The sequence below is a fragment of the Eurypyga helias genome, unplaced genomic scaffold (assembly GCF_000690775.1).
Source record: "Eurypyga helias isolate BGI_N326 unplaced genomic scaffold, ASM69077v1 scaffold7063, whole genome shotgun sequence".
Classification (NCBI taxonomy): domain Eukaryota; kingdom Metazoa; phylum Chordata; class Aves; order Eurypygiformes; family Eurypygidae; genus Eurypyga; species Eurypyga helias.
The window spans coordinates 1-103191 of record NW_010240617.1 but is presented as its reverse complement, the minus strand read 5'-3'; the positions used below and the strand labels follow the sequence as shown (position 1 = coordinate 103191).

Genomic DNA, 103191 nt, shown 5'->3' with positions numbered 1-103191 from the left:
CTTGTTAAACTCCATGAGGTTGGATATTATTGATTTATTATATTTTATGATACAATGCATAAGGTGTTATTGGTGTGACTTTAGGTGACTGCAAGTGAGAAATAGTCTAAATCCAGTAATGTGCAAACTAGGTATATAAAGGTATATAAAGGTATACATTCAAAATGCTAATCAGAGGGCTCTGGGGACTGGAGACAAGGAAGAAAAGACACATGGAAAAGAAATCGCATAATCCTCTGCAATTTCATGGTGTGCCCTAGACTCTAGTTAAAAGAAATGAAAAAGTAGTCTTAAGAGAGAGATGTATCAAGACTAGGGCATACCTGCCAGGGACAGAAACTGCAAAGAGCTGCGAGTCATCTGGAGGAGAGCTGTATAAAGTTTTCTACCCTCCTAGAGTGAAACTGGCAGAAGCAGCTCCCCACTATTCAGCAGAGGGTCTACAATGGTCACAGGTGGTCACACAGTGTGTTTTTTCCAAGTTGATTTTGAGCCAGTTTTGATGGCAGCACCAACATCTCCTAGCAGTAAGCATGGTGTGCAAATCCCATGTTAGGCTTTCAGGACACAATTCATTCCCTCATCAGCATGCCCCTAATTGGCCAGAGTCAGCAGATACACAAAGGCAGTGCTAAATAGCAGTGCAGCTGGACACCTGCCCTCCACTGCCAAAGATGCTTAAGTCACTGAAAAAGGAAGGAGGACAAAAGTCCCCCAAGAGAGAAAAGGCTTTAAGCTGGAGCAGAAGCAGGGCTACAGCTACTAATATGGCTAGAAGACATGCATGTAATGTGTCTTGATATGCTTAAATGCATTCTCAAGTTTTGAGGTTTCAGTACAGATATGATTCTGGGCCTGTGTTCTTCCTGAATAGCCTGGACAGGTACTCAGTGAATAATAATAATGAGGTTTCCTTGTAGAGGTGTAACCATGGCTTTGCAATACTTGGATAATGGGGAGTTTTGCAATGCCTCTGTGAAGCACTGACTTTTTGATGCTCTCTGAGGTTACAGAGCTCTTCAATACCTCTCACTGTAATTCTTTTCTCAGTAGAATACTATTATTCTGTACTGCATGAATTGCCTGAGGCTATGCAGACTGAAAATACATGACTGCCCTTTGTGCAAGGAACAAAAGAAATGAAAGGAAAAATTTTTAAGACAGTTATTTCACTGTGGATTGTCTTATAACCGTTTCTTGACAAACGATAACTGACCATGAATGTTGGAGACCTGAGACATATACATCTACACTGGCATCACAGATGAGACTGCAACTTTATGTTGAGATAGGCAAGATAACTTTAAATTAAATAGCACAGATACTGGAGTAGCACTGAGAGATAAGTATCACCAGCTTCTAAACAAATCCTTAGTCAAGAACCACCAGACTCAGAATTTAGAATAAAATTAGCATAATGGACCACTTCTGCATCTCAGTTGTTTTCCTTTATTATTTCTTCATGTTACAGTCTTATTTATATAACACATGGTGCTCACTTTTAATCCTCTTTGTTCCAAAACTCCAAATAAATAAGAATACTAATTTACATTAATTAAAGATGCAACCTAGTTTTCTAACCTTTTTTTTTCAACAGTAAGTGGAGCTACTTCAGCGTAGCTGAAGGACTGTTTTTCAGGGGGACCAATGGAGCTATCTGCCCTGCCTCTGAAGCCCCATTTCCTGCTGCTTTGCCATGCCATTCTCACCTCACCCTTAAAGCTGCTTCCTGTAGTCCTAGAGAGATTCCATGCCAGGCCTGTGCCTAGGGAAACCTGGTACTGTACGGCTGTCATAACCCACCCGTGGCTGGTACCACTGTGTGGAGTCAGGGCATCAGGTTGTAGCATCTGTGTCGGACCAACCTGCGTTGTTCAGAGTGGGGTCAGCCCCTGTTGCTTCGTGGTTACTCCCATGACTAAAACTTTTAACTAAGAACACAGAACAGGCTTGAGCACTGACAAAAAAGCACATTTGTTTCATTATATATAAATAGTGTCATGTGTAATAATCAGGTAATGGCTGTAACAGTAACATGAACATAATCTAAGAAATTAATTTTCCAGCCTAGCTGTGCACTTTATACTAGTTCACTTGCTTTACAAAATTTTGCTAGGATTATCATTAATTTGTCTTTTCTTACAATGACTGCAATGACACAGGAGTGGATTTCTAGGTCAGGCCCAGGTTAGGGGAAACGTTCTCTAGAGACTATACGAAAGTGACTGTGGAGTCACACTGAGAAGCAAATGCAGCCCATGGCTTCCACAGACTGTCGTATAATTTCACTGGGGAAAATGTGAATTAATGCCACAGACTACTCTCCACATGTTCAGAAAAGGATGATTCCTGCAGCTTATCTAAGTTTGGCTTCTTGCTCTCCAGGATCACTATTGCACGTGGAAAGGGACAACATGGTTATAAACGCAGTTCCACATATACTTTCCTTTCCTGCCATTGTTCAAAATACCTTTGCTGTGTTCTGCTCCACAGCTGGAGAAGGCTTGCCTTAGGAAATGTCTGAATACAGCTAAAGTGGGAGTGGAAAGCAGGTCTATGTCTAGGAAATTTTCAACTATCTTTCCTATAGCTCATCAACCTGACAACCAAAAATTTAAAATAAAGACTGTGTAAGATAGTCACAGAAACTTTATAAGGTCTATTAACACAGCAACTCAGTCAGATCTGCTGATGTGAAACAGCTGGAGGTGTTGAAGGCCTTAATAAATTGACCCTCCTGATGAGATTTACAAGAGCTCTTGATCTGTCATCATGCTAGTTGCATCTGTCACTTGCACCTGGTAGGAATATCTTTGTTAGCTATCACATATCACTTTCATGTGGTCCAGCAGGACAGCTGGAATTACTTCACCTTTGTGTCGAGGTCTTTAATAGTAAAACATGTTTTATAAGAATCATTTGTGCCATTGCTAGCATTGTTTGGTGCTGGATTCTCCTAAAACAACAGTAGGCCCACAGCGGTCTCTTTTGTTGGTGACGCTCAGCTCACAACAAACATTGTAAAATTGATCTTTATTCCATTCCTCCCTTTTATAGGCTGTCATGTTCAGAGTTGGTTCTAGGAAATGGAATCCTCTGGGGAGCTATTTCAACAATTATCTGAAGCTTGTATTTTGATTTAAACATCTCTTTATGGGCCACCAGCACTTCATAGGACGCTATTCCTTAACACGTTAGGTTGGATTAGCATATGACCTGAGATTTCCAATATGCTATTTCTTTCTTTATTCTGGTGCTACGATCACTACAAATGTGTGATTGCTAAGATGCTTTTATCAAATACCTGTACCCTGAAGCAATAAAACTGCTCTGTTTAATAACCATAGCTCAGCCTGTGCCAACTTGGTCCCCTTCCTCAGCAACAGCTCTGCCTCCTGAAGGCTATCAGTGTCCGCGTGAAAGTCAGGAGACTGATGGAGTGCCTCTCGCTCAGGTACGATCCAAAGGAGAGCAGGACAGTAGCAGTTGCGTGGCTTAATGAAGACCAGTAGTTGGCACTATTGGGTAACTTCCTGAAAATGGAACAGGACAAAATTTTCAACATGGCCTAAGATCTGGATTTCTCGGTTCAAGGCTTTTACACACTGTTTAAGAGGTGCTCCACAAACACAGTCAGACAATCCAGCTTGTTACATGGAACAATACTGTGAACTGACCACTTTAATTTAAGAAGATTTAAAATAGAAGAACTTTAATTTCCACATGTAAAAATAACAGTAGTCACCTCTAGATCATAATTTCTGTCTGAATTTATTGCTGCAATGTATGATGCGACTGGCCTTTAGTACTTGATGCAGATCCTCAGGAAAGCAGATTACAAATTTTTATAAAGTCTCCCAGTCTGTGATTTCGGGAAAGTGACATTACCATGATTCTCTCCTCAGAATTCTGAAGCACTTACAGTTTAACATAACAAAAGTGCCAGGCTCGTCACTTGCAATCAAGTAATCAATACAATTATCTGTAAAGCACAAAAGGTGGATCTAAATCACTTGCACGTTTCTTTATTTTCCTTTGAAAATTATATTTCAGATATGTTATTTACATCCTTGCAAAAATGCTATTGAAAATCTTTATCCAGAAATATTCCCAAACAAATAATTTTTCAGTAATGTGTTACATACTAGGTCAGAGTTTAATGGTAAAATATTAAAGGCATTATTCATCCACGTGAATAATGTCCTTATCGTGTTCCTTTTTTCCCATATTCATACACTCTCAATTGTATTCCTTTAAATTTATGTTCACTCAACGTGAATTCCTGATTCAGTCCTCCATGTATTATACACCAGTCTGTGACAATGAAGTGCTGATTTTTCCCCTCATATTGAGGTTTTTCTCCTATTGCTTCCCAGTTTGAATTATTTCAGTGTCTCCTGCCTTCCTGCACACTAGCTTAGGGAAGTCAGAAATGTGGTTTAGGGTATATTCTTCCTTCTATCATGCCTTGTTCTAGCTTTCTGTGTTCTTTACTTGCCTTTTTCTCCTCTCACTGTCGCTCATGTACATGCATTCAGGTATTCATTTTTATGAATCCTGGATTTTGCCAGGGGAAATGTAAGGAAGAGTTTGTTTCAATGGGAATAAAATCTCTGGTGAAAATAAAGTACAGGGCAAACAGACTGGGAGGAATGAGAAACTGAAGAAAGGGGCAGCCTGAAGCAAAGGGTGAGCTGTCAAAGGGGAGCAGCTCTCTGTGGAGCTGATGGTGCACAGGGCCAAGGCCGAGTGAGGACTACCAGAAGGGGCAAACACCCTAAGGCTTGCTGGCTTCTGCTGCTCAAGGAAAAAGTGGTAGTGACTGGAGAGAGCCCAAGGAAAAAGGCAGAAGAGCGGAGGAGGTTGGGAGAGGGAAGAGTGATGACAGTGGGTGCGAGAAATTCCCTCTAAAGGTCTTGGCTGTGGAAGGGCCTGACTAACCCCTTCCATCTTCCCACACACAGGCTAATCCTGGCTCTCTCTTCCAGCTGGCCTTTTGCATTGGCTGGAAGCTTTATTGAGATGAGTACTCTGCAGCTTAAGTCTTTTCATGAGTAATTTAAATTTAATTTTCAAGACTTGTCCCCCTTATCTCTCTCCAAAGAACATCCGTGAAAGAGCGAACACTCTTTGATGTACATTTCATTAAGAAACCTACTCACCTCACAGTCAACATCAAAGGAAAACATCCATAAAAACACAAATGTCGGTGTAATGAGGCCCAACAAAAGTGCATCAAATAAGACAGCTTGGACCACAGGTGAACTAAAGGAGGAAAAAGGAAGAGAGGGATCAGTCCAGCATCCATTGAAAACACGTGCAGCTCAAGAACCTGCATGCAATAACTCTTCAAAAAAGGGATATTGTGCAGATTTACTGAGTGCTTCCAAAGCATTTGGAAATGATACATGATGCAATAGAAAGGAGGAAGATGCATCCATGCTCAAAATGGTTATATAGCTGACAATATACCCAATGTTAGATCACTACAGTGTTGAAAACAGGATGAAAAGAAGTCATAGAATGAAGAAATTTTCCAAAGAATATATTCTGAATACTCTTAAACCACACTGCCGTTTTTGCAATAGTTGAGAAAATGATTGAAGTAGGACCATTTGCATGTCTAGGACCTAAGCAGGGTATTGCAGTAACCTGCCAGTTCACCTTGTGACTTACAATTGTAGGAAAAGAGGGAATATGCCTACATGGCCCCAGAACACCTAATGAAGAAACTTTAACAATGAAAAGTTAAAGGAAATTAGCATTGACAACATGCTTCATTTGAATAAAATAAGAGATGCTCATATACTGGAAAACCTAATAAAATATTATCTAGCAGAGGGCCGGCTGTGAGGCTATTCCTTCCACAGTCACCTGTCTTTTTGGCACATCATATTGAACATCTCCAGAGTGTATATATACTAATTTTTATGTCCTCTTATTGAAAAAATTAAAAATTGTTAACAGATTCACTTCTAAAATGTAGCTATACGTTATCAGTCTGTGGAGAATAAGCAAGTGAAACAGAAGCATGGTTACTGACAAATTTAAAGTATTTTGAATAAGGCTGTATTTGAAAAATATGCAAAACCTGTTATTATATGGGCATTATAACCCTTAAATAGTTTGTATCAGTCTCCTTTCCTCTGACCATGCTTGTATGTCACACCTCTTCTAGCTCTTCATCATTCAAAGTACTGTAGGTATCTAAACTGACAGCGGATTTCCACACTATAAACCTCAACAGTGTATAAGTTCTCTATGTAGCCAGTATAAATAACAGTCAGAACAAGCAAGAGTAATAATAATTATTATGAATTAATTAATCGTATCAGTCTCCTTTCCTCTGACCATGCTTGTATGTCACACCTCTTCTAGCTCTTCATCATTCAAAGTACTGTAGGTATCTAAACTGACAGCGGATTTCCACACTATAAACCTCAACAGTGTATAAGTTCTCTATGTAGCCAGTATAAATAACAGTCAGAACAAGCAAGAGTAATAATAATTATTATGAATTAATTAATCTTTTAAACTTGGAAAGAATTTTGCATTTGAGAGACAAAAGATAAATGGACAAATAAGGACTTTCTTTTTTACTGAGTGGAGCAGGAGTGGTCATTTATTAAAGCAACATGTTCAACAGCTCTTGCTGAACTAGTAAGCCTGGAAAACTTTAAAAAAAAGAATATTTTCCCAAACCCTCACAAAGCTAGCTAACTTGTTAAAAATGCTTCCATAAAACACGAATAGCTCCTTATCAAAATGGTTTCAAAGTGAATGCATTCTCTGGAGCTTTCCTCAATATCTAAGTAGAAAAATACTTATAGTCTAAAAGATTCCAACTTCAGCCCCTTCATCCCTGGTTTCAGCTAGGATATAAGGGCTCTCCTGTATGCAGTTTTCCTGCCATAGAAACTCAATGATGAAATGTGATGGCAGGGAGTGTGGTTCTGTTGTGTCAGAAAGGATTAAAATGTGAAAAGCGTAACCATCCTGAAACCTTCTGAAACCTGGGTCTCTCTTACGTTTCTTTTTACTATTGCCAGGAGATAATTCCTCACTGAGTAGCTGGATTTGACATGGGATTCAAATGATACTTTGGCTCATGCTAAGAGTAAATGCACTGTACCTTCTCTCTTAGGGCAATATTGATGGGAAATTAGTATAAAAACCTGACTTCTGGAAAGTACTGCATTCCAGCATTAGAACATTGCTGGCACATTTGTTCACTGTCTACAAGGAAAACATTTTTTACCAAATGCTGATCCTTTGGATAGCCAGGCTTCCTCATGGTGAGTCACCTTTTTTCAATCACACCGTATGGGCTGCTAAAAGGGAAAAGGCACCTTCTGTGCCCGGTGAAGAGATTTGTTCTTTCCACCTGTTTCCATAGCACTGTGAAGGGACTTGGTTTCATAGGATTTCTGGCCAAAAAGGAAACTCCAGACCTATCTAGTCAAGTCTCCTTTGGATTTTGTATTTCACACTCTTATTCCTGGGTCAAACCCAGTAACTGCATCTTAATGTAAGCCTAACTTCCAGACACAAAATTTCTCAATTTTCCCTGTGACTTGCTTCAGACCAAAAGAACCAGAAAGTAAGAGTAAATTTCCATATGAGTCTTGTCTCCCTTTCCTAACTAGAAATGTCATAAGGTGACAGTCATGTTGAAAAACACACATGAAGAGATGATAATTTTTTTTTTTAATGTGGTTTAAGGAAGTATCTCTATTCTAATTCTACTCACAGACTTGCCTAACACTAAACCTACCTATGTGGATATGAATTAAAGCAGACTAAGTCCATGGTCTTCATGGAGTTCTTCCATAATGCAAGGATTTTTTTTATATTTCATTGTGCAGAAGTGTTTTATAGTGCCAATCGACAAGAGAGTAAGTGTGAAAGAGAGGAGCACTGTATAGCATGCAAATTTAGCACAAGCATAGCAAAAATAAACTAGTATCTTTGTGATTTTATTCATCTATACATAACTGGAGGCATGACCTAAGTATGTCCCACAGAAATGGAAGAATCAGTTGACAACAAGGGTGTAATTAAAAGATACCATCAAGAAATAGTTGAATAAATAGCCACTGTTTTTCAACAAGGGAACACATAGATAAATAAGCCCCTTTTCTGTCTAATGCACATATTTAGTGTTGTCAAGAATACAGATTTTTTTCCCAAGGTTTAATGAACTGTAAGGGTTACAGGACTAGGTTCACACTGTTATTCTGCTTGCCTTGAGTAGCTACAACATACAGAGTTTTCTCTGGGATATTTTTATTAGGAAAACAAACTCATGATGGATCCATGTATTTTTTCATAAACAAGAGCCCGTAGCAAGGAGCATGCTCTCACCCAGCTTTGCTCAAAAGGTTTTTTCTTCTCTCTTCTTCCTGTTTTTCTTCAGGGCTCTGCACTTGAGCTTATTTAATCTTCAGATTTGACCTTCAACTGATTCCTTGGTATTTCTGTGCTTCTTTCTTCCCCTTCTCTCCCTCTCTTCACAAAGACACAGGCAGGCAGACCTGTGACAAACAGGTATGCAGCAAGGTAATCAGTCCTGTGTCTCTCCCGTCTCTCCCTCCCTGTCCCACACTTAAATTCAGGCTCTCCTGGACCTGCCCAAAACAGTTTTCCACTGTTTCTACTTTTAAAGGACTTTTTCCTTGTTAAAGGACAAAAGAGGCTGTTGTTGGGCCTCTCATTTACTCAGAAGAGGATGTAGTAGTTGTGTCTGAAGGTATCAGCATGGCAATGTTCTGCCCAGCACCCCTCAGTGCTGGGTGCATTGCTCCACTTCTGCAAGTTCGCTGTAATTTCAGGAAGCTTAACTGCACTGCAGTTTCTGCCTGATGCTAATTTATTATAATTATTAAGAAATTGGCTTATTAAAATAAGCCTTGTTATGTCTTTAAAACAAATAAATTTAATCTTATGGAAAAGACTGGCTTAAGATAAAGATAACGTGATAATATTAAGATGAAGCTATTCCAGTTACCATCTTATCTTACGTAAATGCTACACTGTGAAAATCCTCTCAGGCTTAGTCTGACTTAGCCTGTGTAACATTTCAGCTGTTATATTTCAACTGTAATAACAAGCACAATGTAATCTTAACAGATCTTATCAAATCACTACAATCCTTCCACACTCAAGGACAAAAAAACTCCTCATCAGTGTTATGTTCTCTCTATGTAAGGGGTTCTTTTGGGTTTTGGGACCTATGTCTTCTCTTTCCTTCCCTTTCTGAAGCAACAAGAGGAATATTTGTTAGGAAATAGCCCAGCCTGTGTTCCTAGGAGTCTAAGAATGTTGTCTCCTTGTGGATTACAGCTGGCAGCTGTAAGGTGTAAAATTTTACAATTTGCTGTGCTGGGATTTCTTCTTCTTTTTAATCTCTGCTACTCAAAAACCTTTCGTTTTCTTGGCGAGCTGTGAAACTTTAGATTACTAGTTAAATAAATGTTCTGCCTGCAAATATTATAATGTATATATGGGCTAGAGGGAATGTATAGTAAATGAATGCAGAATGCATTAATATTGTCCAGTCTGGGGAGAAAGAGTGAAACTATAGGAAATTTTAAGCAGCTTTGAGTACTGTCATGAGGATGAAGGATCATTTAAGATGTGAGTTAACCTTTTCCTCTATTTATAGAGAAGTCCTCTTACAGTCAGTATAGAATGGGCATACACTTTTAGAGAAAGGGCATATTTGTCCATTAAATTCTCCAGATTGATTTTAGATATCTATGGAAGTGAGTCCTACAATCTTTAAAAATACTAATTTTATCAGAAAGAGTAATTTAATTTCTGTGACATTCCACTGCATTTGTCCCATTAGATTAATTATCATTATTTTTTTAATTATGTTTTACAACAGCTGGGCAACATCATGTCCTTCTGTGTTACAATCCTCAGAAAAGAATTCTAGAAGAGGACTTGATGAGGACCTCTATGTAGAAATGCATGCTCTCCCACTGGAGGGCCGAGGTTTACCTCGGTCCAAAACGGGCACTGCACTATTAATTTGTTCAAATTCTTAAGCAGCTGACTTTGTCTATTCCTTCTTGCTTTGGCCCCAGGCAAGCCTTCTGGCTTACTGGCAACGTTGCTGTATTGTACCTGCGCTGTATGGGATTTCCTCTGGCTCTGCCTGACCCTAATAAAAGCCCAAAGAGGGAGAGCAGAAATAATAATACGAGAACCCTAAAGCAATTGTGGCTAGAATGGATACTTGCCATTTCCCTAAGCCTCATCCAATTCATTTCTCCTTTAGCCTGTCCTGTCTTTCTTTAATCCCCATCGAGGAACCATGTCTCCTCCTGTCAACCCCGTCAGCAAACAAGTGTGTACGACAACCTATCACTTAGAAAAGAAAACAACTGGGTGAAGATCCCACATGCATACAGTAGGTATCCAAGCAGTGTTTTTCAGTGGAAAAACAGACGTGTTGCCCTCCCTTTCCTTTTTAGGAGAGAGACCCCACTAGCTAATTTCTACAAGTCTAAACTGATTGTTAACAGACTTTGCACTGATCCCAGCTTTACCTTCATTTAAAGGAATGTTGCAGTGGTGTGCAGCCTGGGGTTACTGCAATGGCCAAACAAAAAACACTGGAGACAGGAGCTCAGAAAGGCTGGAACCAAGCTGTTATCAGCCATTAAGTTTTGCATCCTTCTGCCCTCAGTCACAAAATAGGTATGTCACTGTCTTTGTTAAAACACATCACTCACAAACGTCTTTTAAAAAAACTTTGGAAAACCAGAAGTGGCTACAGTTAATCTATGTGTTTCCGCAATCAGTCCCCCAAGTCCCTCACTGATGGGCGCTTGGTCACTCCCTCTCCCCCAGCCTTACTGCTGTGCTTCTCCACCGGTGTCAAAACGCAACATAACCTGAGGACAGAACTTCAGCTACACTTGCGATTTCCTCATCCTTATGAGATGAAGACACACCTTGACTTCATATTAAAGCTAGAACTTCTTTCATCTTATGCTTGCTTAAAAAAAGAAATAAAGAAACCTCTTCAACCAAAAGAACTAGAAGAGATTACATGCAGAACACAAGTATTTTCAGACAACGTACCACTTGGATAACAGTGTTAGCAACATTTTCATGGCTATTGCATTTAAATTATTGAATTCCTCCCCCTCAAACAAAACATAATGAAAACAATATATTGGACATTATACCTTATAAAGTGGTATAATATCAAAATCAAGGATTATCCCATAACATAAGACCAAAGGAAATAAAGCACAGACACAATGATTTAACCTTCCTTTTCTATCTTTCCTAAAATTGCCAAATTAATTTTATCTAATTTTAAGGGAAAAATTCTTTCTGCGCTCAAACTTGGTAGTTACTTGAGTATGTGTTTCAGACCATTTACATGGTAGCACCAAAAATGTTCTAATATCGAAATAATGACCTGAAAGGAGAATAATAAAGTTTTAATACAAATGCATCATCCATGCAAAGAATAAGGTTGAAACTGCAGTTCTGTTAAGTCAATAAAGCTTCTGTTGACTTCAGAGGAGCTCAAGATTCCATTGTATTCATTTAATAAATAAAAAACCTACATACTTTTGCCATTGTTATGGATGAGACAGCATCAAAGCACAACTTACAATGAAGGTATGAAGGCACAAATTTTCCCTATAATTTGTAGATACATTAAAGTCCGATGGTTACTGTTGTCCTTAGCCTGAGAACATTTCTTCTACAGCCTGCCCATGGAAACATCCAAAGAGAGTTGAATACCTCATAAGTTGTACACTCTTCAGAAGGCAAGATACAATAGAAGTCATATATTTTAAACTGTGCGAGTGTACGTACTAGTGAACATAGTTTATCTTCTTTTTCACCAGTGGGACGTCTGTACATTTAATTTTGTGCAAAAATTTTACATCATGCTAGTTCAAGTATTATTTGCCATTGTGCTCAGCATGGAGCTTGAGCTTTACTTTACAGCTAAAGTGAACACATTTGGATTTCAGTTTATTATTAATTAGTTTTAAAGGGCATGGATCAGTAATTTTACAATTTCTGTCAGAGGCACTGAAAGAATTACAGGGACTAGTATAGAATGATTAGTTAAGCAAGGTCATTTTCAAAAATGTTCCCAATCCATGGCAAGCATCTTGAACTGATTATTAATTAAAATTACTTTAATTTTTATGTCCTGTTCCCTGAAGTCAGTTATTGCTGCAGCACTTACAATGGTGCTCCCACCATATGTGACCATTTGCTGTCTAGAACTCTTCGAGTTTTAGATCGCTTTGACCCAACGTTAGAAGACCTGATGCCCAGCACAGTTCCTAGCTGAAGGCTGGAGGCTGGTGGAGCTGGTGCATGGTGACCTCTGCTGATTGTGCAGTGCTATGGCCGCAGAAGGCTCAACAAAGCAGAGGACAAGCAGAGCACTTCTGCAATGCTAGCTTGGATTACTTCGGGACAGCCTCAGATAACCAGCTGCATAATAAGGCACTTGAGCCTAGAAGAAACAGCGTATGTCAAAGGGTGCGTGTCTCTTTCACAGATTTATGATGTTGCTATATAATTTCAGCTGAAATGCTATTTATTGTAACTCCAGATGTTTGGCTGCATCTACTGTTTACCAGGACGAGTATCGTGCATATTAACTGAAATATATTATCTGACATTCCATTTTGTGCAAAAAATAATTATGTTAATTATTAATTAAGCTATAAATGCCAAGATTTAACATGGAATAAGACATAGAAACGCACCATAAAGTATTTTCTCTGTGAAAAATACTATCCATAACTTACCAGCAACCACACAACTTCCATACAACCCTCACTCTCACAGTATTACCATGGAAAAAAAACTGTATCAGTACAAAATTAGGATACCAAGAACTGATACAAAGCCTGACAAAAAGTGAAGTGACACTTGTCAGATCCATGACCTGCACTCACGTATGTTCTGTTGCAACTTTCAGACTCTTTTTTTTTTAACCTGATATGACAGCTGTATTCGATGATGGGAATACTCCAGTCAATGTAAATAGTGCTACCATTTTCACCCTCTTCCTGGAACAAGAGAATTTTCCCAGGCTACCTTTCTTTTTACTTGTCCAGTCAGGAAAGCTGTTTCTATCTTTTCCCAGAAGATATGACACCACCCAGTGCTGAGCCAGGTTCAGTAGCTAGGACTGTGGCATTTGTCTAGGACTCCAATAGATTCAAGATTAAAAGCATCTTATCACATGTTGTATCTCTTCCAAGCATATTTTGTGTCATTCAAGTCCTGGACAATGCCACTGGTGTTGGTAGAGTCCCAGGAATAAAAATAATTTAATAAAATTTGGTTCAAACCAAAATATTGTGAAGAATTGATGTTGCCTTTAAATCCTCATCTTTGACATTTGCCAGCTTTCTTCTTCTACCTGTTCCTTTCCCCTTTTTAAATGACAAAATAGAAAATCAAGAGAGCCAGGGAAAGAAGTGGGGAAAAAACAAAGAACATTTCTAAATCCTGAGACTCCCAGCCTGGCCAAGAGCTGGAGGTGCAGGAATGTTTCCACAACTTGGTTGCAGGTTAGTCCTTCATCTGTGCTGTAATTCCAACCCTGTTTCATCCACTATAAAATAACCTTCAAGGATTGCAACAAGAGCACCTCAAGATTGCTGTAAGACCCCAAAGGGGATTCCAAACGCTCATCACCTCTAAAGAGCATATAAACAGTGTCTGGGACAAAGCTGCATCCCATAGACGATTTCAGGCTGCATCATGGCTCATGAGAAAGACTGGCCCATGAGCTCTGGCACTGTGTGTGCTATGGCATTACTGAGCAACTCGGGGTTGAGAGCACATAAGAACAAAATTTCAAGTTATGTACTGTATGCAGAGCTTGCTTGTGGGCTTATTCTTTTGTTTGTTTTGTTTTTTATAAAAGAAAACATTCCCAGTAGGGGAGAGAGAATGAAATACTTCCTTTAGAGATCCTGTAAGGAGGCTTTAGTAGAAGAAAGGAGTGGTTTTGCAGCACCTCTTTTGGCCCATAGGTTGGGTATGCACAGGGTATGTCACACTGTGTGAGTTCTGGGGGAAAAAAAAGGCATGTTGCATGGCTACAAAGGCATAACTGGGAAGAAACTGCTCATATCAACATATCCTCCATCAACAGCTGAAAACGAAAACTCACCAGGAAAAGTTGTTTTATTCAAACCTATTACAAACATACAGTATCACTACTAGAGGATAGACAGTTTAACCATTACACTAAGCAAAATCATGTATGATTGTTATTGCCTCTGTCTTTCAGAAGAGAAGTCAAGAGTTCTTCAGGGCTTTCCATGAAACACTGTAGAAGTCAATGCAAATGCACTGATCTAATATACTGCAGTTACTTTTGATTAATAGTCTGTACTTAAATCAGGAAAAAGCTAGTTTTGGGAACATACAGTTGCAATATAAGTGCTTACAGTTAAACTCAACAAAGAGATTTTCTTAGAGAGAATTTTAATGCAATTGTTAAATAATATTTTTTTTAAAAAGGGATAGCAAAACTTCTTTTGCTAAGCTTCCCCTTCAGATTTCTCATGCCTGCTACTGTTTAGGCAATGAATATTCATGAACATAAACATGATTTGTAACATCTGTATACCAGTGCTAGAGTGTTAGCAAGACATTTACACTCCTTTGTTGGGGATATATACATGTACACAAGAAGAGAAACTTTCCCTTGTGATCTTCTCCAGAGATGATTTCACAGTCCAAAGTCTGGCCTTAAAAAAATTATAATGTATATCATATGATTCTGCAGGAACAGAAATGGAAGCAGAGTGTCTCTCAGCCCACAGCCAAACCCTTCTACCTTGCCAGAAAACAGAAATAAAAGTTTAGTCTGTGAATCCCTTTAGCAGCCTTCACTCCTCTTAAAAAAAGTACACTGTATGTGGGTTTGTCAGTGTATACAAAACCCCATCTTCTGAATTAAAATTCCTCTTCCATGTGGCATTTCTCTACCCCAGTTAGTCTAGCTGAGTTAGATGAGGTGGCTGGGCTTGTCACATGAGAAAGTCACACTGACTTAGTCAATCATTCTTTATCACTTGTAATTCATGTGAAGTCTATTATTTCATCTTCCCACTCCTTGTGTTGGTTTGTCTTAACAAACTTTTAAATTGTAAACTGAATTCACTGATTTAAATGAACTCCCACCTTTTTCTGACAGGTCCCACAGGTTTAAATGTGTGCTTTCAGTTAAACTAAGAGCTCACCTAAATGGTAGAAATCTAATTTAAAGCACTTAGGTAACAATAGCTAGGAAGGATGGTGCAAAACTTCACGGTGTGGGGTGTGTTCTGTAATGAAAATTTCTAATAAAGAAAACAACCACCTCTGACCTGACAGCAGTATTAGTTCCCAGCCAAACCTCTTGGAAAGTTTTATCAGCTAGATAATATCCCTCACAAACACAGGTATGCATACACATACCTCCACATCTCACTTGCTGATGAGCTACCTAAAGATGCCTGTTCACAACAGCATCTTGCTTAGTAGCTTCAATACACTTTCTTACCTCCTGGCCTCTTTGTTCTTCTGCAACGTTTGCTTGTAAGAGCATAAGTAATTTAGATAGGTCTTCTTCGCTGCGTTTGTTTTCTGGGTATTAGAAAGTAAAGAATTGAATATTCGTGCAACACTTATGTTTCATAGATGGAAATTAAACTGGTCCTGAGTGAGCTGCATCTCTCCCGTTCCTACCCTACATTGAATTCTTTACATGCAGGTCACCCAGCAATTCAGAAGAAGCTCTAATTTGTCTATTGACTTTTAGCAGTTCAATTGCTAGTGTGAAGTGAGTCGGTAATTAAAGGTCAGTCACTCAGCTGGTAATCTTTCCTGACTCAGAAGTGAGAGAACTCACAAATTCAGGATTCATTGAAACTGAAATGTATAGAGTTATAAAATACTGATGGCAGAATCCACAGGATTACAGAATAGTTAAACACTTTTTATCACTTGCCTGTGTAGAATGAAAGTCTGAATGTAGTCTGTGATACACCAAAAGGCTTCCATGAGCAATCTGAACTTTTACTGCAAATGTATGTCCAAGAGATAAAAAGCAGTATTCCTGCAGTTGTTTTGTTTGATTTTTTTTAAATCAAACTGTGCCTTGTGTTACTGTGGTCTACTATGTGATTCTGCAGTCAGCATATCCCATATTCTATCCAATTTCTTTGCAAGGAGAATTCTTTATTGAGCAGTAATCTTTAATTGGTATCTGAAGCATTCCCCTTCTGGCGTGAGGGCTGTTGCCAATGTGCTGAAAAACACCATTAAAAAGTTCATCAGTCATATTCCTAAATCTTAATCTGAGAAATTGTCACATTCAGACTTGTCAGTCAGCATGAAAACAGCCCATCTCAGTCTCTATAGATAAGATAGGTAGGCTTGAGTGGAACATTACATCTTTTACTGGTCCTTAAATGTTGCTACATACAAAATATAGATTCTTTGCTAGATACTGCTACATGCTATGAACAATCAAATGGCTCCAGTTATCCTACTGCGTCCACATTTCAGATTGACTCAAACCTCCTCTTCTGGAAAGCCTGTAAAAGAAAGATTAATGGCAAATAGGAAGCTTTAGAAAACACAGACATCTGGAACTAAAGATATCAGAGTGGTGTAAGCCACAGTGGAATAAAACATTTGTTTAATTCAACCTTTAGTAAGAGAGCCAACAATTTAATGGCACACATTTGTTTATGTAAGGTCTGCTGTGCAGAAAAGCCATCCAATTTAGTTTGCAAACTCTCCAAAACAGCAGGTGCTGGGTGTGTTGAGCTCTCAGCGCACCCAGTTCTCAGGGTAAATACAAGTCATCGATCACATAATCCTTGAACCTCTTGTGCCTGGCTGATGATCTTTGTCACCTGCAGGAGCCCCTTCTTGCTCAGCCTCTGGCAGCAATACAGGGCCAGGAGGGGCAGGGAGGAAACCAGCAGCACCAGTTCCATAGGGATGGCCCATATCTACTCCCTATCAGGAATCTTACAGCATCTCTCATCTGGATGTGCAGCTGCTGCTCTATGGCATTAGCTGGCATAGGTTGCTGCAAAGTTCAAGTGTGGATATGCTGTAGAGTTAATATAAAATGTTAGTAGTTTTGAACATTGTGAGCTATTTTGCTGGTGATGTTTACATTCTGCTGATTTTAATTTCCCACTCAGCAGGTTGAAATATTTTCTTCCAGACGTTCTCCTTAATCATATAAGTCTGTTTCTAATTGAAGTTGATATTAAAATAAAGTGATTCTTTAATGTTATTTCATGCAGCGCATTAGTATTCTCAAACATCTTTGCTTATACATCAGCATTGCCAATAGGTAACAGAATGGCTGTAAGTACAATATTTCTTAGCATCCTGGTTTGCAACCAGCATTGTGCCATGGGAAGAACCTCCAGACTCATTTGCACTGCGTGACCCCTTAGTGAAGAACAGAGGTTCAGCTCAGCATTTTGTAGACCTTCTGAAAATGAAAAGACTTTATCTAGCAGATGACTTGGTAATAGGAAGCACATTAGAACATCAATAAATCACACAGATGGATGGAACCTTGTCAGCTACTGAATTTAACTTGTGTTAAAGTTAAATCCAGTTTAACTCTGTGCATAGGCAAGGTTTGAGAAAGCAACTGTGAATCACCAAATATTGGTCACAATTCTGTAATTCAGTGAGTCACCTCCATTTTCATTCAAGTCAATATAAGTCAAGAGTATTTAGCTCTTTGTAGAACTGATTGATAAAATGGAGGATTATTCTGTGAGGAAAGAAGACTGTTCCATAATAAACATATAGGACTTTCAGGGGTTTAAAAATCATGAGCCTTTTCAAGAAGACTCAAGACCACCTTGCATCTTCACGATAACCCCTTTAATCAGGACACAATCCTATTAAAAAAAAGAAACACCCCTTTCCTAAATCTAAATCAAGGATGAGGAACAGCAACACTTTTAGCCATTGCTACTGGCTGTTATAAGATTATGGATCAAAAGATTATGGCCATTCTGGCATCCTTATATAAGGAAATAGAGAAGCAACTGTGGAGCATGGTGTAATAAATGAGCCAAAAAAGTCTCTTTGAGGAGCATCTTTATATATGTGAAAGAACTACAGCAGAAGCTATTTCTTTTTGAGATGAAGACTGAAGAACTAGAATAAGCCAAGTTTTCCTCCTGCAAAAGATGTCTGTCACACAAATAAGCATTTATGAAACATTGTATGAAATCCCACAGCAGTCAGGGAGTGTCAGCTCTAGCCTCATATAGCCAATTGCAAGCTTATGATTAATTAAGCTAAACTGTAATGTGTATATTCAGGTTGGAAGGGAGAAAGAGTACAAATATGCAAAAAGAGGAAGGATGCAACAAAATTGCATGGGGGGAATACTGGAGTGGCAGAAATTTTCTAGACTGAAGTTTGCAAGAGAAGTTGGCAGATTTATAGTGTAAGCATAGAGTGTAATGTAGACATAAAATCCCATTTCCTTTGTTCAAAATTCTCCCAGCTGATTTGACACTTTTCCTGTTATGAATTTAATTAGAAAGAAAAATAATTAGGCTACTGATAGCAATTAAAGAGTGTAGCATCCTGAACTATTTCTACTTTATCTAAGAGAACGAGATTGTTTTGTTGTTTGTCTGAGAGTAATATTTCATTCCAGAATACAACAGAAGAAGCAAGTGACAAAAACTAACAAGTTTCAAAATGTACTAGGACAGACTGTAAAATATTTACTATTTTACACTGAGCAATGACAAGTATCTCAAAAGCACTGAGAGAGCCCCAGCAAATGAAAGCCAAGTATCGTGCACGCAGAAACGAATGTACCATAACTTCCACCTCTCAGAGACCACATGCTTCAAAACCATGGATGGAGCAATTTAGTATAAATTCTGGAAGACTGAAACAGCGTCTTCCTGCGACTTTATGTACACTGCACACTTCTAGGGTAGCACATGGTTAAAATATAAAACGCCTCGGTGTTACCCATTTCTTTGAAAAACAGTGCTAGGAGGAATGTGATGCATTTCCATTTTTAAGGCTCAAGAATCTCTTTGGCTTTTACTCTGCTGAAAGGAGGGAGAGTCCTCATTCTCACAGCGAGACTGTGTGACCCAGCCTACAAGGAATGAGTTGCTATTTCTTCTAGTGTCAAGCAGTCAAAAATCTTCTCTTGGAAGGAAGTCAAAAGTGCAATTGGTAAATCAGATCATTTCATGATATAAGCAGGATGTCAGTAGAAATGTTATTGCCAATCTTCTCTGCTTAGTAAAAAGTCCAGTTTTATCTCCTCACACAAAGGCATAGTAAGTAGATTCTTTCCCCCCACAAACACGTTTCTAACAGGAGTTCAGCCGAGACTGCTGTAAACTAGAAAAAGGAGAAGATACATTTAGAATTTATTTTTAAACTTCCTCTTTCTTCATTCCCCTTCCCTTCTGTAACATTCCTGTCTGCATGAATGTCTTCCACCACCTCTTGAGAGCTATTCTTGGGCTTTATCTTTCCAGAAGTGCTTATATCACATGTTAATTGGCTTAATTAACTACAAGTCAGAGCTCCAACAAAAGCATTTCCTATCTAGTCAATGTGACTATTAAAAAGTGATTTGCATTACATTTAGAACAGCAGACAGTTAGCTTGTGCAAGGGGCTAATGAAGCATGTGTTCTGGCCACACAAATCAGGTGCCAGAGGTGTAGAAAGCAATACACAATTTCTTTGCAGAAGCAATTTAAAAGATTTTAACTACTGGCTTTCCAATAAAGACTGACATAATTTTTTGCAACGACAGAATAATGAAATGGAGAACATCTTCCTCAAGCAATTTGACAATTATAAGAAAAAAAGGCAGTCTCTATTTATAGTAATTCACAGAAGTGATTCAGCACGTACTAGGTCAGAAAAATATTCTGTAAATTATGTTTTGAAAACAGAATTGGGAAGGGCAAGTGCAGTGTTCAAGCGTTGCTGATGACCTGCAGAGACAAATCTGCATAAACACAGGGCTCTGCCCATACATGCAGTAACAATGCAGCACCACAAGCACCAAAAAAGGGCACAGTTTCAAGTGAAATTTAGGTCGCATATAAATGCCAGTATACAAAAATATAATCCTGTAAGTCTCCGCACAGCTGCTAACAGACCTTGGGCTTGCTTAAGTTCTGCAGACACTCTTGTTTTCAACACAGACTTTCCATCGATATCTGTAGCTCTTATTCTTGGCACATGCATATGTATTTCATGTTGGCAAGGCTGAGCAGCATTGCCTGTGCATGGTGGTAGATCTAAATTAGGATTAGAGGGATGGGATTTGGAGCCCCTGCACTAGGCTGCAGCACTGGTCTGGGAGGCATTCTCAGAGCACAACCGAAATGCCTGCACTCCATACAGCACACTGGTGAAGCAGGAAAACCCTTCAGAATATGTCCAGGAGAAAGAAGCGTGTGTCTCCCCCTCCTCTTCTCCTTCTGACATTGTTTGGTGGTTGTCACAGTACCACAGATGTGAGGAAAGGTAGACTGAATTCCAGCCACCTCCTGCAGAACTCAAGCATTCTGGCCACTCACTCATATTACAAATGGAGACTGCTGGGTCTTCCTCATCTTAGACTTTATCTGCCCTTAGCGTTAGCCCTGCTTTGGGGTCAGACCTCCAAAGGTCCCTTACAGCATAATTATTATGTGATTTTATAATCTGCTTTCCACATTAAAAAAAAAAAAAAAAGAAATAAAAGTAGCCCTTGCTAATTTTCTGCAAGCAAAACGGTAGACCTATTTTGTAAGGTCTGTCTGGAATGAATAAGGGATGAGTATGAATTAGTAATAAGGAAAGTAAATCCTGTCCACGGAGTTTTCACACTGGAGAACTGTAGATGGTTTACTCTGCATATAGGTTATGATTCAGGCAGAAAACTTCAAATTATTGTCCCGCCTATCTACAAATTATCAGCAGCATGCAACTAGATTTGAGATCATGTCTGTATTAATAGGCAGCAGTAAGAGGACACAGGATCACGTTAAACTCTTAACCAGCAGCCTTGGACAGGCTTGGACTGTGCCAACTGCCATGGTTTGAAGTACTGTTCAGGGTGCCAGGGCACAGTGGGATGCCTGGGCTCCCAAGAGCAGCAGGGCTGGGGCCTGGCACTACTGCCCCAGCCAAAAGCAGGGCAGCCAGCAGGCTCAGGGGCAGCCCCAGCTCCATGAATCGGGCAACTGCTTGAGGATGGGGCTGAGGCAGGGTCATAGGCCCACGGATGGGCCCAGCTGGGCAGGGCAGGGCTGTGGGGAGCTGGAGAATGGCCCTGCTGTGGCGTCAACCAGGGCAGGGGCTGAGAGTCTTGGGGGCTGCTGTGGGGTCTTGAGCCATTGGCAGGGTGGGGGCAGCCCTGGGGAGGGGTCAGAACCCTAGTGCCCTCTAGACCCTGAGACAGGGTCATGGACCATTCCAAACAGGAAAGGATGGATGAGGCTGTTTGTTTCGGAGCAGAAGAGAAGTCAGCCTTGTAACTACAGACTTTGCAAACCATATTCTCCCCATGTCTGACCTCTCCCTTTTCACTTCATCATTTGGGATACCATGTGGACATGTCCTGTGTCAACAGCTGTTGCTGTTGTAAGTGTATCCTCTCACACATATGAATGACTGATCATCTCTTAAGTGTCTTTGGGCAATCCAAAGGTTTTTGCCCTCAGTCTCATAGCATCTTAGGCCAGGATCTTTTAGCAGTTTTTCTAACTCATTATGCAGATGTGCCTCTCACATATCCACCTCAAACACCACACTTTCAACCTCTACTGCTGTACAGGTCAGATTTTCCCTGGCTGCACCCTCGTGTTGTGGCTTTGGGTGGTTGAGTGAGTACAGGTTCCTTCTCTGATCCCCACATGCCTCTGGGAGTTACAGGAGACTGATGGTGCCTCCCAAGGCCTTGCAAGGGGCTGCTTGTGTGCTTTACTCCTTCATTCCTTGCTTCTGTTCCTTATGCTCAGTTTAAATTGGGGGGTTTTAGACTTGTATCTTTGGCACTGTCTGGAACAATACAAAGCTTCTGGTCTTGCTCACATTTACTTCTGCAGGCTGAGATGTCTTGCGTGGATCCCTAACAGTAAGCAGAACTTTGCTGGAGGTGTGAACTGTCAGTTCTGCCAGGCCTGGTACATACTACTTTGAGAAATCCATGATCTCCTGGAAAGCATCCTTAAACTCTTCCCCAATATTTCATTTCTCTCAACAATGAACCTTCTCAAGACCATTTAAAAAAAGGAAACTTTTTTTTTTCTTTTTCTCCAGAAATTGTGAGGTTTCCAGGTTATTTTTACCCACATACTTAGTTTTATTCCATTCTTAACAGCGGAAAGATCACTCCTATAAACCCCTGAATTTAACCATTTACCTTCAAATAACTGTGGCTTTTCTTCAGTGATAATATCATGGTTTCTGGCAGCACACAGGCTTGTACACCTGTGTTCAACTTAAAGTGAATAAATGTTTCATTTGCTTTTGGACTGGTGGTTAATTCATCTTCTGTTGCAATGAAGTCCAAAAATTCCTGTTTCCTCATTCTCTCTTCAGACTCTCCTGGCACGGGTAAACTCTCAGAAAGTAGTGTAATTACTTACAGTTTCTGCATTTTCCTCTGAAGGCCAGGCATTTTGTTGTTTATTGCAATGCATGGAACTGTTTCATGTATGCTGATTTTCATCTCCACATGCTTTCCTTCTCCCTTATTGAAGTAATCCATCTTCCTTAGCACATTCTGTGTCAAAATTGTCTCCACTCCATCATGAAGCTCAGCCCAGACTGGATGATAGTTTTACATGCTCTGTTGGAGTAAAAATCTAAGTAAATTTATAAAGAGTTGAAACTGGATCTCCTATTAACTACCGTCTTCTAATTCAGATTTCAAACATGATTTGTTGTACAGAGACTTTGACTCCAGGATTTGAGGTGTTTCAGCCCTCTGTAAGGCAGAAAGTTTTGTATCTTCTCTTTTCATTCTGTGGTTAAGAACACCACTCATTTCATGTAACATGGAGCAGAGTATTCTTCCATCTCTGTGAAAGAGTTTCAGAGCCTGCCTTCTCTGTCCTGGTGGTTTTGGTTTTTGTTTTTTCGTTTGCTTCCCTCCTGCCATCCTGCATTGATCAGGAATCACCAGAATCAAAGTGCTTGGCAAATGTCTGGTTCAGGCTGTAATATCCCAGTCATTAACACTTTATCAATACATTCCCAGATCACCCAGTAATATATTTTTGATCCAGATCAGGTGTGGGCACGCAACCACTGTTTTGTAAAATAAAGAGCACGCAATATGTGTTAATACCGTCTTCACCCTGCGGGATTTCTGTCCTTGCACTATTGTCTCTAAACCTGACTTTAATGTGGAGTCAGACCCTGACCTCAGCGCCTGAGTTGTACGCTAACAGCACAGGGTAACGCGAGCCTCGGCAGAACACAATGCACTCCCTGTGGCGTTTGCAAGGGTATCTGAAGTGTGTAACTCCCCACTAGTGTGTAACTCCCCACTAGTTTGCAAGGGTATCTGAAGTGTGCAACTCCCCACTAGTTCAGGTGAATTAGTTACACAAAGGAACCACGGTCAAAGATGAAGATGTGCAACTGTATTTTTGCCCACAGACAATGATATAGGACCTCTTGATACTCAATTTAAACCTTTTAAATTTTTTTAAAATTCTCTTCTATGTTTCTCATTAGCCTGTCATATTTTTCCCCTGCCTGCATATTTCAGAGTCACAATAAGCTGTAGGTCTGAATACCTATTTAAATATACATTTAATGGATGTCAGTATATATTTAAATTGACTTTCAAATACAAACGATAAAAATGCTCTTTAAATATTACTAATTTACTCTTTCCTGTGAGGTCTGACTTTAACTTACACTGGAGCTTTAATCTATGAAATCACTGTTGTAGATGGGGAGAAGGTTGCAGGTTAACCAAAGAAGTTTTTACTTCAGAAATCCTGTCATGAGAAGTTGAACATAACTGTCCTCAAAGTGAGCAAGCTGGCATATAGGAGAGTGTTTGTTTCTTCATCTCTCCTGCAGAGCAGAGTTTATTACATCTGTCTCCATCCTGCCATTTACAAAACAGGTGTGGAAATGTATTTGAATATGCTTAGGCTCAGAATCTGGAAGGGAACACCTATGAGCATATTCTTTATCTCAGCTATGAATTCCAGTACTAACTGTATTTCATAATTTGAGAAAGTCCTCAGTGACTGACTGGGCAATTGGGAAGATTTGAAAACTGACATTGTGGAAATTGCTGCTTCCGATTTCGACAAGGAAAACAAAACTTTTGGAAGATGATACACTGGGACAGACATGGGTCTGGAAAAGCTCTCAAGGGATCATTTATCCCATTTGTTTCCAGTGGTTGAAGTTCACCTATTAGGTATTAAGCTTCCCCAGAGCTGTGTTGGCTCTGTGCCAACCTACCACCTTCAGTGCCATTATTTTTGCGTAAGAGCATCCTAGTGCAGTGGAGGCTGAGTGCCCTTTAATGCGTAGGTAATGGATTCAGCGAGGGACAGGGAAGAAAGGGTGGCAGCCTCACACGTGAAGGAAAAGTGGCAAGCGGGAAGCAGAGAACAGATGGAACGGGTGAAGTGAGTACTCATCCCATATTAATGCTTATCTTCCCACTGGCTTTGTGCTCCTTACTGTGTTCTTTGAAAGGCTGCATGTGGCGAGTTGCTGTGGGCTGGGCTGGAAGACAATCTTACAAAATACGGGATGGGAGGTGTGGAACCCTGTGCCTTTGGAGGCAGACTGGGATGGAGCCAGACAGAGACAAGGGAGGCCTGGAGGGTAAGATAGAAAAAGCTGATTATCTATGATGATCAATGATCTATTGCACGCATCACTATAAAAATAATTTCTTCCAACCCCTGTTAGACGGTCCTGTAACATCTTCCTTCCTTACTCTGAGAGGAGAGCTCTGCAGATTTCCTCTGAACCTTCCCAGGTATTCTGCCTGGATTTGGGGGAGAGAATTTGTGGATTTTGAGCAGGAAACTTTCAGTTGTGAACTAAATCCACGTGCAAATGCTAAAATTTATATTCTGTGGGGAGCTAAATGGATTTCCGAGGTCTGCAAGCTTAGAAGACTGGAAAATTGCCAGAAACCTGGCAAGGTGACGTCGTCATCATTCTGCAATTACTGTGCTATAACATAACCTAAGTCTTTTGAGGGGAAAACAATCCATACTGAGCTTGTACAATAAGCTTCTGTCAAGCACTTCCATTTTTGGGAAGCTACAACCTAGACAGTACTTTGAACTGGAGTAAGCCACAAGGTTAACAGAGGGCTCCATGGAACCTGAGACCATAGTTGAACAAATTCCAGCGGACCAAGAGCAACATCCAGTTCAACACTTTAAATTCATAGTTTTCTTTTCCAGTAATACTTTTAAAGTCCAGGTCGGACTTTAAAAATACATAATAATACCACACGTGGTTGCACATACATAGGCACAAATGTGAAGCTGGAAAGAAGGGAAACCTAGCAGACAGAATCTAAGCTTCTTTTCTTGGCAGATGTGAGGATTTTACTTTAAAGATAACTGTAACATTCCTTAGTTAATGTGGGGTGGTGACTTTAAAAGATGATGCCTCAAAGGCTTGATACTCTGACATTCAAAATTTGTTTTATATAGTGAAAAAGATACTGTGCCAACGGGCTGATTTTCTACTTCTTTCTATTTATTACTACAATAAAAGAAGCATTTGTATTAAAAAAAAACCACCTTAATTTAACTTCCTCAGAAAAATGTATGAGAACTAGACTAGATTGTTGATACTTTTTTGTAATAGAAAATGTACTGGTGTCCTTGCTACATGTCATATAAAAGGCATTAAGATCAGGAAAATTCCTTATATTTTCCACTGACTAAAGGAGTTCATAGGTCACACAGAAGAACTGTGACTTCCTCAGTTCACTTTTTCCTTTTGCGTACAGTAGTACAGGAAATCCTGGACTGTTAGGAATACAGGTAGAAATGGTGATTATTGGCCTGGTGATTAATTTTCATGCTAACAAAGGAAAATCTAAAAATATTCCAAGAAATCTCCAGCAAATTCTTGAAGATGAGTATGCACACAGAACTACATGAAATTAATATCTTGCATAAGGTTTAGAAAATCTCCTTTCAGTAACTTCAGGAAGAACCTGAACTGAGGAATTGAATCTCTTACCTCTATTTCCCAAAATTACAAAAATCTTTGTAACTAGTCAAAATTTTGAAACTAATCTGTATCCTTCATGCATCCTTGGTAGAAGTGGTTATAAAATATTAGCACAAACATGCTTGTCTACAACTTGCTAATACACAACACTTCATACATCGGGAAAGTCAAGGTGACTTCCCTGGTGCATGAAGTTGTTTAATGCAGGAGTGCATGAAGGTGGTTTAACTCAGGAGAAGATGGAGCCACAGACCTTGTGAACCCCATCCCTTTCTTCCTCTACCAGTTATTTTCGGCATTAAGATGAAGCACTGTGAAATCACATTTGGCAGTTTTCCTTGAAATGCCAGTACTTGGAGTCAAGCGGTTACAAGCGAATCTCTTCTACTTTTTTAACAAGTATTACCTTACTTAAACAGTGACTGCACTGACTCAGGCAGTTCAGAAAGCAGAAGATCCATTAAAATAAGCAAATAAATACGTAACTTTTTTGTTCTCATCATTAAAAATATTGACCTCAATGCCTGATCATCAGAGAGGATGGGATGAAGCAGTCTCTGCTCAGATGTGAGTGGAAGCAGCTCCTCCTTAGGTGTTTCACGTTGTTAGTGCAGAAGGGCAATCCAAAAGGAATCTCTCATGCCCAATAAATAAAATTAAAAAAAAAAACCCAAACAAAAAAGCATGATCAGAACCTAGTCCTGGATTTGTCACAGGAGTTATTAGGAAAAAGAGCAGAGAGAAAATACATTCTTAGAAAACTCAACAAGGATTTTCAAGACTGCTCCTTCCCTGAGTGTTGCAGTATTAAAAGGGGATGGAAAATGAATGAAAAAGGCTCCTGGGGTTACTATGTAATGACTTTTAGAATCATATTAATGATTGATTTAATGGATTGAAATTGAGAAGATATTCCTTGCATGGCAGTATTACCTCATCTATTCAACAGAGAGCAGTGGGAATATTTACTAAAACAATACTAAAAGACAAGGTGACTTTCCTTTTCAGAAATGGAGAAATGAAATTGAAAATGAAAATAGAGAAACATGGGAAAACTTAAAACATTTCCATGACTTTGCCTAAATTGCAACTTTCATCAAATCCTGACATATTCTTAAAACTGTGAAATACACATCTTGACACAATAAATAGAATTAATGACAGAAATTCATCATTCTGTGCTGTTCAAAGCAACACGCTGCAAGGTATGTATTTATACCCCATGACAGTACAAGCACAGTAATTTTTTGTAAATCAAATAGTTACATTCAAGCAGATTTGAGTCAAACATGTTGCCTCACATCTTTAACGCCCACTGAGTTGGCTTAGAGTTTTCCCATTAGAGATAATTACTTATAAAACTTTGTGTGTGTTGAGCATACAATGTGTAAAAATAGATACACTAACTGGAAACAATTCTTCTTTCCATTCTGTTCAATTATTTTGGTTTACATTTGCTGTGTTCCAAATGGTCAACATCTTTTTTTCATTAATTAATTACATTGGTCTTGCTTTTGTTTTCTTTTCTAGCGAAATAAAGTCTAAGAAGTTTCCATTGTTGCTGTTGCTGTGTTTCCAAAACATCCTGTGGTATGTCCGATTCATGTTTGGGTATTTTTTGTGCGCTTGCTTTGAACATTCAGTCTGCATATCATGCAATGTTCTTTCTGGCATCAAATGTCTGAATTTCCTTCCTAGCCTCTCTGTTATTGGTTCACAGCATACTAATTTGATCATGATACGAATATAAATATGAAATGTGTAGATTATACATACCAAATTTATCTTGCAGAGAAGTCTGGGGTAAATATGTTTCAGAAATGTTTACTTGATCAATTTGATTTTTCAAACATTTTTTTTGGCTTTGTTTGTGCCTATTTTGTATACGTGTTTCATAAATACTTTTGTAAGTGATCTTCATTAAATGAGCAGTTACAATTGCTAATTTTGATCAGATGCTCTAATATTTGCCAGAAATACAGTTCATAATTCATATTCTATATTAATCCCCCATCTCAATTTACCATTCTTGCTGTTCTAGCTCATGATCCTCTAAGATACTCCCCATTTAGTTTTACTACAATGTAGTGCCTCATGTCCTACGCAGGACTAGAGTAGTGAAACTAATATCATGGTTTAAGCCCAGACAGCTAAGCAGATGAGCCAATGTCTGCAGAAACAGATCTTGCTTTGCTGCAGAAATTATCCAGTCAGAAAACAAAGCAGTGGAAAATGCAAATAATAATTCCATACCATTTGTGAACCATCTGCAGGCCAACAGTTATTCCCTGAAGAAATTAATGTATATTTCAAGACAATAAATATGAGAGATAAATACAATCCGCTAATAACATTCACATCAGGAGGAATGCAGCAGCAAGCAATGGGACAGAATCAGGCAGGCATCTTGCAGGTTGATTTTTAGCTCTTCTAATAAGGTTTAAATTAGATGTAAGTAGTTCCTGTATTTTAGGAGGAAAATACCTAGGAGTGGAATTCACATAAATGAAGTAAAAAGTTAAATTAACCAATTAATTTGCCACAATGTTTTTCTGTTCTGTGTAGCACACACACCCTTGATGAAAAATACTCTTTTTACAAAGAAAGGTGACATTCAGTCCAGAAAATGGGAATGGTTTGTAGAATTCTTCTGGTAGTGTTTAGTGAAGCATGCTTGTTATGGGAAGTAATTTATTACCTGCATGCATTTTAGAGCATCTTCTCAGCAACAAACTGCAGAGGTAAAAAACCCTGTCATTTTAAGACCCCAGCCAAATACAGAATTTTCAGGGACTGAATATAAGTTTACTTTCATTAGACACAAAAAGAAACATTCATTAGACACAAAAAGAATGACAAAGAACTTTCAAATATTAATAGGGCTGTAGCTAACTTTCATAAAAAATGCTAGGGATTTCAGGTTTTCATTGATAAGCTCTTTCTTACATAAAACTGCCTGTCTAAAATAATTCTCCTAATTGTTTGGAAGAGCAGACCGCTGGAATTCATGTTGCTCACTCTGTTGTTTTTGTAGGCCATACAAACTGACTGTGTATATTGCATATGGCATTGGAACTTTGTAAGTCTACAACTGTTTGTAATAGACACAGATGTTCTGAGTATCTACAAAACCATTTCAGATTTCTTTTCTATATGAAAGTTTATTTATTGAAAATATATGTTGCAAACTTTTACTTCAGCTGGAAAATGGTACTCCTCTCCAGCACTCCATTATCACACAACTGAAGAAAATAAACCAAAAAGAACAGGTGAAAAGTCCATGGAAGTTAAATATTAAAGATAAAAATGACATTTCTAATAAAAAAGGATAGTTTCCCTGAGGAGATGTTTCAAGAGTGAAGGTCAGTTTTCAAAAAGCACTTTAAAAAACATTTCATTCTGAAGAGGACTGTCAGAATGCAAATGTAGTGATAATGCAGATAGTGTACATCCAAGGTGCTTTTCTGCCAACAAAAAGGGATGTTTACAATTTATCACACATAATAATACTCACCTGTCTGAACAGAAATTGGGTTTATTTATTTATTTTTTTCTTCTTTTTAATAATGTCCTCTAGGCAACCTGGGAACAAGAATATGCATATTGCAAAGTTGAATTCACTGTTCAAGGGGAGCACTCTAGTTCAGTAAAACAACGCTAAGAACAACCTGTAGTAGTATGACACCCCATATTGCAAAGCATGGTGTCACTTTTTCTAGAAGACAAAGCAAGTCTTGCAACAACAATCTTGGGAAGGAAAAAGACAATTAGAGAAAATGAAAAATCTTCTAGTATTTGCAGTGAAAACTGCAAATTTGCAGATTTGCAGTATTTGCAGATTTGAGGCAGCATTTTAATTTAGCTTCTAGAAGAAATCCATGCATGTACTTTCATTTTGATAATACATGATACATGTGCCTTTCCAGAAAAAGTAATTGCATTTTGCATACTGAGCTCCAGCTGTCACTGCTGATATACAGTAGTGCTCATATCCTTCTCCAGCCTTCCATGAGAAGAGTAAGTAGAAGAAATATGATGGAAGCAAGAAGAGGAGAATTAATGAGAAATGATCTCCAAAATGAAAACTGGAGTAAGGGTTCTTAGACCTGTATTTTCCAATGAAACACCAAAGCATGTGTATTCAGTGTGAATGCCCCCCTCGCTTGTTCCGAGAACTGTGTTCTGATATAACACTGTTTTAGTGATGGAAAAGAGATCTGATACTCAGACCTGGAAAGTGTTATAATTGAGGTTATTTGAGTTAGACAGGGAGCCTTTAGATCAACAGATGTTTTGATTACGGTGTAGCTGTGTTTCTGTCTACAGTCACCAGCGGGACCCAATCACCTGCATCTATATAGAGAAAGTATAGAGAAAACAAAAATATTGGCAGGTGAGTATATGAGGTGCTCCACTTTCAGAACCTTAACAACTGCATGCTAAAAATGTCCTGGAGCTGAGATACACAAAAATCAAAGCATCCTTGACATGAGCTGAGGACAGTCACAGGTTGGAGAAGTTCACAGTGGAAGACAAGAGCAGTTCCCTAAATGACTGACTACTCCACTGCATTAGTAAGGCTACTTGCTGCAGTGACTGGACACATGAGGTACAAATCAAGCTGACTTCCACAACTGGAATTACCCAGCATTTGCTGGCAGCATGTCCCAGACAATAATTACATGAAACAGCTCTACAGGAGCCATGCTTGACCAGCTCATCAGGCACACATCGTGCAAGGTGTTCGTTGCTACCCTTAGTAAGAAAAAGCTCTTACTTCAGAGTGTTGAAGACCTAACACAAGCAATGGATGGGAGAACAGAAGTAAATAAAGTTCTTCCTTCTTTATTCCTCTAGATCATGCTCCTGTCTGAAAACCTCAGATGTGGGGCTGAGAGGATACAGCTGCTCCTCCCCTGGACTCTGCAGGAGTACAGCTATATCAGGGCAGCACCTCACCAGAGCCAACTGGCAATGCTGCAAAGCATGGAATTATTTTGGGGTAATACCACACTAACAGGTTTATCTGGCTTTTGGGACCCAAGGTAACAATATTACAGTTTTACGTAGTGTAAAGTGGATCTACCTTGCCTTTTCTGAGCTGGAGAATCAGAACCTGAAGTTGGTTTCAAAAATTAACAGACTAAAATGCAGTGAATTAAGTTAACATTAACTTCTGATGACAAACTGGTAAAGAAACTGTGAATCGTAATCTACTCCTGCATGTATTCAGATTTGTTTTGGCAGCTGTTTTAATGGAGAAATACTACATTATTTACCATAACACAACACTCCTATTTCATTCAATAAAATTGTAGAACACTAATGTGTAAATACATGAATATTCCTAGATTTACTCTTCCAGAAATTTAGGTACAGTTTGCCAAGGGAAAATAAATTAGCAACATATGAAACAGCAATATTTCAATAATACACTAGAAGTGAATGAATAATGGTGATACATTTTACACTTAATTAATTTATGTTGTGTTAAAGCTAAATGCTAAATCATAACAAGCAGGAAAATTTTTAAAAATTATTCCCACTGACAACCTGAAATACTACTTTCATTCTTCACTGAGATTCTACCTCCAGTTACATAATTTTCTAGTCCTGCTGGAAAATATTTTCAATAAAATCACACTTAAAAAATGTTTTCCATAGAAATCCATTCTGAAAACGCATCTTAAATGGAATTGTAAAAATCAATCAAAATATATGTCTCACAGTCTACTTTTATTGGACCTGTATTGAATTCATGGGCTGCGCAGAAAGAGTTATTAATTAACATTACTCTCTTTAACACAGTGCATGAATAAGGGATGCGCTGCCTGCAAAGTGCTGATAGAGGTGGCTGATTGGGGAAAAACCTACCATTTACATAAATTCAATTCCTTGTTTCTCTATAAAATTTCTGCACAGAGGAGGGGAAAGAAGGGAAATATAGGTTTACAGTGAAATCTGGCTATGAAGATATTCCATTAAAGTACTGTAACAAATGTTCCTTTTTGAAGAATTAAGGCTAAATCTTATTTTCCTTATTCATTAAAACAGTCATCCTAGAGTTCATGAGAATTTTACCATTGGCTTCAGTGAAAGCACAGGCCATGACACTGGAGTTATTCTTAGGAACAGCAAGTGTCATTTAACTCTGCATTACTGTAATTAGTGCCCTCATTGTTAAAGGACCAGTGAGTGGACAAAAGAAAATCCTGAGAGTTTTAATGCATTAAAAAGACATTACCTGAAATAAAAAATAAACAAAGAGCCATTTGAACCTTCTCTACTGTATGACAGGCAGATTTCAATGATGAACCAGAGTTCACAGTAATTTCTATACTGTTTAACATCAATATGTATAGATCAAGGAAGCGTACACAAACCCTTTGCCTACACAAATGTACATTTGGAACTGTCTTTGTACAAAAGATGCTTGATCATCCGCACTGTTTCTCTTCAGCAGATGCTTTTGTATCCAAGCTGGCTCCCATGGAAATCAACAGAAATTTGCCAGTGACTCAAATGAAGACGACCCAGGCCTCCACTATGTAACTGTGTGTAACTGACTGTTCATATTAACACCTGTTAATGTCTTATCTATGGACTTGTTTTATAATGCTGAATGCTTGGAATTGTCCTTCTTTTCTATACAGACAAATCACAATTATTCAAAGGATGTGGAAGTCTTCAGAAAAGTGATGATTTCAATTTCAATGACATTTAAATGTCTGATTTATGAAATTATCTTTTTTCCATAACTCATGAACTCAGTAACTGGTGTTTAGACAGATTACATCAAACCTGATTACATTAAACCTGATTCATCTGATTAACTAGTGCAAATGGAATGGCTATCCAAAAAATCACCACTTAGATACACTTGTTACATTTTCTCTCACTTCTGCAATGCTGTTTGAGTATAAGCACAGGAAAAAAGTGGCGCTTTAGTTTTTTTCTGTGAATACCTTCTTTTTCTAAATAAATTCAATCAAACTTTGTTTCCTAAAAATAAAAGTTCAACATCACTACAGAAGTGTGACTTTGAAAAGAACTGTCACTTTTAAAAAAGCAAATGAGCAATTCTGTGAAGCTCTTGTTGGCCAGACATTTTTTACTTAAATCGAGTAGTCTAGGGACAATACTAATGATATGCAATTTAAATATATGGCTCTGTACCATTATTCATATTCTCAAATTAAAACTAAAATTTCCAGGAAAGTAAGGGTTTACATGTTTTTATTTGCTTTTATTTAAAATTCTTAATCATGAACAGCATAGCAACAATTTTGCTAGAATCACCCTTATAATCCTTGCTAGCTAATAATAGTCTGCCAGTAAATAAACACCAAAGCGCTTCAGACTGATGCAACTTGGTTTATATGCTGTCCATTGAGTGTTTTGTGAGTTGTGTTCTTTGAATTGATACCCATGCCTTAGAGTATAAAAAGGTTAACAAATGGCACATTTATCCAAGTAATGTACAGCTCGTTCTACACTTTTTAACATCTGTGTGTCCTCTTGTTGACTTCAACCTTTCTAAGACTAACAAGTGAATTTAGGATTTATAGTTGAGAAACAGCATGGCTGCTTCTGCTGTCAGTCTTTATTCATTACTCTAATAATAGGAGGTGTAATAAACAACATAGATTTATGACTGTACATTTTAATTATTGTTTCTGAAGGTTTATGTAATCAGGAGAGGTGATCACTGCTCCTTCTTATTTGGAATTTTCTCTTTTGGTGCCAGACACTACTGAGTTATTCAGCAAGCAGACAGCTTTGCTCTTTTCATCAGTGATTCACACAAGAGTTGACAGTTTGTGTGTTAAAGCAATCTGAGTGTCAGTCTAACAATCTGATTTGTTGGCTCAGTAGATTTAGTGCGTCTTGATTTTCTTGATAAATTCCACGTGAAACCCAATACCAACTGCCCTGACAACATCTTTATCTACATGAATAAGTTCAGATTGGTCCAGGTGCCAAGAGAAAGAGACTTAGTTAAAACTGAGAATTTTGTAATGAAAAGTTAAGACGCTTGCACAGGTTTCACATGCAGAATTTTTGAATCCACAGATAAACTACGTCAAATTTAAAAGTGGTATTTTGATTTTGTATAATCTTTGTTAATTTTAAACAAAGATATTAAATAATTGTATCTTGTTAGCATGTGTTACATACAAAAGGAAATGGAAAGTCCTTGCTTACTACTCATGGCTACTCTGACTGTAATTGCAAAAGACTGAAAAGAGATAATTTAACAACAAACTATTAAAAAAACCCCAACAAACCACCCATAAGCATGGACCAAAACTATGGATTATACAACAGGTACAAAAGAAATTTGTAGAAAATACTTTGAATTACTGACCTGAACAGTATATAAGATTGTTACCCTAAATTTTTTTTTCACTTCTGCAGTTAGTTCCTAGATTGTCAGGCAAGTTTAAAATCCAAATCTCCTGTTTACTTGCTGAAATTTCATGCTTTCCTGTATTTCCATTGAATAAGATAATTACATTTCTTTCTACAGTTTATCAATAATAGTTATATTCTTTATGGTAACTGCAGATCTTTGAGATATTTGGGTGACATAGTTTTGCCTATGTATTTTGTATTTGCGAGTTTAACCAATTCTGGCCAAGAGTGAGACTCATGATGTAACCTATACATACACTGTGCTTTCCTACCCAAGAACATGCATATAGTACAACTTCAATTTCTTCTAAATTTCACTGACAATCTAGAAACCATTTTCTGATTTCCTCTGAAGCCACAGTTCTGAGGAAATGATGCTATATTGGATAAAACAACTTAAAATTACTGTAAAATCAAAAAACATACAAATGTAGAAGTAGCTCCCACTCACAGCAATTAGTTGAAGTCATTTAGGGCTTTGATGAGTAATAAAAAAATGCATTATGAGAAAGGTCCACCTGTGGAACATAAACAACAGGACAAAATTTTGTAGACCTCCTAATGACAGTCAGTATTGACTGAAGTAACTGGCTGAAGAAGTCTCTTAAATGGATTTCAGTAATGGTATCTGGAGAAACCTTTGGATGTCGGACATGCCTATCCTAAGACTTCTGCTGCCTTTTAACACCAAGCAGAGAATGAAGTGTCATTCTCTTGCAGATTTCATGAACAGCACCACTAGATGGTGAGACAAGTATCTATTCCTCTCCAGTTCGATACAGACACTGCAGACAGCCTTGAGGAGGATGCAGGTGTATACTGGGAAGATCGGTGTACAACAGCATGTTCAAACAGTCTGAGGCAGACCTTTGTTACCTTGGTGGGTTCCCTTGGACATTTGAGTTTAATGGTAACATGCATTGGAATTTCTGTGAAGAAAATGCGTGACAGCACTCAAACTGGAAAAGGCTCCTGAAGAGAAGGTATTGTACACAGTGTTTTTTAATAACCTGTGACTCTCAGGTTGTCTGGTGCTTATTCATCTGTCTGATCAACAGTAATTAATTTCAAGGCTTTAAGGGAGAAAGCAGCAAGAAGCATAACTGCGCTACAGCTTCACTGAGGCTTCCCACAACTCAGAAGGATTTTACTTCTTTTCTTAGAGTACTCTGAAATGTAACATTGATATAGAAAACAGCCAGGGATAAGCAAATTCAAACTAACTTTTTCGGCAGTTGCTTGGAGATAACAAATATAGAGCCACGAAACTGAGTTGGTTATTTCAGATTAACATAATGAGGGAACTGCAGCTGGATCCCAGAGAATTAGGACATGCTCCCACTTAGCAGGAAATACAGGACTCTCGGTAACCTGAAAATTTCAATGGATGTCAGAAACTAAGAAAGCTAAAGTCACATTTCTAAGGGTTAGGTGGCCAATTTAAATGTCTGGGCAACTATACTTGGGTTCTGATTTCATTATGGACACTGAAAATTCTTCATGGCTCACAGCCTAGCATGGGCTCCTCTCCTTTCAGAACACGAGGATATGTATTAGCAAGAAGGAGAACATGTATCAGTAAGAAGGATAAGATCCATAGGATAAAGAGATTTAAAGATGCTAACAAAGATTGGGTATTCTGCTACTTCCCAGAGAAAAGGAAGCCTGAAGCACCATACTAAGTCGTTGATTTCACACATAAGCAGGGAAGACTTCCTTGGTGCTGGTCCTGTTTTACTACTTGCTATTAGTATCAGTGATCTCTGACAATATAATGACACACTTATGATGGGTTTTTTTTAAGAAAAAAGTAAATCTGAACCAGTAAGTACTAATAGGAAAGAATATTCCAATCGTCAAAAAGACATAGTCGTCACCAAGCCAAGTACATTTAGCACACTTCCCCTGTGCAGATTTTAAGCCATCATAGGACATACAGATTTTGAGTTTCAAGACTTTAACTCTATCGTGACATAGCAAAAGCATTTTAACTCTAAGCATATAGTTGTTGTTTTAACAGTAAATTAACAAATAATGTCAATGAAGCAGACAATTTGTAATTAAAAATACTTTATATTTACTCAGGAAAAAAACTTGAAACTAAAATACCAGAAACGAAAATTACGCAACATTTCTTTGTGGTGTGATGTTCTAAGGCATGAATCAGAACTGCAGAACTGTAGTTTATTATCACAGAAGCAAATAGCCCTCGGAGATCCTAGGGCTACAACATACTCTTGGATATTAAGGTTGCACACATTTCCTGCATACAGTCTTGTTGCTCCATCCAAGAACTGGTTTCAGCTCTAAGGAAAATAAATAGAACATTCCAAATTGGCTACCGAATGCTTAGGTGTGCCACAAACAGAATGAGGCAAACACTTAAGGGAAAGCAGACATGTACACCATTCCTGTGGGAGCATATCAAGACAGATAGCTCTCCATTACACTGAAAGAAAACGGAGATTCTTTTCTATCAAAAGATTTCATCATATTTAGGATATGGTTTACATTATGGAAGAATTTCTGGCAATAGCCATGAAGAGAAATTGTTTTATTCATCTTGATTACTGTCACGGATTTTTCCATTATGTAAACAATAGCTCATAGGTATTCAGGCAACCAAAGCCCCACAACAGCTTTGAGAGCAGACAGCAACTGACTTTGCGGCATGTAAACTGGAAACGTAGACCTCTTGATAGTTATTATTCTAAGAAGCACATTGCCTCTGTCTTTGCCTGCATAGGCTACAAAGCACATGGAAAGTACTGAAAGAGCCTGAGAAGTTGCTGGGGAGAGGGAGCATGCAAATTTATTCAGATCTTTTTGAATCAGTGGAAAAACACTTGGGTTAATCCTGGAGATTAAACTAAACTGTTGCAAATGTATTCTTAAGATAGGAATAAGAATATAACTTTAAATTTAGAGAGCATTACACATACTAAAATATCACACAAAATTAGAAATACTCTGTATTCTCTACTCAATTTCGACTGTGTTCAAATTAAACCACGTGGGGCTTGCTGAAATGAATATTTTGGGGCGATAACAGGGTACTTTTAAGCACTTGCTTTCAGTGAAAAACTGTGCTTTCTCTGTTTGGACATCATATATTCCTGTTTCTTAGTATTTGGTCTGCAAAAGCGGAAGAATCAATTTGTAACACAAGAAAGGCAGTTTCATCCCCAAATAATTTTTTCCAACAGCACATAAGATTGGGACAACAACATTAACACTTCGGTAATAATTAGTCATCATGTCTTAGTAGAACATAATATAATAAAACCTGTTTTTCTACGGGTTTTGTTCATCTTCTTCTCATTCTAACATCATGTACTTTAGATTGTCTCTTTATATTAGATATTACTGGGTTTTTTCCTCTCCAGATGCTTAGAGTTTAGGAAAGGATCTGATTCTACCAGCTTGTTAGTTCCCTTAGTGCTCCCTAGTAACAAAAAGGGGCATATATGGAAGGCCTCCTTTTCTTAGCTCTATTCCAAAGATACTGTGAGCACCTGCAACTTCTGTTAATTTCCTTAGGTACTCTCGGTGTTCAAGCAGCTCTAAGGATTGAATGTACTGGGACCAAACAAATGTGAGAAGCTCATCCTGGATCCACAGAGCTAATAAGGACTGTTGAGTCCTAAAATAGACAGCAATGAACTTAAATCACCAAAAAAATATTTCTTCCAAGTGAACACATCAAGAAAGATGTGACCTGTTAGAAAAATACCTTATTTCTCTTTCCTTGAATGGCCATGCTCACAAGGTCTCATTATATTTTGCAGACTGAAACAGATGAGATTTGTTCCTACTCACATCCGAATCAGTCTGATTTCCGTGACTGACACTGTCGCTATACAATTAATATAAAAATATTTTCTGTTATTCTCATCTTCTGCCCACCAAAGTTGCATTCTCCCCTTTTCTCCTTTAATTCTGTATTTTAGTATTTATTTGTTGTCCTTTTTTCTGTGCACTGGTAGTTAATTACGCTTTGCATATGCTGCAAGATACTATTAAAAGCACTAGGACTTAGCATAGAAACGTTTCTCTTTTTCAATTGATGGAAAAATCTGTAAGTTTAATTAGGCAATCCATTGAGATAAAGGCATCAGCAAATAAATTTCCCATTCGTGAATGCAGTATAGCCAATGAGAAGCTGCCTAGCAAGTTTCAATTCACTTGGGTACCAAAGTATTTATACCCAACACATTTGGGCCAGATAATAGATTACTGATACAACCCAAGGATTACAGAGTGAACCCCAGCAGGGCAGCTGATTCTTAAACACTGGGAAATCTCCCACTGGATTAGAGCACACACATTTTTTTTCTTTCAGAGTGACAGGCGAATAAGTGCATGCCAGGAACAGCCCGAGGGAAGAAGGGGCTAATGCAGAACTGCTCTTTGCAGGTAGTTACCATCTAGGCTCTTCTGGGTTGCTCTATAAATAAGCTGGTCCTGATGCCTGGAGAACAGGGAAATACAAAGTACCTATGTGCTCTACAAACCTCTTACTTAAAGTGAGGCTTATTTTTCTGTTTATACTATGCATCATCTGAATCCAGAAAAGACAAAGGCAAGACTAGTCTGAGACTGCTGATGGACACTGGTAAAAACTGAAGTTGTGATTAGAAAGGGGTATTGACACATGGCATAATGCCTTAAAAAGAAGAAACATAAAAATTATTTAAAAATTATAATATGGGTTATAACTTTTATAATAAAGCTGAATGTTCAGCACTGTTTGATAACTGACACAAGGAAGCAGTGGTATTTATAAAGGAGATTATTTACTTCTCATGATTCTAAGAGGTATTGCACTCTTTACTTTTGCAGCTGAACAGCAAACAGTGTACTTGAGGAATCAATTAAAAATAACAGAATAACAGTGAGGAAACAGCAGTATCAGTTCAGAGTTTTCAACCTATCATCTGCAATTTGCTTCCACTTAAAAACATGACTCTTTCTTCAGAGCAATAACTGAATAGCATCTGGGGGATTTCACAGGATCAAATAACTTCACAAGTCCAGACCAGGCAATGTTGTCCTGTAAAATGATACATGATTGAAGTACATAAAAATGTGTTTGACTTAAAAGCTAAAATGTATTAACAGGTCCACAGTTTGAAATACAAAATTGAAACAAAAATTACCCTTAATGCAAAGCAGAAAAAACACACTTATTTAAGAAAATCACAGAAAGTTTGTTGTGAAAAAAAGGACCCCCAAACCAGGATGTATTTTATAGTCAATAAATCATTGCTTGCACTATCAAATGATAGCTTACCACCCCCTTCATCAATAAAGCCTTTTTTCTTGGTTGAACTACAGCAAAGAAATTAAGAATCATGTCCTACTCATTTTATGCAGCACATTCTACTACTGAGCTAATTAACTGACTTGTCAAATGAATCAGGCCAGCTGGATCACATCTTCACGCTGCATATGGGTTTTGTAATTTCTATTTTTTCTTCCTAAACACACTTTGTGAATCAACCAGTACAAGATTAAATCAATGCATGTATTACATTTAGAAAAGGTAAATTAGTGCTAAATGCATCAAGTCTGATCTCCTGTCTTGGAAATCATACCAATCTCTATGTGATTTATAACTGGTTAGTATTTGGGAAAATACATCATTATTTAAATATTTCAAACTGCCTCTCTGCAAAAATACCAGTTAGAACAAAAGCATACATTTACTACAACTCAGTTGTTCCAAGTGCACTGTGGCAGAGAATAAAGTGCATTTTTACATATGATAAAATGGAGCTCTTAAAATGAAAGGTTTATGGTGGAAAAACAGAACTATTCACATGAATGGGTTTAAATTTTATTTTAAAATTCTGTTTTGCCCATGGCCGAGAGCAGAAGCTGGAAGATGCTACTGTTTTCATCCCAGTAAATTATTATTTGTCTGAAAAATGTTTAAAGGTGCAGAGAAAGTCTGGCTGCTGCTTCTGGTTAATCAGGCCAAGCTCAAAATCAGTGTTAGAAGAAACACTGTAATACAAATCATTATGGAGTAAATGTAGTAGCATTTGTTTATTATACCCCAGGTCTACACTTGTAAAATATATGCAGGCTGTATGTTAGTCAAATGGACCTCAGTTGACCCATAGAGTTGGAAGAAAGTGCACCCTCTCTCATAATTGGTGTTAATTAAGAAACAATAAAAGGAAATCATTAACATTTTTGAACCAATTCAAAATTTATTGAATTATATGTTCTAAAACATATTCATTGGAAGCTCTAGCATATACAGCACAATGTTTGCTTAGCATTTCCAATATTCTTTTTAATTATTAAATACCTCAATATGTTGTATAAAATGAGATTTCTGTGTATTTAATTATTTTTTTTTTACTGTCTATTGACCAGTAATTACCATACAATTAAAAGAACATAAACTTTACTGCTACTGCTTTGCTGAAAATAAAAACATCTGCTGGGCATATGCTTATACTAAATGGAATAAATGCTTATACTTTTCCAAATATGATGAGAATAATAGTTCTGCAACAGAGACTTTTGGTCTGCACAGTAATAAATTGGCTGAAATAGTCTCATTTCACTGATGTAGCCTTTAGGTATCATAAAATATAATGCAAAAATACCTGCTCCTTGAGGTAGCAAAGACGATCCAGAAGTATCAAAACTTCTATGCAGGGAGCCAGAACAACCTTTAACTGAAAGAAAGATCAGATACTATAATGATCTGGGGAGAGACAATACACGTCCAAATACTACACTTGCACAGAACAATTCCAGGGAGGTAAATCATTTTCTAGTAGTTCTGTTGTACAAATGTCACCTTGTCAATTTTCCCCGTGGGATGGGCATCTTCAAAACAGATTATATTAAAGATTAAAAATACATGGAATGCCATAAAGCCAGGAAAGTTATGTTATTTAGTTGGTTTTGAGACACTGTCCAACAAGAAAATGATTTTATATGAAGCAGGACAATTTTAAAGAGGGAATTAATGAATTTTAATAAAAAGAATTTTTATGAAATAACTGCATGGAGACCAGTCTAGGTTTAAAAGGAGACTGACATTTCATTTTCCAGGGTAATAGTTCCGCTTGAAAAAGAATCTTCCACGTGTTTGCTTTATTATTTTACTGACACCTAATATAGTTTTGGAATAGGATATGTTCCAAAGTTTAGATGGGGGAGCTGCTTTGTTTTTGAGGCTGCATACCACAGCATAAGACAGTCCACCTCTACATAAAACTTAACAGGGCTTTGTTCTAGACTAGCACATATGTACAAGGCAATAGTATTAATGCTATAACTTTTACCATATTAAATGCTTCCAGCTCATTCATTCTGTGCCTGTATTTTTCATAGTAATCCATTATACAGCTGTCTGGGAGCTGCAAGAGATTAAAATAAAAAAGATATCAGAGTTATCCTACTTATGTTTTCAAGAGAACTTTAAAAAGAAATTTTTTTTTCCTAATTGAAAGTCACACTGCAAAATAAATTCTGTGTTTTGTTTTTGAAATTAGCACTTTCTTAAGGTTTACAATAATTTTCCAGTAGCAGTTTCTCAGTTCCAATTTACAATAATTGTTCTTCAGACACCATTTTGCACTGACATGAAATACTGAGATACATTCATTATTCAGAACGCCCTAGCCATTCTTAAATGAGTATTATGCTGTAAAGTGGAGATAACATTCTCATTTCCTTTCCCATATATCTTATCCCCTCCTCACCCTTGTCCCCAAGAGATTTATTTAAATAGCTGAGGAGTGGATTCTGGTGTGTCCCGATTACTGGATGGTATTTCACATGACAAAACATACTATCATATTCTGGAAATAATACTTTGCTTTCCTGTGTCTCAAATTACCATTCTTCAAAATACATATTTCTCTTTCAAAATACATATTTATTTATTTACTTTGAACTGCTGCATGTTTCCCTCTTCTCAGTCACCTGATGCAACACTGCCAGCACTGCCACTGTGACTGCAAATGCTGCGATTTGGGTCTGAGTTTGATACAAAGGCAGCTCAAGAACTTGACTAAGCCAAATACCCCTTCCCCTTTCAGCCCTTAGCAGCCAGTGCACCATAGCGGGTAGCTAGAGCTGTGACCGTGACTGCTCTGCACAACCTACGTTCTCTACAGGGCAGCCCGACCACAACACATCCCAGTTTTAAAGGTCATGTTGTCTCTACTCTTCTACTGTCCACAGACCTGGATGCAGAACAAGACAGCTGAGCCACTTAAGGAACCTGTCAGAGGAGTGGGTCATAGGTTTGTAATGTCCTTGGTGATGGAGGCTGCTGGAAAGAGGAGAGCTGAAAGAGCCTGATGTATTTTTCTGTACTGGGAGCTGGCAGTATGGGTACTCTGTTGTGGCTATGGACAGAGCTAGTCCACAACTCTGCAAAGTAACGATGTTGACAGGTGTGTGTGATGTGGCACCTAGGGACACGTTTTTGGGGTGGACTTGGCAGTGTCAGGTTTACGGTTGGACTTGATGATCTTAAAAGTCTTTTCTAACCTAAGTAATTACATGATTCTATGACAAAAGATCTGGAAAGCTATAGTGCTCAGTACATTTTTGGACACTTTTATTACAAGAGACATCTAAGAGCATGTGGCTAATCCAGTTGTCAAAACAGTCAAATCTCATCCTAAGATCGTGCAACAAACCAGAGAACATTTCCTCAAATTATAAGTTTTCAAATCAGGTAATTATTATCAACTTCATCCTAGGACAGCTAAGAAGGGAATGGAGTGACCTCAGAACTATTACCCACTGTCACTGAGAGGTTCTCAAAGATGGTATGTCAGATGTCTAGTAGATATGTCTTTTATTATACAGCAGTCTGTTCAAATTCAATGCAATGAAAAAAATGAGACAATTAAGAATTTAAAAGCACTGGAAGATAAGCAGATGAGTAGTAATCAACATGAATTTGTCAAGAACAACTCACAAGTCAGTCTACTTTGCTTGCAACAAGGGTAAAAGGATTCGTGACAGCGAAAAACAACTGGTTGTCATATATTTTTATTCCGGCAAGATTTTTGACATCAGTTCACACAACAATTTCATTAAGTAGAATCACAGAATCGTAGGATCACAGAATGGATTGGGTTGAAAGGGACCTTAAACATCACCTAGTTCCAACCCACCCGCCAAGGCCAGGGACACCTTCCACTAGACCAGGTTGCTCAAAGCCACATCCAGCCTGGCCTTGAACACTTCCAGGGATGGGGCATCCACAGCTTCTCTGGGCAACCTGTTCCAGTGCCTCACCACCCTCTCTGTGAAGAATTTCTTCCTGATATCTAATCTAAACCTCCCTGCTTTCAATTTGTACCCGTTACCCCTTGTCCTATAACTACAGGCCCTTGTAAAAAGCCCTCTCCCAGCACCCTTGTAGGCCCCCTTCAGATACTGGAAAGCTGCAATGAGGTCTCCTCGGAGCCTTCTCTTCTCCAGGCTGAACAAGCCCAATTCTTGCAGCCTTTCATCATAGGAGAGGTGCTCCAGTCCTCTGATCATCTTCGTGGCCCTCCTCTGGACTCACTCCAACCAGTCTATATCCTTCTTGTGTTGAGGGCTCCACAGCTGGTTGCAGCACTCCAGGTGGGGTCTCACCAGAGCAGAGTAGAGGGGCAGAATCCTCGACCTGCTGGATACACTTCTCCTGATGCAGCCCAGGATACGGTTGGCTTTCTGGGCTGCCAGCACACACTGCTGGCTCATGTTCAGCTTTTCATCCACCAGTACCCCCAAGTCCTTCTCCTCAGGCTGCTTATATTGCTAAAAGTAACTTAAGAAATTCAGAATATTTTAAAGTGAGTGAAAAAGGTTTGAATGACCATAACCAGAGAGTAGTTACTAATGAGTCTTTGAATAACTGAAAGGACCTGCTGACTGAAGGTTCATTATAAAGTGCAATTTTTTCATTAAGAACACAGGCAATAGAACAGAAACCCCATTAACTAAGTCTGCAAATGTGCAACAGGGATGCATTGCTAGAACTTAAAATAATTTTCAGAAATTGGAGCATTGCTTAGAAATGAAGTTTGAAAAGCTGTACAGAAAAGCAGAAGGAACTACAGAAATAATCAGCTTTTCAGGATGAGGAACACCAAATGACAGTCTGGGAGATACAGCAGATCACAAGCTGAGCAGGAGTCACAGTTGTGCTGCTGCAAAAAATAGCAATCACCATTCTGTGACGTGTATGGGAGAGCAGCCTGCAAAGTACAGGAAGCAATCCTTCAGCTCTGCTTGGCTCTAGCTGGAATACTGCATCCATTTTTGGGCATCAGATTTCAAAGAAAGAAACAAACTGTCTGAAAAAGCCCTGAGAGGCAAAAGAGATCAGAGATCTAGAAAACATGACCTATGAAGAAAGACTGAGAGAACTGGAACTGATCAGGCTAAATTAGAGAAAATTGAGAGTGGGCATAATAACGGTTTTTACAAGGCTATCACCAAGAAGCAGAGAACAGTTTGTTCACTGTGTCTGCAGTGGATAGGGTAAGAACTAACAGGCTTGCATTGTAGCAAACAAAAAAAAATCAGGCAAAAACTTGAAGAAACTTTCTCTCTTCAGGGTTAATTAAGGACTGGGGAGGTTGTCAGTCTCCATCACAGGAAGCTTTAAGAAGATTTGACAAATGGTAGGAAAACTTTTGTAGTCTTTCAGTCATGTATTTTTAATTTAGAAAGTACATTTTCCCAGCTACAGAGGCAAGGCTGAGTAGCTGATCTGGCAGTATTAATGTGGACTCCCAGGACTTCTTTGGTCTTGTCGCTGTTTTATTTTAAGTAAAGCTGTGTAAATATCTGAGTTGTTTTTGTTTTCCGTCCCAGTCCCCGTCCCCTCTCCCCCCCACCCCCAAAGAGTCAAACCAACCAAAATATATCAGTCAGGAGATAAACAAAATAGTTTATTTAACCTCTTCCGTATAATATTTTCATTTCAACCTAGTATTAAAAGGGGTTTAGTATAATGGATTTTTGAAAGTACAGGCTATTTGGAATTAAAATACAGAGAACTGTATTTGTAAAAATGCGATCATGAAAGCATTCTGTTTTTGCTTCCTTTATGTTCTCCATTTTTGAACATGAAGCATCCAAATGAAAAGAAAACAAGCTGTGAAACGTTTGGCAAATAAAAAGCTGGGTCGAAAATGTCTCTTGGATGCTGCCATACTTGAGTACTGAGCTCAAATGCTATTCCACTCCCTCCTTGCCTACTACACATTCCAACTGAATGCATCCTGCTGCCACAGATAGATTAGGTACTATTCCAAACCCTGCCTCAGTTAGAAGTTTGGTGAGTGAACCAATTCAATGTAACAGCTCATCTGGAAAAGAGAGGAAGCAACCACCAAAAAGCATTGACAGAAAAGGGCATGAAAAGGGTAACTGGTAGCTAGCTATGTGGTCAATTTTCTGAAAGAAGACTAAAACCCAGGTAACACTGGCTTTGTCTGAAATTGCAACAGCTTCCCACCTGGTTTCAGTTCTTAAAAGGTACCCAACACAATCTTCAGCTATCCTCCCAGCGTGAATTCAGAATAAATTATTGGTTGCATTTTCAGGAAGACAACTGTACTCACGCATTCAAAACAAGCCCCATTTAGCTACCAGAGTTGTCCATGCAACTGTTCTCTACACAGGGCTGCCACACATTTGTGTATCTCAAACAAATTCTTTAAATACATGCACTGACCTTTTTTCTTACATTATGATGCTGATACTATGAACTTGTGGCCTCACTAAAAAATGCATGAAAAATACTAAATACAGATATCATGCACTTGTCTTAATAACTATTCTGCACCCAAAGATGCAGCTTATGCTACTGATATCCAAGTAACCTTCAGTACATACAGAGAGGTTTTGGCCAGCATTTCTTTGCTGATTTAGCTAGAATGTCTCCTGGTCTTTATCAGGTTGTGAACAAAACACTTCATCTCTTTGTACTGTGATGGTGGTGCATGCTTACTTTTAAACTAATTTCTTTGTGGACTGGTGTGGTTGCTCAAATACATGAAAACAACCAAAGAACTAGAGGGCAGCAAGGTCTCCATTGGCCTAGGTGTAACTATACCGTATGTTGGAGGTGGCACTAAAACTACTCCATAGGCCAGATTCCTCTCTTGTGAACACTAGGAGATTGTCAGCAAAGCCCTGAGACCATGTGAAATGCCACACACCTGAGCACACCCACGTTAGACTGCAATCCCACAAAGATGCTGACTGAGCACGGGCTGAAAACATTGAGGCACAAGGCACATCAGACAATTACTCATGCCACACTTCACCTTTCCCCAGAGACTACTTTTTCAGACTTGTTTTTTTTTAGACTAAGAGTATTTTGACTGACTGAAATTCTCTTTTACTGTCCAACGCTGCACATGCCTTACAGGGGAGAAACAGAGCCTAAGGATGCTGTTCCACAGTCTGTTGAAACAGATTTAATTCCCTTTTGTTGCCTCAAAGGAACTGCTTTCCCCTGCACTGACTGCACATTTCCATGTTTCCTCTCCTTGTACCAGGATTATTGTGAACACTAGCCAGAGTACGAGAAAGCAGTAAGGCAACCCTTTTAGCAGAGCAGTGTCTTAGATCAGTTCAAAACACTTGGGAGACCATACCATACAGAAACTTTTTAAAATTTTCCCATGACTAAGGTAGTTAAAAATAATATAATGTAAATAATATAGTGTAAAATAACAAAAACAGATAATGAAATTACTGAGAAACTTATATTTAAAACTTTGCTTAAGATGCATTTCAAATTAATTCAGCCTCTATTACTTATATCTAGCAGGAATAGAAGCTACATCTCTCAAGATTCCTCATTAGACTAAAATGTTATGCTACCATAACTGGGATAGTATTCTGTCTGTTTGAAAAACAATCATTCTTGAAAGCAGCATTATACACATACACTTTAAAGGCTGTAATATGTGTTACTTGAGTCTTCATTCAATCGTTCCCTAATAACAAATGAACCAGGAAATCCGTGACCTGAAATTCCTTCTGTCCAAGAAAACCATTGAGAAAGTCAACTCTTCAACAATTGTGTAAATTAATTTAGTGCCTTTGCTGCAATTAATTTTTTGACTGTTCAGACTCAGTTAACAGACGTGTTAGGATTCATGGGAAAGTGGAGAGTATTGTTTTGGCCTTGGCACCATGCTTGCCCAATGGCTGAACACAATAAAAAGCATCAGAATTAGAAATAATCTTAACAATGACCAACCAGTTTGAGGTATTCACTGTCATTTAAAGATATCAGCACTGAATTTGGTGTGGGGTAAACATTAAGATTATGAGAAATCTCAGGTTAAAAGTCCCTCTCCCAATTTCCCCCAAAATTCTCCTTTTTACTTCCTGGTATAGTTGCATATATTCAGGTTAGTTTATGTCTTAACGTGTTCTACAATTCTACTACTGACAGTTCCCCAGTATGTGGTTTTTCAACACTTTTTAAAACAATAGTAAAATTAAGCCACATGTAAGATTCTTCCTCTTACTTCCCTTCATTTGCTAACTGCATTTTATGATATTCCATGGATCATTGCTGAGGAGATATTACAAGTCAGTGCACACTCTATGGTAAGCTAAGAGAAGCCTATCTCAATCTACCCAATGTCCTCGTCTCTGTCTTACTGAAATAAGCTGTTGTAAAGAACTGGTTTGCATGAAACACTGACCAAAATGATGGCTGCATTTTTTCTCATTCAGCACCACTGGTTCTCATTATATCAGCATTCAAATTTCCAGACAAGCATGGAAACAGGATGCACTACATATAGAATCTTCTAGGTTGGAAAAGACCTTTAAAATCATCAAGTCCAAAGTGATCTACAGAAGCTGAGAAAGATCCAGTGCAGATCCCACAGGACACATGGCACAACGTTACTGCACCACCAGATACAAGATGTATCTTTTCTCTTTCAGTATCACTCTGGGATGACTACCTATAACGTACCGTAGTTTGGGAGCATTAAAGTGGTGAAGGTTGTAACATATTAAGTCAAACTGGGAATTTTATTAACTTCATAACAGGACGCAGTGCAATGATGTTTTCCAAAGACAGAGGCAAATGCCAAAGGAGGGGGGAAAGTGCTCTTAAATGTTCTGTCATAGCAGAAGAGCCAGAAGAGCTCTTTTCACAGAAGCAACGGTACTGCTACCTTAATAATATTTCACTTCCAATAAAGTAGCTTCTTTCAATGCAATATAGTTGACAGAAATGAAAAAAAAAAAAAAAAAGAGAGAGAGAGACCATCACAAAACCCACCAAGTTCTCAGAAAACATTCCAGTGGCACTTAGCATTCTTCCAAGAAATCTATTTGAGAACAAAATTGGTTTAGCCCATTCCTATCTCAAATAGCATACCACATTAAAACTTAAATTATGAATTTACCAGTAGTAATTCTCTAGTTAAGACTCAATTTTCAGCAACTGAGAAACATTACAGATGAGAAATTAATAACATATTAAGCCATTTGAATTTAGGAAGAAAAAGAAATTCATTTGGCTGAAGAGTTCATACCGGTGCTGAACTGCAACTTTGAAATGCTTCACTCGGCTAATCCTTTGGGATCCGTTTAAAGAATGCCACACTGCTTTAGTCAAAATCTTGTAAGGTCAGTAAATCAGAAATTCGTAAGAAAAACTGCTTTTGCCTGCAAAAATTTAAACTTATCACCTGTATTAAAGGTGGAAAAGTAAAGATCGGTCTGTTGCTTTAGAATGTTCTCACATGGCCATGGAAACCTTATTAAGCATTTTCTAGGAAGGATGGAACTTCCTAAACACCTCATTGTGAAAAAGTGCAGCTTTCTAAATACTGTAATGCAACTTATCCCGAGAAGATTCATAAGGGCGGAGGCTCTTTATCTTGTCGCAGGCTCACCTGCTCATTTAATTACAACACTGCTTGTCAGTGATGTGTGCAGAGCACAAGTGTCTCTTAATTATATGGGTTAAAATTAGGAAAAAACATGGGAAACATTCTGTTCAACATATTTTGACATAGTTGTGTTCAATGAATCAGAAGAACATTAGAACATCTGAAGCGCAGCTGGTGTAGGATCAACCTAGGAAATACTTGTGATATATTGCAAGTGGTATTGTACGAGAAGCACAGATGTGGAAATGGGAAGGAATATCCTCAAAGCCTACTCACAATTACATGGGTGGAACATGATTAGGGACTAAAGCCAGGACAGCTCATGACACAGATTGGACTGAGAGCTAGCATGGGAGGACAGGTCTACCACTTGCATGTTCCTCAGAGGGACTACAAAGTTTGTGAAGTCTTGTCAGATGGCACCTAGTTTGGTCTGGAAAGGGTGAGAATATGATCTTAGGAGTGGATTCCATGAAACCCTAGAGGTGTTTCCAAACATTTTCCCAGCCACTGTCTGTGAAATTATCTGCAATGTACATTTACCACTGCATTTTCACAAAGCATTTATGGCATCAGAATATCCGAGACCCTAAGCAGGAGCCTTTGAAAGTCCCATCTTTAACTTCTTTGCTTTGCAGTGCTTTAACTAAAGTGTTTCCATCTAATACTACAGGAATCTGAATGAAGCAAATTGGAACTATTTTTGTATTAACTTTAAACTTTAAAAAGAGCACTATTATCATATAAATAAATGCAAGCAAGCATAGCATAATTTATGTCTGCTGAAAATTTATTCAGAACTGAGCCCAATATATTAAATATAGATTTAGCTAACATGAATAACTGCCTCATCTTAAAATAAGAGAAGACGTGTCCTTAATCCATGTTCACTCTGCCATCTGGGCAATTATAAAAAGGAAACATATATTAAGACTGCAGTGATAAATCACTGAAACCTGTAACACAACCATATTTATACTCCAAGTATAAAACCAGTTATTTCTAAAATTAACATATCCTTATTTTATTTTAAAAACCATAACAACTGAATCAGTTATTTTATTATTGTCTTTAAAAACTAAGACCTTTAATTGTATTTTTACTTGATAGTTATAGCTCTGAGAGATCACTCAGCTCAGCTACTTTGTTTTCAAGCTTTACTTGTACCTATAGGTAGACATCTGCATCACCAAAATGAAAGCAAAAAGTCCCACGTGCATGCTCTTGTGTTTTCTTAAAATGTATCACTGTTTTGAAAAAATCACTACTGCTATATGAAACATATTAACTCTTCACACTATCTAAAATGTGTCCAAAGACAAGAGAATAAATTGTCTGACAAAAAATAACTAATCAGTGAAAAAAATAATTTATTTTCTCAAAAATTCTGATTTCAGTATTATCTACCAGTTTTATCACTCAAAATTAAATAGTCTGGAGTTTGTAAAAACAGAAATTTAGCAAAGGGAAGCAATTTAGGAATTCCAGGAAAACTGAACTAGTAAGCCCAGTGTATATCAGATATATTTGGATTTATTTAATTATATTAAAAAGGCAAGCATAGATAACATAGGAAAAAGATAACTTTTAAAATTAATTATATGTAATATTTTCAGAGATTTTCATAATAAGACAAAATTGTATATAATTATTTATTATAAATAAACCTAAAAACTTTGGTTATGGTAGAGAAAGAAAGCACTAATGCTTATTTAATTAAATATACTTTGCAATGCATAACCTTTGCAGAATACACCAGGAGGTATGACTTGCATCTAAAGTTAGCTACATAGCTACATCAAGGCTTTGAAACATTTCAAGTCCAACACTGATAGACATATCAAATATCAACGTTGTTTAAATTACTTAAGATGATGAATGAGCTTTTTACAAGTCTTGAGTTTTTGTTACTGTGTTATTAATGTAAATGCTATTGTGATGGGTACAATGCCATGCAGAAGGGTCTAGTGCCCTTTACTGACCGGCTGGTTGAGACCTGACAGCTGTACATCTCTTTGGGATGCTCTACCTGAAGCACGGGATCAGAAAAAGACAAATGGGCAGCAGCTGCTTTTAAGAAGTCTGGTTAGAGTTAGAGCAAATAGGGATGGTGGGAACAAAGCATTAACCATCTGTTTATTGTTGCAGATCTCATCTCAGGTTGTTAGATGGGGCACCCGCCAAATAAATGACTTTTTCCAGGGGAAGAGCCCCAGCAATTTCAGGTTATGTGCAGACACTGGACCGTGACTGTTCAAAACTGAAATACATCAGTCACAGGAGACTTGGAAGCTTGGTTAAGCAAAACCAAGTAAATCTGCAACAACATGCTTGCTGACAGGCACACAAACTTCTCTTTGTGTGTGAAAGCTTAAGGTGAACCTACCTCTGAAATTACTATTGTAGCTCCCCAGCCTATGTCTACATCTGCAAGGGTTAAGTGATTTGTGAAGTATCTTGACTGAGACAAAGTAAGTACCTTATATGCTATTAGCCCATAGCAGAAACTATAGTGTGAATGTAGCAGGAGATGAAATCAAAGCGACTAATAGCTTTTCTTTGCAGATGTGTCAGGACTGTTTCCAGCTCTGTATATCTTCCTGCACCCGGATGTGGCATTAAACAGCCTTCTCTCCTTATTCCCAGACTGCACTTTGCATGAATCCTGGCCAGTTTCTCTTTGTTAAACAGCTCCATTCACTGAGGCTCTCGCTAACTAGCAGAAATGGATCCTAGCTGGGTCATGGATCACAACATCTGCCAGACACACATCCAGGCCTTAGCCTTGTACACACTTTCTGCCTTTAATCACCTTAAAGCCAGGCCCTACAAAAGATCTTTGTTAATCTATGCCAGTAAGTACAGGACACTAGAAAAGTTTTGGGTTCTTTAGACTTTAGAAATACATAAATAGTTACAAAAGGACTTTTTGCTGTGGCTTCATTTTAAATCCCTCTGCAAGGTGGCTACAAACAGAGTTGAAACATGTTCTGCTGAAGAGGAAGGAGTGATTGCTCTTCCTGTTTGAAAGTAGCAAGGCTAACATGCCTCTGGGAGAAAGGACAGGGATGATTGCGTCATTCTTTTAAGTGAGAGCCCCACATTTGTTTATTTATTAAGGCTGGGAGAGTTGGGCTTGTTCAGCCCGAGGCTCCAGGGAGACCTTATAGCACCTTCCAGTAGCTGAAGGGGCCTACAGGGAAGCTGGAGGGGACTTTTTACAAGGGCCTGCAGTGACAGGACAAGGGTTAACAGGATTAAATTGAAAGCGGGGAAATTTAGATTAGGTATTAGGAAGAAATTCTTCACAGAGAGGGTGCTGAAGCACTGGAACAGGTTGCCCAGAGAAGCTGTGGATGCCCCATCCCTGGAAGTGTTCAAGGCCAGGCTGGATGAGGCTTGGAGCAACCTGGTCTAGTGGAAGGTGTCCCTGCCCATGGCAGGGGGCTTGGAACTAGGTGTTCTGTAAGGTCCCTTCCAACCCAAATCATTCTGTGATTTATGTTAAACCTGGTAAAACAGTGAATGAAAGGGAAAAGAAATCTGATAGAAAGAATTTCTCCTGTACCACCACAACACTGCCCATAGAACATGGAGTCTATAGGAACAGAGTGAGTGAACAAAGAAAAAAACCAGGAATAAAATATTGCCTTGGTGTGCATCCAGACCAATTACTAAAGCTCTGTGCAGGGATCCATGCCCACAAAGCAATTCCATTAGTTCTGATGCTAGAAGGAATATAAGCATACCTGTGAAGCATCAAGCTCACACTAAAAGACTTCCCTCTGCCCTGACAAAATGAGAGTATTTTGTCAGACATTCAGTAGTCATGGTCTATGTCTCGGTTTTACTACTGAGGTGGAGAGATGTGTGAAAGGAATGATCCTGTACCAAAAGGCAGAAAAAAAAATAGTTCATTTGCATCTCAGTGTTTAATCTGGACTTGACAGGCTCTTCCACACTGAAAAGAAACACAGTGGAGGAAATCTTTGCCAAGGTACTACGAAGCTTCAGTCCCTGAACAGTAACTTGTAACAACGAATGGCCCTGGTGCTTGATTAATGCTATTTTTTTTGTTGAAAAAGTATTTTACTATTTTGTCTCACTCTAACTCACTGTTGACTGGCAATCTTTTCACAAAGGGTCTGGTTCTTAATCAAATAAGCAAAGATCTTCACATATATTTCAGAGAGGAAAGGAGCACAGGGTCTCATTCACATGAAGAATTAGCATTAAAGAACTCATCTTTACTGAAAAAACAATAGCAAAAATTAACCTACTGTTTGGATATTTATACCTGGTAAGAGTCTTCATCAGTTCTGTACTTAGCAAAAGGCATACACTTAACAAACGAGTGTCAAGGCAAGTTAGGTGCCTTATGCACTTGCTCTCATCCTGCCTCCACGTTTTCCCAGACTGGAAATTGACTGTATTGCACCAGGGCTACCCCTTGATCAGGAACGGAGGAGACATTGGTGTGTATAAAGGAAGGAGCTGTGCTGCTCATCATGAGCCATGAGTTTGGAAGGATATGTTCATTCACAGTGATCAGAAACATCCATGACTACCATACATGCCAAGCTACAAAACCCTGGCAGTGACTCCTTAGAACTGAGTGCCACTGCCCCTCTACTTTTCAGTACATTTATTATCATACAGAGATTAAAGCCTCTTCAGTTTTGTGATAAGCATAGTATAAAACCTGAGACTTGCAATTTTTTCACTTCTATATTTTAAAAAAATATTTTTGTACATGTGAAAGAAATTCATATACAAACAATTTTCTCTCACAGTTCTCTATTTATATTACACAGCAATACTAACTTTTAGCTACTTTTTACTATCACCTAAATAAATTTATGCATGAAGACAATGACTGCCTCTTTTTTTTGTGTGAATGACAGGCACATTTCAGATTATTCTGTAAGTATCCTTTATATATGCTTATTCTTGCCTTACATTCTTCCCATCAGTTTTGGGCATCAGCTTTGGGCCACTGACGGAGACAGAGCAGACATTTGGTCTATGCACTACAGCTGCTCTTTTGCTCATTTTTAAAAACAGAGCTAGAAAACAAATTCTGCATAAATATGTCTGACTTTTTTTGTCTTTGAGAGCAAATGTTTAGGCTTCATCACATCTTTAGCTATGTAAGTTGTTTTTTTTCTGAAGAGAGGAATTTAACACATTCTCCAATACTGTGTAGATATAGTGCTGACTCTACCATGAAAACTGCAGTGTCAGAAGCACTGTTGAGGGAGCAGTAACAACCCTCCTCTCAGTAGTATCAAAATAGCACTGGTTTTGTGCTGCTGCAGATTTCAACATAGCTGGGAACTAAAAAATAATATTGTTTAGATCAGCATAAAATTCAGTCATCAGTATGCAGCCAGCTGCACATAAAAAATGAGGAGAAATACAAGCAAAAATGAGGATTTACTTGAATCAGGTCTTTAGCAACCACACAAATACGCGCGGTTTGAAGTATTGTTGACAGACATCTTTCTCTGAGGGCAACTTGCATTTGTCCAGACCCTTTCTAGCAAAAGGCAGCGTGTCTAAAATCAGATATATTGACACAAAGTTTCTATGCTTACTGGTTTTAAAGAGAAGAATGCGTTACTCTATCAGCAGAGTTTATTTAATGATTTGGTAAACTGATTACTGCATGAACAATCCACTATTGCTTTTGGGAGATCGTACACAAACTGAGAAAGACACCATCTTAGTAGCTACTTCCAGCTGTGGTAAATGTGAGATGTTATTGCCTCTTTTTACAGAAAAGCAAACACGTAACTCAATTTGTAAACAAAATTAAACATAACCCTTTTAAAACACAGTGAAATTCAGGCACAAGTCTTTTTCTTAATGACGTACACGACTGCATTGTCATTTCCATTTACCTGTTTATTTGGTTTTGTATTTTTCTCCTAGTTCATGATTTGATGTGCCTGGCAAATTTTAGTTGATTTGACATTTTGACTACAGATTTAAAGCAGTGCTTTACCAAAGACTACTACACCATTTACCTTAAATATGTATATACTTGCCACTCTTCTTTCCTTTGATTTGTACATTTCTATATAATCAGTCTAATACTCTCTCCTGTCTCCATTGCACAACTTGTTCTCACAGAGTGGCTGTGATCTTCACTCAGTCATATTCCATGCCTAATGCTATGTTGCCATCTGTTGACCAATTTAGCAGTAGTAGTATTAAGGCAAGACACCCAAGAACATAAAAAACCTCTGGAAGATTTTATAAGTTTAAATCTCAATTTTGTATTTACTTCTTTTTCTCTATCTAGGAAAGTTATTTAAAAGTCTTAATATTTATCTTTAACATTTATTAATTTAAAGAAAAAAGCATTAGGCCTTCAAAGATTTTCCAAGGCTACTTAAGGAAAGTCTCTAAAGGCTGAAATAAACTGGAAATACTTTGGGTACTAAATTGTAAGACAAACATAGTGCATGGATGGAATTGCCTATCTTGCTATAATGTTACATTTTTCAGTTTCAAAAGGTGTCCAAAAGGATCAGGATAATATTGCTGCAGAAAAATTAAAATAAAAAGGGGTCAAAGTGTTTACTATGTGATTCATTATTCATGGTTTTTTGGATCCCTTTCAGTATAAACTTCAGCACAGATGAAAAAGTAACATGTTTGTATAGGATAGTATTTCAGCTGGATTTAAAAGGGTGCAAGAATTACTTTTATCAGGATGTGTAGTATCAGCACAGGCAAGAAGTTCTTTATGCCTGCTTTCCTCGGCATCTGAAAAGTATATTTACCTCTAAATGACAGCATATATAAAATAGACTATGTATTATTTTTTTTTTTGCCTCAGAGGAAATTTGTGGGATTAACTTCAGAAATACCAGAAAGGCTTACAAAAAAATTCTAATCATGAATTTATACGAGGAAGTCTATTTCCAAAAAACATGAAAAAACCCAACTCTGACTTTTTTTTTTTTAAATACATAAAAATAAGTATGGATTTGCTCTGTTGATATTAATAAAAATGAGAATGCTTTGTATTTATACAACAATATATAGACTAAATCAACTCAGTGGCTTAAACATTGCATTGTGGTGCTGACTTCAAGAACTTACATGGATATAAGAATTTCATGCAGTCTCTATTTAGTGACCCACCTCTGAATCATCCAGTTCCAGCTTTTTCAGAGACTTTCTGACATAATCTATGAAGGAGGATGATTTGGAGAAAGTTTTCCCAACATGTCGATCACTGCAAACACAGCATTGAGATGCAGGTTTCTATACATCCAACAACAGAAATTTATACGTTTTTCATTTTTAATTCAGGAGAAAAAAATCCGTTGGAAAGCTACTACTGCTAATTTAGCAACAATTTTCCTTTTTGTCCCTTCTACTTAAAACAAAACAAGCTAGCTTATACTTGAAGAAATTTCTAGATACAGCAACTGTACAATTCTACTACGGTTATAGCACGGTTATTATTTTACCTAAAAATACAAGTTAGTTGAAGGCTTTTGTTAATTTCACTGCTCAAACTTTTATTTTCTTGTATGGATGACAAAATCCTAATGTCTGATGACAGATATTTCCTTCTATACTTCTGTAATACTTCTATAATTTACTATAATGGTGCTGTAATTTATCAACCACTGGACTGAGCAAATGCCAAGCTGGAGTAAAATTTCACTTTCGCTTGTTTCATTGTGTTCTTATCATTGCACTTTTTATTTCACTAAATGATGCCACAATTTTCTCCTGTTTACAGCTCAATAGCCTGCTTTTGAAGCCAGCCAAAAACGTAGGCTATTTCAGAAAACACGTTAAAATAATGCACAAAAACTTAAAGAAAAATATAGGAAGACTGAATCCTAACAGGCCACTCATGTTTGTTACCTTCTCTGTGTTTAAAATATCTTGCAAAGTTTTTGTTAGTCTGAATTTGCTTTCTTGACTGAGTCCTAACATAATTCCTCTTCCAGCTGTGCAGCGTAGGAGTTACATTTGCAGCTACAGTAGCTGTTTGTGAGTATTCGATTACTTAAGAGGAAACACACATTCTTCACTTCTATGAAATACTAAACAGAAGTCTTTGTTTTAAACTATTTCCCCCTCTTCATTCTTAGTAAAACACCTTTCTCCTTAATTAAGGATCAGGAACAACATCTACTGAGGTCAGCACAAAGCCTTCACTCAGTAGCAGTTTTAACACTGGTTCGCTGGCAGGGATCCCCACTCACTGAGAATTAACAGACACTTTTATTTTTAAAGAAAGAATGAATTTCTGTAGTCATTTAATACTCAGATGCAATTAAACATTAGGGCTGATGCAGTCTGAAAATCAGTTAACGATGATGCTGTTATGTCATTCTTTGGAAGATGGGCATCTGTCCTCCTAATTACAAGCTACTGGGGGAAAGATACTGTCTGTCTCTGGCTGGGATGGAGCTAACTTCACAGCAACCCATGTAGTGCTCTGCTCTGGATTTGTGACAAAACCAGTGCTGGTAACACAACAGTGTTTCAGCTATTGTCACATGCTGATTGCACAGCATCATCTATCGCACACTAATTCTTCTTTTACAATTTAGTAGCCATGGTTTTAGTGTTATATTTGATGTAATTATTTTAAAATAAACTAGCATTTCTTCTTTCAGGAATTCTTTCAGAAATTTGACCTTCTGAAGGGCTCTACAACTAGCAAGAAGATTAGGGGGTCTCTGAATTACTACTTATTTAAGTAGTATAAGGAGCTTACTTCTGAAGTGAAATTTCTGGTTTTGCTCACCTCCCAGTGCCTTGGTTCACAATGTGGAACAGGATGGAAAAAAAAGGATTATTTTCAGACTAAATTAAACTGGAAGGTTTGCCTCTGGATGTGCTCCAAGTCTAATGGGCATACATCCCACAGAATAAGATAAAATCTAATCCAACTACAACTCCAGAAAAGAGTACAGTGCAATGCCAGGTCCTCAGCACCAGCCCTCCAGACCCCATACTACAAGGAGACAGTGTAGGCATAGGCAGTAAGTAGCTCTTCACAGCCATGCTGGCCACTGAGTTTTTAGGAGTTTTTCTCAGGACACATAGAGATGTCTTTTTGTCCTCTGTAGTATTAAAGTTGCCAAGACCTCTGCATAACAGGGTAGCACAGGATTATGTTGACTTTTTAGTGACTGCTGTTGGTTCTCTGCGGAAGATGTGTTTTACCCATGCATCCAGTACCAAAAAATGACCTATTTCAGTGAAGGGTAAAGGAAGGGCAACACATTTGTGACATGGATTTAGGATGAACAAATCTATCCTACATTTCAATACCACTACATATATACAGCCTGATGAGACTGATTCTTACACCCTTCTCTTTCTAAGAAATACTTTCTCTATATAACAGGGATGGAAGTGAATCAGATCTTTTGTTCATATTCCGTGAATTCAGAGCTTCTTACCTTTTGGTGACACCATAAATTTCTTCTATAATAACCTGAAGAACAGCTCGATAAAACAATGATTCTGTAGGCAGCTGCAAAAAAATTTTACAACAGCAAGGATTTAAAATTGGCATTGAAATTAAGACCAGAAATACAATACTGTAAGAAAAACAGTATTGGCTTCCTTAACTACTTATTGGCTTGTATTCTTTACAATCAGTCATAACAGGTTTAAGAGGACAATTCACTAATGTTCTTGCATCCAGTTAAAATTATATTCCTGGGTCAGATTCTAACGTAACCATGAATGGAAGAAGAAAAAAGAAACCCAAACTCTGAAGTAAAAGTTCAAAGGTTGGCAGAGGGGAAAAAAGAACAGAGGAAAAACGTATTGATCACGATCCAAATTCTACTATGCAAAATAAATATAACAATTTACCTAAGCTGTTCTGAAGACAAAAGGAGTAATTCCCTAGCTGAATCACCATACACTGTGGTCTGAACCATGCAGAAAGTACTAGGCTCGTAAAAACAGAAAACACTGAGAACTTCATATCTTTGTGTATGAAAGATCTGTTTGCATAAAAATAGTTAATGCTTGACAATAAAACATTCAGGGCAAAATGCATTTACAGCAGAAGATGACTGGGGTTAGCAGGCTTACATATCGAAAGAAGAGGTCTCTCAGCCTTGCCTTTTAAATATTTGCACAGTTGGTGTCCATCACCCCCAGAAGGATAACTTGCACAATAATACCAAGTATTCACAGGAAAAAAATATACAGTGATTAAAAATGAGAATAATGATGTTTCTAACAGGTTCAGCTTCTGTCATAACAATTTCTATTTTTACATTAGTTGACAAAACGCTGGGATAGAGTGATCCAAACCAGGGATATCAGAAGGACATTTGCACTGAATTTATATATTAGCTCAAAGACAGCAAAAGAAGTTAGGAAGGGTAGTTTAATGCCTTGAATTTTAAGCTGTGCTTTTTTTTTCAGACTCTTAATTGTCAAAACCAAACATTCACTAAGTATAATCACAGCAATAAAAATGTGATTTCATGATGACACATGCTATCTATCAGGATTTGATATGGTGTATGTTAGTATTTTAGATTACAGAAATGCACAAGTTCAATAAAAGGTCAGGTATTAAAAGCATTCAAGGATGAAAAACACATTTTATCTTAGAATGGCTAAAATAAACAATATTACTTACCATTTGGCCAACTGCAACTCGCTCCAAAGCCTTAAAGAGTGAAGAGATTAAATTGCTGGTATGTTTATTCTTTATCAGAACATTTTATAAACACATTGTATAAAAGTCAGAGGAGATGATATTTTAGAAGATTAATGGTGTGACATAACATAACCTTGCACACTTTAAAGTGTTAATACCTTTAGGGACTCATAATCAGCTCACTCCTGTTATTTTAGTTTATTTATAGGAGAAGCAATGATAACCAACTGCATGGAAATAGATGCATGCAACATTTGTTTGTTTTTCCGAGTATTGTAAAAGAATTTCAGAGGATTATTTTTTGTGAAAGTTCTCAAAAGAAATGCATTTTTCTTGAGGCTGTTCCTACTGAAATAGAAAAAATTGACTTTGCATATTCAACTATTTTAAGGTAAATATTAGTTCAATGTACAATGTCTTTAAATATTTGCACCTAGTATCAAGATAAATTCCACTTCCACATGTGAAGTTAAGTAAAATAAAATCTTCAGTGGGACTGCATTTTAGAATGCTGTGAATTATCTTTCACTAGATTCTTCATATCATAAATCCTGATGTAGGTGTAAGAGTATTTGATTTTTATGACCCATAGTGACAAAGAATGACAAATAATTAGAACTGTGGAATATTTTTCCTCAGTTGAAAAGATACTGTGCCTATAAAAACTTCAACCGAGTATTAAAGATAGTAGTAGAAATGAAGATAAAAATCCAATAAATAACCTGACACTACAACAAATTAGACAGGAAACCAAAAATGCCTCACCACTTGTGGGTCAACGTCACCTTTAGTCCCCAGACTCCACTACAGTCAGCAGGACTGCTGGCCTCTGAATCACCCACTTCTCTAGTTTTAGAACTGATCTTGTATTTCACACTGTTCTTCAAAAATGGTCCAAGTAGTGGCAGTTGTTCCGTTTCATGGCTTTGCCCAACTTCTGCTGTATAAGCTATAGCTCTCATACCACCATGTATCTGCTGCTGCTTAGAAGATGGATGTGAGTTTTAACATGTACTGTAACAGGCTGAAATTTAAACTCTTGTCCAGAACCTCTGGCCCTCGGCACTTTAACCAATCTGAATGACATGTACTAATGAACACCAGTAATAATGCTGAGCATCACTGCTCTGCAGACTCAGTTTCCCTAGCCGGCCATTCCCCCTGGGAAGAGGGGTGACTAGCTGCACTGCGCTATCTCCCTTGTACCTCCAAGAAGGCAAGGAAAATCGTAGTCACAAAAAATGCAACAAGGGAATTACAAACATACGAACCGTAGAAGTATCTAGTGACACAGGAGAACACTGCCTTTCGTGAATGTTTAAACAAAAAAAGTTGGTAACTGCCAAATTTCTGTAATTTCTGTGAAATCTAACATAGATATATATGGCACGATCAGTACTGTCTCTTGGGGGTCATTTATTTACAAAATTTATCATCCTACCATTGCTGAAAAACAGCCCAAATTTTTCCTTTCCAAAAGAAATGGAATGGGAAAGGAAACAGCTAATGTGTCAGCTGAGGAAGAATTGGTATTGTATGACACTGACAAGAAAAAGAGAAAAGGCAAATCCCTTTTAGAAAGCACTTTCTGCAGTAAGTTTTACCACAACATCTCTAAAAGGAACAATTTTTTTTCCTGTACCTTGCCAAGGGTAAGCTTTACAGTGTAAGCCTTACAAATACTAAACAACTGTCCTCCTATACCTTCTCCTGATAGCATTTAATTATCGTGTTAGTTCAAGTTTACATAACCTTGATATGTTAGCCTACACTGAGTCGTTAGTCTACACTGTTCTCTGTAATGGAGGTACACAGCTAGCAGCAGAGGCTTGCCAGAACCTGACGTGATTCATCCTGATACCAAAAATTAAAAATTAATAGAGGAAAGGAATAGTAGTCTTCTAACTGAAACAGTGGTTCAAACTTTCAGTACCTATCTGTTTTTTCAAATTAGATGACAGTTCATCCTGTTTTGATGAGGTTAGGTCTTTAAAACCACTTAATCTCTTGGTGCAGTGTTAAAAAGATGTTTCCAGACTCTTAACCCACATGGATTTTAGAGCTCTTCTAGTTTTTGGAATAAGCCGATCTGTTTAGGTTTTAAAAAGTCAGAACATTCAATATTATGAATCATGAAGGCGTTGGGGGAGTTACTGATTGCAATCCTTCTACAATTACCTTGTTCCCCCCTAAGTACTTGGCCAGGAACTATTACCCTGTGGGGTTACCTTGTTTAGGTTTCAACACAGGTTTGACCTTTCTGACCACTCTTAAAATACATTTCTGTCAATACTCATTTTTTCATGTCTTCAGCATGTATAAAATATATAAAGCTGTAAGGTCAATACTATTTTTTTTAGATATAATTCATCATGCTTACAACATTAATGATGTTATTCTGTAGAGTCTTGGATTAAAGTCATGGCTCCAGGATTAGAAGCCAAAAACAATGAATCCTATAACATCTGGATAAAGCTCTCAGTAGGAAAAAGAAAAGAAGGGGAATCATACCAAGCATGCTGACATTCTGGCATTGCGGCCACAGCAGAAGGCCTTGTCCTTCAAGTACTGACACATGGGAAATCCCCACACTTCTTCTGGGTGTTCTGCAAAATGGAGAAAAAAACAATAGGCACAGCTTTCATGGGCTAGTTTATTCTTCTTGCAGAATGCACAATGTATTGAGCAAGATGAACAGTAGTTAGTGGTAACAGAAACACTTTACTAGTCCACTACCAAAAATTATGCTTGTGTTTTAAAAAACGTATTTTCACTATAACAGATTTTTAACTTTATGCTGAATTTTTCATAATTTCACATTTTCCAAAACACTTTTAAGTGAGTGTCTTTTATGAAAATCCACTGGAAAAAGTTGCAGGGGACAAGAGAAGAGTTTGCAAATACTCATGAGTCACAAGATGTGAGCTAGGCAGTCGTTCAATGTAGTCGTTCTCATTGGGTTCTTCTTCTATCATCAACATCTTTTAAACATCACACAAAACAATGTGTATTTGTTTATTTCAGTTCTGAAGGACCACGTTTTGCTGTGAGGCAAAATGTTTGTTTTCCAGGAAAGAGCAGCTGCAAAGGCTCTTGCTGTTTCTTCAAAACACTGAGAAGCATTTGCATCATAATCTGTGCTCAGTTTGTTTCAGTATCATTTGTATCTTGAATAACAACACAATTCTTCACGTTTAACACTAATGCAAATGCGGGAAAACTAAAGTACGGGGATTATTTTATAGATGTTCATAATAGTTTTAAATGTAGACAAACTCTACAATGTTTTGAATTTTCATTAGCACATTTGTCAGCTGATTTTTTTAGAATGCTAAATAAGAATTGCTACTTTCTTAAAAAAACCCACAAACTGGCTGGGATCCTGGGTTTTTAGCATAGAAAGATGATTCAGGCATACTTAAAGATAAATCATGTAATGGGGTTAAAAAAAGGACAGCAGAAATACGACTCTTCAAATTTACCAACAGTCTGAGATACGTACACGTAAGTAGAATTATTTTCTCAAAAGTTAAGCAAAGATAAAGGGAAATAGGAAACTATAAAGGATATGGACCCTCCTCCCCACAGGAAAAGCCATCGGTTTTCTAGCAGTAGTCCCCTGTCCTCGCTGACCTTGAGAGAGTAACAGCAAGCAGGTAATCATAGAATCATAGAATGGTTTGGGTTGGAAGGCACCTTAAAGCCCATCTAGTTCCAACCCCCGGCCATGGGCAGGGACACCTTCCACTAGACCAGGTTGCTCAAAGCCTCATCCAGCCTGGCCTTGGACACTTCCAGGGATGGGGCATCCACAGCTTCTCTGGGCAACCTGTTCCAGTGCTTCAGCACCCTCTCTGTGAAGAATTTCTTCCTGAAGAAATCTACAGGCAACCTCACACTTTGCTCCCTGTTTAGCCCTGAGAAATGCTGGAGGCTCTTCCAGGATGCATACTGGTTTGAGGGCCCTGATTTTAAAGTAGGACTTTAATTCTGGATAATTAGCAGAAGGAGAAAGAAAATTCCTTCAGATACAAAGGTGAAATTTGACAAAACAGATTGTAACTGGTTTCAGCACTAGGAATGTACTCGGAACTTGGAAGTGATTCATGATAAGCTATAAAACATTAATTAACTTCAAGTCTAATTATGGAGTACATGGAATAAAACAGAGTATTTCTACTGCAGGGATGGTAGTAAGAACTTATTAAATATATTTTTTGCAAAGGAAACAATGATTGCCACAGTTCCCATTGTTTTATTCACACTATTAAGTCTTTCTAATACATATGTTAAAATATTTTAGAATAAAAATTTGCAAACCGAGTTAGAAAGATGAAATCATTGATCATTTCAAGTAATCCCTTCTAATTTACACCGTCCTCTACACAAACTAATCATCCATGCAAGTCAAAATTGCTACCCACTGAGCTAAAATCTCAGTATTAGTGCACTGAACTAATGCATAATTCTGAAGATTTATGACACCTTTGAAAATGATAATCAGGCAAAGCATCATCTTCATTCAAATTATTGAAACTGTAAAGTAGGAGAAAAAGAGAGGGAAACTAATGCTCTAACTTATCACCTTTTGTGTATATCCAAAGTTGACCACATATCTACAACATTGCTCGAGTTCTATTTATGTTTACCTATCCAGTACACTCGCAAGCACACTGCTGATTAAAAAAAAAAAAAAATTGTAGGATGAATATATTACTATAAACTTCATATGTGTATCAGCTACATTTTTAAAACCTGGAAATTCTTCTAATACCTGCAACTGTTTTCAGATGTACTTAATATCACACAGCTCACTAATTACCATATTGTGCTACTCTCTGACAACTCAGCAGCTCTTCTCAACTGTATAAACCTCCAAAAACATGCAAGCAACATTTTAAGTATGGGTAGTCTATGGAAGATTTCATAACAAACAGCTCAAGTGTTCAACAGCACAGGAAGCAACCATGTTACAATTCCGTATAGAGAAGCCAATCAGACAGAATTCCTTCCATGAGAAGTTAACAAAATGGGGAATTCTAGCTAATCATTTGATGAGCTGAACTGAAGCTATACTGTGCTATAATCCTAGAACCTATTAGTTAAGTAGCTATGACTTTACCTCTAAGCTAACCTCTTACAAAGACTAAATCACACATTTCATACAATGGATTGCTGCAAATATTGCACCAAAATGAATCAGCACAAAAAATAGTAATTCTCTTATGTCCTAGAACAAAAATCTATAAACCAAATTATAAGTTTAATATGAATCACTTATAGAGGAAGAGAACATAGGAAACATGATAAAGTTAGAGCAGCATTATGAACAACATGAAGAGTGGTATCCTAGTTCAGCTTTGTGCAACAGAATGGTTCCATAAAGCATATAATGCTAAATAAAACAGAAAACAACAACTCCAGCCATTAGCCGAGGAACAAATTCCTGTAATTTCTCTGTTAATGAGTTTAGTAACATTCACAGTTTTATGGAAGAGTTGATTAACTGTATCTATTTAAACAAACTAATCCCATCCTTACTGTTCTTTTTTCGACAGTAAAGAACATATTTCTGGCAACCATAACATGTCCACTCCTAGTAAAGTATTTTAATAGGAACTTTATAAATTTTTACCAACTTTTTCCATTACCATTTTTTTTCATCTCTTCTAAAAAAAAAAAAAAAGGACATTTATGGCTCTTAAAACATAGGTGGGAGAATATTTTAAAATATTCCCATACTTTAAGCCATTGTTCAGTGGATTTACTAACTCTTCCTGTGACCACACAGATGTCCCATGACTAACCCTTCAGCAGCTCATTCCTCTCACTTTGGCAACAGGCAGAAACATTATATGATTTGAAGAGAATATACTATACGTAGACACTGTCTTTGGTTTATTACATACTTGAAATCCTGTGGAGGAGATTAACACTTTGGGAAACGAGTGCAAATACATCCAGATGCCATCCACAATTAAAAAATATTCATAGAATTTTTCACTCAACACTGTCTAGCAAAGGAGAGTAAAAAGCCTCAAGTCTGTATTGGTAAAACATTTTCAATTTAAGCAAATGTGGTCTCATACTTTAGAATTAACTGAAGAAGACTAAATTTTCTATAAAGTATGTCAGACTACCTTTCCACTTCTTCTGGGAACCCAATACCACTATTGTTTTTTAATACTTTGTCAGAACGAAGTTTTTATTTCTTAACTTAGTCCTGGAAGCCATACGTTATTTCCTGTTCTCTAATTATTTAGACCTTTATTTAAGAACTTCAGAAAATTGTTCTTAAGTTTTGTAGAGGAACTGGACATCCATTTGCTGTCATTTTTGTAATACTGCAAATAGTAGCAGAACATACCATTTGGAGCACGTGAACTATTTTGAGCTTTCTAAAGGTTTTTCTTCCTTTCTATTCAACTTCCAAATGAAAAAAATTGCAATATATATGGAAATCTAGTACACTGAAAACATTATACTGAGTAGTAAAAAAGTATAAATCACAACAAATATATTGTATATTTATAATTAGATCAAATACAGCATCATGATTTAATTCTGTCTGGATACAGAGAAAAGCTTCAGGCGAGTCTTATTGTTGTTACCATCCTATTTACAGATCCATTAGGATTCTTACTAGCTCAGCAGTGTTTCCAAGAAATTTTTCAAAAGTTGTTTAACTAACAAAACAATTAAGTGTAGCTAGGAAACAGGACTTCCAAAATACATAATGCTAAATGTGTTCTATTTATGTTTCCTTTCTTTGGTAGTTATAGAAAAAATATCTGGCAGTAGAAGTAAGACGACAGGATTTTACTAGCTAACCATTCTGTATGTGCAGAGAGATTTCCAAGGAAGTTCAAGAGAAAGGGACAAGCTTCTCTACTATCTCCAATATAAGGTCTTCCACAGTTCTTTATCTCTAAGCAAGACACTACAACACCTGTGTTAACATTTAAAATTTACTTCGCCCAGCTTTTTGTCACTATTGTTTCTACGAAACAACAGAACCAACAGGTTTTACTGTTACTAGACAAATAAGCTTAACTAGGGCTCCATGTGGTCTTGCAGTTTCTTGTTTATCTTCCTTTGCTAACATCTCAAGAACATGTATTTGCATTTACGCTTCTCACCTTTTTACCTTCTGGCAACTCCCAACTGTTCTGAACTGCAGTTCCCAATATAACAACTAACTTGCTATATTTTCTGCTTTACCTTCTGGAGGAGATAGTTTTATTCAGACAATGCACTGAACACTGTTAAACAATCCTGGCAGAAACAATCCAAACTCTGTCATGAAACAATGCCTATCCCAATGTTTACTGGATAATTTATATATATTAAAAAAAAAAAAATCAGGGTTTTGATTCAGTTTTGTGGTATAGATGATTATAATGTCCATTTTGAAATCCTTCATCTGCTCTTTAAAAACAAAGTAATACAAGTAAGCTATGAAAAATTTCAAAGTACTATAAAATAGAGGGTTCTGATTTTCCTGAAATGCACTTTATCTTTCTATTCTATTTTTAAGATTTTAAGTTTTTCTAGTATATGCATAATGACAACAGAAGAGATTTATTTTTTAGCAATGAAGTTCATCAGATAGTAAATAGCCTTTTAGTGCACAGGCTGAAGTTCTCACACTACTTACTGTATTTTGTTTAAGAAATCATATTCTCCATAGAAAAACAAGCCTTGCTTATTTAATTCCTAAACTTTACTTAGGCAATTTATTATTGAAATGTTGTGAAACACCAGTCTCGAATTTTTCAGCATGAGAACATAACATCAAGAGAAAGAGAGTTTATTCTAATTCAGTACAGTTATGCTGATAGTACGCCCACAGCTAGTGCTGTATGAAACCACCCACACAGCAGCTTTTAGTGACAGATATCTTAAACCTCCTTTTAAAATTACCATTAAGACTGAAATCAGTTTCTGTATTGAACTTCACCTATCTTTTTTTGCTTTTTAACACAGAAATGTATTAATGATTTGAAATGGTAATATTAAAATGTTAACACTAAGAATTTGAATTGTATTTCAAAATGGTATAATTAGTGGTTTCTTATACCATTCAGTGAGTTATCATTGCAGTATAAACTTGTCAGTTCTAAATGCTTAAATATATCTTTGTTTCTTACCAGTTAAAAACTGCACTGCAGAACACCACGTACACCTACACTTATTTATGAGGTGTGATCAACATCAGCCCACGTAAAATATTGCATGTAGCAATGTAATCACTTAATGTAGAAGTACTCCTAAGATAAATTCTTTTTTATATTTTCTTGTTATTTTTTATTACATTAAAACAGTCTCATCTCCTACTCATTTGGTATTTTGATCCTAACATCTATTTCAGCTGGTTCTTTCCTGATGACGTAGTGTCTCTGTCCATCCTGATAGTCTGTACTCCCAGTTTCCAAATTCCACTCTAGTTACAAAGTATAATTCCTCACTTTGCCTCTCTACTTCAGCATATGATCCAGGTATTTATGATGGTAATTCCCACTGATTCATAGAGTTGTTTTTCAAAGGTTTTATTGATTTTCTTTTCATTTTCTCAGTTTCAAAGCATGAGAAACCTGGAGTTCAGACACTAATTAATTAACTTCAGTTGCATTTTTGTACTTCACATCCAGTGCACTTGAGTGTCTATGATCTCTTCCCGTGATCATGAAAGGAAAACAAAGATGAAAATATAAGAAATGTAAGACTATGTGAAGGCTCCCTTTTGAAGCACTCCTGGGCAGCTAGAGCCTACTCAAGGCAAAAATAAAAGGAGTGCCTATTGTACAAAAAGAAGCACAACTGACTGAAAGATCAGACACAGGTGTCAGTGTGAGGTACTTGTGCAAGGACTGCCAAGCACAGTGAAAAACCTCTGTATTAATGATATACCTGTTAGTTAACGATGCCTTGGGATTCTCACCAGACAAGCAGATAAGGGTAACATGACAGGCCACCTAAAGCCTGTACATGGCTGAATCCACAAGGCTGGCACAAAGATCTGCTCTTCAGCTATCAAATTCAAAGAGGAATACTTGAGAGAGAACAACCACAGGAATCATGTCCTTGCTTGGGTAGTTCCTGACATATTGATGGTCAGATAAAAAACGCTGTAATAGATAGGACTAAATTATTCTTTTTCCCCTTGTTCCTAATTATGCTCTGTCCCATCATTCCTATTTTAGTATATTAAGTTGTTAGAAAATCAAGGTATCCTTAACACTGCATGATAAATAACCAAATTGCATCTTTACCCATACAAAAAGCTGTGATCTAAAAAGCATTGGGAAGATCTCCTTCTAACTGGAGCCTTTCTTCTTCCAAGGCATACTACCAGCATTCCTAGAAGTGTAAAACTAAAGGGGAAAAAAAAAAAAGCAGGGCAGATTTGAAAACTCTAAATGGCATTTAGAGTAAATTCATTTTCCTTTTCTTCAGTTTTTTCATCTCATTTTCATCACAGAATCATTTAGGTTGGAAAAGACGTTTAATATCATTGAGTCCAACTGTTAACCTAGCACTGCTAAATCCACCACCAAGCCATGTCCCTAAGCACCACATCGACACGTCTCTCAAATAACGGGGACGGTGACTCAACCCCTACTCTGGGCAGCCCGTTCCAATGCTTGGCAGTGTTTTCGGTAAAGAAATTTTTCCTAATATCCAATCTGAACCTCCCCTGGCACAACTTGAGGCCATTTCCTCTTGTCCTATCACTTGTCACCTGGGAGAAGAGACCAACCCCCACCTGGCTATACCTCCCTTCAGGTAGCTGTAGAGACTGGTACGGTCTCCCCTCAGCCTCCTCTTCTCCAGGCTAAACAACTCCATCTCCCTCAGCTGCTCCTCACAGGACTTGTGCTCCAGAACCTTCCCCAGCTCCGTTGCCCTTCTCTGGACACGCTCCAGCACCTCAATGTCCTTCTTGTAGTGAAGGGCCCAAAACTGAGCACAGGATTCGAGGTGCAGTCTCACCAGTGCTGAGTACAGGGGACAATCCCTTCCCTTGTTCACACTATTTACTTTTCTTCTCCTTTTGTTTTAATGAATCAGATTCTTTAAGAATATTCTTATTAAAATGTTCTTTGTCAAGAAAGGGATATTTGTGTCTATTACTCTGAAAACAGTAACACATGGGTAATAATAGAAACGTATTACTGACAACTAAAAGGAAACCTTGAAGAGCAACACCAAGTGAAAGATGAATAAATGGTTACTGACAGTTTTATGCCACTACTGGCATTTCAGTAGGGGCCACAGTAAGTTAGGGAGGGACCTCTCTTCTTCTAGACTCGTTACTACTTGGAAGGCCTTGAAAGACTTACAATCCAGACAAAACAGAGAAACAGAGTGAGGATGGAGATGACAAGCTCAGGCTCAGAAGTAGCTAAGTGAAGAAGTAGCCTGGTCTCCCAGGAGAAATAAGAGTTCATTTTAGTACTACCAACAAACCCAGGAAGTGTCATAAAAGTTGTTAGTAGCTTTTTTTTGACAGGAAATTAAAATAAATTCTTGGCTAACACTGTATTAAAATATTGCTTTTTAGACCTGTTACCTTATTCTAGGAACCAGTCAAATTAAAAATCAACAACAGCAACATGAAACTCCAAGTCAAACACCCAGTGAATAAGGAAAAAATACTGCTTCTGATTTGAACATAAATATAGTGTATTAAATATTATGCCATTTCCATTTACATAATGATTCAAGAGACAGTAGTAATTTTTGAAATGCAACCCCCAAAATATTTACTAGTAAAAAGAACATTATATTCTGGTATTCAAATTCTAAGCACAGTATTAAAAATATTACATTTCTGCAAAGTGCTAATTACAACTGTATTAACTGGAAAGGAAAATGTCCTCTAATTTTTAAGTTAAATTACCTGGAAAAAATTTCATCTTTAATGGCGAACATGGTAAATGTAGAAACTCTCTTTAATGCAAAAATAAAATGGAATTATAGGATACAAAATACATAAAGTGCCCTATAGATGTCTAAACTAAAGAAAGAGTAGTTTTATATAAACTCTTTATACTGCGATCAAATATTTTTGTCAATTTTCTTATATATATATATTTTTTTTTGACTAGACAATGGAATATCCTGCAATTGCTTTTAATAAACTCCAGACAAAAGGGAGATGAACTCCAGCACCAGCAAAGGTTGTTTGTATACACTAGACTACCTATTTCACTTAGAAAAAACTCCCACTGAAGCCAATTACCACCTTTTCATACTACCCAACATCTCTCTAGTCGTTTAGCAAGCAGCGACAAAAATTTTAAAATGTAAAAGAATTCATATCCAAAATAAGACAAATCCTATTTGCAAAGTAAGAAAAAGAGGTATAATATATGCATAGACACAACATGTAACTATTCTTACATATCTCTGAATGTAACCAGTAACAACAGAACTATATTTCATGTGCCCTAATTCTCTTCATCCCAGTCGTCATTAGCTGTCAAATTCATGTATTATCTTGTTGGAATTATGTCTTCTGTAACAAACATGAGATATGCCTATGGAAGAACTGTAGGAGCTGATATACCATTATAATAATCCGTGTCTTCTGCATGACAAACCCTGTAACATTCAAATTGGAATTAACACTCAAAGGTCACACTGTACATTAGGTTTTTCTCACCATGGTCCTGAAATTGCAATACTCAGTTCAGAGTATTCTCTTTAAAAGGAACCCTGCTGAAGTCATTTAAATAATACAAATTGTGTAGCCCACTTACATGCTGTAGACTGAAGGATTAGAGCATGTACAACCGTATCCTTATTTTGACATTATACTATAAAGATGTGAAAAAGGCAATATCCTAAGACTTATAAAAATCAGCCATTGTCACTGCAACTGTGGAAGATATATTAAATTACTTTGAAGAGACTATATTTCAAGTTAGGAAAAACTTTTTTGGAGTTCTGTATCTGAAAATGGTCCTTGCTTTCAGAAGCAAGCTTTTCCTGTCTTACTTCAGTTTGAAAGATCTTTTCTTTGTTCTCTCCTGTCAAACATGACAATGTGTTTGTCTGTCTAGTTTGGGTATAAAATGCACAATGCAAGATATTTTATGCTGAAACAATTATTTTCTGAATCAAAAAAAGGTAAATAGACAATTATGTCATACTTTATTTTTTCAAAAGACTCTTATTACATTCCTGCAGATGTTACTACTACAACTGGTATAATGAACCAGTTACGTAGTTAATGTAGTTTGTAATTTTCATGATATTTTGATTCCAGAAGAATTAAGAGGCATTAGTTCGTATACCATAAGCTCGTTGCTCTTGACAAAGCCTGTCACTAGGCACAGACGCTATATTCTTACAGAAGGCAGGAAAGGAATTGCCCTCTTCAGACCAGCAGAAAATATACAGTGACACTGTGCCTTAACAATGTTAGAAATACTACCATCCAAAGAGGAAATTAATCTTGCTTACCAAGGATTTATAGCTTTAGTAACTCTTACGCTCTCAGTATAATTAGTCTTTTTGCACTTGATCTCAATAATAGTCATTATAAAAGCAAGTGAAAGGTTTTTTTCCTCTCAGCTATCTAATTTTTATTTTGTTCTAAATATTCCAAGTCCATTTCAGATCATGGAATTGTTAGGCTACAATTCTGGATCTCCCTGAGAGAGCACAAGCTATTTGACTGTGTTCTGCATGGTGAGAGAAGAAAGTTACTTATTAACAGATTAGGTCGGCAGTGAAATTGGCACAGGCAAACAAAACATTTTGCTTTCAATGGTTATAAAAGCAACAAATAATTCTGTATGTTCTTTGATAATAATTTTTATAGACTTCAATTTGTCTTTAATATCAAATCTCTTTGACCTTTTGCAGATATCTGAGTGCCAACAGAATTTCGTATAGATAGATAGTACCATTGTGATCAGGCTATAAAAGATTGCTCAAGGAAACAAAGCATGGAAGAAAAGCTAAATGCAGTTCATAAGCCACAGTCCTCCTTCACAGAAGGAATTAATCACATGAAATACCTAAAACTGAAGGATCCCTAGAAGTTATAGAAAACCAGTTTGTAAACAGCAAAACAAACCCAAAACAACCAACAGCCAAGGCCATGTGGCATTCATCCAAAAACTAAAACCAGGCTGAAATTGCCAAACCGCAGTGTGCAACTTCTTGATTAAAACTCTTTGTTTCTAGAGATCTGAAAAGGAGGTAACATAGCATTAATGCTTATGAAGAGCTCAAGGGAAGGTCCAGGGAGCTCCCAAACAGGAAGCCTCACATTTATATGAAGAGAAAGTATTTTGAAGAATAGAGACACTGGATAGATGAGCAAATATAACATATTTGTGAAGAGTCAACGTGACTTTCTTGAAGGGAATTCATATCTCCCAAACATACTGGAATTTTTTTGAAGGCTTCAAGTAACACTTAGACAAGAAAGATAGACTTGGCTTCCAAATGGCATTCAACAAGACTGTTAGAGAAACTATCAAAACACAGAACAAGATAAAAAGTATTCCTCTGGGTAAGAAATTGACAGAAACAAAGGACGGGAATAAACTACCATTTTTCACAGAGGACAGAGATCACTAGCAGAGGCCTAAGGAGACTTGTGCTGGAACAAGTTGTTGATCAAATTCACAAATGATCTGAAAAAGTTAATGAAGAGTATGGCAAAGCTTGCTGATGATCCTAAGGGTAACAAAAATAAGAGCCATTTCTAATAAAAATTAGAGATGAAATGGCATATAAAATTCAGTGTAGATGAAAGTGATTCAAATTGGGAAAAATATTAACTCTAAATATACAATGAATGGCTTTGAACTGAGAGCTGACAGTTTGATGAAAGGATCAGCTCAGTATGAAGAAAAGGAAAAACAAGCCATTAAGAACTATTAAAAAAAAAAAAACAGAAAACACTATTATGCTACTCGATAAATCAATGCTGCACCTGAATCTTGAATTCTGTGTTTGGATTTGTTTTTCTCACCTCAAATAAGGAGTAATACTACCTAAAAAGGTGCAGAGAACAGTAACAGGATTGTTGTAAGTAAGGAAATTTTTAGTTACAGGAGCAAGTAATATGAAAAATTTAAGCTGTGAAACAGATAAGATAGGAATGAAAAATCTGCAAAATCATGAATGATGAGAAAAAATAATGAGAAAATAAACAGGGACAGATGTATACTGGCTTTTACACCCAAAATTAAGGGGTATAAAAAAACTCCATGCAGTTAGCAGACCTAAAACAATTAATAGGAAATGCTTCTTCATACAACATGTAGTTGATTCCTTATTGTAGCATGCTACAGATGCTGAAATTTTACATATGATCAAAACTAACCTGAAGGACTCAAAGAATAAAAATCCTTCAAGGGTTATTTAATGCAAATATACCACTTTGTTCCAAGAAGTTCATGAGCCAAAACCTGCTGGAAGCAGAGAGAGTATTTGGATGAAGTATTGCTATGTACTCCCTATGATACTGTACTCTACCCTATATGCTTCTCTTGGCCTCTGTGGAAGACAAGATACTGGAACTGAGGAACCTTTGATGTTAACATATTGCATGATTTCCATGTCTCTGTTATGGATACCGAAGCCGGGCTGTATGCTTATTTTGTATCTTCATTCTACTACAAAGGAGAGGAAATACTTCCTTTTTCCTTCACGGGAAAAGACTAAATTGTCCTTGGTCAAAGGCTACACAGTTCCTTAAGTTTTTATTTTTCCTAGAGATTCCATCACGTAATTGGGATTTTGGTTGGGGGGAATAGGGGGCAGGGGAGGAAGAGAAACGTTCTTTCATTTCAGGAAATATAATCAGCTGTCAGCAAAATAATTTTCAAACCCCAAACCTAGGGTATGCTTAAGATACTGTGCATTATAGAAACCTTGTAATCTCTTACTGTGTACACACACACAAAATTGTAAATGTAAGATAGTTTCAGATTTTAATATATTTTTGTTACATTTATTCATGAAAAATACTTTAATAACTTAATTACGTAATGCTATCCTTTAACATAGGTAAACCTTACCTAGTTAGTATTTTCTTCAAGTTTCATACTTTTTTCAGGATCAATTTTGATAGGAATCATCTGGGTTTCAGTGACTAGTTAGGTCTGTCACAAATTCATGGAAATGTGCCCTGTGCACCAATATCTAAAGATGCCTTGGAAAGGAAATCAAGGTTTTTGATCTTTTGCTTGGAAGTGTTTTCCAGTGTTGCCATGGTATCAGTGATAGCTATTTTAAGACACTAGCTGTGGAATATCTTTGAAAATATACCTAGGGAACACATAAATCATGTCTAATACTTCTAAAACAATGATCAGGATTTCCATATTCAGCAGAACAGAGTGATATGAAGCCATTATGTTTGTGTAAGGAATCTTCTAGAAAATTTAGTTTTGAAGTGTGATTCTTCCTTCATTCATCTTCCTGAATCTACCTTGTTCAAGGCTTTTACAGTTTTCAGAAATCTGCTAAAATTCTGTATGTGAATTTTGACTTCCCTTTGCATCCATTTTGGTTCTCTTAATTATGTTCACTAGGTTCTAAAAGTTAGAGCTTAACAAATGTAGTCAAAGTTTACATAACTTGAGAGTCCAAGGCTCTTAACCTTCTGCAAAAGGTTTTCTGACTTCTTCCAGAGTGCCTTATAATGAAGCTACCTGCACAGCTTTCAGGAATGCTCTAGAACTCCTCTGCCCAGCATGTATCTTCTTCCTAGAACAGTGACCTGACACTGGAAATCCTTACAAAAGCTGGAGTTCAAGATTAGCAGTACTCAACCAACTTCAGCAGGGGTTTCCATCAGACAGTTATCACTGAAACTACCTTTACAACCACACCTATGTCTTATTTCAAATAATGAAATACTTATAGATAAGTAGTTCCTGAGCAATAGTAATGTTCATGTGTATTTTCCTCACAACATAGGATATCATATTGAAGAATTTCACTGGTTTCTAGGCTGGTACTGATGTGTTTCGTGGTACAGAAGATGGAAGGAAGAGAATCAGAATATAGAAACACCTGATTTTTCTTTAAGGAAAGTCAAGTCTTTTTGAAAATATCTTAAATTTTCAGTTACTGTCTGTTAAGGGACAATCACAGTCCAACTGCCCCAGAAATGTGTTAGCTGAATGTACAATAAACCAGCTCCCAGAAATCCCAAGAATAGCCCCTGAACAGAGAGACAGGGTTTGTTTTAACCTAAAAATCATCAGAAAACTGATTTTTTCCAGAAGAACTGCCATAATGGTTCATTATGTAAATAGGTTTATGTAAAAAGTCTCTAATAAATAGTAAAAACCTTACTACTCTGATGTAATTGACTATCTGATGCAGTAACAGTGAAGAAAAACCCCAAAGGAATCAATTATACTAATAGCTAAGTGCATTTTATCCATAGAAGAATCTCTGTATAAACAGCCAATTCTCCTTAGAGAAAGCCAAAGTAAAACTACTTAGAATTTTCCTAGAGCTGTCATAATATTCCTTATTAACTAAAATTTAGTATTGGTACTGCTTATAACAGCAGTGAAATATAAAGACAGGTGTTAAAAGTCACTGGCTTAAACTCTTTTTAATTTACTTAAAATCTGACATTACACAGCACCTCTTGGTTGTTGCAGTTACTAATAAATCAAACCAAAGGCTTGCATGATCTTAAGAGTTCAGAATTATTCCCAGCATAATTGGACATGTGGTCCCATTGCAAAAATTTCCAGAGTAATTTAGCTTATTTATAGACACACAGAAGGACACTGTATACTGAGTGCAATATTCAAGACTCTCACTACTGGCACCTACTTTCATCAGAAATGCTCCCACAGCAGGCCCAGTGGCAAACTGAGTCAGGCAATCTTGCAATATCTTTACTATTTTTAGAATATACAAGAAATGTAAGGTATTATTCCCTGTAGTGAGCTCCTCAGAGACAAAAAAAACCCACAAACTTGCAACAACTAAGGTGATTTAATAGCCTGCCGAAAATAGCACAGGAACTTTTTGTTGGTATTTTGTCAACTCACCACCTCAGACTTATAAACACTATATTAGGCACCAAAACAGGTAAAATTTCTTCCCATGAATATCAGTTAATTTCAGGTAATATGAAGTGAAAAAGTAATTTTTCACTGGCCTAAAACAAGACTGATCTTGGTATTAAATAAAACTTGACTGCCAAACAACATACAGCCCAGATATCTGATGTAGCAACCACCAGTCCACATCAGCCTTTTTGTGAGATGGCACATCTGCTTTAACTAGGCCTATGAGAACAACCATCTGCCTTTACATTAAAGAAGCGACCAAGATGGAAAATGTGCTTTTTGAGGTGGACTTACTTGAACCTTTTCCTTAAGGGTGCACACCTCAAGAAAATAAAAAAGCTTTCAAACTGGACAGATTAAAAAAAACAGAGCAATGACATTTTTAAAACACGTTTTGAAAAACTTTGAAGCCTGGAAGCTTCTAAGTCAAGATAAGTACAAACCACTTTATAACAGAACCTCCCACTGTGTCCTTCCACACAAGCCTTTGCTTACTGGACTGATTTCAAACAAATAAGTGATTTCCTGTGTTGAAGCCAATTCTGCCCAATTCTCCCTACTTCTTAGGAAGATTATCTATCCGTCACCACAGAGATCTAGCTCTAACTCTGCATCCTAATACTCAAACTAGACTCTTCACGTAAGGCTTCTACAGGTCCCTGCAACCTCTGGTTGATGTCTAGATTAGCCAGTAGTTGCTCTCAGCTTAGTGTCAGAGCCAGGGCAAGTAAAGGACTACCTACAGCAGAGATTATATTGGCTCAGGGACCACACAAGCAAACTGGAAATACACAAGTGCATATGACCAGATGGGATGCATTTCAGGAAGCTGAGGCAACTGGCTGGTGTCACATGAAGGCCACACATTATCATCTTTGAAAAGTCATGTCCATCAAGGGAAGTTCCTGATGGCAGGAAAAAGGCAAACATCACACCCTTCTGCAGTCTAACCTCAATTCTCAATAAGCTTATGGAGCAAATTTTCCTGAAAACTGTGTCCAGGCCAATGAAGAACAAAGAGATTGAGAATAGCTGTCAGGAATTTACCAATGACTGACAAATTTTATTGTGTTCTGTGATGCAGTGACTAGCTCCATGAACTAGGGAGAGCATAGTCATAGTTTGCCTTGACTTTATTGAGGCTTTCTGTACGGTTTCATTAGTATCTTTATCTACAAATTAGAAAGCTATGACTCAGACAAGTGGACACTAAGGTGGGTAGAAAATTGATAGGACTTTGAAGCTTAACAGTGAAGCCTGCAGGTTAAGGGATGTGATTATTCTCCCTTTTTAGCACTTGTAAGAACGAGAGTTTCTAGAGTGCTTCTTTGGGATCTCCAGCCCACCACGCTGACTTCCTGGAGTGAGTTCAGTGGTGGCAAGAGGACTACAGAGATGCAGAGAAGGTCAAGGAGGGATTTAACTGCTGTCTTCGACTACTTGAAGGAAAAGGAACAGAAAAAATTAAGCTGGATTCTTCCTGGAGGTGTACAATGAAAAGACAATAGCTAATGCATGAGAGCTGTAAATTCTGAATAGACACAAGGAAAAAAACCTTCATGGTGAGGGCGAACATTGGAATGGGCTGTTACCCTTGGAGATATTCAAAAGATGACTGGACAATGTCCTAAACAACCTGATCTAAGTTGCTCTGCCTTGTGCTGTGATCTGGACCAGATGACCTCCAGAAGCCACTTCCAAGTTAAACTATTTCATCATGATTCTATGATTTGGTCCATTTTGGAAGCAGTATCGAAATTCACTTGCCCCAGACAGCTGCAAGAGAAATTAGTTAAGTTCTTGTAGAAGTGACTTGTTGGATGCATGCCATCCGACTAGTTATAGTCCCCTTAGCATGCTCTAGAATGCTCTGTCAGTTTGAAATCCATGCATAGGAACTGTAGACACAAGCTATAGTCCTAATTCTTTCCCATTTTGCCTTTGAAGAATTTTAGCTCTTAGAAATTGTTGGTCCTTGCAGTCCTGCCCCTCCATTGTGTGTTTACAAAAAAGCCATATAGCAGATCACTTTTCCAGGGGAATACACCACCATTATAGATTAATTTAGAGTATGTACCCTCATAGTAAAATAAATAGTAAAAAAATACCAATTTTTTTGAGCATCACTGGAACTACTTAAGTGTTCTTTCCCAGAAAAACAGCCCAACTGTAATTTCCTTTTATTCTGCCTAAAGGTCCTTCTTTCAGAATAATTGCTATCTTTCAAGCTGAGAAAAATCAAACAGCAGAAATTCCAACATGCAATCTGGCTTCATTTCCGTACTACTATGAAACTGCAGTATCTCTTACCACTGTGCATGTACATCTGTCTGTTTGAACTTAGAATAGGTTATCACATCTGATTCTTTGGTGGTGTCTCAGTAACAACAATTTAGCAAAGCCTTACCCACTGGTCTGGAAAAAGTAATCCTACAGCTACAACAGAAAGTCATGTCCTCTTTGCAATAATAAGAAACAACCAAATGTTTCAGACACACAGACTTAACGACACGTGCTTGAAAAGTTTGTATTTTTTAAAAACTCTGATGTAAAAGGAATGCTATGTTTTTTACCAATCGCATTTCTGTAACTTGGAAATTTTGACTGTATTTTCTTTTTCTTTGCTTTTTTGGGGTAATCTGAAGTATTGTGAAATAACTGAAATTAATACATTGCAAAAACTGTTACTATTGTTGCAGAGCAAGATAAAAACAACACGAAAATATCATTAAAGCAAGCAAGAGCTAGCACATGTTGTGGTCAGCCTGGAGCTGTGCCTTAGCTGCCTGAGCAGCCAACTGTTAAAGAGCAGCAGCTGGGTTCCACCTGCCTTGCTGTCCGCGAAGTTCCCTGAAAGAGCTGAAATAAACTTTGCCACTCCACTCCTCTCTTAGGTTTGGTTGATATGATTCTAGGACTTGAGCAGATGATCATTTAGACAGCTCAGCTACATACCACTTGTCTCAGCAAAGCCAACTTCTTAATGTTTTTCCTTACACAGTACTTACCTTTCAAATAAAGATACCAACTTTCCATCAGAACTGAAAAAAACCACCATATTTGAAGGCACATTTGCCTATAGTGTGAATCTGCAAATAATTTTCAGGTTGTCTCCCCATGAAAAACTGTTATATATGTAGTATTCCATAATGTTCTAAACTGGCAATGCCCCAGAGCACAGCACTCAGATGAGGGTTTTTTTGAAGTAATAACTTATATTACAAGGAAATAATTCTGCTTATAGTTGTATATGTACAACTCAACATAAATGGATGTTGCATGAACACTGCTGAGAGCAAAATCTGGTACAAAATATTTCAAAAGGATGAAAACATATTGGACTAAAAAAGCCTCCACATTTTATAAGTGAAGTAATGGAATAAAACCAGCTGTATTCATAACCACATAAAAACATTCTGCATTAATGTCCTTAATTTCAGTAAGAATATTAGGAATATTGGCATAACAGGAAAGCTACAGGGCATCCGGGAGTAAATGACCCACATAATGTAATTAGAACCAGTACTAAATAAACCACTGGAAAGGAACAAACACAAGGAGGTTATTAATTAAAAGGTATAATACTCTCAACATGCAAATTGGCAGCCACAAGTTAAGCTCAGAAAAATTACCTTCTTGGTTTTCAAACTGCTCTGACAACAGATGGTAGCAGCAGCCAACACTGCAAACTGCTTTGATTTCAGGCTTGGCAGTAAAAATTCGTAGAGTATTTGCAGCAAGATCACCACATGTATGTAGACCCACCAGCATACAGTCCTAAAAAGGAAAAGGAAAAAAAAACCCAACAAATAAAGCATTTCCCTCTTCAACTGAACGAGCATGAACAAGAACAACAAACTCCAAAACCCAAACATGCTGCAAATGGTTACCGAGACATAAGGTTTAAATACACAGCTCCACAAGCAATCCTGTTTTTCGGCTCTAGAATTTTTCAGTGCATAGTGAAACTTCTTCAGTGCTAAGAAAACATGGTACACTGCCTCTGTGGAGAGACAGACTGGTCATCACTTTGTTCAGGCAAGAGTCTCTGCTCTCCACCTTCCCTGGCTACGAGGAAGCAGAAGTTCAAGACTATGAAAAGCAGCTGGCTTACCTGCATGGAAGGGAAGATCTACATGGTGACTGTACACAGGCCTTTTTCTTTGGTCTTTACTAGCTTTCCTGTTATTGTTATTACTTCCACTGCTACTTCCTTTTCTTACTTCAGATTTACTGCTGTAAATCTGGCTGCATATACCTATAGCATTTCTGTTACTTTCAGCTGCTGAAATCAAAACCACCTCCTAAAAAAGTATGTGATTTGAGGAGGAGGTTTCTTATTTCCAAAACTGTAGTACTGCCACAGTTTTGCGCTGTGCCTACTACTATTCAACAACAAATGGGCATTTTCTTTCATATGCTTCATCAACAAACGCTGCTGCTCAGGGTGTCTTTTGCAGACAGACATGAGCTTCCTCTGTACATTCTCAGATACTCAGTAGGATTTATTACCCCAAGTTACAGGGCACAAACCTGTGGTCTTGAGTAAGAGATAAATTACATCCCTGAATATAACAGTTCAGTTACTACTGAACACAGACAAGTTTTTATCCTTCCATAAAAGACAATATATCTACTGAACCAATGTACATTAGCTCAGGAATAGGAAATAAACAGCCATACATCTTCTAGACTTGTGTCACTGTCTTTGGGCAGCTGAGCTTGAGCTTGTTTGTGTAGACACAATCCCTGTCAGCCAGTAAATTACTAAATGAACTTAAAGTAACTCTGAAAACTCAAAATATAAAAGCATTATTTGCAAACAGGGCTCTTCACAAACTGTTTATGTTGAGTACTACACAGATAAATTCTCCTATGCATTCAAATTTTAATTGAAATTACAAAAATATAAAACTTAAAAAATAATAAATTTTAGGAAAATTGTAATTCCAGTGCTTAATATATCCATCTACCTTGTAAATATAACTCTTCTCATAATAATTAGATGCTATCTATAGCCACAATTGCAAAACACCCGAATGTGCTAATATGTATGCTGCTAATCACCTACCCCAAGCCCAGGAGTGATGCATCCCAACAAAGGAATTCAGGCAAAAATGCCAGGAGGCCTGCATGGATGAACAAGGAGCTCCTGGACAAACTCAAAACATAAAAAGGAAGCCTACCAAGGGTGGAAGCAAGGACAAGTAGCCTGGGAGAAATAAAGAGAAATTGTCTGAACATGCAGAGATCAGGTTAGGAAAGCTAAAGCCCTGACAGAATTAAACCTGGCCAGGGACATCAAGGGCAACAAGAAAAGCTTCTATAGATAGATCGGTGACAAAAAGATGGCTAGAGAATATGTGGGCCTTCTCTGGAAATGGGAGACTTGGTTATGTGGGATATGGAGAAGGCTGAGCTACTCAACAACACTTTTTGCCTCAGATTTCACTGGCAAGTGTTCAAGCCACTCCTCCCAAGTCACAGAGGGCAAAGCCAGGGACTCAGAGAATGAAAAACTGGTCACTGTAGAAGATGAGGTTTGAGACCACCTAAGGAACCTGAAGGTGCACAAGCTGAGGGGACCTGATGAGATGTATGCACAGGTTCTGAGGGAACTGGCAGAAGTTGCTAAGCCGCTATCCATCATATCTGAGAAGTTTTAGCAGTTTCATGAAGTTCCCACTGACTGGGAAAAGGGAAACAACCCCCATATTTAAAAATGGAAAAAATGAAAACTCAGGGAACAACAGGCCAATCATTCTCTCCTCTGTGCCCAGCAAGATCATGGATCAGATCGTCCTGGAAACTATGCTAAGGCATATGGAAAATAAGGAGGTGATTGGTGACAGCCAACATGGCTTCATTAAGGGCAAGTCATGCCCAACAAATTTGGTGGCCTTCTACAATGGGGTTACAGCACTGATGTATAAGGGAAGAGCAACTAACGTCATTCATCTGTTTGGACTTGTGTAAAGCATTTGACACTATCTTGCAAAACACCCTTGTCTCTAAAGTGGAGAGACATGGATTTGACGGATGGTCCACTCGGTATATAAGGAACTGGCTGGATGGCTGCACTCAGAGAGCTGCAGTCAATAGCACAATGTCCAAGTGGAGACCAGTGATGAGTGGCGTTCCTCAGGGCTGGGTATTGGGACTGGTGCGCTTTAACATCTTTGTCAGTGACATGGATGATGGGATCGAGTGCACCCTCAGCAAGTTTGCTGACGACACCAAGCTGTGTGGTGTGCTTGACACGCTGAAGGGAAGGGATGCCATCCAGAGGGACCTGGACAGCCTGGAGAGGTGACCTCATGGAGTCAACAAGGCCAAGTGCAAGGTCCTGCACCTGGGTTGGGGCAATCCACAAACTCAAGCTGGGCAGAGAATAGATCAAGAGCCCCGAGGGGAAGGACTTGAGGGTGTTGGTTGATGAGAGGCAGTGTGCGCTGGTAGCCCAGAAAGCCAATCATATCCTGGGCTGCACCAAAAGAATTGTGGCCAGCAGGTCAAGGGAGGTGATTCTCCCCCTCTACTCTGCTCTCGTGAGGCCCCACCTGCAGTACTGCGTCCAGCTCTGGAGCACCCAACATAAGAAGGATATTGACCGGTTGGAGTGAGTCCACAGGAGGGTCACAAGGTGCTGGAGCACCTCTGCTTTTGGGACAGGCTGAGAGAGTTGGGCTTGTTCAGCCTGGAGAAGAGAAGGCTCTAGGGAGACCTTACTGCAGCCTTCCAGTACCTGAAGAGGCCCACGAGAAAGCTGGGAGGGGGTACTTTTTAAAAACGCCTGTAGTGACAGGACAAGGGGTAACGGGTTTAAATTAAAAGCAGCAAGATTCAGACTGGACATCAGAAAGAAGTTCTTCACAGAGAAGGTGGTGAGGCACTGGAACAGGTTGCCCAGAGAAGCTGTGGATGCCCCATTCCTGGAAGTGTTCAAGGCCAGGCTGGATGAGGCTTTGATCTAGTCTAGATGGAGGTGGTGGTCTAGTGGAGGGTGTCTGTGCCCTTGGCAGGTGGCTTGGAACTAGATGATCTTCAAGGTCCCTTCCAACCCAAACCATTTTGTTTTTCTGAAACTTTTGACAGCTGGTTATTATCTACCCCATAAATTCTAAAGGTTGCTTTACATATTCAAAATAATCACAACACATATATTAAAACAAAAAAATTCTATATGCTAGACATACTTCTGCTAACTGGCTTAAAAACATTACTGGGCCAGAATATTCATTTACACCACTGATAGCACTATATGTACTCTCAGCAAATATTATGTGAATATGAAAACAGTCATATAAAGACAATGGAAAATCGACTTTGAATATTAAGAAAATAACCTCCAGATCTGTTATGATGTCACTGAGTTCTGTTTCTGCAGTGATGCAAGAGGTCAATGGAAAATACAGGGTTGATTCACTCGACTTGCTTGCTTTAGCCTTGAGAGATGCCATTTTTCTTCGCACCTTTTCCTCTTCACAGAGTTCGTCACAGTTACACTGAGATGATGAAAAAACTTCTACAGCATCAGCAGGCAGAACATTTAGAATAGCAAGAACCTCTTGAGGAAGTTTGCTCTCATCACACTGTTTCCGAGCTACCAAATCAACTTCAGTTTGTTTGCCGATTTCAGCTGTAGCAATTTCTGTGGAACCACAACAAGAAACTACATCTTGCATAGTCACTTGGTCCTGACTTTGAAGATGGCTGTCATTATTTAAGGGCTTTTCACCGATTGCTTTACATTTCATTTCACTTTCCACTGGCCTGCCATTTGCCTTTTCCAGCCTCTGGCTTTCGAGGTCTGCTCTTCCTCGACTCTGATATGCTCTCCAGTGTTTCTTCAATTTTCTGTTCCTTTCATGAGCACCATTAGTGTTGGTGTTTGAGGAGTCAATTCCATAAACTTTTAAATTATATTGCATGGACAAAAATGAACTCAGGTAGCCTTTTCCAGAACCTATATCAATCACCTAGAGAATGGGGAAAAAAGAAAATAAAATTTTCTATATTAATGAGCAACAAGACACCCTTCAAACAAATGCAAAGGAGTTCCCTAAAAATTTAAGCATGCATTTGATACCTACCTCAGTATCATCCCCCCTAATAGACTTGGTTCTTTTCCTCTGTTGATAGACCTTCTGACTTTAAAACACAGAACTCAATCTTATTGGCTTCAGAAAACAGACACTGTAATGCTTATGCAATGCATATGTCCTGACTCTTTTGGGAAAGACTTTTAGTATTTTTTTTGACACAGAACTTCCTTCTGCTAAAGAAAAAAAAAAAATAAACCACCACCACACCACCTGTCCTTGCCAAACTGGGTCAGGATATTGAGTTAGCAGAGAAAGTGTTCACAGTATTTAGCTTTAGGCACCTAACTCCCATACTGAGGTGTCTACTACCACTAGGTGTACAGAAATAGGCACCCTGAGATTCAGTGCCCAACTTAATCACTTCAGATGTGGCCTAAAACTAGGTGATATTGATACCCTCTTTTATGTCAGAGTACTTATTTATAACGCTTTCCCATTCTGTGAAAATTATCCATCAGCTTTGATTAACATGAGGATGCTTTTGTAATAAAACAAAGGGGCCCCTATGTCACAAGGGCTTTCCACTGCCTGTTCTGGAGGAAGGATTGAATACAAAGGGTAACTAGCTGACAGTTTAGTTTGTCTCATAGTTGACAGCATGTGCTAGTTCAGTGACCAATGTAACATAGGAAGGAAAACACTAGAGAGAGTAGTAGCAGAAACAAGCATAACCTGAGACCTTTAAGTACATAATCACAGCTTTATATCATATGTGTTTTAATTTGTAATAAATCTGTAACTATATATTTTGCAAGAATAGGAAGAGTGACACTTCTCTAAGAAAAGAAAATTATAATGTTAGCTTCTGTTCAGGTGTCTACCAAAATTATATTGACTAGATACAATTTCTTTGTAAATGTTCCTGAAAGTGTTTGTTTCAAGACCGTCTATGTCTTGTTCTTGGTCTGTCACATGTTCCTAAGAAAATTTATACTGATATTTGTAAGTTCAAATAGAGCATACACTGCGTGGATCTATCTTAATCTAACTGCACAGTTTTTTGCCAGCAAAGCATACTCAGTACAGCAATACTCTTACTGCAATGAAAAACAAAGATTTATTCCTTATTTTAAGGAAGGTAAAGATTTGTACAGCCATGGAATTAGAAAGAAACTTTGAATCAGTGTCACTAAAGACTATGTAAACCAGTGGAGAATACACACTATTAGATAAAAATTGTTTACCCAGGCTGCACGTGGCTTTCTCACCTGCACTCGTCATATGATATTGCTGCATGTTCACCATCTAGGTATGCCACAATCCTCAAACTTCTTGAATGACATCAGTATAGGATTGGATTTAGTGAAATAGAATTGATACAATTTAAGCATAATTTCTGAAAATGTCACATGTGTCACATTTATCACCAATATTGTCTTAGATTATTTAAAAGTGAAGGAAAGAAAAGCGTTCAAGGAATAATTTTATCCATTATTTTATGCAACAGATATAACTGTTAAGCAGACTACTGTGCACACCTCCACTTCTGCAAGGGTTTTTATTTCTGTGCAAGGCAGCATTTGGACACAAGAGTCGGAGAGTAAATCATTCCTAACTCCTACGTGTGACCTCTAGTGGCTGTAAGGACAAACTGCTGTTTGGGTAAGGTTTTCCAGTTGTTTGCAAGTAAAAAGATAACAGTAATGTTCAATTAGCGCTTTGCGGATAGTTTTAAAGCGGAAGGAAAATTTTACTAAAAATAAGCAGGCAAAGAACTTGTGCTACACAAACAGACGGCATTTAAATTAATCCCTGCTTTACCCTCCCTTGATTACGTAAGGAAAGGTAATCAGCAAACCATAGCGTATCTGCCAAGCATGAACTTCTAAAATGGAATTTCCATGATATAGTGAACTCCAAAGGTCTTGTCCATAGTGAGTTGGGTACTATGTTTAAACGCAGTTTCTGGCACAGTATAATGAAGAACTTTGTTTCCAGAAGCATTCCAACATTTCCCAGCACCAAATCACAAATTTAATGGATGCTGAATGCAGAATTATATCATACTTACATTACACATTGCAACTCTTGCTGCACATGCTGCAATTTCCAAGGAAAACTTTCACAAATACATTAAAGAAAACAAATGTGCATTTAAACAAAGAATCGTCATCCCTGGCTTCTTTTCAGAGTTTAATCAAGAAATTCTTAATGAAATAAAGTTCCACTTGCACAACAGGAACAAAGATTAAAAGGGGAAGTAGACAACTTAAAAATATCCCTTCCGTTAGTTTGCTTTAATGTTTTAATTCAAATCATTATCCTAGAAGTGATTATGATAGTAATAAAACTTTTGCTTTTGTTCTCATTTTACTATTGATTATATCCTACATTATAAAGTACCACAAGAGAGTAATATCCTCTACCACCCATTATACGTCATGGGTATCGAGGTGAAATGGAGGGCATTTTTCAAGCCTTCGGTGACCTGTAATATCTGACAGAAACACCCTGAGGACATGTACTGTTGTAAAACATGTTGTGTTTTCATAGCTCTAGATTTTTTAATTAAATGCCACATATATTTTGTTTTGCAAGAAGGATAGGAAAAAAATCAGTAAGGAAAACACTCTCCTAAAACTTTACAATTCCTTTATTTTTTTAAGTTGAAAGGTAACCAAAACAAAAGGAGTTGCTTTTTTAATAACCCAGAAGGAGGCTTTTCTTTTTTTAATGTAACTGGAAAGCTCTTTTCATATATTAGGGATTTGTGACTTTGCACAAATAAATTTTCTTACTGTGTATGACTAAAATGGAAAAAAGTTAATACAGAACAGTCAGCATTTGATATTAAGTGATACACTGCAATAATATTTTTCATTAAATGTTACACTTTTTCAAAAAATAAACACAAAATAATCCTTTGTCTAAAGACAGTCCAAGCCATCTGATAAAAGCGCATAATCACCCCATGAAATTGCAGCATATTGACAGATTCTTAATAATGATTGGTTTGAGATTTTATTAGTAACCAGCTACATCGGGACTTAGGTTAGGTCATTAAGGTGGCTTTACTTTTTGTTCTCTGAATATGGGTTTTCCTTTCCTTTCATTCCTGAATCTCACAGGAACTATTTAAAATCTAAATGAAAATGCTATATGAAACACCACCTTCCAACATGTGCAGAGAACATTTAGTATTGCATTACAAGCAAACTACACTCCTATAGCTTTTCCAGTACATGAAAGCCTTCAACACTTGAACAACTAATAGTTACCTGAAGCAAAAGGTAAGCAAGGCAAAAAACATACTGATGAGAGAAGAAATTACTTTCAGAAATCTGCTGCTACTGTGTTTCTGTTCTTCACAGAGCGCATCCACTTTACAACTGTTGAGGGCACCCACACTTGTCACCATGGCTGGCTCTTGGAAGAGCTGCTGGAGAGATCGCCTTCCACCACTGTAAGTGATCGCAGATGCTCACAAATTGATTGTGTCTCATCCAGTAATGTTTGGCCTTAACTGCAGCTCTCTATTTACTTGGTAATCCCAGTTGTAAGCAGAAAGCTGCCTGAAACTTTGCCTTTGTCAGTTGTTCCTCACAAAACAGATGATTGGGATTCAGAGTTTTGATCTCTGTTTCCAAGGATGCCACAGGCCTGACCCAAACCTATCAAGAGTACAGCATCATTTATATTGTCTAAATTAATCTCAGTCTGAGACAAATAACTTCGTAATCAAAGTTCAGCTTCATCAGCTCAGAGCTCAATCCAAGTTTTAGGGCCTGCCCTTCTGTCTATGGTGGCAGCAGCAGCAACTTGGGACATTGCAGTTCCATCACTACCCCTAAACTGAACACAGCACAGCCATGTACTCTACCCCCAGGCACACAACTGGCTACACTATTAATTGTTATCAACTCCCCTGGTGCAGGTGCCAAGCAGGCCAACTAGCACTCTACCATGGCAAAGGCCAGGCACAATATGGGGGACAAGACACACCAGAGACCACAGTATGCCAGACGTGGCCTGCCCAACTGCAGCTGTTTCCTCCTCCTCACCCTCATCCGATACAGTCATTTTAAACTGTACTCAGACATACCTACTTAGGAAAAAGAAAGGCTCAGAGGGAACATGTTCAGCATAAAATCTAGGCAAATACCATATTAATCTTTGGTTTTAAATAAATATAGTTTGTTCTCCACAAATCTTTGTGGGAATGAATACTAGGCTTTAGGAAATTAGTCTCCATTTACACTTACAGCCCCTTGCACAGAAAGCAAGCACCGCTCAGATGCAGAAGGGAACCAAATGCAGTGTCCAGAGCCACTAGACATCTACAGTTTAAAGTGAGGATGAAGCTACATTAGCCAGTCACTAGTAGTACAGAGATTAAAGTGATTAAACCAACTCAGTTCACTCAGACATTTAAAAATTCAGTCTTATCGCAACAAAGATAGAAGACGTGGAATCTGACAGAAGGTTAACATTGGAAAAGCTTACAGAAAAATTACAGATATGTAAACCAAGGAAATGCTATTGGTGTACTTTCTCTTACAGAATGTGAAACACTACTCAGAAAAGTCAAGTATTATTATGATGCTTTTGTGAACAGATCCATAAATAACCATGTAGGAGGTTTTAATGCAACAGCGATCCAGTGCGCTGTGCAATCATAATAACAGGTGAAGAAACCAAGGACAAGTTATGATCAAATCTGAGAAAATAATCCTGCAATTTTTCACCATCCAAAGATGAACTTGCCATCTGATCTATGAAATGGCCAATTCACAGAGTAAGCACAGGGTGATAATGATGCTGGGTGTGCAGACCTCACACATGTTCTACCAAATGTGCTTCTTCATGCACACTCTGTTACATAAATCTCTGCTTAACCCGGTCTCTCTTCAAATTAAAAAGGTTGTAACTAAACGCCTAATTGATAGATCTCAATCAAAGGTCAACAGCATTAAACAACAGGAAATAATTTAAATCTCTTGTGCCAGAATAAGATGAGCTTTCAAATTTTCTCAGATATTCTGCTTTGGTCTCCCTGTGACACTCCTGTGTGTCTGACAGAGGGAAAAGAACAAAGTTCTGCTCTCCTACTGATGCTTATGGTAAATTGCCAACAAGATTACACTGATAAACAAGGCAGTACTTATGCACAGCAAAAAGCAGTACGACTTTTAGCTGCTCAGCATCTAGAGGATGATTATAAGTTCTTAAAATTTTTCATGAGTCATAAAATGATTATGACTCACCGAAAGGCAGCTCCTTTGGAACGATACACAGGTGAACAAAACTGTCCTTCAGCATGGCCCTAAAGGCTCTTCTTTAGCTACAATTATTTACAGGAAAAATAAGGAGAGCAGTCATAGACTACCAAAATTATATATTTGAACACAATAAGGAAAATCATTTGGAAGGTACATGGTAACACACAGTCAGAAATGCTTTCTTACCTGTTTTACACCACAATAATTTGCTATGTTGTCTACCAGCTCTGACATCACCTGCACTTCATGTGACTTCTTATTATTCATAAACTCATCAGTTTTGATACCTGTATCAGATTAAGAAAATAAATACACATTAACACAACCCATAATAATAAAGATTTGTGATCAATCAGAAAAAATACCAGCCTAAAAATATGCTATAATATTTTTATATTTTAAGGATAGTAATTTTTAATTAAACACTCACTGAATTATTACAAGACTATACTTCTGAATTACAGATTAATTAGTAAAATTCAATATACTGTAAAACTTAGTACTGCTAGTGTAGTTTTTTTTAAGATGTAGCATAACTAATACCTGACCAGATATTAAACAATAGCTACTGCTATAAAGCTGCACTAATTCTTCCTGTTCATGAAAAAAATAATTATTTTTGTGTTGTTTATCATGTTTACCTTTACATATATTTAGTATAAAGGCCAGGACAATTAATAATCACACAGTACAGCTTGTTAATTCTGCAGATTGGCTCACAATATCAATTGGGATATATCTCAAATAGAAGTTATGAGCAGTGTTGGGGAAATCCAAAGGAAGATGAACTTTTCATTATTTACCCTATGGATGGGTTATAGAACCATTACATCTTTGTGGTAGAAAATAACTCATTTCAGTGTTGCTGCAGAATGTGTTAATGAGATGGAGTCAATCTCTACCACAGGTTTACTGCTTGTGGAGAATATGAAGCATCCCCCAACCAAAGGAGGGGCTCAGAAGTTGCTCCCCTGGGAGAAACCCACACATTTCCCTTAGGTGACCAACACTACAGCACACTTGGCTTTACTTAAATTGATAAAATTTTTGTAAGTCTGAGTGATTGTAGAAGAAACTGGACCGTTAGCGATGAGCTGCTTCTGGAAAACAAGACTTCTCTACATGGCTAGGCACATACTTTCCCATTTCCTGCTTTTTGCACAGTATGTGTTCATCTGTCCAGAAACTCATCATTAGGCAAAACCAAGTTTCATTCCTTCATCAGATCATGCTAGGAACAGAGCCAAGAGCGTCACTTTTTTAAAAGAGAGTGGGGAATTGAACTGAGCTCATGAGAAACCTAGTGTTTTCTCTATTTTTCCCAAAACCCACAGGATATCTCTCTATTTCTTAAACATATTTTTTTTATAATAAACTGTTATGACAATACTTAAAATGTAATATTGATTCTATGAACTGACAAAGGAAAGAAAAAATAGACTAAAATAATTTTAAACAAAACAAACAGCAGAAACAAGTGTTTGTCATTTCACTAAAGATTTTCCTTAACTTTAAAACTGCGAAGATCTACATGGTGCCTTAAAAAACACTTAATTTGTAAGCATTTCAAGTGAAAAAAAAAGAAAAAAGGTCTATTTTTTCTTCATATTTGAAGATCTTTGTGTCTGGATCGGCTCATCAGAAGAAGTAGAAGAATGGGAACCGAAAGAAACAGACATTTATCTTCTTGAAAGCAGTAAGAGTGGTTTGACTGTTCCAAAGCAGCACTGCCACTCCGAACTGTCACCACATATTGCACCTCTTACTCTTTGCTACAGTATGAACTCAAGAGACTGATTTGGGTAATGCTATGTCAATTATCATTTCAGAGAGTACTTAAACCAAATGAAGTATTTCAAACATGGAAGAAATCCGGAAATCCAGAAACAAGACCCAAATTACAGAAGCTGAGGTTCCAGACCAAAAAATCATAGTTTGCTTATACCTACATATATAAAATATTTAACACCTTAGCTCCTAAAGTTTCTTAACCATTTTTAGACTTCTTTTCCTACTTTCTGCTGAATGAACATTCTGCTTATATTTCAGCTCAGGGAAAATGATACTATTTGCAGAAAATTATGGATTTTAAAATAAATTTTATTGTTAGGCATTTTTTGCAAAATTCTCATAGATTTTTTTACATTATTTTGAAAAAACAAGCAGACATATTATGACCTAGTAGAAAAACTGTATTTGGGAACTGCTTTATATTGCCAAGATAACTGCAAATTTGGAAAAAAAGTATCCTAATTTTAAACAAACCACCTAAATTCATCTGCTATCACAAAATCACTTTCTAGAAACAAATAATTATACATGTAGATTTCCTTATTATGTGTACAACTGATGCAAGCAGAGCAAATACTAATTTATACAACCTAAGAAATTTAGAAATCCATCTCCTTTTCTGATGAAAAAAGAAAGTGGGGTTTGCATACTTCACAGATGCACACTGGATAGAATGGAGTAACAGAAAGCCTAATGTTACTAGTTTTAGCTGGTAATGAAATGTTGCTTATTTCCACTGTGAACCTTAAGGTCTCCAACATCAGGGTGCAGGGATTTTATACCCCAGCTACCTGTGGAGATTCAGATACACCACACAAACAGATAAATTCACAGTCCACACCAGACAACACCACCTATACAGAAGTTACACTACTGTGATTTAATTCCATAAGCCAGAGTAAGGGACCAGGGTAACCATACACTGAAAAACCACTGAGGCAGAGTGATATTCTAGTACATGGAATTTAAAGACAGATTTGTTAACAGTCACTGCACGTCTACTACCTCGGCCATAAACACATTGCACAGACAAGGAATACTCTTAATCCAATACTCTAGCAACCCTCACTTCCCACATGAACCCTGTAACAAGAGAAATTCTCCCTGCTGGCTTCCTCCCCTTGGGCCAGGTTTTTCTGGACCCCATGTGCTCAGTAGAAGCAACTTGATGGTGCAGTAAGGGCCCCAGTGACATTCGTTAGGAAGCAATGAAGAAAGCCCTTGAGACTCAGAACTCCATTCTCAGTAACTGTGTCCACAATACACTTAAAATGTTTGTGCTTACCAATTATTCCAAGGAAGGATATCAATATGACTATATTAAGTTGGTGAAGAGTTAGAGAACTATCCAAGTATGCAAACTTTGGGAACAGTCTCATAAGCATGTTTATCTTAGAACAAGAAAATGTATTAAAACCATCTGAAACAAATGGAATTATCCTGATGCACACTTCTCAGAGTATGAGCAAGGCCATCGTAAAGTTGCCAGTTTCCTCAAGCTTACACTTCTCTAGACTTGCAAGCTTTAGTATGCCAGGAAATTAATATATGTTCTGACATACGGAATTAAGTCCAAAATATCCAAAATAGCTTCAAGTTAAAAGATCACAACTTTCATTTGGCAGCTTGCATGTTATGAATCCATAATTTGGTATTTTGCTTCTGCCAAATGATTACCAGGAACTTCAATTAAGTTAATTTAAGTGATACTTACTGCCAATTCAACACAAAGGTATTGAATTATAATACCACTGTATATATTTGGAACGTTTTATTTTTCCTATGAAGTACAATTTAGAATTACTGCATCACAAACTCAGGACCCTGTTACCCAACTGAGCAGCACTCCTGCAAGACACAGAACAAAATACTCAGCAATTGCCTTATTCCCGATGCTCCATTCTGTATGTCAAGAAGATGACCGAAACATTGTATTTTTGTTTAAGAAAGCTAATCCAGGTATAAACTCAGGTACGAGTATAGTGAGGTAGAACTAGAGAATTACAGAAAATTAAGCGGAACACAGGGAATGAGAGCATAACCAAAATGCAAAGAGCTAAAAAGCAAGTGGAAGAAAAGCAGCATGCAGGTGTCAAACAAGAAAAAAGGGCTTCAGATGAACGAAGAGCAGAGGGAAAGAAATCACAAAGTGAGACCCATTCACAACAAACCACTGAGACTAACAAAGCTATGGCATTTTAGTATTTCTGAAGAATTTGCCAAACATGGAAAATGGCAAAATTTGGAAAAAGAAGATTGCTGTAGAAAACGGGAGAGATGCCCAACACAAAGATAATGGTGCTATCATTTAGGATAAGAAACATCAGAGTTCTAATGTATTACAGAGAGAAAACAAAACAGAAGACAAAGGCAGAGAGCTGCTCAGTCTCCCTCTGAAAAACTAATAAGAAATCTCAAAGACAGTGACAACTCTATAAATACTGAGGACACGCCGAAGGGCAAATTTTCAGTGAAAATGACAGCAGTCCAAGTAAATATAAATACCAGTTTATCATCTGATTAAAAAAAATATAATCAGAGGGTAAGACTTCCAGTATCCAACTTGATGCCAACTTGAGAGTGGTTTAATTCAATTTCTTTAACTAAAGAAAATAAAATTACTGTACTTTTATGACACATTGGTATTGGTCCAAAACATATAGAATGAATGAAATTTTTTTGAGACATCAAACACTTTTTTGGACATATTCAGCTAAAAGCCAAAGCACATATTTAATATTAAACAAAACATATAACAAGAAAACACACTTGCCAGATTTTAGTGTCAGACTCCTAAAAAAAAGGCAAGATTAGCGACCATTATTTCTGCCACTCAAGCAGAAGAAATACAAAGGGAATTAACAAGACATCTCAAATAATGATGTGCCTGTTTGTCTCTCTCATCCCCTTTGAAACTGAATCTCAGGAAGGGTCTATAGGTATGGAATGCTGTGAACCTCTGCTCAAATTTTAGCAAGAGAATCCATTTTCTAAACAAAGGCAATGAAGAAACCATTTAGGAAAATGTGAAGATCAAAGTGAGAAGTACGTAAGAAAAAAACTACAAACCACGCTCCAAAACTAAAACTCTGCAGATCCTATAGTAAGTAAAAATTAAAATACAAATGTAAATATACCTGTTCTTCCTTGATTGTCTCCTCTCAGTGCTTTGAGTACGTCTTCTAATGGGGTACACACTCCAAGGCTGGACAAAGAATAATACTTAGCAGCCAGGGCAAACAAGTGTACATTGATAAGCTTCTTCGAGTTTTCACAAAACACATTGGTAAATGTGTCCTCATCTGTACAGAAAAGAAAAAGAAAAGATTTATGTAAGCTGTGCTTAACATCTCTGTAATAGTGCTGACAAAGAACTACAAGCAATAAATACTTGCTATCAGACAGTAATAACCATTCATTTTGCTTCCATAAGTGGTAAAACTCATGATTTTTCTTCAGCTGTATTCCCTCTTCAGAACCAAGGTCAAATTTTGCTTTTATCTGAACTAGTGTAAATGTGGAAAAATCTATTGTTTTAGCAGAGCTGTTTTAGTATAATCTACAAGAGAATTCAGTCAACAGTATCACTTTTCCTTTGTTTACAAACTTGCTCATTATACATTTCCTCTTCAGCTGCATCTGACAATATACACTACTATATTTTTTAAGAAATGCAGCTGTTCATTATATGAGAAGTGTTGATTTACAATCACTATATTCACATACTTTCCAAGCTGCTTTGTAACTGGTGAATCTGCTGGGAGAATTAAATTAATTTTTATTACCCATCAGGTGTGATCCAAGTTAGATCCCAATTCATACTTTGTTTGACTCGGGATGAAATGCTTCAGTTTGGTATTACTTAGCTCTCAGTTTCAAAAATGTATATTTATTTTTAAGTGAAACATATTGGTATGAATCGTTTATTAAATCTGAGGTTGTTTTGTATTGACTAATTCCTCTGTATTTTAGCTAAAACTGTTTGTGAAGTCTACATAGTTTTGCTAATGATTTTTAAATATTTGTAATTCTTTTAACATATATAAAAGCTAACCAGTCCAGCAAACAAACTATTACAAAGATCTAGAAAATATCTCCTAGTTTGCCTTTTGTCTCACGGGTAGATGTTGAGCAAGACACATCCAGCACGACAGCTTTCCTGAATCTGGCCTACCCACCTCACAAAAAGGGATACCTCTGTTTTTACTCACCTCACCTCTAACGCTCTTCATCCTCTTGCATGACCACAGCTAAAGGTCATGTGTATATTACCCAACAGTGTGAACATGTTAAGTTTCATGGTATGACACTACAAAGGCATGAGTCCAGCAAACAAACTTTGGACTTAGGCAAGAATAAATATTATCAAAGATATGACCAGAATTAATATTATTTCAGTGTCTGCATAGCACTTCTCACTCCTCTCTACTACAAAATCAAAAAAGAAAGCCACCTTTCCCTATAAACTACTTTCTTATTTGAACTTCAGAACACCCAATAACTTCTATTTAGTGAACCTTCATGAAGGATAAGGGTGCAACATGATACTAAAGAACAGAAATAAAGAGAAACACTAAACCAGAAAAAAAGACTGCAAAGTTTTTAAGGAGAAGGGCTAATTTCGCTTTCCATTGTCTCTGTAGGAAAGACATTGAGCATTTTGAAAAGACTGAAGAAAAACAAATCTCCTTTCTGACAATACTTTCAAAGCAGCAAATAATGGAAGAGACTAATGTAATGTGATAAAATAACCAAACACTTTTGGACAATGTAGAGAATTGCTTTCCTGTGCCTTTCCCTCTGCACCATCCCATCCCCCTCCCTGCAAAAAGTTTCAACAACCATAAGAGGAGAAGAATACCTACACACACAATATTTTTGCTTTCTTCTGGGTAAATGTTGTGGCAAAGAGTTATTACAAGAAATTGTCACAGCTTGAGTTGTTGCTGGAGAAGAAAATTTCAGTTTATTTTCAAGGGAGGTTCACTCATTTAACTTATTTCAGATTTTCTGGGAATGAACAGCATTCCAGAAAATTTATAGACATTCACAATATGAATATAGTCTGAATCAGTAAAAATGCATAGAAATCTTTAGGTATGATACAGTGGGAAGAAATCACTCCTCTGTCAAGAAAGAGAACCAGGTTTAAGAGACTGGACAAGCAGTTACATGCCAACAATTATTGAGAAAGTGATAGGCATGAAACATTAAGTCAAAAGGTTCAGAGGTATATTGTGACCAGCCAGCTGTTCAGTGGATGAAGAAGAAATACAATTTTCTTGATGAGAAGTGGGTGTTCCACTTCGTTTCGTGCATATTATAAACTCTTCAAATTAAAACAATATTTAGTATAACACACTGGGGAAAACTCCAGCCCATTCTAACATACATTTAGGTTGTTCTTTATCTCCAAATTTTATTTCCTCAGTGACCTGTATGGTTTGGGACTTTTTTTCATTTTAGAAAACTGGAGCACATAATACTGAGACATAGTCTTCTTATCAACTGGCTCATATTTTTAAATATACTCTCCAATCTTGTATGACAAAACAAAACAAGAATCAGTCAGGTAAAAACCTTTCCCCCAAAATCCACTTCTTTTCTTCATGGCATGACATTATATGAAATAAAGGGGATTTGAAACTACAAATGTTATAAAATATTTCTTTAACATATGTGAGATGCATGAGAAACATCTGATTAAAATTTGATTTCTGTAATTTTCATTTTCATGCATGTATATTACATATCCATCACATGTATTTTGGTTTATAAGCAGTATTTTTTTCAAAATGTCTGGCTAGATATTGGGTGGTTTTAATTGACCTTTATGTTTTAAATATACCAAACTGCATCACTAGTGAAAAAAACTGTGCTTTCTATCATTACAGTAGCATGAGATTCTTGGAGGTGCAAGAAGAAATATTGCCATTCCTCCTCCATATAACAGGGCAGCAATAACATTCACAAAAATGTCACTTGCACGTAACCAGTCTATTAGAAGATGCCTTGGTTGACTTCAAGTGTACTAATATATGCATTTACGTAATATTAAGCATCTTAGAATTGTTCTTAATGTAAGGTATTAGTAGAAATAAACAGAAAAAATATAATTGAACCTGAAATATCCTATAGGTGTCAGAAATACTACTTTTATCCATTTGCTTAAGTTCAAAAGGCAGAAATGAATGCAAACATTACTGACAAATTAGGTACCTACATGTTGTTTATAAACATGATCTATTTCAACACTTGAGACTTGTTTGTTTCACTACAATGGGCAGGATCGTTAAGCACCTTTGTTTCCATTATTGGAAATAAACTCCCTATGCCAGTGTTAACACCAGCTCTCCAGTGCATGGTATGGAAACAGATAGTGGAAAAGGTTCTTTTCAGAGCATCATACCACCTCACCCCAGAATGGCATCCCGGTGCAAGGGAGTTTCTACAAGGTCTAGGCCAGCATATCTATCTCTTCATCCAGAAAAGTCATTCTGAGCAGACCACAGTTAACTCACAACACGGGCACAAATACACACACAAGGACGACATGCCTGCACAAGCCACCGTGAGGTAAGGATTTTGTTTAGGTAATTAAATCAATACGGTACTGAAGGTACATCTGGAGTGAAAGCTAGGGTGCTCTCATCCATTTCTACTGCAAGGTCTATAGTCACCTCTCTTCAAACTGGACCAGCATCAACTTCTTGGATACCATAATGGCCATAACCTTACCACCTACTAAATGACTAAATGCAAGAATGCCATTGACATAACACACCTTGCTTCTACATCAGCAGCCAAAACACAGCAAAACCAGTTCCTCTAATCTCCTCTGTAAGCAACATATTATATACCTCATTGGCACCTTCACCTAACAATCACTGTGGAAATGAAAATCATGTGAATTACATGCACAATCTTCCTACAGTACAAAAAGAAAACTATCATCGACCATGCACATACCCCTCTTACACCACAATACCCTGACATGGAAAATCATTAAACCTCTATCTCTGAAGAAATTTATCCTTGTTTTTCCCATCTGACCTTCAAGGAGCTCACCAAAATCAACAGCATAAGCAAATATTCTGCAGATTAGAGTTCATAATATTTAGCCACCCATTCTTCCTTTCACTTTACTTCTTGCTGATCCCACTATATTGCACAAATAAAACTTATCTTGAAACTTCGTACCCTTCCCAGCTTAAATACTGAACACTGAAATGTGAAGTTTTCTGCTTCTTTGTCAGAACTTGTGAAAAGCTTATAAACTCACCGATTGCCCGTTTTCACTTTTTCAGCACCTGAGATAGTAAAATACGTTAACTCTCCTTACAAATCTCACTTCACTGAAATTAAATGCATGTTCTGTAACTTCCCTGAATTCAGGTATCTGTCGGAAGAACGTGAACACAACTAGTAGGACCTCATACAAGATCATGGGCATACCTTCTGTAACAAGACTCCTGCCAAATTCAAATTGTTGCCCCAGCTTGCCAACTGCAAGAAAAAACCCAACTATATTAAGGTATCTGAAGCATGATTTCGAAGTATGGAATGGCAGTCGTCAGACTTAAGTATTATTCATGAATACTAAAATTGTTAGTTTTCTCAAAATGTTTCTACTTTGCTCACTCCAAGATGAAATTTAGTATGCCTTTTAACCACTCAGTCCATACATTTGCAAATAAATCCTCAGAGGAAGGAAACATATGCCAAAAAAATTGGAAGTATAATACAAACAGTAATTTACAGTAAAATATGAAAATACTTAAAACACAGATTTTTCTGTGCCTGCATCCAATTTACAGCAATGACGTGATAAAGAAGATGCAACACGGCAAATGTCAGCTTTTTGATGTAAAAAATGTAAATCAGTTTTCTAGATCTAAAAATGGATCTGAAATTCTTCTGTAGGGCCCAACTGCAAACAAGGGTTCCACCCTTCATATGGTCATTATAATGAAATATCATCTGGTATTTCTGAGTATCTGAAAACGTTCTTTGAAACTGACTTACAGAACATGCAACGTTCCGTAACATCATTATCTTCTTCCATATAATACTGCACAATAGAATTGCAATTTTGTGCTCGCTAGCTTCTAAAACTACAACTCAGCATATGTATTTGCAAAAATCCCCGTAGTAGTATAAAATATTGTACAGAATAACATTTTTGCGCCCATCTGCAATAACGTTACTTTTTAGTTCGCAGAGCTATGTGAGTATGAACTGACAACTTCACATTTTCGGACCCATTCTGTCAAATCCAGCTTATGTTTCCCTATAATTTAATTTGGGATCCTATCAGAACAGATTCTAGAAAACTTTTCAGAATAGCTTGGGAATTGTGGATGTATAAATGTACAACTTCTCTGAGGAAGCAAAGGTCTGACCGCATGAAATCAAATGTCATTTTACATATATTTTGAGTGAGGTATCCAGGGTACGTGACTACAGCATCATTTGAGCATACAAAACAAAACTATTCTCCTAGAGGTACTTCTGTGAACGACAGCATCTTATGAGAGCCTTTTAGTACCATTTCAAGTAAGTATAAATAACTGACATTTAAACTTCTGATAATTTTGAAGTGTGAATTTAACACAGACAGTTAATATTTCAGAGGAATGTAAGGAAGAGTAATTTCTGTTTATGTTGGGTTTCAAGATCTCTAATAGTTGGTTTCTGCTCCCTAGTGTTATTACACTGAAGTAATGCACCCAAATAAGCTGTGATATTAAGTTTCTCAATCCTAATTTCAATATAGGCTAACCATGCATTCATTTTCAAATATAGGCAGATGTTTGCAGGTATCTTCACTGAGAAATTCATATTCTGCGACGATGTACATTCATCGTAAGACTTGCTGGACAAACACCACACAGTCAGAGTCAGGCATGACCGACCAAATCAGTAGGCACATGCCCATTCCACTATAATGCCTCCAATTTTGTCATGATACTGTAGAAATTTTGAGCATCTCAAAACCTACCAAATGTTACACAGCATACTGTAATTTTGAGGCTAGAAAAAAGAAGAATTCTCTTTTTTAATGTGCAGAATTAACCTCTGCAGAAACCAAAGAAGAAATGCTATATTGCAGCCACAGCATGAAGGCTTCATATCCTTCTAAAACATGTGCTTCATTTTAGCCATAAATTGTGTCTTTTGTTCCAGTAATTTCTGTATCAGATTCTACAACATACATTTTGAATACAGATCACTACATGATTTTCCAATTTTAAAATCCATGATACTCTGCCTTCGTGATTCTCGTTCTATTTTACAGGTCACCACTTTAGCACCTGAATAATTTTGTGGGCTTTCCCATAGAAACAGTTAGGATCAGGGCAATTTTTCTTTAGTGTTTTCTTTTTGATGACTTCATCTAATCATGTTATGTTCCAGCATCCATTTACATATAATTTTACATCCTGTTACTCTGTTCTGACACTACTTGTCAAAAACACTGGGTTTTCTGCTGCTTCCCAACACTTCTGCTTGCTGACTGGACCACTGTCTTGTTTCCACCAGGCTCTCAAAGTTAATTCATAATCATGAATTTTCATGCACAGATAAATTCTGTGGGCTTTTTTCCCCAGATACCTCTACCCTTTAAGAGTCTTACAGTTAATATTTTGAAGGTCTTTAGAGCCAAGAGAGAAATGTTACAAGTGATGCAGCAATTTACAGTTCTTCAATCTCTTTCCAAATCATTATCTTAGCTTGCTTTCTGCGCCAAGAAGTACACAGCTCCACATGCTGCTATCTGTGGACCCTTCCATTACACTCCGTGCACTTTCCAGTCTCACGCGTCATTTCACGTAGCATTTCAGAGCTCGGGCTACGCGAAAGCTATCCACGCTCCGTGTGCTTTGGCACGATGCAGGTTTTTCTCAGCTAAGGGCTTTGTCAGAGATTTTAGCTTAGTTTTGAAACTGCTCTGGTTGCTCGGGCTCAGTCCCCCCAGATACCATACCTTTCAGATGCTTTATCTTCATTTCCGTGCTGTCTGAAAGCACGTTACTGTTGTGCTTCCCTTCTACTCAGAACGCACTAAGTTCAGAAATATCGTTTCATAGATGGCCTCCTCCTGAGTTACTTGAAAGTTACTAAAAATATAAAGTGCTTCTTAAATAGGTCTTGTCAGAAATAAAACTGCTTTCTGTCTTCCTCTGCCAGACACTCATTATCACAGATATATAGGAAAGCGGTGTTTAGGCTTTTTCCAGCTGTCCCCCACATTTCACAGAATCACAGAATGGTTTGGGTTGGAAGGGACCTTAAAGACCATCCAGTTCCAACCCCCCCGCCATGGGCAGGGACACCTTCCACTAGACCAGGTTGCTCAAAGCCTCATCCAGCCTGGCCTTGAACCCTTCCAGGGATGGGGCATCCACAGCTTCTCTGGGCAACCTGTGCCAGTGCCTCCCCACCCTCTCCGTGAAGAATTTCTTCCTGATATCTAATCTAAACCTCCCCACTTTCAGAGTTTCAACATTTGGAGGACTTTTAACTGTTACGTCTTTCCACTCATGAGGAGGGGGTTTATTTGATTCATTTTACTTCTGTTCTTCAGCAACTAGAGCAAAGGAGCCTGACAGTTCAGAGTTTCATTTCCAAACGAAGAGGATGAAACGGACAAAACGCGACCACCACCACAACTGTCCCTTCCGAGAGCCTCCCGAAGTGCAACTCCTCCCCCCGCGGCCATCCTTCCCCC

At 37.6% G+C, this 103191-nt stretch overlaps 1 protein-coding gene across 1 annotated transcript; it reads right to left on the bottom strand.

Annotated features, from left to right (window-relative positions):
* Nucleotides 1-39636: 39636 nt before the first annotated feature.
* METTL25 (methyltransferase like 25) lies at nucleotides 39637-102469 on the bottom strand. The gene is made up of 12 exons (XM_010148492.1): nucleotides 102448-102469; nucleotides 95597-95761; nucleotides 90855-90955; nucleotides 84691-85323; nucleotides 80977-81121; nucleotides 62787-62881; nucleotides 60255-60284; nucleotides 59050-59123; nucleotides 56759-56852; nucleotides 41993-42067; nucleotides 41306-41377; nucleotides 39637-39735 (listed from the first exon to the last, which is right to left on the bottom strand). Exons 1-12 carry the CDS (start codon nucleotides 102467-102469, stop codon nucleotides 39637-39639), a joined length of 1605 nt encoding a protein of 534 aa, XP_010146794.1.
* Nucleotides 102470-103191: the final 722 nt, after the last annotated feature.

Excerpts from the sequence above, each read along its gene's own strand:
- METTL25 (XM_010148492.1), bottom strand. The coding sequence starts at position 102,469 with ATGAAGATAAAGCATCTGAAAG. Across the intron at positions 59,124-60,254 it reads GAGTTGCAGTTGGCCAAATG|CTGCCTACAGAATCATTGTT; the intron begins GTAAGTAATATT and ends ATTTTTTTGCAG. Across the intron at positions 56,853-59,049 it reads ATTTATGGTGTCACCAAAAG|TGATCGACATGTTGGGAAAA; the intron begins GTAAGAAGCTCT and ends CTGTGTTTGCAG.